Below are 134,127 nucleotides of genomic sequence, written 5' to 3'. Positions count from 1 at the left end.
AGACAGGCTCAAGAAAGTTAAGTAATATCATCCACACAGCTAATTAATCACTGTGGAAATTAAAGTACTAAACATTCAGCCATTGCCTGGGATGGAATCGCAGGTACTGCAGGAGAAAAGGCTCATGCAGGCTGACTTGGGTATCACAATACACAGCCAATAAAGCCCAAATCTTGCAAGTGTCTGAACAGGCACTCCATTTGTGCCTTGCTATTTCACCACTTTCAAGAAAAAAGATTCCTATTGAAGCTAGATTTTGTGTATTCATCCTTGGTTTGAAGCCTTGTGTGTTGATACGCACGCAGAGATATACACAGTTGATTTTCTTGGCCAAGAAAAGCTGGGGGGGAGGGAGGCCTTTTCACCCACATGACCATGCCAAATTTTTGTTCATTGCTAGCCTGGCATCTTGCACAGAAAAAGCTTATGTAGCCATTCTGTGTCTATGGATCCCCATTTTAACTACGGTACTTTTTAAGCAATTGACTGATTTCAACCAAATTCAACAGAAGAGCAGGACTAACAGGTAATTATGTAATTACACTTCTGTAAAAACAAGCAAGCCAGGAAAGGCAAAACTGCAATTTGAAATTTTACAGGCCTGCCCCAATAACTTTAAAAACTTGTCATGCAATTTCAGTAATTGAGGATAGTCACCCAAGTGTCACATCATAAATGCAGCCTGCAGAAAGAGGGGACTAAATGGAAAAAAATGTTAAGAGTTATATGAAGATAATGGATAAAAATAAAATTGTTATGTGTCAGCTGAAAAGTCAATCAACCTCAATATATAAGTTCACAAAAAGCCTCATTAATGCTGCTATTCAGAAAACTACTTGTTTGTTTAAGCAGACAAAGCATCACTGTTTTAGTCTTTAAAAGCAGATGGAGTGGTAAAGGAAGGATATCTGAAGCTGCAAAAAGGAAAATGTACAAGGGGGAGAAGGCAAGAAAGCTAAAGAAACATACACACCCACATACACACACCAAAAGCAAACCTGCAGAGCCCCACCTCAGACAACTAAGCTTTTTTTTTTTTTAAAAAAAAAAAAAAATCTACCTATGCTTTCCCATGGAACTCCCTATAACATGTAACTAAGGTAATAAATCTGCACACTACAGATTTTTGGAGGAAAATGCATTAGGACAGGAGTCAACCACTATGCTGCCCTTCCAGCAAGATTTACTAGTTGAAAACCAGCAACAAGCTAAACATTCATACTATCTCCAGCTGGACTGAGCTAATTCATGTCTGCTCCAAGCAAAGTCACATTATCCTCAAAAATATTTAGTAATCATACCCTGCCACTGTTCAGAAAGAGATCAGATATTTAAATGGAAAACAACAATATCCACACTCAAATTAGATTACAAATTGTACAAAAACCACTTTGGGACGTAAATCAAATGCTAACTGCCTGACAGCAGGAAGAATTTCTCCCCATGGATACAATATCTATTACAGTAGTTCTGTACTTCCTCTGCAGCACTGAAATTGGAGACCACTGGACACACAGCACTGGATCGCAACTCTACTTCTAATCTCCGAATCTCCACTAAGGATATACATTCAGTAACATCACCAAGAACTAGCAAAACACAAAACAACACTACATGCTTTGAGAGAAAGACCTATACCACTCATGATAAATGTGAAGAAGCCAGCAGAAAGCTGAGCACATCCACCATTCCAGAAAGTAGAGCTGGAATGGGTCTGAAGGGCTTCATCTGAAACAGGCTGTGGGGGCAAGGAAGCTGACTATTTTTAACCCATTCCTGATGGATATTTTGCTAGGAGCTTCCTAGGAACCTGCCAGTGGCAATGCCCCAATCCCCACACTGTTGATGGGGATTGATGGCTGAGGTGTCTCAGCCACCTCTTCCTGAGCAGACCACAGTCACAACCATCATCGTGAGATCTCAGCTGTATGCAGAGCAAAACTAAGCTACAGCACCTCCAGGAGGCCACCAAGAGTTATTCAAGAGACAACTGATTCACATCTACGCTTATTTTCTTGGGAGCCTGAAGCACTCAGAAGCATTACGCACCATACTTCCACTCTGCGCTCCCTGTGGAAAAAAAAAAGTGGAGAAAGACTAGACTGTGCAGACATCCTCAGAGCACACCCTCCTCCATAGGCCACTCCTGACTAATTCCCATTGGCTTTAACGGCATAAAATTAGGACTACATTGCATTTTCCTTTGCCTTGCACTCAAGGGGAACACATCAGCCCATGCACCTTGCACACATATATTCTCACCTTGCTTGCACCACTCAGAAGCACAATTCGATGCGTAACACGCTGAGCAGCTCAATTCCCTTCATCCAAACTTTCACATTCAGTACAGGCATCACCTATTAAATTAAACCCAACTAGGTTGGGTTTTTAAATATGCTGATTTGGCTTAAGACGATGCCTAATCGTGGAGCATCATCTGCAACAGTCAACCTTGCAAAAGGAGATGAGTGAATAATTAAAGCATTTTATTAGAGCTGTGTGGCCAACCATCAGGCTCCTACGAGGAAGCATTTAAAGGGCAAAGACAGATACAGAACCCACCACTTTAAAAGCCAGTATATCCTGCATCAACCCCACAAGATCGTAGCAGAGCCCAGTACAAGGCACGTGAGAGCGCTTCTGCAGCACAAACACACACAAATAGGCAGGGAGGAACACAGACCGACTAGCTCACAGGTTATCTGCTTAAATGAGGCACACGGAAAGGGGGTCAGGGCGAAACGCGGGGACCATCTGCTGTGCGTCGGTAGAGCTGCCACAACGCACACAGCACCCAGAACAGCACAAATATATATATACATACATATTTTATATATGTATGTATGCAGATGCTCCCCTGGGCTCTGCTACGATATATATATATAATAGATAAACACACAAAGATTTCCTTTTGTTTAGGCGCTGCTGCAGCAGCTGTAAGCAGTCCGATAAAGCATTTCGCAGGCTGCACATCAGCCCCACGTACACGCGCGCCGGGGCAGTGGCGGACTCCGCGGCAAGGAGCCCGCAGCAACACTCCCGCGCTGTTCCTAGGATACCTACAGGAAAACACACAGCTCCGATCCCTCAGCTCGGCTACGGATAACACGCACGCTTTGGAAAGCCTCGTCGAAATTGTATGAGCCTTAACAAATTAAAAAAAAAAAAAAAAATCTGCAAACTGAATAGCTGAAGGCCCGCACGCTCCCCCCGCACGGCTGGGAGCCCACTGTCGTTCCTCCCCACGCTCCCGGCCCAACAGGTACACCCACGACACGCACACAGGCGGAAAAAAAGGGGGAAAAAGGGGGAGGGGAAATAAGTAATTAAAGGTCCAAACTCCGCGCAGACCCCACGGCCGCCGCACGCCCCCGCCAGCGCCTCAGCGCGCTGCCCACAGCGGTACCGCCGGGTCCCGGGTCCGGCCCGGCCGCGGGGAGCTGCCGGGCGCCGCTTCCCGCTCCTTCCCCGCCGCGCCCAGGCCGCGGCGGCGCCCGGCCCCGCCGGCGCTACCTGCGGGCGCGCAGCGGGCCGGGCCGGGCCGGGCCGGGCGGCGAGGTGCCGCTGCGGAGCCGGCGCCGCCGCTGCCCTCACCTCCCGCGGGCTGCAGCGGGGAGCGGCCGCCGCCGCCGCCCCGAGCCGCCGCCGCCGCCGCCGCCGCGCGGGGTGGGCGCGTCACCTGCGGCGGCGCCCGGCGCTGCCCGGGCGGCGGAGGCGGCTCCCGGCGGGGGTCGGGGCCGGCGCCAGCCCTGCGGCGGAGGGGCGGAGGCGCCGCTCCTCCATCTTGGGGAGGGGGCGCGGCCGCCGGGCAGCGCAGGCCCCGCCAGGCCCCGGACCCCTCCCCCGCCGCCGCCGCCGCCGCCCCTCGCCGCACTGCCCCGGCGGCCCCGACACGGCCCCGGGGCGGACGGAACCGGGCAGCGCCGCGCCTCGGCCGCCGGCGGCGGCGGCGGCGCCAGGGCGGGCGGGGGGCGCTGCGCACGGCGCGCTCCCCTCTTCTTGCTCATAAACGTGCTGCGCTTCTCTTTCTGTTATTCTTCCGTATCATTATTATTATTTTTTTTCGAATTTGCCCTCAGGCCCGCCTGCCTCGCGGTTTACCCGAACCCCTCTTTTTTTCCAGCTCCAAAGAGGCCGAGCAACCCCGCTTCGAGGCGCCTTGGGGCGACTGCGACCTCCTCCAGTGCCAGCAGGGCACAAGCAGCAGCCGGAGGGGTGTGGATTCTCCTCAAAAAGGGCCTTTTTAATCTTTCCAGGGGCTCCCCTGGGCCTCGGCTCTGCTACCCTGGGCAAGGCAGCAAGTAACGCACGCAGCCGAAGCCTTCGGACGCTAAACTGCCGAGTTTTAGTGCTTCCGCTTTATTCCTGGGTGGTCGGCGGGTGCCTGTCGTTCCTAAGTGGGCTGTTGACGGAGGAAAGGTCGTGAAGCTCCCTGTGCCACAGAGGGATGAAGCCACCAGACTTCTCGGGGTGCGAGAAGAACTGCCTCGGCATCCCCGATGGCCAGTCGCAGAGGTGGGATCCTGCTGGAGCCTTACCCGGAGGCATCAGCGCCACCGTGGCCTGGGACCGCTCAGAGCTCGAGCGTGGCGTGTTGAGGATTTTGTTAGGGATTTACCGCTTCCCATGGTGACCAGGTGCACCGGGGCGGCTGCAGCTGGAGAAGGATTGGAGCACGGCACCTCTCCACGACTGTTGCTTGAGCGCCCCAAACTGCACGTCCTCTTTCTGCTTGCCTTCTAGTTCCTCCTTTCCAATTTTTCTTTAAGGGTTGGAGACCTGCGACTGCTCGGCTGGCAAAGCCCTGCCTCCTGATGACAAACACCTCCACCTAAAGCCCCTGTATAAGTTCCCATACCTTATTTAGCACCACTTTTCAATAAGATATAAAGCATTTCTTCCTCTGATTTTGCTCCACCCTAATTCTTCTTCATTCACATTTTCTGCTGAATGACTACGACATGTTTATAGTCAGAACATGCAGAAATGGTTTCTTTCTTTGCTTTTTGCGATCGCACTCCAAAATAATTGGTCTATTTCCATTTGGTAAAAGACCCTTTTCTACTCGAGACCAGGGTCCACGTTCCACAGAAAAGAGCTGGTTTAAGTTTGTCCATCTTAGCAACATTTCAAGCAAGCACTTTCATTTTCAAGTGAAATAAAATACGAAGAGCTTTGAATTTCAAACTTCACTTATAAAGGTTTCGTGCTAATTTGCATCAGCCTGTCAAGGTCCCACATTCTCTGTTCCGCCCGCTACTGATACTCTGTGTGTTGCTGAATTCCGCTTAGTCTTTAATGAATTGTCAGCAATGCTTGACTCAGGAAAAGGGAATTTTGCAAGTCTATAGGGTGATTTAAAAAGTGTTCTGAACATGCAATAATGTTATCTCTTCAGCATGCAACCATTTTTCCCTCCTCTTTTTAGTTTCCTTCTGATTGCTGCCTTCCCAATTTTTTTAACAATAGGCTGTATTACATTTTCTGTGAAGCTATTCAAGTCTTCCTTGGTGTGGGGAGCCTGTGGCTCATGTGCTTGCTTTGTGAAGCAAGGAACTAAATTGCTGAACTGCATGAATGGATTGCTTGTGGCTATAGATGAGGGAGCCTAAAGGAACTGTCTGTTTGCATTTTTTGATAATTTTTCATGCTATCTTATGCCAATTTCGAGTTTTCGGTTTCTGTGCTTCCATGTATTGATTGTTTGGGTCAGCTTTTCTCTAGGCTTTGGAGGCTGAAGATCCCTTATCTGAAGGAAAAAAAGATGTAAAGTGAGTTCCTAACAATTATTCTAATAACAGGACAAAAGGATCAATGAGAAGCCTGCTACATTTATTTGTGATGTTGACCAAGTTTACTTGACTTTGAAGGGGAAATGTGTGTGGAGACAGGAAACCTGGCTATCTTTCTTTTGCAAGGTGGCAGCACTTCTCATGCCCTGTAGCCTTCGTGACTGTACAGAGGGCTCATTTACTGACCCAGTAGGTGAAGGTGATTGGCTTTCAATGCTTTGCATGCTTGTGAGATCCTGATTTTACTAGCACTTTGCACGGTTATGAGATTCTAATTTAACTAACTGTAAAAGCACCAGATGTGTCCACATAAAATTTATTATATCTTCTGCAAGAGAGAATATTCACTTGTATACTCAGAGCTGGCAGCTTTTGAATAATGTGTGCAAGTATACAAAAACACTGTTTAGTTTAACACAGGCTTAGGGAGATAAGCCCTCCGCTCATCCTGCAAGAAGGTGCGTCTCACCATCTCAGTGACAGCATTAGGGAAAGAGTCGGAGCAGGAACTGTCCCTCTCTTTCCTCTCCCCACCTTGGAACAGTGATCCAGTGCCCCCGACTCTCACAAGCAGCCTTCCTTCCCTGTTGAATGCACAAGATGCAGCAAGTCCTGCTGACAAGCAAAAGCGTCAGAGCAAATGGCTCCCATGCTGTAAAACCTAGCCGCAGCATCTATTGCCCACTCACAGTCTGTAAACTGCAGAAATGCTTTGCAATGGAACAAAGCATGAAAGCAGGGTTGCTGCAGATGGTTGAGACTAAGATGATGTTTTCTTGCTGAGCTGGTTCTTACCTTTCATAGCACTGATGAACTAATAGGCTTAAGGCTGATGAAATAACAGGCTTAGCATGCGGTAACACTATCTGAAGACCTCTAAAGCTTCAAACTATAGCCTCCCGCATAAATGCTGATCTGGTTACCTCCATCTGCTTTGCCACAATAAGTACAGTCATTTGGCCAGACAAAAAGCCCTGGGCGGCTGTCATCACCCCAGGGGGACAACCTGGGGCACTTTGGCGCCTGCCTCTCACATGCGCCCCACGTGGCCCCAGGGACCGGGGATGACTGGGCACCTGGGGAGCTGCCAGGAGATGCGACACTCGAATTACCAGTACTTAATCAGGTTTTGTTGCACCTTTTTTTTTTTTTTTTTTTTAATATCCTCCCTCTTGCATCTTAAAAATGTAAAATAAAAATCGATTTTGATTATAGTTCTGCCAACGCTGCAAAAGAGGGTAGTGTTCACTTTAAAAGTATTTGAAAGAGATGTTTTTTTTTCTGATTCTGCCATGGTTTTCAGTTTTTGAAAGTCACTACAAGGTGAGTTCCCTTTCTTGGCTATGCTTTTCTTGGTCATTTGCTTACCCACCTTTGTCAGTCGTACTCGCAGGTTATTTCCACTATGAGGTTCAGGTAAAGCTTCTGCCTAGTTTCCGAGCAGGTTGTCACTAGCGTCTCTCTCCTACCAGTGACAGCATCAGGAAAGATAGTAATAGTACAAAAGGTAAGAATAGCACAGTATAAGCCTTCCTTTCTTTCATTAAAGTATGTTTTCCTTCATCAAGGCAGGTGGATATTCCTTCCTTATTCAAGACACTAGTCTTATACTGTCTCTTCATGTCAGTAGCTCAATTTCTTTTCATTTGTGCATCACTGCATTAACAAGGCACACTGGTGATTTTACTGAGAGTTGTCACAGACAACAGTATTACTTCCATTTGAAATGTTGTAATTTAGCAACATTTCTGCCTACCACATCTTCCATGTGGGTGCTCTGTTTTCTTAGCCTTTACTGAAATGACAGTGTTAGGCTGATGGTTTCCTTATGGCCGTGGCTGTGTTTGCTCTCAGAGCTGGTGTTTTGCGGTGTGCCTTATATCCAGGAAATAAAAATATGTGTTAATTAGTCTTTGTTATAGCTTTAGTGAAGACCACACCTGAGAATTTTCACCTTCACGACATGCAACAAAGTCACTCGCTCTGTAACCCCTGCTTGAGCTAATTTGCCTGGATTAGGTATTTCAAGACAGCATCTGCACGCACTGTGTCTTCAGGAGGAATTTGTACTGGGATACCTGACACCGGGTAAAAACACGCTAAAACATGCCAAAGTGACAACATGACCTCGGTGGAGCTTTTCGGTGGAGTTGAGCTGGTACAACGGAGGAGCACGCCGTTCGCTCACCCAACCACCGCCCGTGTGTGTCCGTGCTGTTTTTCGCGTCCTCTTGCTCTCCCTGCTAACTATTTCCCACTCTCTGCGTTGCTTTGGTTTCTCCTCCAAGCACTGGAGGGCAGGGACTTTGCAGAGCAGCCGTGCGGTACAGGTATCCCGGGTTTGTGCTTTGGTCCAGTCATTTTGGATGTCCTGTCTGTTCCTGCATCGAATGAACTCGCTGACCCTGATATAATGTGTGATATTTATAGGTTTAATCTTCCTTATGCTTCTTTGTAAAATCAATCTTTTGTTAGCTATGGTTTCAGATTACTCCTCTCATTTAAGAGGGTAGACATTCCTTAGGTATATGCTTATAGCTGTGACAACACTGTTTTCTGCAGTTACATGAGTATTTGCCTTCTATTTATTTTTTTCATTTGATTTTTAAAAATTCATCTATTTATTATTCACTTCCCTAGATGTTTAACATCTCTTTATTTTGTTCTATGCATAGCTCTTCTCTTCTAGTAATTTCAGATTATTTTATGTGGAAAAGTTAAAGACTTCTTAGCTGTATCCTCAAAGGAAACTGCTCCCTTTGAGGTCTGAATCAGAGTACTAATAAAATGATGCTTCCTGTAGTACATGATTTCCTCAAGCTCCATTGTTATTATTACCAGTAAGAGAGAGAGATTTTATTTTCTCACATCCACATGTTTGTATAAGTCCTTTGGGATATACAGGTGCCATAATACTATATCACTGAATCAGCAAAAGAAATCAAATTATAATTTGTAGCCCAATAAATCTTTCCATTAGTTTTACTTTACTATTCTATCCCTTTAAATATTTATAGTTAAATTTTCTCACAAGTGTTAGTTACCATATCCAGCAGATATTTTTACCTTTTACATCACTGATTAAATGAAGAGGCGTATTAATTTAAGTGCTCTGACTACTCTTGATTGTCAGCAATTTGGATATTTATTAAGTGTTTTAAAGTGTATTTAATTAAAGATGTAGTGTTGCTTCACATTCAAAAGTCAGTAAAACATTTAGCATTTAGGTCCTCTTAATTATTTTGAGTATGATTACTTTTACTACAGTTCAAGGAGTTTTAAAAGCTGTATGCGTAATTTCCTCATGCTGAAAGAATGACTAACCACTAATTATATTGAATATAATCTTTCTCTTGTTTATCTTTATAATTAGAAAAAATGAATTGGCCCTTACAAAGCGTTACATCTTTGCTTGTTCTTACTAAAAATAGTATGTCCTCACTCTAACTATTTCAAAGGGTAAGAAAGACTGCTGATGAATGGAGGGCTCAGTTAGGCAATGCTAGAGATGGATCTCGAGTTTAGACACCCGTAGGTACAGCTCTTGAGCTAAATCATGTACAGGTCCAACTCACTTTTTCTCTTCTGTCTTCCTCAATTTAAAAACCTATCCAAGAACATCAGCCATTAACCTTTTTTTTTTTTTTTTTTTACCTTCCAAAATAGTCCAGAAGGTGTAGTCCTATGAGCAAAAGCTGCCAAAATAGAGGAAGACACGCCAGCTGGTGCGTCTGCTGGCAAAGCACAAGCAGTTCATTGTACTTTCCCCTCCTCTTGAGATTTTTAGAGAGGTTAAAGCATTATCCTCTGTCTTCATCTTCCCCGCAAAACTTTTGGCTGCAACTACCAGAGAAGGAACTCTAAATCATGAAAAAAAAAAAAAAAAAGTGACATTTCTTTAGTTTTAGTGAGGGGGAAGAAGGCATGAGAGAGCTCAGAGGATATGGCTGGGCCAGCCCCATTTGAAACCAGCATGGAAAACCCTGGCAATTGTGGGCTTTTCCCTTTGCTTTTTTATGGCACTATTGCTTTCATTATAAAAAGAGCAGGTTCTGGGCCCAGCAGAATAAAAACAGCCTCAGTGACATCTCCTTCCTTATTTTTGAAGCTCAATTATTGGAAAACAATTGCATGTGCTGAGAGTGATCAGAACATTAGGATTTGGACGTACTTCCCCAAAGATACCAGCCTCTTTCACCTTTAGTAGAAGAAATTTGGAGTTTGATGTTTAAAGAAGTGAACGCAGAACTGGACATTCCTGCAACTGCTTTCTTTTGAGGTGATCTAACACTTCGAGGTTTGTTCTGTTTTTTAACCAAGGGCAACTACCTCTCCTGTTGAATCAATGGAAAAATGCATTTACCTCAGGCCTCTCAGTTCTTGGGATGAGAGGAAGCTGGTTAAGGATCCTGCTGTTTTAGGGTAAGCTTCAACACAATAGATGCAGATCACTTGCTTGTGAAGGACGTTAATCAAAAACTGAGATCATCAAACAGCTTGATGCGGAGCTGTTACTTGTCACCTACACGCTGGTAGAGTTCAGTAAGGACTCAGATGTCTGCTTCAGGATACACAGACCACCTCTGTTTGGCTTGGGCCTAAATGGCTAGAGATCCACAGATTTGCCTTCCATTACCGTGTATTGCTCCAAGGCCCAGTTTGCTGTTTTCAGGGTACAAGCAGCTGTGCAAGGCAGACATGGAAAGGGCAGTGTCACACACTCTTCTTTCCTCAGTGCTTGGCTGGTCTAAGCATGTGTGCAGATGTGAAAGGCTAAGCCATAACACCACAGGGATTAATTCTCACTCGGTTGATTGTTCAGTTACTCAGTGTTGCTGGTTTGATGTGGATCTAACATGGCCATTTGAGTGCACACTACAGCTGTCCAACCATGCTACCCCCAATACTCATTTATGCTGGCTTTACACTATATTGTCGCTTGTAAACCGGTTGCAGAAAGACAGACAAGACTTGGTCCAAGAAGGTTAGTGACAGAGAGATGATTTCTGTGGCAGTCTAAAGCCAACTGGTGCAGAAGTAACTCCTGACCAGGAAGATGAACTGATGGCATCATTTAAATCAGTCTCGGCTCCTTACCGAAGGGTTACGGTTAGATGTGAGTATCCAGCATAAGGAGTGGAGACCACATTCCCCACCTACTAAGCAAACACACTAACCTCTAGGACCAGGCAGTTTCACGCTCACTTTTCTCTAGTGCAAGGAACAAGCCAGACAAAACGGGGCAGCTTCCAAGAGAAACAGAGACCTCTCCCGTAGCCAGCAATACTCTTTAAGATGGTGGTTTGAGCTGTCACCTGGAAGCACAAATTCAAATCTCTTCTCAAAGAGGAAGGGAGCAGACTCCAAGTTTCCTCTGTCCTTGGAGCTTCCCTCATTGCCAGGGCAGAGAGCAGGGTGGTGCCACTGTTGTTTTCCTCCAACTACACAAGCAGTGACTCAAGTAGCAGCAGGGCCACAGCGATGAACACTAGCTCACAGCTGGCTGGGGCCACGCAAAGGGGTCAGACTGCCATCATCATCCCTTCCCAGCATTTCCTCCTGCCTATCCCCAGCATCTTCCATTCAGCTTGTTTTCTGTAGGGTAGGGCTCCTGTTCTTAAATACACAACTCTCCTGTGCTGTGCGTCAGCAGTCAGGTACCAAGAAGAGGGGGTAGGAGGGGGGAAGGAACTAGTGACAATCATCATTTTGACACTTCAAATCTTAGTCCTGCAGTGATTTTACTAACACCAGCACACTACGGTTTATTTTTTTACTTAATGTCCATTAAATAAAATGTCCAAAGCCATTTGTAAGCCTTGGGCTTGAGACCAAAGACAAAAAAAAAAAAAAAAAAAAAAAAAAAAGATTAAGTTTAGACTCTCATAATCCTCAGTTGGTGCCCAGCTTCCTATCTGCACCACTATAATCTTTAAAAAGAGCAAGCTTGCAAATTTGTACTTTAATACAGACACTGGGTGTACTTTACACCACTGATAACAGCTTTTTCATGCTTCCTCTCCATACCCACTGCTCTAGATGTTACCTTTGAAATGTAGGGGTCAGACTTTCCATTTTACATTATCGTGATAGGGCTTAGTACTTTGTACATATGTAGAATAACATCTTCTGAGATTGATTACACAGTTCCTTGATTAAGAAACTCTGATCTTTTGCAAAGTCAGTTAGACCCTGAACTGCTTAAGCTTTGCACAACAATTTAAAATAGCCTTTTATTTCCAAAAGCTCACAGGAAATACAGCTCTTTTAATCTGCAGCTCTTATATCTAGGTTAACAAACATAAAGCAAGTTAGAGACCAGCTTAAGGGTGCAACTGCCATACAGCCAACTATATCCATTTCTTGTCAAACAGACAGCAAGTCATTCTTAAGCCTGCTTCATATTGGTTTAATTCTTGCTTAAGAAACCCTTACTGTTTAAGAACTTAGTCGTTCTTCCCAAAGCTTCTCTATTATTTCGCCTGAGTGGCTACATGCATATAACTCAAATTCCAGAAGCTAATATAACATGCCTTGCAAGAGACATGGCTATAAACAACAATAGGAAGAGTTAAACAAAAAATAAAAAACAAAAAACAAAGAAGACAGAAGTTAAAAGAACAGATTTTTTTTTAAAAAAATCAGTATTTATTATGGGATTATAATGCATAACAAAACAAGACAGTAATTTAAGCCACCTAATATGTTTATGGATTGTATTTACAGTTCTTTTCCCTCCCATTTTAATAGCAGAATTTGTTTTTGTATTTGTGTACACTGTTGAAAATAATCATTTTAAAAATGATTCAAGAAATCATGCAGTTATGAAGATAATGGAGTGTTAGCTTGAAATGAAGACATTCCAGCAGAAGTCACGGATAGAGAAATTGCTAGGACTAAAAATTTATATAAGCCTTTAAACTGAGAATGTAAAACTTCATAAAAACAAGAAGAAAACACTTAAAATTAGAAATACAAGCTTTTTTTTTTATAATATTACATCAAAGTAACACAGAACACCCCAGTGATCACTAGGAAATTTGCCACAGTCTAGTTTTTCCAATCCAATTAAGTCCATACTTCGTGGAATGATGTGTCCCCCTTCTGCTGCAGACCGAAAGTAGACGCGATCGAATCTTAACTTGCACTTGTACGCTGCATCCAGGTTGGTATTGGAGTTTGTGTCCCAAGTATAACGGCAGTGTTTAGGTTTACCTAAAAACTCCCAGATATCCACAATGTTGCTAGGTAAGCCACCTAGTTTACTAACCTGAAAGTAAAAACCGAAACGGAACAAAACAAACAAAAAAACAACACTGAATTAAAAAATACTTTTAAAGGTGAAACACAAAACTACTATTTGCCAAAAACAGAACTCAGTTTCCACAGTATCTTCCCCCCATCCTGCAGCAGAAGATTAGTTATAGGAAATAAAGATATTAGAGGCCTTCCAAAAACGTGGTATTTTGCAGGGGACTTGAAAGCATGACCAGTTCCTGCAGTATTTCCTAAATCCAAAATATGCTACAAAAAAAAAAAAAAATGCAACTTTGCACTTTCAAGTTATTGGGATCAACACTGTTCTCTGAAACAATGCTATTTCAGTTCATCTCAATGAAAATTCACCAAAGAAAAAGAAGAAACACTGGCCTTTTAGTAAATGCAATTTCACTTTGAACATCACCAGCCAGAGTGACTTTAAGGTTTCCATGGTAGGGGATTACATTTAAACTTTTAAGATCTATTTCTCTAGAGCACATACTACTTTCATTGACTTGACTAGCTTCTGTCTTAGAAGCAGTCCCCAAGCTGAGCAAATAAAATCAGGTTCTCAAAATACTCCAAAAATTGAAACTTCATTAACTCTCTCTGCATCTTCTCAGAAATAAATATTGCTGACAAAGCATTTTGTGGTATAGTTGGAAAAACACTCTTCCTAAATCTCACCTCTGCTATAACAATTCTTCAGTATAGCAATGCAACAGCTTCTATTTAGCCACATTTCCACTTTTGAGAGCAAGAAGCTCCCTATCTCTGCTGTACCTAAGCAGTTCACAAGAAACTACCATGACATTCCTCAGGAAAAAACAAAAATGAATGAATAAAACAGCCTGAGAATGTTTTGTCTCAATATAATTAAGCTGCTGATTTCTGTTTACCTCACTGTCTCTGAGGTTTGTATCCCCTCCAAATATAACAGTAGTGGACTCTGATTCCTTCTGCATTTTGTTCAACACTATTTGCAGTTGCTTCACACGCTCTTTAGAATGATCTTTAGTGCTCTCTAGATGAGAGGTCATAAGGCAAAGCTCATTACCAGATACATTCACCTGTGCATGAAACAAAGCAGCAATATTACATTCCACTCCATGATAAGAAGTTCAAAGACAAAGAGAAATCACAAAGTAAATTATTGAATAGCATAGCTCTGATTAATACTAGTTTTAAATTGGAGCAGAATAGCTTACTGGCTTACAGGTGGATAGCAGGCCTCTAACTGTTGTTAGACAGAATAAGGTATTTCCAGTAACTTACTTAAAAGAGTCAAGGTCATTAACATCAAATGCAACTAACTGAGTTCATATGTTTGGAGTAGAAATGTTTCTGCTCTGTTTGAGACTGGCACTGAATAAGGTCAGTCCAGATATTTTGGGGGATTTTTTTGAAGGCAGACAAGCAGCTGTTCAGCATGTACTGACTCACATGCACAACCAAAAGGTTCCTCATCATGGACGTTGTTGGAAAAGGTATGATCTCTTGTTTTACTAACTTCACTCTTGAGTTCTTTAGCATTATGGCAGTGAAATAACCATCTACATTACCTAAAGAAGAATAAGAAAAAAAAAGGTCTAGGAAAGGTCATTGCTCACATCATAAAGTATTTATGGTTCTGAAAAAGATCTCTTCACTATGATCAGGGAGAATCATGCTAATTCGGAAGATACGCAAACTCATTAGTTTCGTAATAAGGGTGAGAAGTCTTCAGATTTTTTTTAATCCAAAAGTTCAAGAAACTACTCATCTACGACATTTTTGGCCACTCCTGCAATCAGTCTTTCAAACTGCATAAAATATAAAGGAAATCAACCGTCACACACACATTTTGCATCAAACTATATCCTGGTATCAAAACAGAGAAAGTAACTTACTTGCTTCTTTCTTCACATTACCCTTTTCAGTTCCTATGAGCTTTTGACAAGGAAGACAGAATAAAACTGAAGTTACTTCTTCCAGTATCTGCCTCATGAAGTTAGGGCTTATTTCTTACCTGGAATAATTGTGTAATTGCCTGCTCTCTTCTGTAGATAACACAGGTACGGTGGGATGACCTCCTGTAAAAACACCACATCCGGACTGTATCTGAAATCAGCAAGACAAGTTTTTAAATTAAATATGGAAAAGTGATGTCGTCACACTCTGATGCCAAATAGGATAGGGTCATGAATTTCAGGTGCACTTTTTTCCTTGTCTTCCTATATAGCGTAAGAATCTGTTTCAGAAAAAGAAAGAAAGAAAAAGCTCCACTATATTTATTACCATGTAAAGATACCACCATTGCTGAAAGGAGAAAACAGTGATTATTACTGACATAGGAATGTATGACTTCACAGGTTTCATTTTTTTACATGTGTGAGGAATTCAACTTAAATAGCTGAAAAGTAAGCTCTGGAACATGTTTTGCAAGATCTCCAGCAGAGTCCAAACCCTACCTCATTCCCTTACATGAGGTACTCCCACAGTAACCTACTATTTGTTTTCTCCATTTTCATCTACGCTATGCTCTTACTTCTTAGTGCTGTGCAATCAATCCATAAAGGTTCATGAGAGGCAACAGCCTCAAGAGTGCTCATTTAGATGTGCCATTTACAGCTGTCCCTATGTATGCTACACTGCTGAATAAACCTGCTCTAACCAAGTGAAGGACAAACCTAAGGCCTTATCTAGAGAAGAAAAATTAAATCACCCCAGTTTAATAAAATCAAATTTAAATTGATTTACTTAAGGTCTTTCTATTGGCTTAAGAGGGGCTTATATTAACACTTTAAAAAAATCAGTTTAATTCACACTGATAAATTACTGTATTAAGTTAAACTAATTTATATAATTGTTAAATAGCTTAAATATATATTCATGGAAGGCTTTCAATGGTGTAACCATAAAAGGTAATCAATGCTGCAGTTTTATTCTTCTCACAGATTCTGTTGCTTTTGTCTTAACTTGCATATTTTCATTTTTGATAGCCAAATAACAGTAATGTCAAGAGAACCACTTTTCACATATGCCATATAGTTTGTTCGAGAGTGAAGTTATATTCATTCTGCTGGAACCAGACAAATAAGTTTCTTGGACTTTAAGATGCACAGATGGAAGTATGCTCTTGCTATATGATTGTAACGTGGTGTTAACTTGGTATTGTTCATTACAAAGAACCTTTTAAAAGAAGCCATTGCAAGATCTTTAACCTCTGATATGTTGCATAGGTTAGACCTCGCCCTGACAGTTCATCAACTTTTATTCATCTATTTCAGGGTTTATAAATTTAGGATTGTTGAATCTAGTGTTAAGATAATTTCTGCATAAACACTTTGTGAGCAAAGTTAAACAAGCAGATTGCTTTCTCCTTTAAAGCTGGGTGCATGACAACTCAAAGATGAAACTATACTTACAATGCCAGATAAGAACAGACTCCTCTAGCTCGGTCTTGCTGATTTCCTAAATCCAGACCATCAACGTTCCAGGTGATTAGTGAGAAGCTGCTGTCATCTTCTTGTTGCCTTGAGTCTGCACCATTGACATCAGCATTACTAGTAGTTGCATCAGTTGTCAGGTCAACACTAAAAAGATAGTTTACTTTTTTGTCAACATCGTAATACTATTCCCCCTTCGATTACTTCCCTTACTCTCTAAAGAAAAAAGTTTTAGACTCTCCACAATTTTCAGCCAACTAAACCCTTTCGAACAAGTGACAAATAAGTTAACATAAGTTGATCCCTTATTCAAAGGAGTGCACTAACTGCATGCACACCTCAATCACTCAGAGCCTTAACGCTTGGGAGAAGTAAGCAGTTTTAACTCCTCACAGACACAAGACAACACGTACTATTCCAATTCAAGTTAATCCGATGGAAACCAATGTAACTCAATGGACTTGTATAATTCAACTTTTCACCCATATTAGTTTCTGTAGATGGCCTGTATATATTAATTTCTCAAAGACTTTCCAACATACTAGAAGCAAACAGCTGCAGCCAGGATGTGCCCACCTTTGTAGAGCAGCTAAGTTTCTTCTGAAAGCTGAGCCACCTGTGGACCTATGCGTGCTAGCTCACTGTGTGACGGAGCTGCTTTCTTCAGAAACATTCACCCCAAATCCCATCTCAAAGACAAAGGCCCTGTCTACCCTGTTGACTTGATAAAAACTAGCCAGCACTGTGAAAGTATGAGTGCCCATCTAGTCCCTGTTCTGGGACTGTGTTGCTAAAGAGGACCAGACTATCTGTTAAAGCATGGTCCAATGTGAACTCCCTCAGTAAAGGGACAGTCTATAATAAAACATGTTAACTAGTACAGATAAGACTAGACAAACTGTTCTGGCAAAGTTGGGATAATAGAGTTTGGTTTTAAGCACAGGATTTATACATACATATGCAAATAAGGCCTTGAACCAAAACATATTTGTTCCCTAGAATTAAAGGAAATTTAGTTTTTGTACTTGGTGCCGCACAAAAAGCGTAAGATTCCACTACACATAATATAAAGTGAACTGGAAAAGATGGGCTAACAAAGGAGGAGAGACCAACAGATTCTGAAATAAGTAAGAGTTTTATATGATATATGCCTCTGAAATTCTCCTACCATGGGAACAGTTTATACTGCAACACGAAGGACTATGAGATGAAATATGAATATATATGGACCCCAAGAGGTGAAAAAATAGCAGCTGAAACATTTTTCCCCCTGAAAATGATGGGGAATACTTGCTGCATTAACTGGGGGGCAAAACAACTACTCGAACTGCCTGCTAAAAAATTTTAAACCAGAAATCCTAGAGAAATAGAATTGCCTCATATTGACACTGACAACTACATTACATGAGTGAAAACATAATTGTAACTGGTGTTTCTTCCTACACTACCACTGTTGCCACTGCTTACTAGTAACAGTCCAGAATTGGTGCTAGATAGAGAAAAATTTACATTTCTCTGGCAGTTTAAGAAGTTACCAGCCCTTCATTACTATAGGCTTCACCTCCACATGGCCACTTGACTAGAACAGCCCGGAAGGCTTTTTTAAGCCAGCTTGTCAACACCAATGTCAGGATGTGCTCCAAGCCGAACAAGACCTTGCTTAAAGCACACGAGGAAGCCAAACACCGAGTAGCAAAACACAAACGCCTCTTTCCCCTAAGCGGGGCGCCTCCAGAGAGTCCTCTCCCCACCACCACCCCGCGCATCCTGCACGCCCCAGCTCCAGGCAGAAGCCTCAGTGCAAGAGCAGAGACGAGGACGGAGGGAGAAAGGGCAGAGGAGCTGGCAGCTCGGCACAGACGTATCCCGGCTCAGCCCGGGATGCCCACAGCACGTTCACTGCCGCGAAGGCCACACGGGCTCCTCCGCACCGCGTGCGACGGCACCCCCGGCCCCGCACCGCCGACTCCCCGCAGCCCCCCGCGGCGCGGCGCGGCGCGGCGCGACGGCGGCCACTCACCAGCCCCCGGGCGCGGCGCGGCGCGGCGCCTCGGCCTCCTGCCGCGGCGGCTCGAAGTAGGCGTTCAGCGCCCTCTGAAACACACAGGCCGCGGAGCGCTGGGGAGGGCGCCGCCGGCGGGGGGCGCCCCCGGCCCCGGCCCCGGCCCCGGACGCACCTGCAGGTGCCAGCCGTGCTCGGCCAGGTAGCGCCGCGCCAGCTCCGCGTCGCTGCCGGCGACGGCGGCGAACTCGGAGCACAGCCCCCTGCGCCACTTGGCGCGGCCCGCCGCCGCCGCCGCCTCGTCCCCATCCGCGTCCCGGTCCCCGCGCCGCGCCCCCTCCCCACCGTCCTCCTCCTCCTCCTCCTGCTCCCGGCGAGGCGCCTGCTCCGGCGTCGCCGCCACCTCCATGGCGAAGCGGCGTCACGGCGGAAGCTGCCGGGAAGCCCCGCCCCGTCCGCCGCCTCCGCCGCCGCGGCGGGTAGGTGACGCCGCGCCGCCATGCGCTTCACGGTGGAGACTCTCCGCGAGGCCGTGGGCTACATGGTGGAGTCGCAGGGCTTCGACCGGGTGCTCCGCAAGGTACGGGCCGGACCGGACGGCACCGGACCGGACCGGACCGGACCGGAGTGGCGCGGGGGAGGGGGCTCGGCAGGCCCCGGGGCGCCGCAGCCGGCGGCCGCGCCGGGCTTTCCTGCCCGCCACCCGCACCCCGCACCCCCCCCCCCCACCCGGGCGCACCCCCCCGGGGCAGCCGCCGCGGTGTGGGGCCGCGCTGCGCGGTGGCTGGCGACCGCCTTGTGCGGGGGCTTGGGTCGTGTGCCCCCCCCCCCCACCCCCCATGGTGACAAAACGCGTTAGAAAATAAAGTTATTATTGAGGAACGCTTGCTTCCCACAGTGGAGCTGCCGCGGCGAGGAGGAGGGTTTCGGTGAGGAGCTCACCGTTAGATACTACCTCACTGGCGGCCTTCCCTTTATAATTAGTTAGGGGCACGCTCATTTCTTTCTTTTTTTTTTAATGGTATCCTGTCATCACCGTTAAAAAAAAAAAAAAAAAAAAAAAAGTGGCTCAGAGTTCACCTTGAAAACACAAGTGCTTCAGTGCTGCCTGCGTTCGTAAGGCGGCCTTGAGCCAGCTCCAGCGCAGCGTGACGTCGCGAGCAGGAAGGTTCAGCAAAGTTACCGCGTCTCGTAGTTCTTCCTCGGGAAGCAGTTTGCAGTGCTGCGCTTAAATTTTGCAGTGCCTGAATTCCGCGTTTAACGTCTTAGTTTCCACTTACTGGCGTAGCTGTGACGTGGGGGTATGCAGTAAGTATAGCTAAGGAAACCACCCTGGTAAAAATGCCTACGCCTCTCGCACGATACAGGCACAAACCTAGTACCTCAAGGATTTGGATATATACACTTCTCTATATGTCAAGCACGAAGCTTTATGGTTGGGAAGCTGTGTTAGTTACAGAGATTCTGATCTCTGAAATGCAGTATTTTAGCTCAGAAAGGTAACTAGCTGGAAGTAAGCTTTGGGAGACAGGCTTCTCAGCTTGCTGTAGGATATTTTTTGACCTTTCTTGCAATCCACTTCTAGAAATATGATGCTATGAACACAATAATAATGACAATAATAAAGCTATGGTTTTGTTTGAATTTAAAGTGTCTGTTGTTGTTCTGGGAGCTACTTCAAGCCATTCTTACCATAACTAAATGTGACTTGAGATTTCTCCTTTTCTGGAGAAGACAAATTTTAGTCTGAAACTTCTGAGCTCCAGCATGAGACTTAGTTTCTGCTTTAATTCCAATGTGGTATCTGTATAGGGCTTAACTACCACTGGGCTTAAAGCCTGTTCCCCAAAGAAGTGGTGCATCGCAGTAGCAGTTGGAAGCTGAAGCAAAACACTGCTCACTGAGACATGGGAGGACTGGGAGAGAAGGGCTGTGAGAAGAGAAGTCCCCACCGGCAGTTAGAGCGGTGTCAGTTGTGGGAGCGCTCAGCTGTTCAGCTGTTGTCACCAAGAGCGGCAAGCAGACAGTACCAGATTATGGGGCTGGCAACCACCACCAAACGCTTTCCCGGCCTTGCTGATGGACCGAAGCACTCTTGAAGGTAGTGGAAGCCATCTGCTCCCAATGTCAAGCATCAGTCAAAACATCACAAATGGTGTCAAAACCGTAGGCCTCCAGCCAGTGCAGTGCAACATGGTCTCTTAGGGCTTGAGATGTTCATTGATCATGGTGCTGTATTATGTTAGGACACCGCCTCAGTGATTCACTTCTGCATATTTTCACGTTTTTTTTCCATTTGTATTTGGTCTCTGTAGTCCATCAATATTTATTTTAGTACAACCTCTCTGCAAAATTAGGATAAATTTGGGCCTACCAGAAAGGGATGTTGGCTAGAACTGAGCTCCTATACCACCTTATAAATAAGTAATAGTGAAACTGGAGAAATTTCAGTCATAATTTGTTTTAAGATTAAAGAGAATAAATCAGTCTCTCTGATACAGTATGGAAACATTTAAACTAGGGAAAAAAACCCTTATGGGTAAAAAAAAATAAAATGTAGTAGAAACTGTAATAAATATTATGCCCACATTTCCCTTGTGACAGTTTAAGTGTACTTCAAAGTATTAGTTGTAGGGCTGAACATATAGACTGTATTTATCCCAGTTTTGCATCTGTAGTGCTCCTGACTGAAAAGACTTGAGCAGATGATTTTAAATACTGAAATGCAATGATTTCTTGGTCTCAAAATTCTAGCTTCTTGGGATGGTTACACAGGAAGCATGGTAGCACAAATGTGCTGTAGTTTTCTGTTACAGACGTATGGGTTGTGATAAAGGTGTACCCACAAGTTATAGTGTTGTAATACAGTGTAGTATAACATTGGATACTTCTACTGAGAAACATGTATTTCAATACAGAGAGGCCAGTCTGATTATCATTCCCACTGTTCATTTCAAAATAATGATTTTTACTGAGGTTGCTCTAGAAGTAAGATTAATAAATTAGTATCAGTCTTTGTTTTCGTTTTGTGAGTTAACAAACCTTCATAACTATAGTATGTACAGATAGTCCAAGCAGTGTTGTATTCCCTCTAATTAAGGTTTTCAGTCATAGATTAAAGCAAAAGGCAAAATAATGAAGAATGCTGTCTCCTAAGCAACTCCTGAGAGCTTAGCAAGTATTAAAGTTTTGTTAATCTGTCAGTATAAATCTGTACCAGAAATACAAATTTTGCTAAAGCAAGAAGCTTCAGCTCAAATTTTATGGAAATATCTAATGTGGCAGTTGAACTTTAATATTTCACATCTTTAAATTTTTTTCTTATGAGTCCAAAATTAAAACAAGGTTCACTTTCAGCTTGATTCAGGGCAGTCTTTGGAGTTGGTACTCTTGTCAGTAAACTTTTTATTTCTCTTTTGGTTATACAGATGAAACTTCTTTCTGCAACTCCTGGGAAAGTTGTTTGTGAATTGAAAGTAGAGGAGGAGCATACAAACAGAGGTGGCACATTACACGGAGGTTTGACAGCCACACTTGTGGATGTGGTGTCAACAGCAGCATTGCTGTACACAGAAAGAGCAGTGCCTGGAGTCAGCGTGGACATGAACATCACGTAGGTATCCACCATGCTTGATAGAACACCCTACCTTTTCTTTCCCTAACAAGGTGTTGACGTTGTAATTCTTTTCTACGCTGTAGTACCGTCTTTAAAAATCTTTTTTTCCCTTTGGTTTCAGAAATCTTGTTTTGATAAATTAACGGGAGGCTATATTTGAGGATATTGCCAGTTGGTGGAAAAACTGGAGTCAGGCTTGCTTTTATTTTGTTACTGCTTTGTATTTAGTGCCTTTACAAGGCAGTACCCATTCATTCGCAGAATAGTGAAGGGGTGTCGAAATGTGGTAAACTTTAGGCTTATAAAATTGTCTCAACTTCTCTCTTCACTTGTGAAGATACTTTAGAGAGCAACCTCAAGCAACAAGATCTAGGTTAAGAAGCTTTCTGCAAGTTCTTTTAGGATTAGTTCATACAATACTAAAACAGTAAACATTTTACCTCTATTACATGCTGAGATGGGGGGTAAATCATAGATTGATTCAGAATTGCTCACTGGGATAAGATTTCTTTAGTGTGATTTAAAGATGGTTCTTATACTGAGAATATTGAGAACAGTTCTTTCTGTAAAGTAATTTTAAAGGACCTTTTTTTTAAAAGTTGTTCTGAAGCCTTCTTTGATCATAAAGTTTGTCAGCTTTGCTTGATAACTCTTAATGACAATACTATGACTGCTTGGAACAAAAGTAATCCTACCTGCAAAAAACTAACACTGAAATTAAAATCTGGGAAAAGTAACCCCAATCAAAATTGACTAAAAAACACTTTGAAAACATGTGAGTGAATGCATGTAAGAGAGAGAAAGAGATCTGTGTATCTATACCAAGTTACTTTTCACTCCTCTGCACCTTCCAGTTTCTCTGCTGGCAGGGTATGCCCAGAGCATCTATTCAAGCTTTCTTCTACCACTATGATGACAAGGAAATTATTTAAAATGAAATGAAAACCTGAAATTTTGGTATGATTGTATTTCGTTCCCCTCCCAATTATATAAGGGCTGAAACCTCAAGAAAACGCTCCCTCTGGAGGTGATCCAAAATGATACGGAGTAGCATAACCTTTAGGAAATGTCATCTGAAGCAATGCTTAAAGCTTTGTGCAACCCAACCACTCTGCTTTCCAAGAACAAGTGATACTGGATATTGAATACTGCTATAGTACAGCTTTTTCCTTTTTGGGAAGAAAGCTTTTTTAAAAGTTGTCACGAGGAAGCTATTTCAGTAATGGAAGAAAAAAATAGAAGCAGAGATTTTTTTTTCACCTCCCCCCTCTTTTTTTTGTTTTGATCACAAGAAGATCAGCAGCAGGCTCTGAGAATGAAACAGGACTGAAACTGAAATCCTGCCCTGTCAGCTAATCAGGGTTGTGCTACATCAGCATTAGACTTGACTGACATACTTTTGAAATGGTGTCATGTGAACAATGGACTGGTTGATGAAATGTATCTCAAGAAGAGATAATTATATGCTCTCCTGCATAACTCCAGCCTTTGAATATTGTTCCTTTACCTCAGATCATGGTTGGATCACACACTCATCCTGATTCTCTCCAGGGTTTTTAGAGGAATTTCTTCTCTATTCCCTGGAGAGTGTTCAAAAAGCAAACCCACCCACTCATGTAAATAAAACAGAAAGTTATCTAATGAGTGGAAACTAAGTTAAATCAGGAAATCCTGAAGGCCTCCCAAATTTCCATGAATTCTAAGAGTATAAGGGAAATATGAAAAGCAGTTTATCTATGATTGGCTTCTGTACAGAAATGACTTTCTGGAGCTTTTGTTCCAGAGACATTTTGCAACTAATCTAGCCAGACTGGTTTAGAAGGGCTGTAGAGTCAGAAGCAGCAAGAATGAGACTTGGAACAGGACCTGTAAGTGAGGTCTTTGATACCTAATTGTTTCTGCTCCAAAATGGAACTTTGACAGAAAAAAGCTATGGGTTCTTTCTCTACTACTACACTCCAATTTTCTCTGCTAACTACTGCAGCATTTAGTAGGAATTCAAGGACTTTAAAAGCAGGGATTTGAAAACAGGCAATTAGAGAGATTTGTTTTTAATTATGCAGTTTTGCTAGTTCCTTTCATATTTATCTAAAATGCAGGGATAGTCTTGGATTTGTGCTCTGTGTAGAATCTTACTTTTTTATTTTGTTTTTCATTTAAGATACACAGCTGCTGCTAAGATTGGAGAAGAGGTATTGATTACAGCCCAGATTTTGAAGCAAGGAAAAAATATTGCATTTGCCAGCGTGGATTTAACAAACAAGGCAACAGGAAAGTTAATAGCACAAGGCAGACATACAAAGTATCTTGGAAATTAGTATAAGGAGGTAATTTAAAAAATAATAATGTTGGGCTTAAGAATCCCAACATGGAATGATTTTCTCATTTATGCACTAAGATGGATCATTTGCACAAAATGTTGATAACGTAATGAACAAATGTCTGTATTACCATCAAAATTGCTATAAGCCTAAAACTAGTGTCTACTTTGGAAGGAATAACAGAACGAGAGCATGAAGATGCATTTATTTTTTGTTCAAGATGACAGAAAGGTCCAGCAAACAGCTTACCAGCATACCAGTGTTAGCTTGGTTTTCTTTTACCTGTGGTATACATGGTGTGACTAAGCATCTCTCTCTCCAGGTTTGTCACAATCACAAACATTGTATTTGCATATAAAGTACTTGCTCTTTAAGATGGTAGTAAAGAGTTTTTACAGACATTGTTTGAAACAGTATTTTGAGAGTGCAAAGTAAGCTAAATACAAAGGGTAATTTACTGATGCTGTAACAGATTCATAACTATTCAATAAAATTTTCTGAAACTCTTTTTAAAGACTAGTTAATAGTTCTGTAATTGAGTAAAAGCAGGTCAGCATGGAGTCCTTGAAAAAGGGTGTGGTAGAACCCTCATATGCAAGTTTTCATGATTAACTTCATCCTCATTACCCTATATAGGAAAATACAGTTACACTGGGGTTTTTCAGCTCTACCTAAAATTCTGGTTATATTTCTTTAAAAATCATCAAGTGAAACTCAGAGCTGAGTAAGTATATCCAGTGACCCATCGATCAAACTTTAGCTGTAAATTGCTTGTTTTCTGCTGAATTTGGTGGAGCCAGGCTGCTCTTCATCAGTTGAAGACTTGTCTCCTCATGTACTGTTGTGGGCAGGTTTAAAGTGATGACTAGATCATCTTTGGCAAGGCCAAAACCCCACCAATGATATGTACGTACTATCAGGTTCTATAAACCATGACCTTTATTTTTCTTCTCTAGAAAGAGCTCTGAAGGTTAAAATACACTAGAGTGCATGAAGAATTCTTTTTGTCATGTAAGTTGACTCACTCTCTTTAAAAGATTTGAGTTTTGTGATCAGATATATAGGCTTTTTTTTTTCCCAATGTGCAAAACCAAAGAAATAATTTGCTATGAAGTTTGTTGTATAACAGTGACCTGTCCTGCAAACTGATTATCAACATAAAGTTGAACACAATTCACAGAATCATAAAATCAGTAAGATTGGAAGGGACCTCTGGAGATCAGCTAGTCCAACTCCCCTGCTCAAGCAGGATCACTCAGAACATGTTAGACAGGGCTGCATCCAGGCAGGTTTTGAAGATCTCCAGAGAATGAGACTCCACAACCTCTCTGGGCAACCTGGTCCAGTGCTCTGTCACTCTCACAGGGAAGAAATTCCCCCTCACGGTCAGGTGGAACTTCCTGTGCTTCAATTTCTGCCCATTGCCTCTTGTCCTGTCACATGGGACAGCTGAAAAGAGTTTGGCCCCATCCCTTTGACACCCTCCCTTCCGATACAGATATTGATAAGATCCCCCCTCAGTCTTCTCTTCCCCAGGCTGAAGAGGCCCAGCTCTCGTAGCCGTTCCTCAGAGGGCAGATGCTCCAGCCCTCTGATCATCCTCGCAGCCCTACGCTGGACTCTCTCCAGTAGCTCCATGTCTCTCTTGTACTGGGGAGCCCAGAACTGGAGACAGTACTCGAGGTGAGGCCTCACCAGGGCTGAGGAGAGGGGCAGGATCACCTCTCTCCACCTGCTGGCAACACTCTTCCTAATGCACCCCAGGAGACCATTGGCCTTCCTGGCCACAAGGGCACATTGCTGGCTCATGGTCAACTTGTCATCCACCAGCACTCCCTGGTCCTTCTCTGCACAGCTGCTCTCCAGAAGGTCAGTCCCCAGCTTGTACTGGTGCCGAGGGTTATTTCTGCCTAGGTGCAGGACTCTGCACTTGCCCTTGTTGAACCTCAGGAGGTTCCTCTCTACCCAGCTCTCCAGCCTGCCCAGCTCTCTCTGAATGGCAGCACAGCCTTCAGGTGTATCAGCCACTCCTCGTAGCTTGGTATCATCAGCAAACTTGCTGAGGAGGCACTTCATCCCCTCATCCAGGTCACTGATGAAGAAGTTGAACAGGATGGGACCCAGTACTGAGCCCTGGGGGATGCCACTAGCCACAGGCCTCCAACTGGACTCCACGTCACTGATGATGACCCTCTGAGCTCTGCCTTTCAGTCAGTTCTCAATCCACCTCACTGTCCGCTCCTCTAACCCACTCTTCCTGAGATTCTCTAGGAGGATGTTATGGGAGACAGTGTCAAAAGCCTTGCTGAAGTCAAGGTACACAACGTCCACTGCTCTTCCCTCATCTATCCAGCCAGTCATTCCATCCTAGAAGGCTATCAGATTGGTTAAGCAGGATTTCCCCTTCCTGAATCCATGCTGGCTACTCCTGATCACCTTCTTTTCCTCCACATACCTGGAGATGACATCCAGAATGAGCTGTTCCATCACCTTACCAGGGATGGAGGTGAGGCTGACCAGCCTCTAGTTGCCTGGGTCTTCCTTCTTGCCGTTCTTGAAGACTGGAGTGACTTTGGCTTTCCTCCAGTCCTCAGGCACCTCTCCAGTTCTCCGGGACCTTTCAGAGATGATGGAGAGCAGCTTGGCAACAACATCCGCCAGCTCCCTCAGTACCCGTAGGTGCATCCTATCAGGGCCCATAGATTTGTGGATGTCTAGCCTGCCCAGAAGGTCTCTAATCCTATCCTCTTCAACCAAAGGAAAGTCTTCCCTTCTCTGGACTTTCTCCCTTACCTCCAGGCTCCGGGATTCATGGGGGCTGCCAGGATTCAGTATTTCAGAATTGCCAGAATTCAGTAATACTGCCTTCTCTGTATCCCTTGTCACCAGGGCCCCTGCCCCTTTCAGAAGCAGGCCCACATTTTCCCTAGTCTTCCTCTTGCTGCTGATGCATTTGAAGAAGCCCTTCCTGTTGTCCTTGACATGCCTTGCCAGACTCAGTTCCAGCTGGGCCTTAGCCTTCCTCGCTGCGTCTCTACATACTCTGACTGCATTCCTGTAATTCTCCCACGTAGCCTGTCCCCTCTTCCACATTCTGTGTACTTTCTTCTTCTGTCTGAATTTGGCCAAGAGCTCCTTGTTCACCCATGCAGGTCTCCTGCCCCTTTTGGTGCACTTCTTACTCATAGGGATGCACCGCTCTTGAGCTTGGAGGAAGTGATGTTTGAATACTAGCCAGCTCTCCTGGACCCGCCTTCCTTCTAGGGCCTTAACCCATGAGATTCCACCAATTAGGTCTCTGAAGAGCCCAAAGTCCGCTCTCCCGAAGACTGGGGTTGCAATCCTGCTTGTTGCCTTACTTCTTTCCTGCAACATCCTGAACTCCACCATTTTGTGGTCACTGCAGCCAAGGCTGCCCCCAACCTTCGTATCTCCAACCAGTCCCTCTCTGTTGGTTAGGGCAAGATCCAGCAGGACACCCTTCCTTGTAGGCTCCTCGACCACTTGTGACAAGAAATTATCAGTGCATTGCAGGAGCCTCCTGGACAGCTTGTGCCTTGCTGTGTAGTCCCTCCAGCAGATGTCAGGGTGGTTGAAGTCTCCCATGAGAAATGGGAGATTTAAAATTTAATAATGTATCAGAAATCTTTCCAAGATTACTTTAAAACAAACAGTACTGGCTGCTGTAACAAACTTATCCCTGAATGGTAGTTTTTCAATTAAACTACAGATGGCTCAGGCTATTAGCATTTATTTTTGCTACAAGTCTAGTTCACATTGCCTCCAACCCTGATAGAAGCTTCTTCTATGAAGCTTAGAAGTGTACATGGTTTACGCCCCTGTGGCGTTGTAAGGGTGGCATCCTCTGTTCAGCAGTATATTCGTAATGACTTTCTTCCTCAGTATTTTCACTCATGCTCAGTCGTCTCTAAATCTCATTTATAAAAACTTCATGTTTTGCTACAGCATACACAAGATGACACTTACCTCGGTCCAGATTTATCTTTTTACCTTTTCTCACCAGAACTATATGCTTCACTGGATCATGTTATTTCTCCCCTTACAGCTTCTTCTGCCCAGGATCAATTACAGGCCTTGAGCATCTCCACCTCCTCTGAAATTACTAGCAAAAGGAGCAGATTGAGAGGATTTATCAATGTGCAGACATGTCCTTTGGTTTAGGAACTGCAGTTCTGGTTGTCTTCTCATTTACATATTCTGGTATGGCCAATTGTCCCTCACTCTTCTGCTCCTGATTCTCACCTCTTTTCCCTCCCTTTTCCTCATTCTTAAATTTTCCTGTTTTCTTCTATAGGTTATCCACATAGTAGCATGCAAGAGGTGAAAGAAATGGAAGAGAGGAATAGCATGCCTCCTCCTCCCCACTAGTATAATCACACCCACCACTGGAACACAAGACTGATTTTGACTACTATCTGAAATAAGAAGTAGACAGTGCTGAAAGATTCAGACACCTCTCGGTTAGCGCTGTGTGCTGGGACAACTCCACTGTTGTGTAACTGTCCCAGTGCAACTTAACATGACTTCCTCAATCAAAGCTGGCTGCCTCAGGACACTACCATAGTAAGTGGTCTCATTCTATCACTTAGCATTCGTCACACCTACGTAATTACAATTGAAAAGTGTCCCCGCAAATTAAGAATGGCAAATCTCAACCCGTAAACAATATCCTCCTGTTCTCGTTCAAGTTTGGAAAGGACTGCCGCAGGCTGAGAGGTAAAGAGGAAAACCTTCCTGAAATAACTCTTCTGCCTCATAAAGACAGGCTGTTTGACACAGTATTTTAGTGCTGCCTAATTAATAGAAGTGGGACACCATTAATATGCAGGACAGGTATTTTAGAAGCAGTTCATTATACCGATTATTTTAAGACATCCTTGTTCGTTATCTCTCCATTAGCAGCAGCACTCTGACCTCATCATTTATTTCACAGCTCACCTTTGGCTTCGGGACAATTCCTCCTTCTCAGAAGAAACTGTCACCACTGAGCTTGTATATCTTTGGGTGTGAACTGTCAGGTGTCAGACAATATTTAGAAGTGTTCTTTGCTGATTCCAGCCTAATCTACCGATTGAAAAAAACAGTATCTTACCGTAGCTGTGTTTAAAGTGGAACAATGGAGAAATTCTTTCCATAATAAGGACAAATGGCACATGGTTCCACCAGGCATCAGAACAAGCACTTCCTGCAAGGTTGACCCGGTTGCATCAGTGCAGATTTAGGCGTAAATGCTTTACAAGCAAATAAAATGACTTGATGAGATCATCCTGTGATGCTTACTGGTATAAAAAAAATATATTCAATAACTGGCAGACATCTGTAAGCTCCATACCTTACAGCTGCAAATGATGGGACAGCCCCTCCCATGCCTTTTTTTTTTCCCCAGAAACATACCAAATATCTACACTATACTCTTTGATGTCTAGAGCTGTCTTTACATAGGGCTAATCTTTTCTATGTCTATAACACATTGTGAAATAACCCACCTCCAGCAGTGAAAACCACCACAGCTTACCCCTGCATACAATATATTGGTAAGCTAAGTATTTCATGCTGGTATCACATTATTACTGACTGCATTCAGACGGAAGCTCAAGTATTTTTGCCACGGTGGTGCTGTGCAGTCCTATAGTTCAAGGCTTTTACATATCCTTTGAAAAAATGAGGAACCAAAATAGAATCATTGCTGGTGTTTAAAACTCAAGAGCAAGGATAGTAATCCGGGCAGGAACCGATCACAAACTGAGTTGCTGTGAGGAGGGGTTTTGTTACTAAGGTTTCCAGCTCTCAGGAATAAGCAGCTTGTCAGTGATGCACCAGACTGGAGTGCGGTGAAGGAAGGCACTGCTGAAACAAGTGTTTTTACTACCAAGGCTCTCTGTTAGTCTTTCAGGTTAAGTTACCTGTCACAGAACAAGAAAAAGGTGGTAAATTCAACAAGCCCTGGGAGGGAAGTTTTTTTTTTTTTTTTTTTTTTTTTTTTTTTTTTTAAGTGCAGAGACTACTACAAAATACGAGTCAAGGGTCTCACAGCTTAGCTGGTTCCCCTCAGTTACTCTGCCAAGTTTGTTACAAGCTAGCTGAGTTCCAATTCTCAAACTGACAAGCACTACCTCTTAAAGAGGACTGGGGGAAAGAATTAGATGGAATGTTGAATAATTCTTCTGAACCCTGGTTCAGTGCTGTTCTGTTCCATTGACGGGTTCTGAGCCACTACCAGTGACACGGAAGAACTCCTAATCGCATTTTATTGCTTTTCTATTTCACAATTTTTCTACCACCTGCAGAAATTGTCTATTCAGGAGAAACAAAAAGAAACGTCAAAGCTTCTTTCTCATCTCATTTTCTGTCAGTATGGAGAAAAGCACGTTGATTCCTATTTTACTGCTTAATTCTGGGACAACCTTTGTGATTCTACAACACATTCACTCAGTGACTTCCTGTTACTCCATACCCTGGTCCCAAGCAGCCATGGCTGTGTAAAGCTACAGCATAAGCCATGATACAGTTCTTGCCTCAGTTGAAGCAAATTACCTCCACACTCCTCTCCAACATGGCACATTGGCTATCCACCAGAAAATCCCTATGATTGTTCACCAAAATAACTACCCTTGGGCTGTACAACAGTAGAAGAACTCTGGAGTTTTGATAACTTCTGCTTAAAAGGCATAGCAGCTGCTTAGAGACAGTTTTTCAAGAGAACCCGGAAAAGCAGCTTGCAGAGCAGGTGCTTTAGGCTCAGCATAGGTCTAGCAAACTGTAATTGTGCTCAAATTATGGGACCTTCCCATAGGTAAATCCTTTTCAAGCAGATGAACTAGGTCAAAGATACCTTCAGTCTTGACAAGCATTTTAATCAGCCACGCAAAAGAAAAATGTGGGCATATCACTTAGCTTGGTTCAGTTAACCTGTAGAGCTGATGTATCCTTCCACAGCATCAGTGCTGTAAAGTCTGAACTCCCAGCTGAGATGCAGAAATCACACCGCAGTACTCACTGCTACAGATGGAACCGTGGTTTTGTTCTTAATATTTCATACAGCAGAGTCCATCTGTATTTCAAGTGTACCATGCTACAAGGAGGAAAAGTTAAACACCAAGCAAACACAAAACACCCAACTCCTATGTAGTATAGCAGAGAAAAAGCTAAGAGAATCTTGGTTTATAGTGGACAGCCTCCTACATCTTGAGCCTTTTCACTCACGATCATGTTAAAATCCTACAGCAACATGGAAGTACCGAATAGGCGTGGAAGACGCATATAAGCTGCGACCTTGCTCTCAAAAAACAGTATAGCATCAGGTAGCATAGGTGCAAACGAAGACCAGACCTATACAAAGACAAGTCCATTTCTCATGCTAATAATACTATAGAACAAGTGCTGGCTTTACGATTTGGCAAAGTGTGGTTTGTATATAAAGATCACTAAAATGAAAAAGCAGATTTGCAGCACAAAAAGTACCTCTAAAATAAGTGCTTTAATAATAGACCAATAATAAATAACACAGTAGTCTCAAGCCATTGAGAAAAACCAAGCATGCTAGTTAATTCTTCCCCTTCTTGTAACATACCATTAAAGCCCTTTTCTCATTCCATGCATTCCAGAAAATTTTCCTGGAATCTGTAGGCTTATACAGGTTCTGATCTTCACACTTCCACAGTCACAAAGCTGAAAATGAGAGAAGCATTTCCAGGTCAACTGAAAAAAAGGCATTAGCAATTAACTTAAACTCATACCACACGTCTACCTGCTTAGTATACATAGTCTGTTCTTCACTTGGGCAACTTTGGTGCTAGTATCAGGAGTCTGTATATAACCTTAAATGAATCCTGTACAGTGCACTGGAATAATCTCACAGTTCAAGCGCAAAAAAAATAACGTGACCATGTTTAGTGTTCAACTCCAGAGATCTAGACTTAACAGGACAAAGTCCATTAACTGGAAGTAGCCTAGTGACTCAGCATGTGACAAGTCTAAGAGAGGATAGTGCACTCTTGGCAGCAAAACAGAAATAGGCAGGGAAGGAAGTAGGTCTGAAAAGCACACTAAAGAGCATGTAAAAAGAACAGGAAGTTATGGCACTTGTATCAGGTCTTAGTTTTAAGTAACTTTAAAACGAACGCATTATGCCTTACTAAAACAGGCTAGCAAGGACATTATATTCTTTGAAAGACGCAACATTTTGAATGACTGTCTGAGCAAAGTGCTGTACACCTGAATGTCATGAAGTGCAGTAATTAGTGTAAATCATAATACACAGAAACTCAACATAACTTAGTATCCAAGTCAGTGCATCACCACCAGGTACAATGAATAGTCCAAAGGGATACAAATCTGCACAAGAAGATTCTAGTTTGTGCAGTAGGGTTGGGGAGGAATAAAACAGGTTTGACAATACTTCTGCTTACACCATTTGCTGCAATATGTCAACAGTACAAAATAATCTGGTCTTTCACAAGGATACTCAGAGTACTACCTACCTGTAGTGATGACTAAGCCCCTGCTTGTTTATATTTTCTGCTCAAAAGTACAAATCAAACAGGTCTTTTTGAAGATTTTTTTTTTCCCAAGGAAAAAAGTGTAGAAAATTTAAACTGAGAAAACTACAAGCTTTGTTTTCCATAGGCTTAATATTTTGCTATGCAGAAATCAACCTGTAGCAGAGATAAGTAGCTTGAGCTAGACTGTTCAATGTTCAAACTTTGGTTCTGGTTTCATTAACAGATTTTTGAAAAGAAATGATAAGTAACCCAAATATGTTTCTAGTGCCTGACATATACAATAACTGCGGCATTAAGTGATAACAAGCTAACTTTGGAGAATAAATTTATGGTTTCTTTTTAAGAGATGTGACAATTAAAATGCATCAACTGCAAACTAGCTATAGACCTACTGCAACTCTTTTCCATTGGGCAAATTTTAGACCATCAGTTCTGTTGATCTTCCTATAGAGTACTTGTAGCAAGTAGTACTTGTGCAGCTGAAGCAGCCTGAAAAGCAAAGGAAAGCTTATATAACCATGTATAGACTAGACACTGACATTTAAGACACTTCTTTTCATCTAGTAAGCACCTAACATGTCTTCCTTCAGACAGCTCATTTAGAGGCAAAAAGTTTCACAGGGCCAGCACTGTCTGCTTCATTCTGCTGCCTCCACATAACAAATCTTCAAGCAATAACCTGGAAGAACTCCTACATTCAGGTGAAGTATTGATCGTATTCCAATGCTTCAGCTAGAAGCTCAATTGAGAGATAGCAGGACAATTTCAAATTCTACGTTTTTCCCCTAAGGTCTTCCTGTTTGAGAAAGAGAAATGCCTCTCAAAGACGCCAAATAATTAAAGAACAAACTCCTACATGCTCCAGAATTCTCATGCTCCAGAATTCTCATGCTCCAAAGCCTGCTTCCTTTTTATCTTTTTGACAACTTGTACAGTACAGATACCTATCAACTCAATCTGATAGAACAGCAAAAGCATAACATTTGCCAGCTGTGTAGAACAGACCACACTTAAAATTTGTATTATGTAACTATGATCTTATCCCAAGAAAGTACCTTATTTAACTCTGGCAACACTGTCACATAGAACAGACTTGCAACTTGTATGTTTTATACCTCCCATATAAAACCAAAAAAGCAATGAAATTCAACACGCTGTTCCTTGTAATACAGAAAATTCTAAGTTAAGGATCTGGCCATGGCTGGCAGTTAAAAAGGACTGTACACATTCAGTGGGCCAGCATCTTGAGGTTTCTTTCAAAAGAAATATCATAAAGAAGAAAACCAATAGTTCCTGCATTAGGGAATCGTCTGTTTTGTTAACCAAGGTAACTACTGCCATACTCTCAACTTCTATGAGATAATGACCAAAAAAAAAAATTTTCTGAAGAAACACAGGAGTTGCACTTAGGAAGTAAAATTCAAACTAATGAAACGTGACTGTTCAAGACCCTACGAAACCTGCTGCAAACCACATGCTGACATTTGTTACTGTTTCATACAGGCCATTAAGAGGAAAATTTATTTTAAGCTGAGAAATTGATCTTTTAAGCCCTATCAGCAGGAATGATAATTTCCAAATCTTCTGTACAGTGGCATTTTCAAAATGTTGCCCTAAAATGTCATGTAACAGGAGTAGCAACACTTTCTTTGTAAGTTAAGGCATGTATTAATGTAATGTTGCAGCTTTCAGGTCATGTTTTTCTAGTATGCTCCAGCTGAACCTGTAGGACTTTATGATCAAAGAATTGGAAATATCTATGTATCTACTAATATAGTAGTATGTCATTAATTCAACAGCTAATTTTCAAAACATGCATTTTTCCCAAAATAACAGGAGACTACCCTTGTCCCTAATCTTTGTCAATCTTAGTATTGTTCCTCAAGCTGTACATATTCAGTGCTTGAAATGGGTAACACTGTCAAAAGATAGGTTATCAGTAAAATTCAATTCATAGGATTTCCATAAATAAGCCCAGTCATCTTTCACCTAATTTATTTAAGTTCCAATTTTTTCCAAATCCAAACAAAAGCTAAATACAAGCTTTAAACAGGTAAGCACTAGTTTTATCCAAAGGGAGCAGGCTTATACAGTTTTACTCCAGTAAAGTACTCAACCCTTAAGCAAAGCCTTCTTTGTCATCAAAACTATACAGTAGTCTTCCTTTTAGCATTGCACAATCTTAAAATGTTCTCTCAGAACCAACTTTTGACACTCCAAACACTATTTTACATTGTTTTATAATGTCTATTCCAAAAGAAAAAACCTCAATGGGTTTTTCTTAAGAAATGTTTTAGAAACCAGTATTTCCTGCACAGTTCACCAGCAAGTTTACAAGTCTCAACTCTCGAGAAAAAATAATCCTCTACCAATATTGTTTCTGCAGCTAATATTTTACTTTATTTTTAGCTGCTTTAGCGACTTCAGACTCCAGGTCTGCCTCATCTGTATAAGCGTATCCAACTCAAAAGAATACTATCATACAGTTATACAGCAACTTGGGGAAAGAGATCAAAAACTGAAAGTGCCAGTAAACTTAAACATGGCCCAGCAAAATAAAAAAAGGCAAAATATGCCTACACATTAAATGAGATGCATTTTTTTTTAAGATTTCTTTCCCACATTTACTTCCTATTGTAATAGCCACTTTTCTGTTCATTAAAATGAATCCGAGAGTGCTCTTTGATACAATCATTAACAGCAAAGCTAAGGCTTTTATACCCGTTACATTCACTCCTCACCCTCCAAATACTGATGTTTTAACATTACTGATGGTAGGGGGCATGACCAGCACAAATGGGAACACCACCACAAATGATCACCTTGTGCTTTCAGATACATTTGTTTCAGTGTACAGTCCCTTCATTTCACATTTTAGTCAGATGCTGATGCTGTGCAGAAGTGTGCAGAGCATCCTCTCTTTCACAAGGTCCATGCAGAAAACATCTAAAAAAATTTAAAAGTTCTGAGATACAAATGATAAAAAAAATAATCCAGGATGATCAAGTTTCACAATGTATAGTGTTCTGAACATGAGTCCATTTTCTTCTAAATCCTGAAAGAATAAAGTGGTGAGGAAAGTGAAAATTCACTGCTGCATTCTGTGATCTTCCCCATTTTGCTGGCCAGTACCTTACTCTGGCAAGTAAGGACGGAGGTGATCCTCTATGGTACCAACCGTCCAGTGAGTGAGCTGCTCCTGTGGCAGGTACAGGCAGATGCTGCATAACTTGAAGATTGTAGCTTTGTTTTTTGGAGTCTAAAGGCAGAAAAGAAAAAAGCTATTAAACATGAAAGTTCACATGAGCTTAATATGCACAACAGTACCCCCAGAAGACCCAGCCTAATTACCAGCTTGCTACTGCTGCAGTGGAGGCAGGAGATGGAAGGACACACTTTTGAAAGCCTTTTTTCACATGCACAAATAACCTGAAGATAACCTGCATCTTGAACCTCAAGATAAGCCTGCAATATTTAATGACTAAATTATTTTAATCATTTTGCTGTTAACTCTTCCCTTGCATAATTTCTGTAGTATCACATACATTAAGCCAAACAACTTTGTTTTTCCAAAACATTTAAATTGTTTTAACACAAACACATGAAACTGATTCTATGGGGCAACACATCTGTGGCCCATAGCTTTTTTATTGCATGTCTGAATCCTATTTATAGCATGTTTCCTCTGAAACTACTAAAATGCAAGCATGAATGCATTATCATTTTTTCTACTTAAATATTTTGCAATAAATCACTAATATTCCTGAGAAAAGTCATTTTATGATTAAAACACACTTCTTTAAAATAACTCACATTGTGGGCAGTAAGAGAAAAAGTAATACAGAATAAGCTTACCTGCAAGTGCTGTCGGTCAATGAAGAGAAACACTGACTGGTTAGGGTTGTTGACAACAATTCCAGTCTTGTCCTTTCGGCTCAGAACATGCAGAAACTGTTTTTCATAGTCACCATGATGAAATTCAAACTTGGCCTGCATTGTGTAGGGGAAGGAAACTCAGTTTTTATTAGTCTAAAACTCACATTTAAACAACTATTCTCCTTTAATCTGGAATTTTATAACTTTTGTTTCTTTTCTCATCCTTGAAAAACTGGGGACAGCAGTTACAACTATGTATTTAAGTGTTAGCACAAACAACTTAAAGGATTCCCCTAAACTGGCATTAACCACAGCAATGTCCTATTAACAAATCAAAGGTGCAACCCTAACTGACTATACAAAAACAGATTTAGCTTGTTCTGGCAGAACATCTTCGTTCAAGTATATTTTTTCCAATAATTTGCTATTATTGCAGTATCAGCACAGAAAACAATGCATGTAATTTGCTCAAGAATCTGAATGTACACAGCTAAAGCCAGCTGCTGAAAAATATGTCTGAAATTTATTTCAAGACAAAAATTATAATGTAAAAATTCCATCCAACCCTGCTCCTTTTCCCTAAAAAAGGAACAAAACAAAAAAACAAAAAAACAATTCGAGATATTCACAGAACCTTCAGGACATTACCACATTTAGACAAAGACCTGATTGTGCTGAGAACGGCTGTGTCTAATCAACTTCTACAATTACTAACATTGTATATATTTGTATGTATGCATATAAAAAAAGTATATATTGACAAATAAAAATATGTAATTTCAAAAGGTCTTTCATACACTTAGGTTTTGACAGTGCTAGTACCACAGTGCATACTGATAGGAAGCAGAATTATAAATAAAATTTTGCCTTATAAATAAAACCAGCCAGCTTATTTTCTAATATTCACAAAACCCACATACCTCAACAACAACCACTTACTGGTTATGAAGAGTACTTCCTTTCCCCACCCCCCAGACATGTTACTTATTGAAGACCAAAAAAACCCCCATATTATATACATATATACATATATATATTAAATATACACACACACTCCTACCTGAACAGGCCTAAAGGGTTCATCAGATCCCTTCCACCGTGAAAACAGGAGACAGACTATCTTCTCAATATCATTACGAGGCCAAAGAATGAAGTCCATCTCCTGGGTACAGCCGATAACATCCTGTAAGCAGTAGAGTTAACTTCTGTACTTACACTCCCTCCAGACACAGATAAGGAGATTATGTATACAGGCACATAATTCAAAAGCGGTATTTATTATAACTTATTACGTTTATGTAATTTTCCATTTGTATTACTCCTAGCTCAACTAAAATCTTTTGTAGCCAATTAATAGAAATCCCAACTTTAAGGAAAAAGTATCATTCCTAGCAAAACGTATTTACCTTCTAATATTCACACAAAACCACACAATTATATAGCAAGAGTCATGGCAAGAATTAACATGTGCCTATTTGAAAGAGAGTGCGAGCGTGTGCAAGAGTGCGCACACAAGAGAGCGAGAGAGAGCGCGCACAAGAGAGCACACACATGAGTGAGTGCAGGCCAGCAAGATCATTCCTAAAACATAATTGAATGAGACAGATTTAAAGTAAATGAAAATTTCCAAACAGATGTGCTGTATGACTCTTCAAACTATACTTCAAACACATGCCTTCGGACTTCTAGTGCAACAGAAGAATTGGAAAGAACAGATTAGCTAAATTGAAAGAACAGATTAGCTAAGTTTCATAAGAAAAAGCATGTGTTCAGAACTCGGACCAAAATTCAGCAAGTATAAATAATAATTTTACCCTGCGCATAGACTGGTAGCGGGGTGCATGAAGCTGTACTACATCCTTCTGCAGAAGCTCTAAGGAACTTTCCAAAGAATAGCTGGAATCCCGCACGCCTTTCAGGATATTTTCTTCATAATTATTGGTCATGACTGGTATCACCTCAGACACTTCAAAAAGCGCTGACTTTTTCTTCTAAACAAACAACAAGAAAAAGTTACATTAAAATTACAATCCTTTCTAGGTATAAACTTGAAGTTTATTCCAGCATTTCTAGTTTTCTGTTACCATTCACGCATAACACACACATTACATAAATTAAGACTCCGACAAATCACAGGAAGTTACACACAAAACAGCTAAAGTTGAACTAAGTGAGGCCAGACATATTCTGTTTTTAAAAAACTGAAATTCATAATTTGTTGAAATCTTCATTTGTTATATAACTTTTACACCTCTATGAATATTTCAGCAGCTCTCAAGAATGGGCAAAATATTGTTATAGGGAAAATGTAAGAATTTTTTGTAAATGTGAAATGCCATAGTTTGCCTGCTACTAACAGCTTTCTTACAGTTTAAGAAGCCTTTATCTATTAAGAACTACGTGACATAAGGTGTATTTTATTGAAAAAAAATCTAGAAACCCACTAAGCCATAATATGCATAACAAACGTTTACTGATCAAGCTTGGCTGAGCTTAACTCCTGCTTTAAGCAAACAGGCACTGGATGGACATCCTCACAGTTCACTTAGATACAAGCAAATTTCAGCATGTTTAAAATAGACATTGGCAATGAATTTATACAAAGCAACCAGAAATTCTTATCACTGCTTAAGCCTTCATATTTCTTTGAAAATGGTAGCATTTGCTTTGTTATCCATGAAGTCAATAGAAGAAAAGAATAAACTATACTATAAACACAAGAAAATTAATCCAATAGTCTATCATTTTATGAGAGAATAACTAGAGATTATGATATCCCACTAGATTCAGCTCTGTTAGCATTAGAACTGACGAATCAGATCAAACCAAATTTAAAAATGCAAGGAAACACTTAAACTAAAAGTGTTAAAAGAACAGTCTTCATTAAAAAACATGCAACTATCACACTGAAAATGCAAAAGCTACATGTTCAAGTGAATTAAGCAAGTTCAAAGCTCATTTACATGCATTTCAATATATATTCTGTTGCCATTTGCTTTTATCTTCACTTGCTCATCTATTCAGTACATCTTGTTTACACCAACTTCTCCTCACTTTCTGTAGACAGAAACAAGCTTAGCATTTTAAGTTAGACTCAGAAATATAAACAGGTTCTCCACTTCAGCCCAGATACAGTATCCAGTGGTACTACTCAATGCAGACAAGTAAATTAAGACTTCCTCTTATCTTCCCCCTCCCTTCTCAAATGGAGTGGCAGGTTGATATATGCTTACATGCTTGGGTCATTTCAATATTACATTTTGTGACTCCTCCCTTCAACTGCCTGCATGCCCCTTCTGCTTTAACGAGATAAATGCAGTAACTTTAGCAATCATTACAGTCAGTTCTCCTTTCTCAGTTCAACTGTTTCAGAAAATACAGTTACATGACTCAAGTCCCGACTGAGCTTAATGAAATACAATATTAATTTAGATAAATATTTATCCAACACAGAAGTTACCAAATAATCTTTTAATTGAGGTATCTGCATCCTCTGTTACAAAACTACAAATATTCAAAAAAAAGAAAGCCAAAATGATGATGAACATGTAAACTAGGCGAATGTTACAGTAATAAGAAAATAATAAAAATTAAACTTACTAAGCATCAATCACATGCTGAACTTTGTCCAGCACAATTAACATGCAACTAGCATTGCAACATACAACACAGTAAGAGAAAAATACTAAAGGCAAGTTACCTTGTCCTTGAATACAAAGGCAATGTACATCTTGAAGTCAAACTGGTCAGCTAAAGATTCTTTTTTCTTTCTAAGCTGAGCACGAAGTCTGTTCAGAGCTTGTTTCTTCCGGGAGTTTGGGTCCCCCATTTTGTAATACAGGTGATACTAAAGCCTTTGGAAACTGTCACTAAACTATGGGCACTTTTTCGTAAGACTCAAGTACAACAGAAACAAGTCATTTTATTCCTGCTAATACGATTGAATAGATAAAACGCGAGTGTAACCCAAAAACGCACCTCAGGCAATATTTCATGAGAATGTCGTATTAGAGGGGTCAAGAAACAAAATAAGTAATTGTCCAGCCATGGCTGGACAAGAATAGGTTTTACAATAAACCAAGAAATGAAAAACAACTAAGAATTTTGAAGAAAACACATTTGTGCGAACAGTTTAGCTGCAGGAATAAGTGGGTGAGAATAAAAAAACCCCAAATATTATCACAATTTATGTGTACAATAAAAAGCAACTGGCACGAGCCCAATCCATGGGGGGGGGGGTTATTTTTGCTCTGCTTACCAAAAAAAAAAAAAGAAAAAGAAAAAAGAAAAAAAAAGCTGAAATTACAAATTGCGTTTTACCCCAGCCAGATTCATGACTCTACTGATTATTATTCTCAAATTTCCACTATTGCTATGTTGCCCGTCTTTTTTTTTTCCCCTTTAGAATTATTACACTTGGTGGACAACAGAGAAAAGAGTGCAAAGGAGGAGTGCACATCCTGGGAGGTATAAGATTTCTCTGCCAACAACAAAATCAACTACAGACAACACAGTGCTGGTTTGCAGGGGAGCAAAGAGGAAGAACAGCAGAGTCATTTCTAACTTCATCCTGCTCATCATCAGGCACATCACTGCCCTAAGGCTATTGCTGCCTAAGACAAGAGGGAACATGATGGCCATAGATGAGGGTGGGCAGGGGTTAAAGGGACAGTATTATCTCACTTAGAGATTAAAAATCCGAATCAATCCCCCCAAACCCGGACTCCTTACCAGTGTGAGAGCCCTACATTCCCCAACAGCTCACACGCTCCCTGGGCTGCTGATCCCCCGGGGATCCTTCTCTCTCTGCTGCTGCTGCTGTTGCGCTCCACAGCGAGCACGGTTAGCGGGTTAGCCGAGGCTGTGCATGGCCAATCCTTTTTCGCTTCTCCTTAGGCCTCTTTCTACGCAGGACGGCAGAGGCGGCAGCGGGCAGCCTGTGCCCAGGGCAGCAGGACACCCACAGTAGCACGGCGATCCCTCTCTCACTTCATGGTCACGACTTGGGAAACATGGAGAGTTTTGCTTCTATTTTTCTTGCAAAACACGTTTTTGGTGTCAAAATTTTTGCAAGTTTTTTTTTTTAACTGCAAATCTAAGTTGCAATTTTAAACCTGCAAACACCCTCCCCCCAAAAAGCACATCCCCAATTATCAGGTTATTTTCTTCCTCTCTCCAGACATTTTCCCTCCCCCAGGTTTTGACTACTTGGGGTTAAAAGTTGTTAGGTTAGCAAATTTGTCGGACCAGATTAAGAAGAGAGGAAAAAATATTTCCCCTCTCCTCTCTTTATAAAAAGAAAGGAAAACAAAAACAAAAAAGGAACCCCTCCCCAAATTCCCCCCTACTTAAGCAAGAGACTGAGAGACTCAGACAAGAGACCGAGACCGTGGCTTGCTCGCTACCCGCAGCCGGCGGGCGCAGGAGGAGCAGTGGAGGCGACGGCGCTGCTAGCAGCACGGAGAGGAGCCATGTCAAGATAAAGCCACGAAGCCGCGGAGCCCCCCCATCCCTGCTGTAGTGGACACGGTGACCGGGCCGCCCGCTCTGCCGCTGCTCAGCCCCAGCCTGGTCCCCATAGTCTAGCTCAGCGCCCCGGTGCCGGGGAGTGGGGAAATGGTGGCGAAGAGAGGAAGAGGAGAAGCAAGAAGAGGCGACGGCGGCAGCAGCGGAGGGAGGAGGAGACGGCGGCGGGTCCCTGCGCTAGTGGCTCCTACGGAGGACGGCGGGCATAAAGATCCCGGAGCGGCAGAGGACGGGCACTGCCGGGAGGAGGGTGAAGGCGGCTGGGGGGAGCCTCTCTCCGCCCAGGAGGTCCTGAGAGCTCCTCGAAGGCGACGGCAGGAACGGGCGGAGGCGCCTCGGTCTGTGCCTGTATCTCGGCTCGGGGCACAGGAGCGAGCGCAGAAAGGGCGGCGCGGCCAGAACCAACAACCCAAAATGGCAGCGCCTGAGTCACACAGGCGCCGCCCGGCCCTCACTGCGCAGGCGCGCTCTACCGGCGCGTACCAAGCCCCTAGAGTTCCTGGGGGGCACAATGTTGCCCTCCAGGCAGAAAGACTCAGCGATAGCTTCAGTAGTAGCGATATTTTCTTTGTGATGGAGGCAAATTATAACTGAAACAGTTGTGGGGTGTCTCTGCGCTATCGATGCACCAATAATCCAAGTCACGCTTGCTAGCGTCTTCTCTCCACCCCCCCCGTTCCTCATGTCATGGCCCACGTGACCCTGATTCGGCCACCGCCCCCCAGGGAAAGAACCCGGATGGAGTTGCTCAACGGGGCACTAATAATGCGGGGGAGGGGAAGGGAGAGGAAAGGAAAGCAAAGCGGAAAGAAGGGAACACTACTCCCCTCCCCCCCCTTCTCTTAACTTGGTATCGGCCTGGCGCAGCCCGTCTCCCCCGGCGCTTCCCGCGCGCGAGGTCTGCCCGGAGACAGGGGGCGCGTGGCGCCTGCCCCGCCCTAACCGCCCTGCCCCCAAGGCCAACCGCCGCCCCCGGTTCGAAAGCCTTGGTGAGGGGCTGTGGTGATCCAAGAGGCGGCTTGAGCGGTCTCTGTGTTGTAACCGCCAAAGCCAAAGCGTTTATAGAGGGGAAGGAAAATTTGAGAGTGCTTTGAGCTCTGCTGCAGGAAAACATTTCCTGCAATGGAAGGACTTCAGTTAAACCATGATAGATTCCAGGCATGTTAATTTAGTTATCTCTCAGCACTAAGTTACGCAGGCTTGAATCTTGAAGGTGCTTGTGCAGGTCCTTTTTTTTCTTTTTTTTTTTTTTTCCTGTTTCTTCTGAACAACCTTTTAATCTTGCCATGACACATTTGTTCCTGAGGATTGTGGGGCTTTTGCCCTTCATGATTGAACTAGTCATAGCAGGAGATGGACATAGTGTCCTTAGAGCGTAAGATACTGGCTTTCAACTTCTGAAGGAGTGGTATACATTTAGTTCTGTTAGAGGTGCTGTGATGGGTGCTAACAAGACACAGAGGAAAAACATCATTGTTCTGAGAAGCTCAAAATCAAAAAAGAACAGAGACAATAGATGTGGAAAATACAAGTAATGTCATGTCTTATTTTAACATCTGGTACAATACATTCATTTATCTCAGTTCACTCTCCTTTTTATTTTCTTGCATCAATTACAAACTGTAGTTTTTCCAAAATTCCTTCCTTCTTATATAAGAGTCCTGTCATAGAGAAAGGGAAAACTCCAGAAATACAAATGTAATCGTTGGAGAAAAGTATGTATTTTTATTTCTGTACTAAAACGAAAGCTTTGTACCTTACACCATATGCCTTCTCTTCAATGAAAAAGAAGCAAGGAGACAGTTTACTTTCTAGGTGGGTTCTTTAAATCAGAAGACCGCAGAAGAGAAGGAGAAAAAGTCATTTTTAATGCTTGATGCAGCTATTTGATTGTCCACTTCTCTTTGGACCCCTTAGGCATGCAACAGGAAGCCTCACCATCAAAAATTATGCAAAATGAAGGTGCTTTTAAAATGTTAGGAAGCACAGGTTTGCACTGTGCTGAATCGGAGTTAAGGGGATGATGACTCATTCTTTTGCAGTCATATATCACAGCTAAAGTAAAAAGTAGGTCGCTGAGGTGAATTAATCTCTTCCACCTTCCATCTGATGGTTTCTATGACTCACAGGAACAGAAATAATATTAAACAAATTACAAGCAGAAGGCAAGTGCTGGCACACTAACTCATATGATTGTGTTTCAAAGGCCACAGAGCATGGTGATGGGCACACTAATAAATTTCATGAGCTTTCAGAGTCTTTTTTCTGTCTTTGCTCTTAGTTGGCTCTGCTGGCTCCCTTTGTTCTCTCCTGTCCTGTTAGTTGTTTTCCTTTAGTTCACCTTTCCTTTACACACTTTCCCTTGAAATCTTGTTGAGGTTCCTCCTGCCTGTTCCTTTCCTAGGGAGCCGACATGTCACTGTCCTTAAATCCCACCATCTTCACCTGCTGTCAGGCAAGCCTTCTGATTCAAGTAGTCCTTCAAGTACTCTTTCCTGCTCTGTTACAGGCATTACTCAGAACATTTCCCTGTTGTTTGCACAGGAGCAGTGCAAAACCAGACCGTTTTTACCTACTCATAGACTGTTCATTTTCTTCGAATGGCAATGCCTTTTGAAAATAACCCTGTATTTGGAATCAAAAAGCAAGCTGTCTAAATGGGAGTATTATATTGGCTCTAAACTGTTAGTGCTATTGCAGAATGTCAGAAAGTTTAAACTATAATGTGAGACTGACCCTTAACAGGATCTATATTTAGATATCCGCCTTTTTCAGTCAAAGCAGTTTTGTTCACTGTGCTACCCTTTACCGCATTTTGTGCTGCAGCTTGAAATTCCTTGTTGCGTCCACTGCTATTCTAAGCTCTGACTCACAGCTGCCCTGTGACCCTCTTTGTGCCTGCGTAACCAATGCAAAGGAGGCCCAGCACAGCAATGCTGCTTTGAGCGGGAATTACCCCTGCACAGAGGGCCCTCTGAGGCAACTGGCACCTCGCCGGCCTGCAGAGGAGTGAGGAAGAGTGTTCTTCCATCCCAGTAACTCCATCTGCCCTCTCCAGGCAGCCCTAACTGCAGGGATACAGCCACAGCTACTGTCAGCTGTTACACAGGACTGGACAGCCGCCGAGCCCTAGGTAGAGAACAAGTACAAAAAAAAAAAAAAAAAATGTCAAATGTAATGCTGGTACAAGGAGAGTTTTTCTTCTGGAGAGCTTCCTAGAACAGCTGTGAGAAGAGAAACTTAGTGGAAGTAGATCCAATAGACAATGTTCAGTGATAAGAAGCCACCAGCTATCTTTTGTAATCTCATGCTGCCTAAGTCCTTTCACAAAATTTTGGAAGGCAAAGAGCAACTGAAATCATTCCTTTTGTATGGATGGCTGCTCCTCCTTATATAGGCAACTGCCTCCCTTACAAACTCAGTGAAGATTTTTTCTTTTCTTTCATTGGCTAGTAAAGATACCCTGATAATGTTTACACATACCAGTAGACCAACCAAAGTAAGTGTGAGTATATGTACATAAGTATCTGTGCTATTAAAGCCATGAGTAATAGCTGACTCTATAGTCCTACTTCTGTAGAGCTGTGCTGTTTTTTATCTGCAGTGCACAATGATGAAGCTCATGTAGTAGAAAAAGATGCATGTCAACATCTTAGTTAAAATAACATACATGAGTTCATTTCTTTCTACCTCTGTTACTAAATGGAGAGAATTAAAACATAGCAGAAAAAACTTCATGTGCTATCCATCCCTAATTCTACTGACCATATAATTGTACTTTGTTGTGCTGCTTCTGGTTGTGCAATATTGTATCATTTATGAGGGAGGCTTGTGTGCCTGAAAGCTTGTATGCTTTTTATGACTATACCAATTTAAAGAGATATTGCCTCTCCAAATCTTGTTTAAATCAGTATAAATTCTTCAAATCTTGTTTAAATCATTACAGACTTTATCACTAAAACGAAGAACAGAGAAATGCTATACAAAACACTCCCCAGAGGTATGTTGTGACCATATATGCAAAAAACATAATGGTTCTTAGGCTGCAATCCCATAAGCACAGCAAAAATATTATTTCTCGTGCATGTTAAATTGAGGCTGAGCAAAACAGTCAGTAGATTAGGTCAGCCTCTGCTTGCTTAACATAGCATAGACAGATTAGTTGGTGTCTTCTAGTCACTCTTCTTCTTCCACTCAAAGTGAGGACTTTGTATGTTACTATGTAGCCGGAGTTCTGTAGTCAGGGGAATCAAATGCGTGCGCATCCCTAGGGATTTTTATCTCTGCAGGAGGGGAATGACACTGTTCAGCTAGTCGTCCTAGAGAAAAATAGAACCAGGCAGGATGGGCAATAACCAAAGGGATGGTAGGGACATGTTTCAGTAATACAGTTTTGAGAAACACTGCAAGTGTGGAATGTTTGGTTGCTTCTGTATTTTTTCCTTTCTGCTCTGAAAATCCTGCATTTTCTATTCTCCATTTAATTGTTCTCTTACTATTTTCCAGCTTAGGCACTGTGGTTTTTTCTCATTTAGGTTGCATAATTTCAGCGTGGATTCACCAAGGGGAAATCCTGCTTAACCAATCTGATAGCCTTCTGTGATGGAATGACTGGCTGGGTAGATGAGGGAAGAGCAGTGGACGTTGTGTACCTTGACTTCAGCAAGGCTTTTGACACTGTCTCCCATAACATCCTCCTAGAGAATCTCAGGAAGAGTGGGTTAGAGGAGCGGACAGTGAGGTGGATTGAGAACTGGCTGAAAGGCAGAGCTCAGAGGGTCGTCATCAGTGACGTGGAGTCCAGTTGGAGGTGTGTGGCTAGTGGCATCCCCCAGGGCTCAGTCCTGGATCCCATCCTGTTCAACTTCTTCATCAGTGACCTGGATGAGGGGACAGAGTGCCTCCTCAGCAAGTTTGCTGATGATACCAAGCTATGAGGAGTGGCTGATACACCAGAGGGCTGTGCTGCCATTCAGAGAGACCTGGACAGGCTGGAAAGCTGGGTAGAGAGGAACCTCCTGAGGTTCAACAAGGGCAAGTGCAGAGTCCTGCACCTAGGCAGAAATAACCCTCGGCACCAGTACAAGCTGGGGACTGACCTTCTGGAGAGCAGCTGTGCAGAGAAGGACCAGGGAGTGCTGGTGGATGACAAGTTGACCATGAGCCAGCAATGTGCCCTTGTGGCCAGGAAGGCCAATGATCTCCTGGGGTGCATTAGGAAGAGTGTTGCCAGCAGGTGGAGGGAGGTGATCCTGCCCCTCTACTCAGCCTTGGTGAGGCCTCACCTCGAGTACTGTCTCCAGTTCTGGGCCCCCCAGTGCAAGAGAGACATGGAGTTACTGGAGAGAGTCCAGTGTAGGGCTGCGAGGATGATCAGAGGGCTGGAGCACCTGCCCTATGATGAACGGCTGCCAGAGCTGGGCCTCTTCAGCCTGGGGAAGAGAAGACCGAGGGGGGATCTTATCAATGTGTACAAGTACCTGAAGGGAGAGTGTCAAGGGGACAGGGCCAAACTCTTTTCAGTGGTGCCAAGCAACAGGACAAGAGGCAATGGGCAGAAATTGAAGCACAGGAAGTTCTGCCTGACCGTGAGGGGGAATTTCTTCCCTGTGAGAGTGACAGAGCACTGGACCAGGTTGCCCAGAGAGGTTGTGGAGTCTCCTTCTCTGGAGATCTTCAAGGCCCGTCTGGATGCAAGCCTGTCTACCATGCTCTAGGTTACCCTGCTTGAGCAGGGTGGTTGGACTAGATGATCTCCAAAGGTCCCTTCCAACCTTACCAATTCTATGATAATTAGTTGTGATTTTGTTTGCAAATTAAAAAGAACTGATAACTTTATAAAAACTCCTTCAATATTTATTTCAAAACGGACATGATTTCAGATTCTAACATCTGCTTTCAGAATTGAACGTTTATCCTGAAGCATGTATGCAAGGTTGGGGTCTACTGCCTAAGTTCTTAATTTTTAACTTAATAATTAGTTTTATTTTTCAAAAGATTGTAACAAAGTGATGTATAAGTTAGAGCAATGATTAGGAATAGATGAGGAGGACTCTGCTATCTTCCTGTTACACTTTTCATTCATGCCATATTACATGTACATGTTAGAGGTAGTATCAGCCCTGAAGCTACTTGCTTCAAAATCAGAACAATAATTGATTCAGTGCCAAATGTTTATTCATCAGACATAAATAAATTAGAATCCTTTCTAAATTAAAGCAAGACAAATTAAATGGCAATTAAAACCCTTTCATATATTTCAAAATAAACTGATTCACTATTTTCTGCCTTTAGAGCAAACATTAGTTTCCAAAGAGTAAGAAGAATGATTTATGAACAGAAATGGCAATGTTTCATGTAGAAAACATTCCTTACATCGTACTGTGGACAAGTATATGTCCACTGCTCTGCTATTGATTCATCACTTCCATATGTCCTGTTTTCTAGCAGCAAGGCTGTCATCAAAAAGTTCTTTGGCATGTGAGTTATTGACCCTAAATTGGCTGAAGTATACCTACTATCTTTCTGAGTTTGTTTCAGTTTAATATTACGTGTGTTTTCATTTTTTGCTTGTCGAACTTATGCTTTCCTATTCCTATTTAGGACTGCTAAGTATGTGCAGTTATGATATCAAAAATAAGCAAAGGTTCCCAGCATCTAGGCTGAGAAGATAGCTTCCCAAAACACTGACACACAGTCAGCTGCCTCTTTGAATCCAGTGGTCATGATTTCTTAAAAAGCTTGGCCACCATATTCATTTTTTTTGTAAGAAATGCAAAGAAGTGCATACTTCTTGTTTCTAAAACTTTGCATTTATTCTGAAAATGTCTGAAACACACATTAAAATAAGTCACCCTGCATGCAAATTCAGCTTTAGATTTGTAAATAAATTTGCCATTCAAATTCCATTGGACAAAGTAATTTGATGTCTGAAAAATCACTGACTCCTTGTCACTGTGCTGTGCCATCTTCAGCTTACATTCTTAGTGCAGCGCAAATGCATTTGTCTTCATTAAGTTTGCCAATTTGTCAAGAACAAATAGTTACATTTCAATGTATTTGTGTTTGCTCAGCAGGTGCTTACAAGAACAAAAACAAAATTTGAAACAACTTGTTTTAATTACTAAGTCTGTAGATAATATTCCAAATATTTACAGTCAGCAGATTTGGGACTAGCTTTAGCTTGGTAATTCCTACTCCTTATAGAAATGTGTATAGCAAATGTAATGTCAAAGCACTGCAGAAAAGATGTGTTTTCAAAGAGAAACCATAGCTGAGCTAATAGTGGTTTAAGGGATATCTTAATGACTCTCATAATTCTTCACTAAGGAAATTTAGAGGGAGAGATGTAGATTTTTCCTTTTATTTTGCGCTCTGAAACACTAAGGATCACTGTACTCACAGGAAAATCTTTTCTTCTAATGTGCAGAAAAGAATTGCAGACTTCGGGAGATCTGAGAAATCACAGTGACCATTGTAGACCTGCTTGCATTATGAATTATATTTGGGTTTTGCTGTGTATGTAATCATTTCTCAGGACCGTTTTATTAGAATGCAGCCTTCTCTGATGATTAACCTGGGGGAAAAAAAAGACAAATGATGAGATTCTTGTCGATAACACATAATACAGCAGAAAAATACTCATATGATATAACATGGTAATACCCTAGAAACAACACGCTGAGGCAAGGGAAGCGTTCGGCAAAGTAAAGCCACGCTGCCACCTAGCGTCACCCTGAAGAGTGCGGTGGGCTGTCTTCCATGGGCGCTCCAAGCTACGCGTGTGGTTTTGGGGACGGTGTTGTGTTCAACAGCTGTGCACACTTGACCCAGTGTGTATACTCACAGTTTCCATCCGAACTTCCTAGGGACTTCTAGGAAGCCCCAAAAGTTGTCACACTCCAAGCCAAATTTGTCAGAAAACAGCTGCTGAGTGAGATGTAGGCTAAGACAAGCCATTTATTGTGGGCCAGGCTTTCTCAATTTTTCTCTTTATCCCTTAATAAATGGCCATTTGTTGGACAGAAGAGCCAACAGAACAGCAAGACAAGAGCTAAGAGCTGCAGATCAAAAACCTCTCCACAGGAGAGGTAACCATCTCTGCACCTGAGATGGTTACAGCAGTTGCTTACATTAAGTACTAACAAATAGGAAAGCATATAGGATATATACATACACATAGCAGGTGGAAATAAAAAGAGTACTGACGTACCACACAGCTAGGTAATTCTCTGTGGATTACAAGAAAGGCCCATGACAAAAGCCACGTGACTAGCAAATAGAAATGGCTTTTTGCTGCTCCGTGTCCATGCTCAATTTGATTCAGATAGCTAAATCCCAGCTCTCTAGTGAGCTCCACTGTATAAAGCTTAGGAAATTTCCACACACAAGAGTCTAAGCAGGACTGGACACTAAGAGTTACTAGAAACTAGGCAGTGCCTTTGCACCTATTCCTGGGTTCCCAGACTCATGAAGTCCTCCAAGAAGCTTTTTCCAGTTGTCACTTGTTAGAAAAACAGATAATGTTTACCAGTGATGACAGAGTATAAAAACTTCAAAAGGTGCACGTTCTCTGCTGCCATGAACAACCTAACAAATTGGCTGAGCTCTGTGGGAAATGTTGGCATGTTTGCTCAGGCTGACTTGAAATGCAAATAGTCATAAGTATTCATGACACAGTTTTATTTTTTATGAAACAAGCAAGCTGAAACGCTGTATGTCGTAGTGCATCTGAAGAAATACATTTTCTACTCGTACTGAGATTGACAGATTTTTGCATTTAAAGGCACCATAACTTCAATTTGAATTTAGCCCTCAACCACAAAAATGGGGGTTATTACAGCCATGAAACCTGGAGCATTTCTGTGAGATTTTTAAAATATGTAATTTAAATATGTAATTATATATACTGGTTTCCCACAGTTGGACCAGGGAATAAGCTTCTAATAATAATAAGCTCTCCGTATTCCTTATGACATGGTGCAGAGACTCTTTACAAATCCTTCAAGCTGAGGACACGTAACAGAAGGAAAACTCTGAGACCCAGTGGTTCACTACAGGACATGTTCTTTGGCTGGATAAATTGAAGGAGTGGCACCTTTGTAATAAACCTCCAAATTGTATGCCTCCAACAAAGAACAGATTAAAAAGAAAAACAAACAGCTCTGTCACATCAGACCCATCTCCTATTCCCTCAGCCTGTTGGGATGATCAGCCCTTTCAAAAGTAGTTACTCTACTTCTCAATTGCTAATTCACCTGAAAACTTTTGATGAATTAAAACTGATTTTAAAAGGTAATCTTTGAGTTAGCTTCTCTTTAAAACAACAATATTACAAATGTATCAATGCCATGAAATAAATACTCATATTGCTTGCATGCACATATATTTTAATATATCTTACATATTTTATGTTTTCTATATAAACCCAACATTTTTTATGTATGCCTTACCTGTATAGTGGATAAAGACAAATTCCCTGCTCAGGATCTTTCTGAAGAGAATCCAAATTCTGCAAAGATTTATGTGTATGCTTAATCAGGGTTTAGCGTATCTGCTAGTGCTTTGGAATATGGAAACCTCAAACTTCCTTCTGCAATCAATGAGAACTTAAAAAGCATAAACACTTTTTAAACTAGTACAATAGAACCATAGTAATTAAGATATTTCTGCACTTATATTATTTTTATTTTCTTGATAGAGGACAAGGCTTATCGAGGTGACAGTTTGCTGATGAAAGTAAACTAATGTAATAGGTACAAGGGCTGACCGAAAAGCTTTGGAAGAGCATTATGAAGTTGAGTAACTGGACAATACAACAGTCAGTGAAATTCAGTGTAGATAAATGCAAAAGGACAAACATGGGAAAAAAACAATCTTAGTTTGATGTATCAAATGACAAGCTTGACCATCATTCAGGAGTGAGATCTTGGAGTTATGGCAAACAGTTCCCCCCAAAATGTCAGACCAGTGTTGAGCTGCCGCTGAAAAGGTAAATGAAGCTGGAAATAGTCTGTAAAAGAGCAGAATGATGGAACAGCTTCCATGTGAGGAGTGACCAAGCAGACCTGGAGGAGATGGCTGGAAGGGGATATGATAAAGATGGATGAAATCAAGTGGCATGGAGAAAACGGACAAGGACCGCTTGTTGCCTCTGCCTGTGCAAGGACTAGGGATACCCAGGGTAGCTCGAGGAGCCAGGTTCAAGAAGAAAAAAGAGGAGGTGTTTTTTCAGACAAAGGCTATTTGAGCTCTGCAGCTCCTTGCCCAAGGATGTTGTGGATACTAAGTTTATATGGGTCAGTGGGAGACTGCGCATGTTTGTGCAAGAGAGATCTGCTTATTTGCTTACATTTGTTTAAAGATTTCTTAATTCAGTATTTTTAATATTCTGCCTTTTGTTCTCATGTTGCTCCTCTAAAACATTCCTGTAAGTGCTACACAATTTACTTCAAAATACAATGTGCTACACAATTTGCTTCAAAGTCTGACAGAGTGGCATGCTAAATTAATACTTCTTTCTATAATTATCGTAATTTCTAACAGGAACATAGCATTTCCTGAAAAAAAGTTGATAGCTACTCTAGGCTAGCAGTCTTTCCTGCTATGAGACCTTGATTGGAAGGAGTGCATCCTTAACTTTGCAAAAATTTACTCACAAGTCAGCAGACAGTACTCTCAGTATAAGATAAAGCGTAGTATTTCCAAGATCATACTTGTAACATGGCCTCTGACACATTTAACTGTGTAGCTGACACACATTTAATGGAGCTTTATAACTGATACCGTATGTAAATTTGTAAAAAAATCAGTTGTTTCTCTTGTTTGAATGTAGCTTAAGCCTATCAGTTTTCTCCTCCGGTTTTGCAAACGCCACTCGGATAGGACTGAGGACGATAAAATGGACGATGATGCAGCTCCGCTTTGGTGGAACGTCACGGTGAAACCCAGCACACGGCGGAAGTGCGGAAGCAGTCACGGAGGCGCAGACCTCCCTGAGGGCTGCCGGCAGGCGCTGAATGCGGAGCGCGGCCGTGTGTCAGCAGCGAAGGTGACCGCGCCCCGCGCGCGCCGCTGCCCCGCGCCCCCGCCCCGGCGCGCAGCGGCTTCCCGCCACAGGCGCACGCGGCGCCGTTCCACCGGAGGGGCGGGGCGGAGGGGCGGTGGCGGCCTGCGATTGGCTCGCGGAGCGGGAAGGCCCGGGGCGGGTCACGTGCCCGGCCGCCCCTCCCCGCGGGTGGCTGCTGCGCTTATAGCCGCGCGCCGGGCGCGGGAGGACGGCTGGTGGTGGCGCGCGCGCGCGTTCGAATGCAGCGAGGCAGCGGGCGGCGGTGAGCGCGCGCGCGCGGCGGTTGCTGCCGTTGGGCTCCGTGCGGGCCAGGCCGAGGCTGCGCCTAGGGGGGGAAGGGGCCGTTGAGGAAGGGGCGTGGCGGCGGCATGGCAGCTCCGGGCTCTCGTGGCCGGTTTTTGGCGGGCTCCTGCCTCACTTCCCTGCTGGCCGCGCTGGGGGCGGTGGGACAGTGCCCCGCCGCCGTGTGCGGCCCACTGTGCCCGGTCGGTGTCGGCTCCTTTGCGCGGCGGAGATCCGCGTGCCATCGGCCTGACCGGGGTGGCAGGGCCAGCGCGGCGAGAGGAGGGGGAAGGGGCTTTACCGGGGAGTCCCATAGGGAGCTCGAGGTCTTTCGCTGTGCTGGCGGGCTGCCGCTGCGCTCCCGGCGCTTAGCGTAGGCGCTGCCGCCCGCCCCGCCTGCGCACGGAGCTGGGCGTGGAGCGGGGGTCTGGGGCCGGTGCTGGAGTGCGCCCCGCGGCTCAGGCGCCGGGGGCAGCTCCGCCGGGTGTGCTCAGTGTGGTAAAGCCGCTCTCGCCGCCTCCTCGGAGTGTGCTTAGGCCCTGCTCTGTATTGGCTCCAGCGCTATGCTTTGCTCGCATTTGCAGAGCGAGTCTGTTGAGGATCTGGCACGAGTTCACCTCTTGCAGAAGGACTGAGGGCCAGCATAGCCAATGCCACATTGTGCTTTTGCCTGTAATCTCAAGCAAATAGTTACTATTCATGTGCTTCCTCCCAGTCAAAATCATTGTGAAAGGATTTAACAGTACTCTAATTCATGGTGGTCTCTGCTACATTTGTGATGAGGTTTTTGAACTGATACGGCTGGCTGCACCTTTGTGGTTGCAGAGCAGCATTGGCACCAACAACATGAGATGCTATCTCAGAGTCTACATCTCTAGTTCAACTGTGTGCTTGTAACTTGCATCTAAAAACCCTTAAAAATGATTTGAAGGACTCTGCAGAGCATGTGTTACTAGCAGAAAGGAGACATTTGAATTCTTAATGCTGTCATAGAATTTGATAAACTTTAACATTGTAAAAGTGCTTAAGAACTTTAGTTGAGGTCTGGTGTTACTAATTGTGTTTAATGATTGCTTTTTATTTTGCAGTGATCCTATGAATTCCAAAATGAAAAAGAAAGTGAATGTGGAAAAGTCATCAGGATCTTTACAGGTATAAGCTTTAAATTCTTGCAGCTAGACTACAGGAACAAATAAAGAACACAAAACAGATGAAGTATATGAAAAGGCCTTGCAACACAGCATTTGCTCTTTTGAAGTCTGCACCTTAATCCTTGGGACATAGTTGCTCTGTCTGACACAAACTGTATCCACTGAAGGGAATACAAAGGGATCAATTGCAATGTGTTCCTATCTGGCCTACATTCTGTTGGCTTGAGCAAACATATGGCATGTAGTATGGCTTGGGAACACTGTCTCTTGCTTCTAGAGCATATGTTCTTATGACTACTCTTTTTCTGTTCCTCAGCAAGGAATCTTTTTCTCCTTAGCCTGGCACTGAGATAGCTTACTGTCTTTCCACATGGTTTAGGTGTTGGTCTTCCTTTAGTCTGATTACTGGATGAGTTTGGCTGCTCAGGGCCTGCAAAATGGGTACTAGCCTATATTTTTGTCTTCTGTTGGGATGAAATCTAAATACTGAATCTGTCTTGACTTGAGCCTGCTTTAACTGAAGGTTGTGCTGGTAGTTCTTTCTAAAGCCATCCTCATGAAACCCAGTTGCACTGGAACTAGTGGAACTGCTTAAAGTATTTTAGTTCAAGAGATGACTGGGTTAGAAGCTACTAAAAGGTATATGTGTGTGTATATATATAACTTATTCTTTCTTCCTACAAGACCTTTCTGGTCAAATCTGATGTAGGCCCTAATGGGGAGTGTACAAGTGCCCTGTAAAGAGGCTGTTATCCCTACTGTGAGGGATTAAGAGTCAATCTGTAGTAGTATCTAGTATTAATGAAAATCATAGATTTGTAAGTCTGACATACACGTAGTTGTTTTGTCCTGTATTGACTATCAGTTATAAATTCCTTAGAGTGACTTTTTGTACTTAAGTGCAATGGGTTAACTCTAGTATTAGTCAATAACTCCTTGGAAGAATATACTGAACTCTAATCTTCAATAGCAGCAAGCAGTGTTTGACATGGTGGGTTTTTTGTTCTCACAGTAGCTGGTGTTTGTCCTTAGTTCAATAACAGGATAATTAGTGGTAGAGACTTTACCGTGGGAAAGGTGAACTCTTGTCATATGAAGTACAGTGTGAATCAGTAACTTTCTCACGCTGGTACGGCTTTGAATTCTGGCTATTCTTGCTTGGTTGTCTGCCATTGTTTGCTATCCCATGGTGGCAGTGTAACCAACCCAATCAGAAAGCTTTAATGCAGGAAATAAGTATTTATGCATGACAAGAAAGGTGATAAACATGCTGTTTATACAAAACAATAGCCTGTCTGGATCCAAGAAGGGAAGCTTTAGATCTGTTTTGATGGACAACTGAAACCACACACCTAATTAAATACATGCTGCTTTTGAACTTCTGATTATAAGTAATGAAAACTGGGTACTAAAGCGTGATTTGCATGACTTTACTGAGTTTAGATACAATTGCAAGCACTTCTGTCACTTCCCCTGCCTTCATCTAATACTACTTCTGTCAAACATAACTTAATTGAAGTTTACATGTCCTTGCATTGTAGCTGGTCTTGAAATCAAGTCAAATACTTCCACTGTAGGACCTCTTCAAGCTTCCTTAAGAAGGCTAAAGGTTTTTAAGATGTGTAGGGATTGAGCTCTTATATGAATAAAATCAATCTGTGCTACAAATAACCAGATCCCTTTTTTTCTGCCTGGTCTAGTCAAGCCTTAAAATAGACTAAATTTTTCAACTTGAAAAGATAAACCATCTGTTAATTAAACTGAAACTTATGGAGTATGTGTTTTCATTAATGCAGAGAAGAATGGCAACTATTTGATACCATATTCTTCCTTTTAGAAGTACTTTTTAGATACCACATGCAGTACTGCCCCGAGGAGGACTCTCAGAATGATTCAGCCTTCAGCCACAGGCTGCCTGGTTGGCAGACATAATGAGGTATGTATTAGAAAACCTCTGAATGTGTGGTGATCTCTGCTCACAGCAAACTGCTTTTGAACTCTTAACTGAAAACTGAGAAATCATGTGTAATCCACTAACTCATGTAACATAACTTGAGCTTATTTTATTTGTGGTATGCCTAATAACAACCAACATTAACTTTAGCTTCAGAATAATTCAGAGAAATACTTGTAAGCTTCCTGATATCTAATATGAGTATTGAGGAAGTTGTCATGAACTGGAACTTGTAATGCGAAGAAATGGGGCTGAATAAAAATTTAACTTTTAGTCTTGGGTGAGCAGACTTGCAAATGTGAATTGTGAAAAATACTAGCTGAATGTTGCTCTGAAGTCCAATCTACCTGTATTTTATGCAGGGGAAATCTTCAATCAAAAGGAAACTCTGGAATAGCAAGTTAACTTCAAAGGCAACTACAACTGAGGCTACTCTGGACAAAGAACAAGAAAACGAAAATACAGATGAGGTCATTCAAGCAGTAGATCTCATGGTAAAAAGTATGTGATGGCTTTAGAAATATTATCTTGCACTTAAAATGCTATGCTTTTGTTGGAAGCATAACTTGAGGCATAGTTTATTTGACAGTTAGATAAGATGTAGTGTTTTATGTAATGCCTAGCAAGAATTAACTACACATACTCTACAGTATAGTAAATACAGTATACTTATCTAATGTTTAGGAATGGTTCTCAACTACTGGCTGCCATAAGGTCATTCCATGCAGCAGTATGAGGTCTTGTAGCTTGTTACTTAGTTTGGCTTAGAAGCTTTGAAGTGACTAAGGACCATATTAAAATAGAAATCTGCTTTGGCTTACTGCGCTGCTACTAGAGTTCTTTAATTTCTCAGAACTAGTTTTAAAATAGTAGCTCATGTTTTTGTGGGATACTTCTTGAGCCCAATGTGGACAGTAGTAAGACCTGTTTCCAACAGAGTAGATGCTAAGTCTGACACTTGCGAATGTGATCATCCACCTTGCAATGCCTGCTGCCATACTTGATGCAGCTTCTTGGAGATTCAGCCTGTATCACCACTAATAGTGCGAGATCAATTTCCTGTAAAGTCACGTCTCCAGTTGCTTTCCAAGAGACAACTGAAAACTTGCACTATACTGAATGCTTATTTTCACAGTATAAAATGCTTTTGTCTGAGTTAGATATCTTAAGTCAATCTCAAGAATTCAGTCTTAGCACAGACTTACTCTAGCTTCTGTCTTCAGAAAGTCCTTCATCTCAATATTGGAAAGAAGTGGCAGAAGAGAGGAGGAAGGCTCTGTATGAAGTGCTTCAAGAAAATGAAAAGGTAGCTAGTGAAAGATGAGTGATTTCATTACCATTCACTATTGGCATTATTTTAACCTTTTGTTTTTTGAACTCAGCTGCACAAAGAAATTGAAAAGAAAGATGGTGAAATTGCCTGTCTAAAAGAAGAAAATGAAGAACTACTGTCACTAGCTGAACATGTGCGTTATATGACCAGCGTGATTGAGGTACTTGAAGAAATCTACAGTTAACATTGTAGAATAAATGAGAAGGAAGGTTTTTAATCATAACTTCTGTTTTGTGTGCTGACACTTCATTGTGAGTTACTATAGATGTGCAATTTTCTGCGGGGTTGGACGAATGAAGAGACTTAAAGGCTCTTTTAGGGAATGAGTCTCTTCTGGATTAGAACCTAAAAGAGTAATAAAGTACTTTAAGAAGGTTGCTTGCTGAAGGGGAAGTGTCAACATATTGTCTAAACAGAACAGGTCTAAGTCATCGCAAGTTGCAAAGTCTCTCTGGCTGAAACTTTGTATATTAAAGATAGTAATATGGGAGAGAAGGATTCATTTTCCCTTTGCCATGATCAGTTAACATCTATTGCTTAATAGGCTGTGTAAGGCTGCTGGCCAAAAGTGTTTGTATCTGCCATGCCCTTTGAGGAGGTAAGCTTGAAGCAGGGGCAGTTAAAACAGTGGAGCTGTAAGAAGGGGCAACTAACACTTTGATATCCAGGTTTCATGGAGGGTAGTAGTTGGATTGTGGGGTTCTGTGGCCCAAGAGAGGACTTAGGCATGCAGTTGGTAGGGTTCATAAACTTGTAATTTTTGAAATGGCTTGTCATAGTTAGCTTAGATGCTAATATTATCTTCAAATTTTCCTCTGAATTTTAAAGGCAGCCAAATCAATGGGCTAGTGGAAGTCATTAGTAAAGCATTTGGAGCCAAAGCTTAGTGGTGAAGACTTGCAATTTCAAGGAATACTTCTCTACGGTTCTAGATACTTTTACAGACTTAGGTTCAGGAGTTGAAGCAAGTTGAATGAACTAGACTACTAATAACTCATAGGGTATTGGACATGTGGGAAGAAGACTAATTAGTAACTAGAAAAATCTGAAGGCTTTAATTATGAAAGATCTAGTGTTAGATATGTGGCAGAAATCTACAATTTTAATTCATCTAGGCTAGTACTAGTAAAATCTTAAACCTAGTCTAAAAATGTTTGTTTAATGAAATTCTGTTTCATCCAAGTGCAGCTTCACGCAAATGAATAAAAATGTGTAAAGTACCCATTTTTTTCTTACAAAGTTCTTTACATAGTTTTATGTAAACATAAGTTACCACTGGCCAGGAGAGTACATATTTGCACACCTTAAGCAAAGGCATTAAAGGCCCTGCTTCCTTAGGTAAAAGCCAAGGTTGATCCCATTAGCTGTTAGATGTTTTAGGAAACAATACCTGTTTGTTTTGTAGTTTAAACTGCAGATTTCAGATAAACTAACTTCTTAAATAGCAAATCACTCTACTCAGCCTTGTTCTCCCTCTGAGATAATTCCTTGGGAACAAGTAGTCTTGTCACTGATTCTGTGAAAGCAGGAGTAAGTTGTCTGCAGAAGCTGGTGAAGCTTTAATGAATGAATAGCTAGCCACTGAACCTGCAAATGAAGATCTATGGTGTTTTGGGAAAGCTTGAGCTCTCAGTGCAAAGCTGAGTACCTGACTGGTTATTTGGACTCTACTTAGAGCAGCTGGAAACAAAGTGGAAGTATTACCACAAGCAACATGGTTAAGTAAGGAATCTGATCGAGTAAGTTTAATTAGTTTGATTGTTTTGGCTCAATCTTGAAAAATTTCACTAACTTGCTATGTTTGATCTGGTTTTATTAGTGTTCGGAGGGCTTTGTCAGTTCTGTTATAATAAAGTAGCTGTAATAAAGTGCTAGAAACTTCCATGTCAGTATCTTTTAGCTTAGCATTTCCACTAAACTTGACTTGGTTTCATTATCTCTAAAATAGTGAACTGAATCTGTTGGCTTTTTTTTTCTGGAGAAACTTGTGCTGTAGTATACACTAATACAGCAATATTTAACTTGTGAAACAGTTCCTGTATTTTAGTCTAAGACAAATCTGTTTCTCTGAACAACTTTCAAATTTAAGGAAGACTGGTCAACAAGCCAGGTGCAGTCTGCAAATGAGAGGTGGAAATTGGAGATGAAAATGCAAGTGTCTAAATGATTGCTTGGAGTCAACTTTTTTCTAGAATTGGCCATTTCTAAATGACGCAACAAATCACTTGGCTTAATCTAAGATGCAGTCTTATTTCACTGAGTATTACTTAAAAGAGTAAGTTTACACCATCTTCTGTATTTTTCCAGAGGCTAACTGGGCAAGCACCTGACAACCTCGAGGCACTGAAGAGTCTGACTCTAGAACAGTCTGAGCAAGAAAATGAAGAACTTAACTTTGGGGATGTTGTAGACCTCCCTTCTGAAGAAGGGCCCTCACAAGTGTAGTATGATTTGAAGATGATTATTTCAGATTTTGCTTTAAGTGAAGTGTGAAGCTGGATTGACAACCTTAAACAAGCTTGTGCATGTGGCTTTTCTTTTAATTGCAGTCTTCCTCTTGAAAGGATATACTAAAGTTTCTCAGGTATAGAAACTCTTGTGGAAGCATAACATGTTTTTTAACTGGAATTATGTAGCAGTGGGAGTAACTGAATACTGCTTAGGAAACTCATTACAGGCTGCACTTAGTTGCTTGTATAAAATGCAAATACTATGTATTTCAAACTGTTATGTAAATAGTATCTTATCAGTTGGTCTGACATGATACATGAAAATTGATAAATAAATCTTTGCCTTACCCAAACACTCAGCCTCTTATTTGAGTGAGAAACTGCTATTTTAAGACTTCAGTATATAGTAGTCACACAATTTATGATTCTGATCTAGTGAGTGCCTCTCTTTGTAGAGTTCTGGAGAACAGAATTCTTCAGGGCTGTTTTACCACCTATGACTGCATCAGGAGTTCTGTCTTGTCTATATCCTGCTGATCTGAGGGGAGCTGAAGAGTGCCGGGTATGTGGGGTGAGGAAGAAGGATGCTGCTTGGCCAAGGGCCTATGTTGTTTTTTTTTTTGTTCTAAGAGCAGCCCTTTGATTATGCCACTCCACAGTATTCTAGTGAATCAACTCAGCTGATGCTTAACTGAAACACTGAAGACTTCAAATGAAAATGTGCAAGATCCCAGCTTGATGAAATGTTGGCCTTACTAATAAATTTCAATGGCAGTTAGCATACTACCCCTCAGTCCTCAAGTTCCCTGAAAGACAAATACAGCAACTTCTAAAAAGTGAGTCATTCTATTGTCAGTGTAAGGAGTCATTCTAATGCATGTGTTACAAAAGCTAAATGAACCAGTAAGTCTGTCTTACTAGATGTGAGGGGAGATCACGTATTGTTATATAAGTGTAGTAGGTCACACTAGTAATGTTTAGCTTGATGCTACAAAATTTTGGTAGAGGATGGATTCTTAACTAAAACAGCCTTGGTTGTGAAGGGAAATAAAAACCTTGTATTTCTTCAGAAGGAAAGATAGCATTATCTTATTGCAAATGCAGCAAAATTAAACCAGTGAGCAAGCAGTGATGAAAACAATCCAGCTTTTTTCCTGTGTACAGTAGAAGCAGTAAGTTTCTCTCATGTTCAGGGCTTTTCAAAGTACAGTTAAAATACAGTATTTGCGATAGAAATATAATTAAAGGTATGACAGAAAAGGACAAGAGCAGACCAGTCATGTCTGGAAAACAGGCCTAGGCAACTTTGGGGATAGGAAAGAGTATTTTGCCTGTCCTGTCTTCTATCCTGAACCACAAACTTGTCTCTGAGAATTCAAGAAGATGCAAGGATGGGTAGTGAGACTCAGGGTGTTCTGAGGATTAATTAGTTTTATGCTCTTCAGCTTTTTCAGATGACTGCCTTTGTCCCTCTTTGAAGGGAGTGTTTTTCAAGATCTGCAACTAAAGTAGAGCTTACATAAGCAAAAAGTATTAGACTGTCCTTTCTGGAAACATTTTGTTGCCTTATAAAGGAAAGATGAGTTATCATTCCTGTTGTTCTTAAAAGCAGCTGCACTGAAAGTTAGGTGGGAATAAAACAGCATACGTTTGAGAGCTATTCTAAAAGGGGATTCAATGCTTGTTTTCAAAGCAATGTGTTGATATTTACCAAGATAGGATACAACTGATGATTACCAAAATAACAATATTTGTTTCCTTTTGTAAAGTGTTTATAGGGATGAGAAATATTTTATTTTTTTTTTAAGCACCATATCTGGTATCTATATCGCAAAAAGTTCTTCATTTTGCAAGCATTTAAATAGCAGAGTAAATTAATTGCAGGGTTTCCTTTGTCCTAAGTCAGTTTTCAGCAGTTATTCTGTAAGTAACTGTCTTCCTAGACAGCTTTAAAAGAAGGTGGTGGCTATTGCAACATCTTGTGAAAAGTCAAATGTATTCAATGACTTTCAGGAGGCTGAGATGATCAGAAATATTCTGGTTTATGGATCTATAAGCTAAATGCAGAAGGTCTTGCTAAAATGAACACTTCAGGGCAAGCACGGACAACTGAGAAGCTGTCAGATTGGCACTGTGGGCTACAGATGCCTGGAAGATTAGATGCAAACTGATCAGGGGTTTTGAGGAATGCAGTTCTGAACTTTATTATCTATGTTCAGCTGTAAGCAGCTATGCTCTGTTTCTACAGTTATTTATCGTTATCTTCATTTATGCATGTGATATATTCTATGTGTTTTGTGTAAACTGGGTTTTCTCTGTAGCTTTCTCAAGCCTTCATTTTTTCCCTAAATTTCACCAAACTGTGAACAGAAAGTTGAGACTCAGTGTCTGACAGATTCCTTAGCAGATTTCAGTGTAAGCTAGGGTCGGGAGGTGATGCCTGGTTTCTAAGCACCTTTTATGTGTTATTTTCTCCATGTGGATTGCAGGAATTCAGTAGATGTTTCACCCCTGATTCCAATGGGAGTAATGTCAGAAGTGTTATGGGAAATAATACTCCCTCTGGCTTCCACTGCGTGTTGGATCTGGTGCTCACAGTGTGATGCACCATCTCTTCCTGGGAATGTAGTATGCGAGCAATTGCACCTTCCAATCTGCGCTCTAGGGAATGTTTGGGCATAATCAGTTCCATCACAGCTCAGAAATGGTGGGCAAATGTTTCCTTTAATCTGCACTACTAAGTACTGAGATAACTGCCCTGTAGGATAACTTTGAATTTTTTTTTTCTCATTCAAGAGAAATGGATAATACTGTCAGATGACTTTACTACTTAATTTTAAGATAGGAAAGAGGGCTTTTTCATGCCAGAATAGTTATTTGGGGATGGTAAATAAGGAAACAAATGAAATTTAACTTGTTTTAATATTCTTTTATGCTTTATATTCGTTTAAAATATTCGCGGATTATAACTGTTCTTTTGAGGTGGCTTTTTTAAACATTTGAAATATTTTGAAGTCTTTGAAACCCTAAAAGGGAAAAAAGCACTGCTGCATAATTATCTTGCCAGCCAAACCAATCCATATGAGACAGCAATTTCAGCTTCCTTTCCAGCTTTTCACCTCCTATTTTGTGAACTTCTATGATACAGGGGATGTTGGTAGAACAAAGAACTGTCAGCAGATAGCAGATCCAAAATTGGATTGTAATGGATGCATTATCTGAAGTTAGCTCTTGCTCTTCACCCAGATGGTCAAGAAGAATGTTTATTAGATTTAAATCTTTTGCCTTTCTTTGATTGTTGGGATTTATATAACAAATACAAGACAGTCCTTGGAGTGCTTGGATCCTCACTTTTGTTGAAATGGATTGTGTGCAAAATATATCACACAAGTCCTGCATATATTCTGATGCACATATTGCAGCATTTGTCCCACCTGTAATAGACAACATTATTGTTACGTATGGAGCACTTTGGTTAGTAATACGACACGCGTGCATGGGAAAGCTCTGAACTGAGGCTACTATGAAACACTTTGCCCCATTCCGTTGTCATAAAGAATTCAGTCTGCTGTATAAACTCTTGAAAAAGTATGCTGCAGGATGAGGCCAGCTTTGAGGACTGAATGATAGCATGGGAATTGGACCCATGTATGTGCTCTTTCTGTCATAGATGTATTGGACCTTCATCAAATAATGTAAGCTCCCTGTGCCTCAGTTATTGTATCAGAAAAATATTAGTATATGAAAATAATGAGTTTTGTGACATTGCATTAATCACATGTTCTAGAAGGATGAAGTTTCATTTACTGTTCTCAAAATTCCTTTTTTAAATACCTGCAGTATGTTACCCCGTATAGTAAGTATAGGAACTTTATGCATATGTGAAGGACTTGTCAGATGTGTAGTAATTATACGGTTATGTTATTAGTTCTTTCACAAACTTCTGACATTCATTATTTTTGTTTATATATATATAGGGAAATTCTGATCTACCACTGAACTGAAACCACGTAACAGCTGAAAATCAACGTTCCGAGGGACAAAGAAAGAGATGACAGAGAACGTTCTGGCTAGCAGGATCAGATCATCAGTTCTGGAACCTGGCTGCAGGATGGGAATTTCAAAAAGTTGTAAATGCTTTTGTGCACCAACTTAGCCAGCAGCCTAACTCCTTTTCTTTGCACAGGTTAAAACCACAACTTCTTGATTCACAGAAGTATCCTAAGGCTTCCTAGAAGTGGGATCCACCTTCCAGGACAAGGTCCTAGCACTTCTCCCATAAAATGTGCATATCCGAACTGAAAATGGGTTTTCAGACCCATCAGTCTTAACTGAAGTCAGACTTAGGTGTTTACTATGTTGGGAGTAAGAACATATTCAGGTGCCAGATGTTTCAAAAAGGAACAAACCTTAAAAACCCAAGTTTTGTGTGAAGAACTTTGTAATCGGAAAATAGGTTTAGCAAAAATATCAGTTTTAGTGTAAACACCTGTTGTATTTAAGACATAATGTGTGGAGGGTGTGAATTAGACTATAATAACTACTTAGCTGGACAGCTGAAATCACTTGGTGTTTGGCATTGTATTGTTTACAGGGGGGGCCCTACACCATTCTCATATGTTACAGCTTATTTTGCAGGCTTTGCACAAATAGCTAAGTTGCTCAGTAGCTTTTGCAAGAAAGTGCACTGCATATTCATTTACTTTTATTTAAGGGCCATCTGAAGTTGTTTCTTTTTTCAGAACTAGATTTGAAATCTTGAGCAGAAGGTTGAAAATCTATCAAGCCTGTGTGCTACTTGTGCTCTGTTGTTCTTGAAATGGAATTGCGCTGTTATCAACGTTTTTTATGTGGAAAATATTTATTGCATATTGTTAATTTCTTTTCCCATTCATGTAATAACACAAAATAGTTCTGCAAATGATAATGGTGTTCTGAGAAACTTTAATTTGTTGCTGCTTTATAGATCTACTTGCAGCGAGAATGTCAACCACATTCAAGGTCAAACCCTTGAGTATAATGGTATGTCTGTAGTACCCTTTGCTGGCACCTAAGACATTTGAAGAGGGCCACAGTGGATCTTATCATTAGATAATTCCATTGCACATCAGCAAAATTTATCCAGCTCTAAGAGGTTTTGCTGCAAAAACAATAAGGTAGATTAAGAATCTTGTTCCTGAATCTTAATAGTGTTCTCATCAGTTTAAGGTAATATTAATGATAACAAGCTGGACTTTTATTTTGAGCCCTAGAAACTGTGAATAAGGTGTAATTAAAGGTCATAGTTTTAAACAGAACTAGTAAAGCCTGAAAAGGAAAAACTTGAGGAACTGTAACAAAAGTGAGGTTTTCAGGAAGGCTTTAGGATCTGTGATTCCAAGTGATTTAGTATTTAAAGCCTTTCTTACTTATTTACAGTAGTATGAGCTGTAATATTTACTACATTTATTGTGCATATTGTGTACACAGAAACTGGACAACTGTTACTTTGCCAGTTCTCAAAGCATCTTAGTATTTGATTTCCTTATTAAAGCTCAAATTGTGGAATTCAGGACAAGATTATTTTTAGAGCAAATTTCTTACCTTAATGGCATAAAGTCCATAGTTTTTAAACTTAACTAAATAAATCCATAAAAATAACAAAGTCTTACTGTAATTTAAATCTGTGGGCTTGAGCTTTTTTTAGGGCTAACAAACATCCTATATATATGGGATTTCTAGCACATCAAATACAGCATCCCATACAGCATCAAACGTGAGATACAGGCTTTTCCTTTAACTCCTTAGACCTTATATACAGAATTTGAGGCTAAAATATAAGGAATTACAGTTACCTTCCCCTAAACATTTTCTTATGGCTTCCTCCAGTTGTTTAAATGTGTCACGTGGGTAGCAGTGAGAAAGCAATGACAACTGGAGAAGACCCCACTCTTTAGGGCAGAAGACCAGTTTTTTGCTAAACCTAGGGGAGATCCATGTGTAAGACATACTGATAGGTAGTCCTATTGACTCCTGATTTTTGAATGCTTAGAGTTAGCACTAATGAGTATACAACACAGGCTAGAGCTTAGTGTAAAGCTGCATTAGATAGCTTTCCTTGGAGCAGGTGGAGTACAGGAAACTCTGGGCAGGCTAATTTATCCTACTGCTGTAGCTAAAGTAGCATAGAGGCAATATGGGCTTATATCTACAAGGCAGAAACGACACAGACAGTAACAGTATGAAAGCCACCATAGTGCCAGAAAACTGTGAGGGATTCCTGAGATAGCCTTGATCTTTAAATTTGCAAGAGTCAACCAGCTGCAGCTCTGAGTAAGAGATTTTATAATTAGCACCTGCTGGGTGTTTCTTTGCTAGTTGATGTCTGTTTTGTTAAATTAATCTCTACATATTTGTTTTTTCCTACTCCAAGAAGAAGAGTTCTCGTGTTAACAAAGTTGGAAAACGCAGTGTTGCCGGCCCTGAGAGCAAAAGAACATGTAAGTTATGAGATAAATATAATGGTCTGTTTCTTTTTATTTGCCTTCTGGTTTTAGAAGCTTTAGGGTTCACTTTTTAGAGTTTTCTTTGTAACCTTGAGGGACTTTTGTTTGGTTTTGTTCTTAAGAGTGTGTTTTTTTTTCTTTTCTTTCCTACGTTGTCATGAATCATGTCAGGACATAATTCTTTCCATTTTGTTTGCCCTTTTTAAAACAGTATTAATGCTTGAAGTGGAAATTCAGCCTTTGTACATCTATATACCAGGTCTGAGCTTGTCAGTCTTGGATAGCACAATAGGAACTTGACTATGAGTCTAACCATTCCAACAGATGTTTCTGTGAATTTTTTCACTGATTTTATTAAGAGCAGGATTTGTTCCTATCTGTTTTGTAGCTGTTAACAATTACAATAAAGAAGTAAATTGACTTGGCTTTAATACACTTTTCAAAGGGTGGATTCAAACTACATCAACCCCATTTGGCAGTACCTGTATATGCTAGCAGTCCTATGCTCACTGCAGCTTTGGCTCTTTGCTCCATTGATAGTTCTGTGTTTCTCAGGTCTATGCTGTAATCTTGAATTTTTTTATGATGAAAAGCACTGTCAGCTGTCTGGTAAGGCTCTTTCGTCGCAGAAGGGAAAAAATAATCGGTAAAAGTTTGGTAATAGTTTTGGATCCTCTTCAGCATATTTTCTGTTACTCCTTATGGAGCCTTTAAAGTGACTTGAATGATACACAGAGTTCTTTTGCTCTGAACTTAAACCAGAAGTATCTAAAAATTTAAGGTACTAGCGCTTGTTGAAAAATAAACTCATCTAATCTGTAACTAAGCAATAGTTCAGAATGCATTACATAGAATCTGGTGACTTCATAGTTCATAAGTCATGTTCCACACTAATACACAAACTATAAGCAAATTTTGATAGGTATGTTATGTATTACATATCATGTATTATGTTATGTTATGGGAATACAGGACATGTTACGTAAGAGCTTTTAGTAGACTGTAAGAATATTCTGATTTTCTTTTTTAAAAATACACACTTCTTGCTGAGGTTTTAGGATGGGAACAAGAGCCTGTAGACTCACTGTGGAACAAACGGAGAAGGAACACTAAACCGAGACAGTCCCCCCACCCCTTGCTTCTAAAATAATAGTTTAAAACTTGTTTTTGTAAAATGTATTTTGGTTCACTTCATGTAATTTTCACTATGTTTTCATCCCTTCTCCACTTTTCCTACCTGTCTGGTTTATGTTTTTATTTTAGCTGCTAAAGTAGTTTGCTGCCGATCTTCCCAGCGAAAGATAGGTGTCACCAAACCGATCTCCTATGAAGCTGCAATGGTTGTGCATATTAAAACATAAGCTAGCATTGCACCATTTCTCCTAGCGCACAACAAGTTGGAGTTCTCTGCCCTCAATTTTCTCTGCTATGTGTACTGTTCAGTTGCTGTAATTTATAAATTTTGGTAAGGTTTAGATCAGAGTTACTTTAATATCTTCGTGAATTGACATGCTACAAAACAGGAATCATGTATTTCTACTCTGTAAGACACTTAGCAGATGACTTCATGTAATTTAGGTAAACTTTCTGAGGTCGTGATAAAATGGTGAGCTGGTGACCAGACTTGAAAAGACAAATATTGCCCACAAACTTTTTGCCTTAATATGATTAAATAACAGTTGGCCCCAAATCCAACAAGTAGGTAGCTCTAAGTAAGCTACCTGGGAGCTGATTTCCGTTGTGTTTGGAGGTTGCATGAGCCTCACCTTAGAGAAGCTGCCGCTATGATGAGTGACTATACATAAGGACTGATGTGCTTAGTAATTAAAAAATAATCTTTATTATAACTTAAATGTGATAGGAAATATGGTGAGTACAAATACCACAAAACTAAAGGCAAAAAAATAAAAAATAACAGAAGTCAGTACAAAAGAACACCTTGGAGAATTCAGATCATGGGATAGATGTGTTATAAAAACCATGATGTGGTTATTTCATCTTCTGTAAAAAGAGTCTATGCCCCTCAGTAGACAAGTAACCATTTGAACTGTACAAAATGTACTTTTTTAATTAAAGGAAGAATATATATTTTTATAAATATACAGATATGTACACTGTAACATTCACAGTAAAAAATGAAACAAAACAAAAATCCTGCCTGCCAAATGTTTGGCGCACAAGGCTTCTTTTTGATTCGAGTTGTTTGCAATCTTTTTTATATAATCTATGCAAATCTGGATACTTTAATAGACATCTAAATAGCATTTCATGCATAATGAACACAGTACAGGAACACTCTTCTGTTAAATTCTATTCATCTCTTTCTGTGTTAACTTAAGGCTCATAATCAACAGCTTGAAGTACTGTCTTTCATTTTTGCTGTGAAGGGAGAGAATGCATTCATTTCATACTCTGTTTATTGCTACCTCAAAGGTCCATTTTATTTTCTTCTATTCTTTATATTGAAATCACTCTATAGAAGCTATCATCTGCTAATTAGAGTGTACGAAATCCAATCCTGCTTGCAACCTGCAGAACAAAACAGCTTTGGGGATTTGTGCAATTAGTTCACACTTTTTCTTCCTGAAAGAAAAAAAAAAAACCCAAAGCACTTTACCTTTTCATTTATTTTTTCCAAACCTATGTGATTGTTTGATAACCTTAGCAAATTCCTGGATTAATGATGGTTCATTGTTGGAGGGCAAGAGAAAGGAAATAAAAGAGCAGCAGAGGCATTTGGAATGAGTCACTAAAGTGACACCTCCCAGGATTTACACCATGCTGTTCCTTGAGGCAGAACTTGAAGAAACTTGTTCTATATTTTGTTATTGAGACAAAACTGAGAAAGCCAAGTGGTGTGCTGTGCTGCTGGAGTGTTGCTGGGGACAGCAGACACTTAGCTCGTAGTAGAAGAGAAAGCTTTGTAGTTCTGCTCAGGTGGCCTCCTACTTGTCCTTCTTAGATACAGCATTACATATTTCAAGCTTTCACAACACCTTAAAAGAAGCAAATATAATATTCTGCGAGATATATGAAGGTGCCAGATTTTAAAAACTAAGAAGTTTGCTGAGGCTGAAATAACTGCAAATACATTATTTATTATGAATCAGTCAAGAAAGTATTGTTCCTCAGTATCCAACTGCTCCATCATAAGCTGCATAGAGGAGCCAATAGGAACTCTATCGTTTGATGTCACGTTTCGCTTTTCCTTAAAAGGTCTGTAAATTGCTACATTTCAGGATGTTCTCATAGAATTCTTCCAAGTCTGTCATCTTCCCATATTCAATTACGACTCCACCCTAGTTTAATCGCTGTCAAATTTTAGACAGGTGCTTTTCCATCTAAAAAGCTGTGGCAGCTTCTATTCCACGGCGACTTCCAACTTTAATAAATTCCCGAGGGAATTTGTCCAGCTGTTCATATGCCAGTCTCCCATCTTCACCTGAACACAAAATATTAAAACATAATAAAATATGTCAGTGCCATACAAAATTTAAAATCCTGGATTCTTTGCTGTTAAAAAGCACTGATCTGCTGGTAACTTCTTTCCATTCTTAGAATCTGTTATATCGTTAAAGGCAACTTAAGAAATTACTTTGAAAAACTAAGTGTGCTCTGAATGTTCATATTATTTCTTGTTTTTTTTCTCATTGTAGTTTGTTGCTAGTTTTATTTAGAGCAAAACAGAAGCAGATGTGGTTTGTATGATTATATGACAATATTTGTATGCTTGTCTTACTGAATAATCTATGTGTCTCAAGGTCTCAGCTGCAGCTGTAATATAGTTGTGGCAGATGATGTTTATCCATTTCTAACTTGGACAATATGAAGTTTACTTATGTCTCACTTCTTGGCTTGGCATTTTTAAGAAGTAAGTCTAACCATGTCTTTATTTACATGTTTGCCACCAAAAAAAAGAGGAAGTATTATGTTTGCTGAATTTAACTATTTTTATCAGTCAAGCCTTTGTTTTTTAGGTACTGTCATCTGTATGCACCTAAGTATAACATTAAGCCTAGTGTGTAGAATTGACCATTAGGAATCAAAAAGGTGTCTGCATGTCATACAGAGGAATGGCAATACAAACTCCTGGAGTTCATAAATGTGACTTTGCGTTAATTGTGTTATAACCCAAGCAACAATACAGCAGAGTGAATTCCTGCTGAATTGCTGAGTGAAAGAGAGGATGTTTGAGGAGTCTGCACGATTAATGTTAGAGGGGGACACATCCATGGTGCAGAAATTCATGCATAGCCTGCAGAGTCGAGGGAGGGCCAGCAAAAATACAACTTTTAAAATTTGTACTGTAGAAATGCCACTGAAGTATTTGGGCCCTGAAACTGTGCAGTCAGTCACTTCCATGCTTCCAGTCACTGGCTGATATGCAGCTAGATTACAGGTTGATGGACAGGTTATCTGTTGTCCCAAGGACAAATGAAGGTCTATACAGGATGTCTGAGGTGCTGCGTGAAGGAGGACTTGCAGATTAGGATCTCTCCTAATAGGCATATAAACATAACTTAGCACAAAATGGAACACGTGGCAGTGCTAATGGCATTTGAGTGTGTTTTTTGTTTGAATAAAATGTTTTTTATATATGTTTGTCAAATTATGAAATACTTATTTGTCTGTTTCTCTTTTGCTATTTTTCCTTCTTTTACTTCCCTCTCCAAACTCATACAATTTAATTACTCTCTTTTTTTTGCTCCATTTTCATGATTTTCAAAACCAATGATTTCTAAGAGGTATATATATTTAATCTATTTAGGCCTCCAGCTAAAATTTTATTTCAATTTAGAGCCTTGCATTTGTATATCTTAGCATGTCTTAGGTGTCTTAAATAGCTACTCTATTAAAAAAAAAATATATATATATATAGCTATAAAACATACAACTCACCAAGTGAGAGCAGGGTTTCAGATGCCACTTTTCTGATTTCTTCATTGTCAGACTGGCAGAGTGTGACTAGCATTTTAATACTCTCAGTAGCCTGGAAAGTGCAAAACCAACTGTGTTAATTCTACATATAACAACGTGGGTTTTATTCCACAGCCTTGTGTGATACATTGAGCATTGTTTACACTTCCTTTCCGACTGTCTCTGTATGCGCAAATACTGCGTTGTATCTTTGGGTCTGTCCTGAAAGGGTTCACGAGGATGCTGGTACAGCCAGAACTGCATGACAACATCCACTCCTCCTCTGACCGCTCTTCCTTCATACAGGAAAAGAAGGTCTCTTGCCTCATTAGCCTCAGCTAGAGCAGTGACTAGAGGAAGCTGTGGGAGCGCAACGATGGGAGCGCTCATGTTTCTGCCAGCACCAGTGCAGGAAGCCCTGTGTTTAAAACCTCACACCTAGGGGAGGTCTTGGGTAAGGCCTCGGTGAGGATGTGGGCAATGTGACTTTTAGAGGTTTCTTTGTGGATAGGTGCCCTTGGAGAAGGGTATTTTCTCCTCCAGTGTGGACTCCACATTCTGTAATTTATGCGCTATATGCATAAATATGGCTGATCAGCTACATCTGCCACTTCTGACTGTGGGCTGTGAAGGGGCTGTGGGACAAGGCCATAAATACGCCAATATGCGGGTACAGCAGGAACAAGAATGGGAGATGGGTGACAGGGCAGTGAGTTTCATCCTCAGCATGTCAAATTTGATAGGTCAGAAAAGGCTGTTCTTTCAGGCGTAAGTGTATCTGTATCAGCATTTTTGCTAGCCAACCAAGTCACTTGAAGTTATTACTGCAGGCGCCTCACTGATATCTGTGCTGACCAACACTTTACAATTTTCCTTGCCTCTGCTATTTTGGAAAGAAAACAAGGAATAATTCTGCTTTGCTGCAAAATGTTAGGTCTACAGAGATAGAGCAGCTGTCATGGTGTCTGTAAGTACGTCAGGCAATACCACGGTAATAGTGAGCAAAAGGAAGGGCAGATATAACCCCGGCCGTGACGCAAGGAAGAAGCTCTGAGCTACAGAGCCAATATTTGTATAAGTCTTGCCGATGCTGGGAGGATAGGTGCATTCTGCAGTGCTTCTAGTCAGGACTCATCTTCCACAGCCGTTAAATCTCATCCCTCTGTCTTGAACCTAGTCGCTTGTGCTTGACCATGAGCAAGTCTGTGTGAGGAGTGACTACAGCTCATATATTGAAATGAACAATGGAGCCACAGCAGCACAGAGCTTGCTGTGGTCTGCAAAACCTGGGAGAGGCAGAGCAGGACCTTGAGTGGCTGATCTCTATCAACTCCATGCTGTGGGTGAGACTGCTTCTGGGTTAGCTCATCCGCAGGGTTGGCTCTATCACCTTTCAGCTGCAGCATTCACATCCCTGAAATAATACCTTTCAGAAAGGCATCAGCTTTTTATTTAAAGAGCTCAAAAGATGTAGTTCCTTTCCCTCGTTAGTATTTCTTTTTCCTGGCAGTTCACGAGCTGTTGAAGATGCACTGCACAGGCTCTATCATTTTGGCCCCAGTTGCCACCACTGATTCTTATTCTGCTTTTCTCAGAGAGACCAAAACCACACTACTGCACCTTGTAGTACAGCAGAAGTGTAATGCCCCTTTATCACTGCCTATAAGAAGTCCCTGCTAGCGTCTTGTTCCAGGGAAAAGTCTTTCATATCCAAGTGATATTGGACTAGGTGCTGAAGAATGTCAGTTACATTCTAGAGCTGTCTTCTCCAGGGGGAAGTTTTGAGGGAGCAATAATCAGTCTGCAGTGTGTCTGTTCCATCGAATACATTTTTTGGCCTAGTGTCCAGTACCAGATAGGCTTAGACAGCTGCTGCCTCCCATGGTTCTACATAGCCAGTGCAAGAGCAACTTTTTTTCCTTTCTGTCACAAGAAGTGCAGAAATGGCACCAAAAGTTAGATGAAGACCCAGTATTCAGGTGTACCAGTTATTGCCAGGATGGTTTGTTCCTTCGTGCTTACACTCTTTGTACAGTATCATCAAATGAGCTGTGACTTCTCTCTCCCTTTCTCTTCTGTACAGCTGCAAGCCATGTGCATTATAACTATTTTTATTTTGGGAGAGAGTGGTATTTTTCCTCTCAGTCAGAACTCAGATTTTTTTTCTCTGTTACACAGAAGCCCATCTCCTAAAATCGGTATGATAGGGAGCAAAAGATGAAATGCAAAAAATGAACTTTATCATTGTCATGTGCCTTTTCTTTAAAGTAAGGCCAAGTGCCACAACTGAATTCCTTGTCTCTTACCTTGAGGTATCTTAGAGCCAGGCAAGCTGCTTTCTGCAGCTGCAGGTTGGGCTGGGTAAGTGCTTCACAGTAATAAATTAAGGCCTGAAAACAGATAAAGAAGAGTATAACGGTAAAAGGTTTGCACATATGTAGAGCAGAAAGGTGGAGTGCAGAGCTGCTGACAGGCACAGCCCTTCCTTAGTAGCGGTTTGTGTGGAAGCGCAAGTGTAGAGAAGAGGTAAGTCCTCCATGCACATCCAGCCCAAGCCACTAATTATAACTCTGTGAGGGTGTGTGGTCTGAGGCCAATTTTTGGTGAGCAAACGTTCACATTAAAGTAAGCAGCACAATCTGGCATTCCTGAGGGCATTTCTGCATAAATTGCCAGGGAGCAAATAGGCCTTGGAGTCTAAATAGCTCAAGAGCTGACTCTTGAGATGGTCTCTCTAATATGAATGAGCAGGCTGCAATGGGCTCCAGGGGGACTGAGAATGACTGTTACAAGATTAGCCTGAGGTGCTAGAACAGTTTACTGCTTGATTCAAGAAATCAGCAGCTATTGCTAATCAAACAAAACCAGCATGAGTGGCAAATCTTAGTGACAGATGGCTGCATAATGAACTCCATAATGCCTTAAGGCACCTTGTGGTTTTTCCTTCAGGTAGGAAACCAGATATTGGTTGAGCTCATGTTCCAGGAGAAGGTTGCATTTTCCCTGAAATGCTGCCTCCATGAAGCTGAGAGGGTGAGAGGATGGTGTGAGATACCAAGAGGCTGCAAAATGGAAAATGAAGTGGATGAATAAAGAAAGAGGGGGCTTAATTAGCAGAGAAATGCAGCAAAGAATGATCTCCCTCCTTTTCTTCCCATTTTGCCACTCTTGCTCCTCCAGCTTCCTGTTCTTTCATTCTATCCTGATTGGAAACAAGGATGCAAGAACAAGAGGACAGTAGGGAAAGCTCTGCTGTGAAAGAGATCAACCCATTGTTTCTTTCTTTTCTATTCTTTAATTTCTATGTTTAATCTGGCCCTGCTTATCATCTTCTGCATCTGTGATAGATTCAGATCTTGGACTGTAATTCTTTGGCCTTGCAAAAGCTGTCAGAGCTAATCATTGTCCCCTTAAGGCAGTTCTTCCCCTCCTGAAATGGTGGGAGATCCCCTAGATGCCAGCTTTCTTTGGAATAAAATCTCAGACTTATGTCTTTGCACAGTGAAGATGTTAGGAAATGTTGCGTTGAAGCCAAGAGACAGCCCACTGGAAATGCTAAAATGTGCAAGATGGAGAGTGCAAGACTTGCTAACCATTTGCACAGTTTAGGTTAGTACCTGTTGAATAACGGCAGGTAGAAACAGATCTACATATTTGTAGAAAAATTAGATAGAAAACCCCTCTCGATCAGTTTAAATCGAATCTGGAGAAATTATTTTATACATGTAGACATTTGAAACCTATAGGCAGAAATTAATGATGTCATGAACATACAGGTCCCTTAGGCGAAAGGTGAGTTTTTGCCACTTACCTTCTCCCTGAAGTGCCTGTTTTCTGCTGTAGCTGTCAAAAGTGATGCCACAGTCTCGCTGACTTCATTTTTATTTTCAGTTAGAAGTAAAGCCAGAGCTCTCAATACTTCCTGTTGTGGTGGAAGGTTATTAGAGTTTATTTTGGCCATGTTCTGCTGCAGTTTTCCATCTTTCACCGACTGCAGCATCTGAACCACAGAGGCTAGAAATGCAAAGAGAAGAAAGGTCCTTGTTACTTGTTTTATCCTCTTAGCACTTCAGATTGCTCCTGTCCCCACTAGCAATCCTCTATTACCCCTAGAAAGGGCAGATGAAAAGTCCTTAACTCGGCAATTGTCAGCATTGCGATGTGCGTGCATGGGGCTGTGCTTTTATGTTGGGCTGGGCTTCTCAGACACCATTCCTAAGGAGGAGACAAGTAGATGAGCTAGACGGGACACTAAGGCTCGCTCAGAGATATGCTATGTGCCTATTCATCAAATCTTCAGTTCTGCTGGAAAATGTAAATCCTCCCCCACGACAAGTGAAACCCAATATTCTAGTCAGTGTAATGACTTCCAGAGCATCTTTGTGACAGTTTTTTCTAGGCAGGTTGATGTCCCCCACCAAGAGCTCATGTATTTCATAAGTGAATTGAAAAGCCTTCCAGGCTTTTGAGCAAAAGTTCTCCAGTGGGCCCAAATAAAAGTGGAAACTAGGCAAGGTTCCTCAAACTTTCTCAAATGGAAAGGAAGAAAAATTTGCTTTTCAGGAATTGAAGTTTAGCGTGCCTCATGGAGTGCCTGCTTCCCTCTTTAGATCTTGGTGCCAGAGCCTGCCAAACACTTTGGTGCTGTGATTCCTTGGCTCCTGAGAAGAGCCCAACACTTCAGAAGATCTGTCCGTAAAGGATGACGAAATACTGGAACTCCATCAAAGCCATGAGCACAGAAAACTTCCCAGACCTGGGGCCTAGCCCAGTAGCATCAGCCATTTCCTAAAAAGTAATTCTTTCAGCGTAGTTGTTTCCCATTCTAATATGGAAATAGAAATTACTGAGGGTGTGATTGCATTAGCTCTTTTTCTTGGATATGTACAGCTGTTTAGGTGCAGCCACGCTTAGCATGCAAGGCAATTGCTTGCCTTCTTTCCCACTTCTTTTAAAAAGTCAAGCTAAGGGCTGAACTGTTCTGTGCTGATCTCAGAAGGACATCAATATATTTTCCCTTTATCTTCCAAAATTTATGTATCTTACCTTCTTTTGCAAGCTGCAGCAAATAGCTTCCAAGATCATTAACACTGTGGCTGGCAAAATAGTTGTAATACTGAAAGACTGTTATGATTTCTGAGGACATACTGGAGTAGAGAACGGGCTCTGTTCGGTCCAGGATCTGAGACACCAGAATTCTGAAGACTGCAAGCAGCAGAAAAAAGGACGTATTAGTGAGAACAAAAGCTGGTGGCAAATTCCCACAGTCCACTTGAAAGTCTAAAAGAAAACACTGTGTTTTCAAAGCTAGGTACCTTCCAACATTTCTAATCTCAACTACGGGCACAGCTACTTTCCCTCTGTCTAGCCCTCATCCCTAGAGGATATCATCGTGAGCTAAGGACTAACTTCTGCCAAGTTCAAACTATTCCCCCTTCTGGGTTGCACTAAGAATTAAAACCAGATCTTGCAAGGCCAGTGCAGCTTATTCAATACAGCATCCTTCCTAACCAAGCGGTATAGTGAATTGCTAAACAAATATCCACATGCACTGCCCAATTACACCTCAGTAATGCCACTGAAGTAGGGAAGACTTACTCAGAAGCAGAATTTGGTTTTGCTTATTTTTATTTTTGTATGTGTGTGTGGCATGCAGAAAGCTAGCTTGAGATACACAGTTCATGACTTTTGTAGCATGGAACATGAAGGAAAACACGGTCCTGGGTAGATACCTGCAGTATAGGCACTCACATCTGAGCAAATCACTCTACCATTATAGCCCATGGAAAGCCAGTCAATATTACTGTAGTTTGACATATTGTACGTCCCACTCCAAATATGAAATTATATTCAGATAGACTTTACTGTGTATGGATTTGATCCAAATGAACTGTAATGGGGATATAATAGCATGTGCTTAGCAATAGTTGCTAAATTTACTGAAGCATAAGGCCACACGTGGCTGAACTTTTCATTAAATTGTTTGATCCAGCTCGAACAAGGAGTGAACGAGGAGACAAGAAAGTAACAAAACAGCTTCAACAATGATCAGTGAGTACCATAACTCTGCCTCGAGACAACAGGGAAACCAGCTAAGAGCAAAGAAGCTATCATTGGTGCAACAAATCAGAGAATGGCCAAATAACTTAACTCGTAGGGGTATAAATACTCAGGGAATTTTCCGTTCAGAGTCCCTCTGAGGAGGCACCCAGCTCGAGCTCTAGTATTAATAAAATCGTCTTTTAAGGACGCTGGATTGAACAGTTTCCCTAACACAGACACTATACAGTTACCTAAAATTAGGTGAGAGGATTCCTGCTTCACTGAATTGCCTGACCTGTATTTGGGAATAAATCTACTTTCTGATTACTTCATAGACCTTAAAACAATGTTTTCTCTGCTGCTGCCCTCACCTTTTTTTCCTATTCCAATCTAATTACAGAATCACAGAATGGCTGAGGTTGGAAGGGACCTCTGGAGATCATTTAGTCCAACCTCCCTGCTCAGCAGGGTCACCTAGAGCATAGTAGACAGGGTTGCATCCAGGCGGGCCTTGAATATCTCCAGAGAAGGAGATTCCACAACCTCTCTGGGCAACTTTTTCCAGTGCTCTGTCACTTTACTGTGACTAATTACTTGGGGCCAAAATTGTTTGAAGAGCTGTGGCATTAATTTTCAGAAGAAATCTTGGAGCCATATCCAAACACACTTCCATGGGGCAGGAAAAAAGCAACCAGAGTTGAGTAAAGCCCAGCAGAAAACAAATAGACCCAATTTGTCTCCAATCTGATGACAGTGGATTCTTTTTTTGCAGCAGTTGGTACCTGTTTCTGCAAGCCCTGGACATTCTTCATTCACAGTGGTGGCAAAATTAATATCCAGCTGCTTCATCATCTTGTCTGCAGATGTATGATACACTCCTGAAGGACCAGTACATTTTGTCCAGAAAGCCAGTAATGACAGCTTCTTGTGAAACTCTGGAATTGCTGGAAGAGAAGACAATATGAATGGTGAAATCAAGCCATGCTGAAAACATTGTATTCCTAAAAATAAAATATCCTAAGTGTGGAGGAATACTGACCTCACTAAGTGACAGTTTTGCTTGGTAATTTGCCATGTGTCATTAATTTTACAGTACGTAGTTGTGTGTTCACTCCAAGTTTGTAATGTGTTGCTTCCATTTGCCACAGCAGAATGTGAGAACATTTGTTCCTGATTGAGTTCAGGGCACTGATGGCTCATTCCTTTAAATATTGTGAAGTACTAGGGGAATATAGCACATGATCTGAACACAGGACTGGGGCTCAGGAGCTGGTCCTTGTCCTAGCACTGTTTGTAGCCTTGGGTAAGTCACTAAACTTTACCTCTGTTTTCTGATTTAAAAAAATTATATATATATATATATATATATATATATATATAAATAAAAAACAAGGTGTATTTACCTATCCTGCAAGAGTGCTCACAGAGCTGAGTAACTGAGTGTATGTCAAACTTATCCAAAGTATGAAAATAAGTGCAACAAAAGCCACACAAAATGTTCTTTATTGAGATGACTGAAAGCAGTCTTCTAGATAAACCATTCAAAGAGTTGTATTATATCTCTGATACTGTAAGACAGATCCCATCTTTCCTCAGGAAAGAGAGATGGAAAGAGAACTGGGCTCTTTTGGAATGGCAGCATCCCCACTGCAGTAATTCCTTTTGTCCATCTTCTGCCCATCAGGCAGAATAAGGATACCTATATTGCTTCTACCCTTTCTATTTCTGGATACCAGTGCTTAGGCTAGAATAAGGCTTCTGTCCAGCTTTATTGACTGAGGCAGCATCTGTTCATAACTGTGAGTCAACCCTTGCTACGGTGGAATTTCCTGCAGTAATGGTGTGCTCTGTATAGTGTTTATTTAAGCAGATAAACATATGCAAGCAGCTCCATGTCAGAAGGAACTCCTCTAACTTGTCTCTTACCATCAGTCAGGGAGGTGAGGTTTCCCAAGTTTTCAGTGCTGATCTCCGCAATATTCTCCATCACTAGGATCTGCCTGGAAAGCTTATCCAGGAGGTCTCTTGCTACAAATGGTGTTTTACTGGAGAACACAATTTGCTGATGAAAACACGTGAGAAGGGAGGAAAAGGAATCACTGAATTGGAAAAATTCAGGAAAAAAAAGTCCCTCCCAGACCCCCAGCATCTGATGAAGTGCAATGGCAGATCCATCATCTGGAATCTCCTTAACTGCAGATGTTTTTTTATCTCTGTGATATTTTATGGTTGATAAGCATTATTGCTTATATTTTTAGTATCTACAGCCAGATCCCGCCACTTAAGTTTCAAAGTAGCCATTTGCATAAGTTATTTTTGATTTATGTGCTCTGCTAAGCTAAAGGAGCCCATCTTCATGAATTTTAAGTCCAGAAAATATTGCTGGTTTGGTTTTTGCATAATACAGGCCATGGAATTTCAGAACATATCTGCCAGCGAGCAGGCTGTAAGTTACTCTTTTTCTGCTGTGTTTCAGCTCTGATCAACTACCCAGGTGCCTTTATTAATTTGGTGCTTTTCCCATGCTAACATTTCCTGCTCTTGAGGTTTGCATTTTCTTCAGCTGTCCACTTTATTCATATCAAATCAGCTCAGTGTGTGGACAGAGAGTTCCATCTTGTCCCCCCTAACTGCATGTTTGTTGTGTGCTCTTTTATTTAAGCCAAAGCCCTCTTGTACTTGTGAGACAGCAATGTCTAACTCAGCACTAAGGGTACTAAAATCAGGATTGCTCTGCATTGTTTCAGTGGGGCCTTTGGAAATAAATACTAATTATATCATAATATATATAATTATATATATATATATATCTACATATCTACATATATATATATATATATATATATATATATACACATACATACATACACACACACACTGTGTATTATAACACTGGAAAGTCAAACTGTAATAAGGAAGTTGCAGTATGTTTTGATTCAGCAGGAAAACCATGATGCCCTTGCTTGCTACAGCGGCTTGCTGGAGATTTAAAATCAAATTTGTTGAGCTTAGGCTCTGAAAAACCCTGCTGAAAGGTTATGCTATTCAGTCATAAGCATGGACAGACAATTTTGATGTCCCAGAGAGACTGTTGTGCCTCCATTGTGTTTGTCTTAGACTCCACCTACGGACAATTTTTAGTGGATATTCTTCTCCACATGCAGAAATACTTTTTTGCTTTTAAACATCACTGTCTGAGTCTCTGTTAGAGTAAATAGTGGAGCCTATTTTGCCTCTGAAGACATGAGTTGACTTAACAGAGGACTGCTCTCACTGAGGATCTCCTGGTGAAACCAGTGGAAATTTCTAAGCCCCAGCAATAGCAGTTTCTTATGGGAATCGGGTCTGGGGGACTTGCCCATCGTTCTTACTAGGGCATGTATTAAAAATGCCTGGTAGTCTGTATGCCCGATCTCTTCTGAGATGGCCAGGACTGAAATGATAAAGGCTTTTCCAGTTTGGGTGCCACTGGAGCAACTTTTGGAGAGGTTTTCGCAGTGGTGACTACAGCTGTCCCAGCCCCAAGCTCTCCCTGCCTCCCACATGCAACGGTACCCGTGGCCGCCAGCACGTACCCTACGTCATTGGCACACAAGTGCCTGCAGGAATGATTAAAAATATACGCCCAGGAGGAGCTGGGCCTGGTACCTGAATGAGTTGTGTACAGTATTGCAAGTGCTTAACTATGGTTATATCAAGGCTGTCATTTCCCGTGGTCAGCGGAAGAGGGCTGCCAGCAACGCTGGTACCAACACCTGTGTCTTCAGTGAGAGCTTCGCTGAGGTGGCCTCTGGCTTCAGGGTGCTCGGGCCTGTAACTGTTAAGGGAGGGAGGTCAGTGAAGGGCCGAGCACCTCCTCAGCAGACAGAAACACACGTTCAAAGTGACTAGCAACAAGCACAGGAAGAATTGCTGAAAGCAGCGATCTGGAACCAAACAGCCCTCGATAAGCCAGAAACCATTTAATGAATACATCATCTCACAAACCAGCAGAGTTGTCCTGAACTGGGTGCAGAATGGTCGTATGCACCGAGAGGGCAAATTTCTTCCATGGTGCCCTGACTTGTTTGCCTTGAACGGTGCAATTCTGTCACCATCAAGTTTTTCCAACCTGTACTTATTCTTGCTTGGTGGTGAAAGCATTTTCTTTCATCCGTAGATAAATGATTTCCCAAATCGTCCTGGATTAAGCAGTATTACAGTTTGCACCATCTCAAGCATTAAGCTGTTAAGGACAAATCTATTGGTATTTTCCTGGTACCAAATTTAATGCTCAGGAAAGGAAGACCACTGCTGGAATAAGAGACATGATGTTTTCATACGCTGTTTTAGGCACAATGTGAACAGCTTGTTTTGCCAATAGTTTCTGTAAGAGCATAAAGCTATTCTCACTGTGTTTTAAATCATTATTTCCAACTTAATCTTGTACAAATGCTCCTCTCTATGCCTAAATGCAAAGCCCAGGCTCGGTCCCTGGAAAGCAGGTGTACATGGCTGCAAGTTGAAGTTTCAACACGTGCAGTCTTTTCACCGAGTCACACACACATCAAAAAAAATGGAAGCAGGAATCTGTGCTGTCTAGGGATGAGCCAGAGAGGGGGAAAATGACATTTTTGCTTCTAGTTTAACTTAAAAATTTTAGTTAACTCAAAGTTAGTTTGGAACTAACTAGAATTTTTGCTGATTAACCTAAATGTAGGCTAAAGTGCCTGCTTAAAGCCAGATCCTTAAATCAATGCAGTTTTTGATCTGTGTTCAGAGTGCCAGTTTCACAAGCCACATAATTTTCCAAGTTTTCCTTCCCGCCAGGTCTTAATCTGGGAAGAGAATATACAGCGAGATGATGGGAACTGAATGGCACTCGCTTGCTTGTGCTTGAACTCGTTTTAAACTGGCCAGGATAAGCTGCGAGAAGCACAGCTCCCTTCTGAAAAAACGCGGGGCCTTCGGGAACCGCGTCCTTCTGCTCTGTTTTCCCGCTCCGTCGCCACGCGGCTGCCTGCCGGGCATCATATCAGTTCAGCGGGTGCAGACATGCTTTTAGGAGCTAATGATTGAAACACAGCTTTTTTAGGCCACACAACAAGGACAGAGCACAGCACAAACAAAACAGGCTTTTTGGTGGGTTTTGTTACTGTTTTCCTTTTTTTCTCTTTCCTCATAAAGACCAAAAATGATGGGGAAAAAAGGGCACGTAATACGCAGGGCCATGGGCAGAGTACCAGTCATCACTCTTGCACTCCAAAGGAAACCTACACCATGCTGCTTAAATCTGGCCCTGTGTTACTGTTACTGACAAGCTTAATCCACTGCAAAGACTCATTCGGCTAGAGAGAAAAGACAAGGGGAGGGGGGGGAAAAACCACAGAGGAATTAGTAATTACATCCAAACCAAGGAAAGCCAGGTCCAAACCTATGTCAAGGAAGAGGCTCTGCCAGTACTGATGTCTGGTTAATTTAATTTAGCCTTCCCTTTTGGGGGATAGATCGTACATATTTGAACAGGAAAAAATTATCCTGGAAGCTAAAGATTTTGTATGCAGCAGCCACAGGAAACCCTCTGACCCTATAATCTCCTCAAGGATTTAGTTTAGTCTTCCTTGAATAATGTGTGCACCAGGATCCCCTGTTAGTGGCAAAAAGCTAGTATATCAGTTTTGCTAAAGCGCAGCTGGCAGTTGCTACAAACTTACCTATTCTTCTCAATCTCAGTATCTGAAAATACTGCGTCTGCACCTCCTCCACCATTACAAACCTCCTCACCACCACCATCCTCATCATCAAAGTCAGAGGTGTTCAGGAAATCAAAGCTTTCTAAAGCACTTTCAACTGTTAGACTTAAACTGGAGGACCTGCTTCGGTTTACTGCTGGCTTGCACTGCAAAGGCAGAACGAACCAATGAAAACCCCAAATATTATCTACTACTGAAAAAAAAAAAAAGATAAAGCTTAAAACTTTCAAACTCTTCATTTTATTTTCAAAACTTCATTTTATTGAGTGTTTTGTTTCAAACCTTCATATTCATAGTATATACAATCAATATCTGAGAAATGGAAAACTTTTCCCTTCTTCCTCCCCATCCCATCCCCTCCCCCTGCAAAACCCTCAAAGGTAAAATTCAGGATGTTTTATAGAAATGAGAACTACATCTTGAATCCAAGTGACAGAGCTTTCAACATCCTTCAAAAGGAGAAATGGCAATTAAAGCACTGGAAGTTGAAAAGGGAAGGCACATTCCATAATTGCTATTATAGGTACAGAAGCTTGGTTACACAGATCCGATTATACCACCAGATTTATTCCTGCTGTAACTCCAGTGGAGCTTAGCCAGGAATGAACCTGGTCCCATATCTGCAGGTCAATGCGTGTGAGAGAATTTCTGTGGGCTCTGAAACCACGTGATACCAAGGCTAATTAAGGAAAAGCCAATCATGCATCAGCAGAGAGACTCCAAAGCGACAGAAAAAAGCAACACTGTAACCTGGAAATTAACAGTGCTAGAGAGGGGGGGGAACCACCCTATTGCACTGCTGGGAAGACCCACGGCTGAAGCCTTGCTGTTGTTGTAAGATGTATCAAAGGCCTTGGTCCCATGTGGCGATTCCTACAGACATGCCCACAGAGTCGCCTTCAGGGTCACCTTGCAGGATCAGATGCCAAATCAGCTGCCCGAGGGATCACCTCCATGGGTTTGTGCAATGACTTCTGCACCTCTGGCACTACGTGATAGTCTGCTCAAAGCAGCCGGGAGCCGCAGGTGCAGCTCCGGAGCAAACCTTCAAGTCCTGAGTAGGACTTGAACTCAGCTTGTGGAAAGAAATGAGTTGGCATCCAAGTTCAGACTCCAGGCCAGATGTGAACTCTTCTAGATCTTGAGGAGGCGTGGAGTTTTGTTTCTAATTCATTCACACATCTAGAATTTTCATATGTTAGCATTATAACGTTTTACATCTTCAAATGACTGCACAATCATTAACGGATCAAATATTTCACAACATCGCTGTGATGTAAGTAGCGCTTGTACCCTGCTCGCCCTGCAGTACAATTTCAGCCCCTGTTCCTTTCATCAGGGCTGGTAGCACAGCTTCTTCAGGCAAAAGCAAGCAGCAATATACGGGCTTCTCATTTTCTTGTCCCATTTGATAACAGCCCAGGGAGCTTTCTTCAGCCGCAGCTGGATCCAGCTCAGCCTTTCTGCACGCAGAGCCCGGCACTGCCTGGGCACTCGGCGTGGGGGATGCTGAGTGTCAGTCTGCGAGCTACCCGATCGGCCACAGGGAGACAGAAAACACATCTGGAAGAGGTGGCTGTCTCCAAGGTGCAGGGATCTCATCTGCACTGGTCCGTCCTCTCTTTCCCCCCCACTCCCTCCCACGTCTGCCTCTCTGCACCTTCTGGAAAAAGGGATGTCAACACACGCTCTCTGCTGCCCTTCTGCTGTTGTGATAGCCGATCTCCTTATACAAGCTGCAGAGCAGCCAAGAAATTTAAAACTATTATTACTGGCAGCCTTGCCTGCCTGAAACAACTTGGGATATAGTGCAAGGAACAGGGCATGTGGGCTGTTAAAAAGTACTTAATTTGGGAAAATACCTTGCAGCTGCGAACACCAATGGGAACAAAGATAGTAACCAAGTTTTTTGTTTTTTGTTTTGTTTTAGAAGATAATGCAGAAGGATAAATGCCTCCTCCTTTCCTTCTCAGCTGTGTTTTTAAATAGTGAGCCTTAAATGACTAGCAGACCAACCTGCATATGAATATGAAGCATTTGAAATGAGTATTTCCCATATAATGCTCCACACAATAATGTGTCACGAGTTTTGGTTTATGGGGCAGCTAAAAGTCACAATGATTGCCAGTAAACATGTTAACAACACACATGCAAAATCCCTTTCATCTTTCTAATTGAAAAACATGTTCTGTCCATCCTGGTGTAATGACAGGATGTCTATCATTTTAAATTTTATGGGGAATAAAGGAAAAGGCCTGGAAAAAAAGTCAGGAGAAGTGGGAATGGCAACCTTCAGTGAGCCTTGTGCTCCTAAATTACTTTGGCAATTTAGAAAATTCAGCTTCTATGGCTACCAGACCTGATTCTCCGTGTTGTAGCCTTGCACAACTCCACTGGATTCAGTGGTGATATGGCAAAGTACATCCACTGGTGATGTGGCCATAGATTTTAAAGGCAGAAGTTGGCTATTGTCTGATCTCCTGCATGGCACAAGCAATGGATGCCCATTGACTCTGCAGAGAAGGATATAACTTAATTACTCTCTTTTATGAGACCTTTTTCTGTTTCCCTCAGGTGCTCAGTAGTTTAACAGATCCATTGCTTGAGGATATAAGGTTATGATAAACATATTGCAAACAAAAGTTTAAAAAGCAACGTTATGAAAGAATGCTCCAGGCAGGATCAAATCTATTGCTACTGAGGAATTTTACTGGTTTCCAAAAACTCTGCTTTGATGTTTACGATGAAAAGGAAGAGATCCTATCCCCTCAGATTTTCTTTAGGGTAGTATTTTCCAAAATCGTACTCACTTTTAGGATGTCATCCAGGTGCATCACTTCTTGGTCCAGGTCCTGAAACTCTTTATACTGCTCTTTATGTGGCTCAAGAGCTAAGAGAAGCCCTTGAAAGGCTTCTTCTATACTTCCATCGAGATAAGACTTATATCCTTCTGATTCCCCACTTATCGATCCCTCACATGGCGGTCTCTCGGGGGTCACAGGTGCCTCTACTGACGTAAGCCTTTTCACCAGCTGCTTTGTGATGTTCCCCTCATAGGTATCCAGTTCCACCGGTTTTAGCTCTGAACCTTCATCCGGGTCCTGCAGGAGAGACACCGGGACGCTCGGCTCTATAAAGACATGATCACTCTCAGCATTGGAGGGTTTTTGGCAATCTTCTGAAGCTGCCCTTGGAGTTGCCTTGTACTCAATCATTGCTCCCTCTCCCTGAGACTTCAGTTCCTTTGGCTCAGGGACTGAGTCTCTGCAGGAGTCAGTGCTGCAGTCCAGGCTTGAGCTTTTGGAGGACTTGAGCGCTGGGTGTTGGGCAGCAGTAGCCGTGATATTGGGGCTGGAACTGACATGAGCAGAAGAGGACTCTGCTGAGTTGGCAGTGGACGCGCGGTCTTCGTAAGGCAGGTCGCCAAAAGTGAAAGAAAGAGGCCGCTTCTCAGTGGTTGCCATTCCATTTTCAAAGACATCATCTGGCAAATTTGACTGAAAAGATAACAGAAGCTTGTTAAAAGAAAGAGCATGTTTGCCATGTAGCAAACTGGAAAGAGAAAAGAATAGTTTGTGGCTGGGAAAGAAAAATGCAAGGAAAGAAATTAAAGAAACACTCAAGACTTCATAAATGGGAAAAGTATTTCAAACCCAACTTTTGCTTTCACTGGCACAACTCATGGTTTCAGTGGGAGTTTTATCTGCCCAGCAGGACTGGAAATCTTGGTTTCAGCACCTCTTTGAGGGCAGGGTAAGCTGAGAGCTGTAATAAGTATATCCCCAAAACAAAGATTCAAAACCTGCATGTTTTATCAGATTGACCCAGTCAGCAATTCCATTCCACGCTTTTGTTTCTTGAGGGATGTATCTTTTAATGGGATTGTATTTAATGTGTGTATTTTTGTACCCATTACAAATTTCCATTATATTTATTTTCTAACTCCTAAAGTAGCAATCCATAAAATATAAAACGGGTTGCTTCCCTAGTTCATTTATTATTTTAAAAATTTAATGGTCAGATTACTATGCTATTTCTTTTCTGTTTAAAGTATTTTCTGCATGTGGCAGGGCTCTAATAACTACTGACTATGAGTTACAGAGAACTCACATTTAGCACGAGTTTCCTTCTGAAAAGAAACACAAGAATGTGTGTGGTAGTGTGTTGACCAGGACACTGACCATCTAAAAAATAAAAAGAGCTTACAGAGACCCAAACTGATGAAGCATATCTTGGTTATATATGTTCTTATCTCCGAACGATGTACGGGGAAATCTCACTGCAGGAATCGCAACCCACCGTGATGATCTGACCAATAGATTTTGCTTTAATGGACTATTTCTTTGTGTACAATTCTCTTAGTGCTCATTGGGCAGTATGAGAATCTCGCTGCTGACTTCTTCCCTGTTATCAAGTTTGAACCATCCCAGAGCTGTGGTACAAATACTTATAGTACAAGTATTACTTTGGGCAATTTTTAAAATTGAGAAAAAAAAGGCAATAAAGATGGGAAATATCAGACTCTATCTGGAGCCAGAAGCTAGTACATCAAAGCCTGCAATTTCACACTGCTGTGTTCTGAAGTAGCTTTTAGCCTTTGCTATGTGGCACACTCATGCAAACACACAGCACAGATGAAAGGCAACTACTATTTTGCTGACAATTTGTTGGAAAGAACAGTAGGCATTCATACCTTGGCAAGGTTCATAAGGTTAAAGTGTCCAAAACATGCATCTTTTTTCACAGCACTATTAGCAGCTTTTTTTCCCTGCTCATAACTATGTTCAAAGGTTCATTCCTTTTTTCTCTGGAATGAGTATGCTTTTAGCCTTTCTTTTACCACTGAAAGTCTCATTACTGGGCAAATGTAGAACATCAGTCAGCGCAGCAGGCCAATTTTTACAAATACTGTGTTGGCTTATATTCCTGTCCTGCTCTTTACTCACAGATAGTTGGCTTCTGATCAAAATCCCTGTAGAAGGGAAGAGGAACCTTGCTTTAGTGTGAGCAGTATGGGCTCACAGTCATCTTCTCTCCTTTAATCTATCAGCAAAATAAGTGAGTTGCAATAGAGGACAACACATGAAGTATGCATGGAAAAGCATATGCATAGGAACTGATAGACTCCTTCACCAAACGAAGACCAGGACTCACATATAGCTCTAGCCCTGCTTTTGGGCTTAGCCTGAGCGATGGCAGGTCACTGAAAGAGCGACTGCGCCGAAGCTTGTCAAAGAAAGTGTCTTGCAGAGCATCTAAGATTGACAGCTTTGGCCTTTCTTGCAGAGGATGCAGCCATTTCTTCAGGAATGACAGCAGATGGGGTGTGAGGAAGGGCAAGTTAATTGGATGCTTTATATTAAAGTTCTTAAATGACTGGCATGAGATGCAGCACTTGTAGGTAAAATTCTTATCTGTGCAGAAGACCTATTCAGCTCAATACACAGTCCTGATTAAGCCTTCAGAATCTGATTCATGCAAAATGTAAGAGCACCTTCTGAGTATCTTCACTGCAAGGGCAAATGTTACCATGGGATAGATTAAAAAACCATTATAGCACCATTATTTTTACTGCTGTTATAAAATGAACACATATTTTATAAAGATTATGCAAGCATTACGGCAATCAAGCAAGAACTGTAAGTATGCAATAATTGGTGATACAGCTCGTTGTCACCTTCTTTCAGGATTAACAGCTAGTGATACACTTATTTTATAAGTATTTTCAAGGGTATCCTGCTGAAACCAGGGAGAAAAGCTTATACACGTAAAGCAGTGAAGTGTTTGCTGTGTTTGAGTGGCACTAGGGTTTCTCACTACAAAAACACAAAGCTGAACAGAGCTTACAAAGAATGAGTGGTCCTTGAAGGTTGGCGTTTCTGGAGTGCCTTGGCTGTACATGGACATTCGTCTTTGGAGAGCAGATGCCTTGCTCACGTTTCCTGTGGAGGGGGTCAAGTCTTCAACGTCAAATGGGCTACAGACACATAAGCAGGAAAAGAGTTGTTAGGCTGAATTAAAAGGAATTTCAGGTCCATAAAAAAGATTTTTGAAAAGGCATTTTATTAGCACATCAAAAATAGGAGGTAGCGGTTCTTTTACTGAAGCGTTTAAAAGAAAGCGTCGTGAATTAGACAATATGCTCAGAAGTGTGTTTTTGGTTTTGATAAAAGTGTTCTCTAGGAAATCATTTATGTAACATAGTCTGATGCAACTCTTAACACATGAAAAAATATTCTTGTATTTGATCTGACACCTGTCGTACAGAATAATGAGAAAGGTGCTCTACAATTACTAAAGATGTTGTATTATAAAGCAAACCAGTAGCTGTTACTGCTGGATTCACTTTTATTGCACGATAAGAAATGACAAACAACTGTAGAAGTTACAAGGTCCAACACTTCTTTAAGGAATGACACTTACTTCATTAAAGAACTGTGGGAACTGGGCAAGAATCCTAACACTATCAGCCTGAGCTTATTGCCGCAAACACGCAATGCTAAGAGATTTCCCATCATCCTGAAGCCGCTTATCAAGCCCATAAAAGCTAACTTTTAAATCCAGATGAGCTATTCCAGTGTAAATCTAAAGCATCTCTACTGAATTTTACACCAATATTAAAAACTTTAATGAAAACACGAGGGCTCAATCTTATTCCTTTTTTGAGTTTAAGGAGGAAGCATATATTTTAGGCAATTACATGACCTCTCATCACTATCTATTTCATACACCTTATAACATAATTGTTCACTATCCTGATTGTAGCAGCTGAAGAAACTAGACACAAACAAATCTGCCACAGATAGTACAGGGAGCTTACAGCAAAGCATGAACCATCCCCAGTCCCACAAAGTCAGGCTACAATTCCTTCCCCATCTGCCTGACCAGGGGGAAAAAAACAGAAAGTAAAGAAGAGTCCCTAGGGACTTTTTTTCTGTTCATTAAAGCTTTTTCTACAAGCCCTTGATTCAATGACCAACCAGCCCCTTTTACTTACTACCAGGTGATTTCAAGGTTCAGCTTTATTGTGCCAAGGTCGTTAATGTCTACTGCAACCACCTGAGGCCGAGCTGCAAACAGGTCTTTTGTTTCACAAGTAACGCTTCCCACAAGGATGTGAGTAGCAAGTCCTTTAACTTCTGTGACCTGGAAGAGAAAAGAATGGACTATCTAGAACACCACACAAGGTACTGTAGCTCTTAGTTATGAGTATATGGTTTTGATTTTCTTGCCTGGACCCTCAGCTGAAAGGCTTCAAAATACGATTGTGTCTGTTGCATCTCAGCTAAGAGAAAGTACAGCTTTTTTAAAAATAAATGCATAATTGCATATAATTGTGCTTATAAAATGTAGGCATAATTTCTACATTTTCCTTGTGTTCTTATGAGTGTCAGAAGAGAACAACTGTACTGCCTCAGACCAAGGGTCTATCAAGCCTTGTATTTGGTCTTCTGCAGTGACCATAAGCAGACCTCAAGAGAAGAGTAAGAACAGAGAGAGCGTATTTGATGTTTCTTCCTCTAATACTCTCAGCCACTGATGATTTTCATCTTGGGGTATTGATGTAGTTTGTCACTTAGTACCTCTCAAGGGAGCTCTCTTCTATGGGCTTTTCACACGTAATTCTGAACTCATCCAACTGTATCTGCAATGGCCTTTGAGTTCTGCAGATCTACTGATGAAAAACCACCTGCGTATGTGTTTTTATAATAGAAGTAGAACAAATGACTATCCAAACAGATGCATATATTCATCTGAAAATCCAGAGGGACAATTAGGTATGCAGCTCCTATATACAAACACACTTGACTATTTGCTTGAAAGTCAATGCTTGGATCTTTTAAGTGGAAGTGTTTGTAGAGGGTCTATAGAGGGTGAGCATATACACAATAACCTTAATATATTTGTAACTCTCACTAAAAGAAAGGGGTCTTTTCTGACCTTCTACCTTATCAGCCATCTTACTAAGTTCAGGAGAGCAACTCGCCCTGTGTCACAACTTGACTTTCTATGAAAACTTACTGTTTTATATACTCCAAGTTATTTTGTTAGTGGTTTTGATATCACTTGCTCTTTGTGTGTGAATATATATACGTGTGTGTGTGTATGTATATATATATATATATAAAATATATGTGTGTGTGTGTGTGTGTCTGTCTGTGTGTGAGGACTTTGCAGTGTTTAAGTGGGATGTTTCCCTTGAGACACTCCCTTGTTTAAACTGCCTAAACAGGGATGTGTGGCATATAATCAGTGGTAATTTTCAGATGGGAGTCAGGGAACAGGTATCTTTGGATTGGAAGAACATTAGCAGGAAAACACATGGCTTTCAACCAGGAGCAAGCTGTGTGAAGAGGCCTGAGGAAATGGAGCGGTGCTGGCAAGGAGAAGTTGCTGCTGACTACTCAGAGTTGCATGAGTGGTTCTTTAACTTTGGGACAGGGCAGGAATCAGAGGGTGGAAGAGGCCAGATGTGTTAAGAAATTTTGAGAATTGCTGTGCTCTAAAAAGATGCAAAAGACTCGCAGCAACTTTTTTGCAGGCTCCTGTCTCACGAGTGAAAAGTTAGCAGCATTGGTGGAGCTCTGCTGGATCTCTGGACTATTCCAGTTTATGCCTAGCTGGCTCTCAGATGCATTCAAATGATAGACCTCTGTATTTCTTCAGCTTAACAGATACTATTCTCTTATCTGAGCAGTAACAACAGACTCATTCCTAATGAGTATTTTGTTTTTTGTGTTGTTTTTTGCTTTTGCCTTAGTATTGTTAGCAAACAGGTTTCTAGCTCTCTCTTACTTTGGTGCAAAACACACCAGTCACGAAGAGTGATGTTGGCTGAAGGTTGTGTTAGGCTAAGGCCCTCTCTGGGGAAAGATAGGCCAGGCCCTCCCACAGGGCTCCCAAGCTGCTTACAGCCTTGTAGCATTGAAGACTGGGTAATATTTTAGCACTCGGTCCTAGTAGGTGTGTTGGAAACGAGCCCTCATAAGCATTTCCAAAGAGTGTGATGACCTGCTTCTCTGGGGGTGCTGAGGATGAATGGTGCACCAAAAGGCAGCCTCTTGATGCCTGCCTTGCTTGCAAGCAAAGGAGTTAGCGTGCGTACCTTGATGGAGATCAGTCCAACGATGAGTGGGAGGAATACCATTTCTTCTCCATCCCAGCTTTGCTTACCATTCACCTCTATTTTGCCTTTTAGTTTCCATCGCTGGCGACCATAACGCATAAAAATCTGAGAAAGAAAAGCCCTTTTTTGGTCTTGACAAACCTGCATTCTCAATACGCGAATACCAGAAACGGCATTGGGGAACGGGTTGGAAGAACTAGTGGCAGATGCCGCCCTTCTACCTCCTAGAGAGCCAGCAGAGAAATCTGTCCTGCAGGATCTCTGCCCTCGAGCTCTCCTAATCGCACGCCTTGCCCCAGCTTTCATCTACAGCTAACTAGATGACTCATAAGAAAGAAGCTGCAGGAGTTTTAATTCTCTTTACAGGGAAAGTGGCAGTGAGGGGGAGAAGAGGAGGGGCAGCAGGAACTAATGTTCTCTTTTCCTCCCCCGTAACACGCGCTGCTTCCTGGCTGCGCTGCCTCCCGGGCAGGGGAGGAGAGGCGAGCTGGCAGCCATCCTCCTCCAGCGGCCTCGCCAGCGGTGGGGGAACCTGACACGGGGTGAGAGTTTGGCCAGGTGGTGGCAAAAATTAATGAAATGCTTACAGTCACCGCGCAAAAGGAGTAAGGATGGGAGCATGTGAATCCGCGAGCCAGATCGCTGGGAAGCACGGGTGGCGGGGGATCCGTAACTGAGCCACGTTAAACCCCTTGCAGGTTTGCCTTTGTTCTGGAGAGATCTGGTTTATTGATTTTTTTTTTTTTTTTTTTTAATTTTAATCTCTAATTAATCTGCTCTTGATGTTTTCCACTGTAACAGTGCCGTGATGTTAGGTAATGACACAGTTGCACAGCGTGCAACACCTGCATCTCCAGAAATGGTTATTCTGTGTCTTTCTGCTACTCCATTTGATGAGGAAATAAAACCTGCATGTCCAGTAAAAGATGCTGGCAAGGAGGGGGGAGATGCTTTTCTCAGCGGAAGTGGAAATGCCTGTCAAGAATAAGACAGACACGTGCCCTCCTTCTGGAACATAGCTAAAAATAAGTGTTTTTAAAGCTTGTAATTCTCTGAATAACCATTATCCATTGCTCCAGGTCTCCAGGCATATGACCTGATGTAGGCAGTATAGAGAGAATGAGAAAGCTCTTTGCAGAACATACAGGGAAAATAATAGCTATTTTTTGGAGTGTTGATGCTAATGAGCTTTAATCATAGCTGGACAAAAAAAAGTGATGCAAATATGCCCTCCTTTTTGCTCTTTTCCTATTAAATAAAACCACAAACCGATCAGAGACATACCTCATATTGATCTCCTGGACACAGACGGGCAAAGCCGGCCAGACCTGAGAACGAAAGACGTAGGGACGATATTGAGAAGGGCTCCGGGCCCGGCTGGCAGCAGGGGGCAGCAGTGCCTCGCAGCAGGACATCTGACAGCGTTGGGTTTTTTACCCTTTTCTTTACTTCTTACCCTCCCCTTCATATTCTAGTGCAGAAAACACAGGTACAGCCATCCCCATGCCTTCAAAAAGCAAGACCCCCTGCTCCTGCAGATCGTGACTAGCTTAGAAACTTCTTCTGTCCACAAATTCTTTGCCTCCTTGAGATGCAAATTCTTGCATCTCAAGAATTTACATTTTCCAGTTGTTCCCTACCAGCAAAACAGCTAGAAGTCTCTATATAACCATTAAAGAAAAATAAAGTTTCATGACATTATTTGGCTTTGGAGACAGCTTAACAACCTTCCCATCGTGCAGCGTGGGGCAGCCGCTGATTAATGCTTGCTGTTCAACACTAGTCAGATTTATGAATTATAATACAAAACTCCTCTTCAGGACCTCTTAACAGAGAAGCAGCAAGTGAGAGAGCCTCCTTCATTTCAGCATTTCCATATCATGCTTGTATTTGAGTATCTTTCTATTGAAAGTGCATTAAGAAACCTGGCTGACATCAGTGGTTTGAGATATATCCTTTCAGTCCCCCTCTGAAGGGGAAAAGTAGTGCAGCAAAGCACTGGTTAGGGTATGTGTTTGCTTGACATTTTTGTAAGAGGGGAGGTGATGCTGCTATCTCTATATTGGCGGTACGCCTACGAAATGGGAAGTTGCATGTGACTGTCCAGAGCTCCCAGGGAGGTTCCCAGCCCTCTCCCTGTGAAGTCTGTTTTTGTCCCTCTCCTGGCCTTGCAAGCCACTTTCCTGCAGGGTGCAGCTGATGGGTTTGCAGTAACCAAGTCCTCGTTCTCTGCAGGAGAGTCTTGCCTTTTTCACAAACTTGCAGATCTCTTCATTAGGTAACTATTGCGTTTGTTTTGGTTTAAAAAATCACTTTGTTCTTTCTAGTGGGTCTTGCTGTTTTTATTATAAAATGTCTTGGCCAAACGTGTAGGTTGTGTTTAACATAAACATGTGTTAAAATCAACACAGGTGAGCTAAACCCTAGTGTTGGCTTTATTTATTGGACTAAATTAATCTCATTAGGTGAACTGTTGGATCAGCTGGATTCCTGCATCCAGTCATGGCCTGTCCCTGTGATCTGCCAATCCATTTCTTTGATCAGGAAATAGTTCACTCATCTTGCAGCTTTGCAGAGCAAAGAGGCTTTTACTCAGAGCTCATATTACCAATTCCTTTCTAATTTATTTACTGTTTATAAATAATTTAAACTTACTAGCACTCCACTGCTGCTTCTCTCTCCCTAGGCATTCTTTTATAAGTGAATTTGATCTCCTCTGGGACACCTCCCTGAAAGTATCTGAGGAAAATAAAAGGCCTTTTTTCTTTGCCCTGTGGATGAGAGGGGAAATGTGGTTCAAAACCACATGCGTAGTGTCCTGGATCAAGATCTGTGAGAAGTGTCTGGCCTGACCCAGCGCAGGTTTGGGCAAAGGGACTCAGAAGAAGCAGTAGGGGAAGTAAATCTGGAAAGCAGCTCTTGCAACGGTCAGCTCTGGCTTAATCTCTTCAGCCTGAGGAAGAGGAGGCTAAGCAGTGACTTGATTACAGGGGCTGTGTACTTCTATAGGAAACAACTTTTGGATAACTGAATGGCTCTTCAACTTTGCAGACTGAACGTGCGGCAAGAGCCAGTGTCATACAGCATACCCTATATACAACATCATACTGCTTCAAACATCCCAGCTTTGTAGAAGTGTAATGCAGAGGGGATGGGCGGTTGCTCCCGGGAGGTCATAAGAGGACAGCGCTGGTAGGTGGCCATGCTAAGGCAGCATAGATAAGGGGTAAAGCAGACCCCTCCATCGGCAGGACTGTCTGGAGGGGTCAGGGCCCTTGGGTCATGTGTGTAGTACCTACAACTCTGTTCCTCTGCAGGAAGCTGGGTGTTTTGGGGCTTTTGTGCTCGTTGTAGGTTTGGCACCACAGAGTCTGATATCTTGGTGGTGCCTGTTGGCATCACGTGCATGGTAGGTCTGGCTTGCCTGGGAATGGCAGCTGTTTTCAGGTCCCTCTTTCCAGCCAGGGGCCTGTGTTCTTCTCCTCAAGGCTATCGTTTTGCTCTACCCATTTGAAACAGGTCAGCATTTTGCCATCCTTGTTCCTGTGCTTCAAATGGGTATGGAGTGCTCCACTATATGTCATAACAGGATAGACACATTCCATACAGGGACTTCCAAATTTCCATGCTGAATTTCCTCTGTTTAATTTCAATAGCTAACTAATACTGAACAATAATCTAAACCTGCTGGCATGGTTATTATCCTTATTTTGGAAAAAGATTAAGATTTTTTTTAACAATATCAATCATAAAAACACAGTGTGGGCCTGTTACTTCCTGACAGCACTGTGTAGGTTGGCTTGCTTTTAGTGAAAATGACAGGATGTAAAATAAAAAATAACTAGCACTGGAATGACTAGGAAAAGATCAGCTTTGGGAGAGGAGTACTTTGATTTCACTGTTAGATCCTAAAGTTAGCTGGGCATGCTGCAGCACAACGTAAGAGAGAAGCTTGCTGCATGACCTGTGGGGCTGTTCCACGAGCTTTAGCAGTAACAGTGGCTGGATGGAAGAGTCCTAAGAAAGTATCTAGATGGCAATCTTAAGTGCCAATCTTGAATTCAAGAATACTTAATGATATGGCATTTCTCTTTAACTGCTATTTTCTAATTGGGGCTCCTTCATGCTGCAAGAATTGTATTTCAGCGTAGCCGTCCTCTGCTTATTCTCAGCTTTTGTGTGTGGAGGGCAGCATCTGGCTTCCCAATGGCCCTTGAGCCCTGTTGAGGATTTGGGCATGCCAAAGGGACAGGACTTTTTGTCCTTGTCATGTGTGATACTGTGACATCCACTGCAACTTGTGCTGTCGCAAACTGAGCGTTGCACTGCGTTTACAAGAAGCAAGGAAACGCTCCTAGGACGTGACCTGCTGCAATTTCCTTTCTGCACGGTGTGGCCTCATGCTTGCTTTAGCGTGTCCACGCGGCAGTTTTGCCGTTAGGTCTCTGCATAGAAATAGGTGGCCCTTTCTCTGGAAGGCCACCTGGTAACTCTGATTTACGCCTACGCATCTTTGCCTTTCCAGCAGCTAAGAGCAAAGGCTTTAAAAACACGAGGTGTTGTGCAGCGGCATGGAGTTAGGAAAGCGAGCTAATCTACTACAGCTGCTGTGCTTGGCTTCTTTGTTGGGGATCAGAAAGTAGTCATTTCAATTTGATCTTAGCTAGATTATGTCTCATGTATTGCACATTGGACACAACCCATTCACACCTCTGTTGGGGCAGGTGGATACAAAACCCTGTATAAGGGTTGTGAGCTCAAACAGTCCAATATCAATTTTTTTTAAGAGAACTCTTCTCAAGATTTCAAGTGAAGAATCGTGAATATAGAGTGCATGCATGTTTAGATCATGATTTTGTTCTACAACATGATTTTTATGCTAGTGATTGAAGAGGATAATGGAATCCAAAGAAAACCAACCCCACAGTCTTTTCTTTGAGACATTCAATCTTAAAGGGATAACAGTATTTACAATACCTAGGATTCACTAAGATGGCCTAAAAGTATATTCAGGTAAAACTGTTTCCATTGTATTCAAACCTACCAAATCCTCTGTTGTAAACACAAGGAATAAAACTGAAAAATGAATTCCATCCTTGAGCTATCTAGGTGTTCAAATGGTAAATTGTTCCCAGTTTTTTTTTTTTTTTTTTTTTTTAATTTACTTAAGAATGGTAATAGTCAGAATCAGCAAAAGTAAAGGACTTAAAAACAGCAGATGTCAAACTAAGAAAGGATTTGGCTCCACAGGCACTGACATAATTTGCTAGTTATCATCTTAAAGGGTTATGGAAACAGAGGCAGAAGATACAGCTGCCTTTGAAACTGAAATGCTTGGGCTATAAGGAGGAGTGTTTGAGGGAGTCTAATTGGCTCACCTCCCTTCAAAATGAGAAGAATCATCTCGGAAAATCTCTCTGTACAGCTTCAATGTTCCTAGCTACGTGACCTGTTCTGCTGGGTATGGGTGTAAGGAGGGAAAACCCAAATTTATATCATAAGTACACCTAAAATAATTGTCTAGATGCTCCTGGTAACATGCTTGGAGATTTATCCTTCATGCAGGAAGAAGGGAAAAGTGAAAAGCAATTACCTTTCATCTTGATGCAGAACTCCCCCAATAGATTTTCCAGCTCTGCTTCGATGGTGCACATGTTCTGAGTTGGAAGAGAGAACACTGAGGTCAGAAAAACCCTCTGCTTTTTGTTTTTTAAGGTCTATTTGGAAAGAAAAGATTTTATTATGCAGAAAAAAGATATTTTGGAGTAAAATCAATATGCCAGAGTCATTCTTACTGTTTAGCTAGATCTGGCCCTAAAGATGCAGCTAAGCTGTGCCTGCTCGCACCAAAGCTGAATGTAATCCAGTGATCTTTGTCTGTTGCTCTCTAATCCTTGTGCTGGCAGAAGGAAGCTGTGGCCCTTGGGGAGTAACCTGCTCACTGTCCCAGTCCTCTCCAGCCAGGACATGTGCCAGCAGGAGCTCCCTGCCAAATTGGTTCTCAGCATGTTTTTTGTCTGTCAAGAAATGTGGACTACATTAAGAAAAAAGGCTGTGGGAGATGGGTACTGGACTGCCTCCAGTTCCTTCTTCAGGTCTAAGAAGGTTGACACAGCTTGTGCACTGTGTTGTTTGCAACAGTATTAGACTCTTAAGCTACCTCCTGTTTAATAAAATGAATGTTGATCAGAGCAAGTAAAGCTGGCTAGGACGCAGCAGATGTCTCTGCACACATGGATCCCAGGCAAGCTGCCATTCTGAGATCTGCGGGGTGGGGAGGACTTGGTTGGAATATACGTAGGTTCGGGGCATGTCTGAACTTCTGCGCTTGTGCAGCAGTTCCAGTGTACAACCGTAGTCTTGTAGAACACAAACATTATTATTTCAAGGAACTCTTTGGGCTCACATCATCCATTTTCATGAATGGTTAAGTACTTGTCTGAAGGGGAAAAATAAATAGTAATAACTCTTCACTGACTTTCATTCCTAATCCTCTTATCTGGATGGAATCGGTGGCAAAGTTTCAGTACACTTCAATCGGTGAAAGAGCAAACGGAGGAAGACGTACCTCTGTGTACTCCTTGTAACTCCTATTGATTTCTGTTAAACTCTCTCGAGCCGCTTTGCTGGCAGGAGACATCGCAAAGGCTTGCTTCATTTTGCTGGCACCATCACAGAGACGTCTTTGGATACAATAGGCTTCATAAAGCTCATCCACCTAGTGGGAACAATGAGGGCATATTGGGAAAAAAAAAAAAAAAAAAAAAAAAAACCTCCAGCAATACAAAACCAACAAATAATGAAATCATTTGCTTTAAATGGAAACCAAGCCAAACGATTGGTAAACTCTTAGGTCTGTCAGAGGGGTGGGCAAAATGCAGCTGTGATACTGTTACAGTCTATGAAACAGAAAAGCAATATAAAAATAACCTCTGTAAAAACCCTCATTACAGCAGCAATAGAGGCTGTTGGCTATTCACCCATTCACCCTTCCTACCTTTAACCACTGCTGCTCTCTACCCTTTCCCCCTTTCATCTCTCCCCTCCCCGTGCTTCAAATTTGGGCTATGTAGAATTGTAACAGTATAGGAGGAATGCAGCAAGCTTCTAAAACACCCTGGTGTTTCAAAGGCAACTGTGATGGCCGCGCAGCCAAATGGGACCGTGGCCTGCTTAACAGTGCCAGCAAAGTCTTCTGTAGCTCTAATGCCAAGCACTGGATCAAGACTGTTGCAGTATCTGACGAGCAGGTGATACTGGAAGCAGGGAGCAGGCTTGAATTCCCACTGCCCATCCTCCAGGAACTGGCATTCCCTCTGTGTGACTTGAGGGCACAAAATTCAGCGAGCACTTTGGAAAACTTGGAAAACCCTCACCTTGGTCTAGCTTCAGAGTGCACTGGATTTAAAATTGTCTCTTGTTCTGGTCTCTTTTCCTTCTAAGCTTTGCGCTGGATGTATATATTTACTCCGTCTGAGTTGTTTGGTGGGGCTCCACAGCAATACAAATGAAGCTGTATCTGCTACTTGCATGAGATGTAGGAAAGGAATAGAAGGAGGTATCTCCTTATTTCTGCTTCTAACACACCCTTGCTAAGATAGAACAATACTTTCTTTTTTAAAATCTAAAATACATTTCTCCTTTCTTATGATCATTCTGTGCACCACTGTGCTGGTGGTTCAACAGTGGATTTTCACAGTAGTATTCCTAGTGCAGCAAAACAAAGTCAAGAAAGGCATGACTCAAGAAGCCAAGGTGATGAAAGCATTAGAAATAAGGCTGATGTGACGCTCCAGGTGTGTTCTCAATCCTGTCTTCCAAAGCTGCTTAATCCCTAACAGAGAGCGCCGTTGCTTATCTGTTTGCGAGGGGACTGCTCTTGCTGGTAGCTTCAAAGCTATCTTTTTAAACAAGGCTAACTTGGATTCCTAATGGTTGAAGTCACTGGTTTAAGGGATCTCTAATCAAAACAGGAACTGCCTCGTAAGTGAAATAGTTCAAACAGAAAGTAATGGAAGAACAGGTAGCGTTTCACCATTTTGAAGTTGCAAAAGAAGCTTCTCAGAGTCGTATTTCTCTTGCAAGTCCATAAAGTTAGAGACAGCTACTATAAATAGGTTTCTCTTGGTATTTACTTTTGCGCTCAGGGTGGAGCGTTCCCCGGTGCTCGCGTCCGGCCCCCGCACATGTGAGTGCGGTTCGGACACGCTGCTCTGCCCCAGTAAATAAGCGCTGCCGGTTACTGCGCATCCTGTTTTCCCCGCTTTGTTTCCTGTACCGAATGGCAGCAGGTACGCGGCAGAAGGCATCGCTACGGCTCTGATTCAGCACGGCGATTTCTTTTTTTTTTCCTGATGAAAGAGTCTTCTCTCTCTGTCGTTTGAAACAAAAATGTTTCTTTACAAGCCCTTAGGGCTTTAGCGCAGTACAGCTCTATTCTTTTTGTATCTGTTGCTGTGGGTTACGAAAAAATGAACTAATGTTCTTGGGAAGCTTGAGTAATACTGACCAGCATTACCTCTTACGTTTGGCGCTTTTCATTCCCATTATAAACACAGAAATCATTAGCTCTGAGCAGGCTGGAGTGGGAAGGACTTGAATAGAAATGTTCTTTTAAGCAATAATTTTGCCATTCAGGCTGCCAGCAAGAAAGAAGGTGGTTTGAGGGAGAAAATTTCAACCTTTTGCTTAACGTTTTTTTTTGTTTTTTTTTTTTTTTTGTTGTTTTTTTTTCCTAGCTCCCCAAGTAGAAGAAGACTGAAATTAAAGGGTTTGGATGGGTTGTCATAATTGGAGCACTACAAGCTGTATGAATGCTTTTCAAACGGCTCTCAGAAGACATCTCATCCATCAGAGATAATTCATTCTTTTGTCAGGCTCAGAAAAGTAACTAATCACTGGCAGATACGTTTATAACTAGGAGAATACATACCATGGCTTTTGTCCAGCTCTGAAATGGATTAATATAAATCACAGTCACCTCTACTGAATCTGGCAGACTGATTCTCACCAACGTAATCAAGTGGATGCGGACCCCAAATCATACAGCAAAACTGTTAGCAGTGAAATCCAGGAATACTTCCAATCTAACTGTGCTGTACAGTGGAGATGACTGCAGAATTAAATTGCTTTCAGATGTAACTCTCTTTCTACCTATAGCTCAAAAATAAACATGCTATGAAGTAGATTCCCCTCCCCCCCCCCCAGAGAAACATGTGGGAGCGTCTCTGGGCATGGAGAACGGCTGGACCTCAGAGGTTGCAGCCCGCTTTGAAAGCCCATCTTTGTCTTCTCTGCCCAGCAGGCCGTTAGCGTAAAAACACTGACTCTGGGAGAGGCTTAGTGGAGGAGATCTCCCTGGAGTGGAGGGGTAGTGGTAGGCCAAGGGTTTGTTTCCCTAATAACGTAAGAGCAGATGGAGAAGAAAGATGATAGGACTGTTCATTACCTTGCTAATGTGGAACTCCAGCCTTCTCATGTATCTTTCGACTGCTTTGATTTGCTGAAGGAAACAGAGAGGTGGGGGGTGAGGCACGTTTAAATAAATCAGTAAGACATCTCCACATGAGCTGCTCTCACATCTTCAGGTCCCCCGTGAGTCTTGATTCATTGTCCATGAATCTAGAATCAGCTGTTTCACCTTCCTACAATTAATCTGCTGGTGGAAATGGAGCTCACTACTGATGTCTTCACCCAATATATATTTTAAACAAACAGAACAAATGCTTTCTAACACAGTTGGCATAGCCTTCTTTGATATAAATCCCCCCTCCTTTCTTTTCTTTTTTCTTTTTCTTTTTTTCAATTCAGGAAAAAAATAGAAATCTGAGGATTTTTAGGTCAAAATACAGTATCTTCAGTACTATGGAAACCTGTATTGAAATTCATCATGTTTTGCATTTCAACATCCATTTTTTCCTTAGTAAACTGCTTTGAAAACAAAAATAAGTTTGGCATGTTGATGAAAAAAGCTAAGCTTGTTCAAAAAACATTTGTCTGAAAGCTTTTCTTTTGTTTTATCCAAGATTTCCTGCAGGGGAAAAATATTTTCAATTTTCCAGCTTGTTCTTCCCCAAGACTGGCAGGAGCAGGGATGAGCAAGGACAGCATAGCTTAGACCTCAGAGCTGCTCGCAAGTCCACTTCCAGCTGAATTCACTCCATTCCTTAGTTTGTCCCTCTTCCCTCTGTGAATGTCTGGATTATAAAGCCCTGACAGCCCCAGATAACAGCAAGGCAGTTCCTCCCTGAACTCCTCAGAAATTCTGCCGTAAGCCTAATTTGGAGGTGTGCAACCCAACAGAAGAAGCTGCTTCTTTAGCCCTCTGCGAGCTCTTGACTCAGCCCTCAAGGCTCGCTTCTGCTTCTACAGCCATCCACCTCTTTGGAGCTTGCCAGGCCAGGTTGCACAGACCCATTTAAGAGCTTGCAGCTGGCCGAAATAGGAGGTCTCGCTGCTCCTCTGCCTCCCCTGCTCCGTCAGCACGGATCTGCTTCCTGCTTTGTGCCCTTGGTGGTGCCAGTTTAACTCAATAAACCCTGAGGAACAAAAAACTATCTGGGGCATGGGATGGCTTAGATTAGCTTTCTGTTGGGTCAGCGAGCAGGACTGGCTTGCAGAGGAGTCTGGTGGGTATCAGAGCTGGTGTGAGGTGAATAGTGGGGAATAACCCCTAGGAAAGAGAAGGCACCATTTAGCTTGGTGCAATCGTCAGGTCAACTTCTCCCTAAGAGGTGTCAGACAATTAATAGGCCAGGTTCAGAGAGATTTCCTGTGCCAGCTACATACACCCTGCAGATATTAATTTAACATTTCCTTGCAAAAACAGTGCCAAAGAGGGTAACATACCTTATCTAAATCATACAGGACTCCCTGCAACAGAGAAGATGAAACTGTGGTTAATTTTCCAACATAATGGCAGCAGAGCATTGTGAGAATGTAATTTTTAAGTGAATGGAAATCTAAAACAGTATCATGGCTGGAGACTATGCAGCTAAGCGGAAAGAGCTGCATCTATGCAAACCCCCTGTACCCCTTTCCCACTGGCGGCTGCTCCAGTACCTGTGGAGAGTTGTGGTACAAGTAAGAGCATAACACGTACCAGGCGTGAGTTTCTTTTCATGTCTTTCAGCTGAGTAGTCAACTTATCCAGCTCTGTCTGGTGAACTTCCAGATACTCGCTGTAAACACAAACCAGAAGGGGACTTGGGAACTCTGCGGTACATAACCGAGCCGGTAGCTGGCCATTGGGAAAGAAAATCTGTGCAACAAATGGCTTTCCTCCCTGGATGTGCTTTCCAACAAAAACTCATTTACACTGATCTGTCCTCAAAACAGCTCCCTGCTGCCTTTTAGGCAATAAATAGGAGCCACTTCTTTAGCTGCATATAACAGCTCAGTGTTTTCTTTACACTGAACAACCAGTTTCGAGTAAGCTAATCTGCTCCTTAGTTTATGGGCTGATGACTTCCAATTGCTGTTATCTTCTGGGACGTTATCTTATATGTGATATGTATGAGCCTCTGATATGACTCAAAGAAATTCAGAGAAAAATCTAATGGTGAAATCCCAGCCTTTGGGAGCTTTGCTATCCATTTGAGCAGAATTAGAATTCCCCCACACCCCCCAAATATTTCTGTTTTCTGTACAAATATTTCAGATTGTAAATTTTACAATCCAGGCTCTCTTTTCCTCTATTTTCCTTTCCTGAAATTAAGGATCCCTACCCTGGTGATAGGTTGCTTTAGGCTCTAAAATGTCAAAGAAAGCTTGAATCAACCAGCATGATAAAGGCTCTTACTCCAGGCCATTCTTTAAGGCTCTGTAGACTTCTTCCATCCTTTTAGGCTGGGGATCTTTAGATGTGGTGCTGTTCTTATGGCCCAAATTATGCATTTTCTTCACCTTTGCTTGGGGCTTCTTGAGTGCAGAGGAATTTTCAATAAAAGAGTTGCACCTGCAAAAGGAACATTAAAGAGGAGGAAACTCCTATAAATCAGAGCAATCTCAAAGGAGCACAGTTTAAGGAAATCTTCCTGATGTTATCCCTGCTGGCAGAAAAGGATCTGCTTATGTGCCTGCCTGTTAAAGGCCTGCATTTGTTTACAGGTTAAGCGGTCTAAGCAGTCTGAGATGGACACCATCAGCTTTTGATGTGCCAGTTGCCCTGCTGAGATGCAAATGCTGGTCTGGAAACTTAAGTCTGAGGCTCATCAGACATTTCTGTTATATCATGCCTGTCCTGTCTCACATTGCTCGGCCACAGCAGTAGAAGGGCTGAGCTACAGCCAGGCCCTAAAAGCAAAGGGGATCCAAAGTGTAAAGACTGGGGACGCTTCTAAGAAAGACGGTGGCTCGGCTAAGTGTTTGCATGGACGACAGCACTGTGCTTCACTGGTCTCAGGCACGGGCCTTGGGTAACTCTGTACAGCAAACATGAGCAGTCATGCTGTATGTAGGTGACTCTGTGGTTGCTCTGCTGTGAGCAGATCTGCTGCGAACAGCTGTCATCCAAAACCAGTAAGCGGAGTGGCTTTGTATTCACAGCAAGGTAGCAAGGAGCAAGCTCCCTTTCAGGTAGCGCTGGCCATAAATTGGGGATGGTGGGAAGCGTGTTCCGTTTCTGCACGTTTCTCATGTTGAGAAGATTGCCACACAAGTTAGTAAATTAAAATAACTCTCTTAAATTTCTCTCACAAGTCTGAGGCATGGGAGGAAGTCCTGCATTAAGGGGTGGGGGTGGAGGGAGAAGACAAATAGGCTCTTGGGCAGCAGCTTGCTTATACAGAGATATTTTAGCCTACAACACTGTTTTTCTGCAAGTCAAAAAAAAAGATACTTCTCCCTTCCCTCTTTTCCGCCTCCACCCTCTAAACTCTATGGCTCCTTTAGCGCCATATTCAGAAATTCCCCTTAAAGCGCATAGTACTTGCCTGGAGCGTCTTTCTTGAAGGCCGCTGAAGCCAGCAAAGGATTGGCTCCTAATAATCCCATTAGGACCTCCTGGAGAGAATGAATGTGATCCTATTGACATGATTTCCGGGAGCCTGGAAGATATTCCTGGAAAACAATAGGAAGGAGGTCAGCGACCAGGGCGAGCAAGAGGCAGGCTTTAAGGCAGGCCCTGCCCGCTATTCATCAGAGGTGCGGGTGGAGGAGCTGCCGCCCACAAGGTGCAGGGGGCCATCAGACGTTTAGGAATAGGACTCTATACTTAGCCTGGTTTGCTTAGCTGGATTGCAGAACAAGTAACAAGAGCATCTGCAAAGGGGTTTCCTTCTCATGGAAAAGAGCAGAGATGGCTGGAGCTTTGGCAGGTAATTTGTTTACGTTACTAGGTTGTCCTGCCTCAAAGATAAAACGCTCCAATTCTCAATTCTGATTTAGTCCCAGTCAAAAACACTCAGACGGAGACGCAAACAGGGGACAGGGGACTAAACCAGATGCTTTGGTATGCAAATCCCAACACCATCCTCGACTTGTGCTTTGCACGTACACGTCTCTGCTGGCCCCCTGGCCCCCGGCGGCCCCATCTGCTACATCAGTGACCAGGGTGTCCTGCCAATGCCCAGCTTGCAGGCAGGCATCCCCAAGAGGAACTAGGAAACAAGCACCACAGATTGCAACTGATGGAGGGCTTGCTGTTGCTGGAAGGGGAGAAGGGGACATCACCCTCTCCCTGCTCATTCTGTTGCTTTCCTGAGCCCAACCCTGCTCTTCACTGAGCTCAGCAGTCAACTAAGCAGATGTTCTTGGCTGTGTTGGATTTGTGCTGCACCAGTGAGCTGAATCGCCTCACCGAGCCACCTACAAGCGGCAAGGGCAGCTCAAGAGAGGCGATAGGGAAATGGATGGGAAGGGAAGGGAGTAGGAGAGGAGAGGGCGCCGTTTCTCTGGTGTTGGCCAGAGACATGTTCTTCTGGTTCCAGCCTGTTCCCTGGGACCGCAGCAGTGCTGTCCAAGTTTGCTGACCTCAGCATGATGCCAAGTTTGCTGCAGGGGCAGGAGGGAGTAGCGGGGACTGGAGTTGCCTGCAGGCCATTACACTGGTGTTGGTGACACCTCTGCCCAAGACACCATGCTGGTGGAAGAGAGCTAAAGCTCTCCTCATCCCTGCGGATAAGGAACGACCATGGGCACCCACAGAAAAGCACCGTAGCTTTGCTTTTCACAAGCCTTGGAAACACAATGTGTTTATTAAAAATAAGCACTGGAGCTACGTGGTGCCTCCATTGCAGACGCTCACTGGGCAAAGCAAATATATAGGGAAATGCCGTGCACAGTCCAGTGATGTTTGATGGGTAAAGCTCAGTGGGGCAAATACTTTTTGAGGCAGCATTAGGCATGATAGCAAGCTAATGCTTCTCTTTGGAGAGGATTTTCTTGCTCAAGGGGAGATGCTTTGTCAGAGGTATTTTTTTTATAAGAGCTCTGCCAAAAATATTTCTTCTAGTTCCAGAATTGTCAACACTATTAGTAATGTGAAGTTTTCTCTATGACACAATCAAAAGAGTATGGATCTTCGCATTTCAAAAGTGAGACCTGGCTAAGTCCCGACGCAGCTAGGCAGCCCTCACGGGTATGATCTTGGCTTTGTGACATCTGGCTTTGTAATTGCTGCAAATTTTCTCCTCTGCCATAACTACTAGGTAGCTGTGATCTATTCGGTGTCTTGAAAAGCTCTGTATGAGTGAACCTTATGGCCCTTTCCTGAGAACACGGGGAGCCACCTAACTTTCTCTTAAAATAGACTAAACTGCTTCTCGTAATGCATAATGTGTGCCATGAATGCCCTAGTTACAGAGCTCATTACAGCTCATCAATCAGACCATAGCTGTGTGCCAGGCCTACATGTGAGCAGGCACGTTACGGATGTTTTAGCATAGGACTCCTACATTTGCAGTGCTCTATGTCAGGTCCTTGAGGCTTCCCTCAGGCTCAAGGGCTGTGTTTGTACCAGTAAATTAAACGTTACCAGGGAACATTCCCAGGCACTGGAATTGGACTGTAAGTTATTAATGTGCTCCCTGTCATTGCACTGACTGTGCCAACTAAAACTTTGAGTAATTCCCAGGCATGTTTTGGGGATTAGCATGGGCCAAAGGCTATTCCAATAAGCAGTTTAGATGTGGTCAGACCCTCTTCAGAGGGCAAGAGAGTTTCATAGTCGAAGGCCGTTCCAGTCTGGTTGGCCTCAGGCCCAGAGAACAGACCCAGGCATGAAGACCCAGGCATGATTAATTTGCTGGTACAGAAGTAGCCCAAGGGTCTGGCTCCATAGCTGTTTCTGCAGATATGAACCCAGCTGCCATGGTCCCACTCTTGGCCAGTGCTTTCCACCCCCTCCTCAGCACTGGCAATGGTGCTATCACCTGCTGAGCTATTACAAGAAGCTCATCCGCAGTAGCTGTAAACAAACCCTGGGATTAAAAAAAATATATTTTCCGCCAGATTGACTCCCTTTGCTGGCTCTCCACACTGCTGCATTAACTGGACCAAGCATGGGGCAGAAACCCATGCTGGGGAGAGAAAAAGGAGGGGGTGGGAGCAGCTGGGATGCTGTAGTGGAGGGGCTGGTACCCAACAGAGCAACCCCCTGCTTGGCTCCTGCTCCTCTGGCCCACGGAGATCTCTGGGTAGGTGCAGAAGAAGCTGTGGCGAGCACGCGCTTTTGGTTAATTTACACTGGGATAAACATACTCCAGCCGCAGCTGGAGATATTTGAGTCTTATGTCAATGAAGACCCACATTTGGGCTTACGTTCACCTCCGGTTTCCGAAGGCTCTCAGCGCTCCCGCTGCAGGGCTGAGCTGCTCTGCTCAAGCTCACTGATGCCTGGCCAGTGGCAGAAGCCACTTTGCAGCTTCCAGGGTCAAACTCGCAGCTTTGTGCACAACACAATGTCTAGAAGCACTACTTACAGACCACAGCTCAAATGCCACCGAGAAACAGCTCCCCGGAGCCCAAGTGGAAACTATCTGATTCCCGTATCCCTGGGTTCTGCAAACCCAGTTCTCTTTGTTTTTTATGAGTAACTTTAAAACAGTTAAGCTGCGTGCTGCATGCTCCAATTTGCATGCAAAGATTTGCATTAAAAGTTGGGTCTCAAAAACCAAGAAGCAGAAAATTATCTGCGAGTGCTTAGCACTTGCCTCGTATGACGGGATGATTAGCACAGCCCCAGCCAGCAGCTAGAGATGTGCAAAGGTGGAAGCTAAACAGCCCTGCCAGTCATGGGAGGTTTAACTCCACAAACACTAGCCATTTCTCAGAAAATAAGTGGAATAAAAAACTTGAAGCTGGGTGCTAGCAATCATGATGACTCTGGCTATAATAACATAGTTACTTCAGATGAAAACTTGTCAAAATGCTAACATCATCCACGAGATGAATATCTTCTGTATCACTGTGAACGAAACATGAAAGTGAATAATAGTCCGAACTTCATAACTGTTCATGAGTGTTTGCATACACACTAGAAGTGCTTAGGCTTTTTTTCCTTTGGGAAAACTTAAAAACTTAGTAATTTTGAAAAGGGTATTTACTGGTTTAAATCCATTTGTGTTTTTTTTTTCTTTTCTTTTCCCTTTTTCTTTTCCTCTCAAATGCTCAGGTGGTTTTACATTGCTTTAGTGGTTAACACTTTCCTCACAATACCAAAAGGAACTGTGGAAGAAGTGTAATTGAAATACAGACTGAAGACTTGCCTAGGGCTATTTTTGCTTTGTTTTTCTATAAAATGCTCAGTAGTCAGAAATCCAGATAGACTTGGGCTTTATATAATTTTTGTGATTATTATATGTGTTTAATTTCTGTACTGAACAAAACAGTGATAGAAGGAAGTAGTTGAATGTCAGGAATGACGAGACCACACAGTTCTGTTCAACTGCTTTACAGTTTCTTGTGTTAGAGGTTGACTCTATTGCACAAATGCAATCTGTACTTAAGACTTAAACTTGTATTGCTGATGTCTCAAACATTTCCAAAGAACCTCACAAAACTGCCCAGAATATTTCCAGCAGCAGCCACGTGGACCAGATGCAAAGAGGCACCATGTCAATGGATTATTTATGGCACCTACATCTAGCAAATGTGCTTTGGGTGAAGAGTATTTGCCACTTTGTTGTAAAATACTTTGTAAAGGGAGGTTTATTTTCCCTGCCTATTAAACAATTCATATGCCTCTCATGCATGGCTATGTGCTTTTTAGGAGAGACAGGCCAGGGAGGCAAGGTGGTGGAGTTGCTCTTATGTGAGAGAGCAACTAGAATGCATCGAGCTCTGCCTAGGGGTGGAAGAGGAGGAGGCAATTGAGAGCTTATGGGTAAAGATCAAAGGGCAGGCCAACATGGGGGACACTGTTGTGGGTGTCTACTACAGGCCACCTGACCAGGAAGAGAAAGTTGATGAGGCCTTCTATAGACAGCTGGAAGTAGCCTCATGATCACAGGCCCTGGTTCTCATGGGGGACTTTGACCACCCTGACATCTGCTGGAGGGACTACACAGCAAGGCACAAACAGTCCAGGAGGCTCCTGCAATGCACTGATGATAACTTCTTGTCACAGGTGGTGGAGGAGCCTACGAGGAAGGGTGTCCTGCTGGACTTTGTCCTTACCAACACAGAGGGACTGGTTAGAGATGTGAAGGTTGGGGGCAACCTTGGCTGCAGGGACCACAAAATGGTGGAGTTCAGGATTCTGCAGGAAAGAAGTAAGGCAACAAGCAGGATTGCAACCCTGGACTTCAGGAGAGCAGACTTTGGGCTCTTCAGAGACCTAATTGGTGGAATCTCATGGGTTAAGGCCCTAGAAGGAAGGGAGGTCCAGGAGAGCTGGCTAGTATTCAAACATCACTTCCTCCAAGCTCAAGAGCGGTGCATCCCTATGAGTAAGAAGTGCACCAAAAGGGGCAGGAGACCTGCATGGGTGAGCAAGGAGCTCTTGGCCAAGATCAGACAGAAGAAGAAAGTACACAGAATGTGGAAGAGGGGACAGGCTATGTGGGAGAATTACAGGAATGCAGTCAGACTATGTAGAGATGCAGCAAGGAAGGCTAAGGCCCTGTTGGAATTCAGTCTGGCAAGGGATTTCAAGGACAACAGGAAGGGCTTCTTCAAATGCATCAGCAGCAAGAGGAGGACTAGGGAAAATGTGGGCCTGCTCCTGAATGGGGTGGGGGCCCTGGTGACAAGGGATGCAGAGAAGGCAGAATTACTGAATGCTTCTTTGCTTCAGTCTTCACTGCTAAGGGCAGCCCTCAAGAAACCTGCAGCCTGGATGTGAGGGAGAAAGTCCAGAGAAGGGAAGGCTTTCCTTTGGTTGAAGAGGATAGGATTAGACCTTCTGGGCAGGCTAGACATCCACAAATCCATTGGCCCGGATGGGATGCACCCACGGGTACTGAGGGAGCTGGTAGATGTTGTTGCCAGGCTGTTCTCCATCATCTTTGAAAGGTCCTGGAGAACTGGAGAGGTGCCAGAGGACTGGAAGAAAGCCAATGTCACTCCAGTCTTCAAAAAGGGCAAGAAGGAGGACCCAGGCAACTATAGGCTGGTCAGCCTCACCTCCATCCCTGGAAAGGTGATGGAACAGCTCATTCTGGATGTCATCTCCAGGCATGTGGAGGAAAAAGAAGGTAATCGGGAGTAGTCAGCACGGATTCACCAAGGGGAAATCCTGCTTAACCAATCTGACAGCCTTCTATGATGGAATGACTGGCTGGGTAGATGAGGGGAGAGCAGTGGACGTTGTGTACCTTGATTTCAGCAAGGCTTTTGACACTGTCTCCCATAGCTCAGGAAGTGTGGGTTAGACGAGTGGACAGTAAGGTGGACTGAGAACTGGCTGAAAGGCAGAGCTCAGAGGGTTGTCATCAGTGGTGTGGAGTCTAGTTGGAGGCCTGTGGCTAGTGGCATCCCCCAGGGCTCAGTGCTGGGTCCCATCCTGTTCAACTTTTTCATCAGTGACCTGGATGAGGGGATGAAGTGCCTCCTCAGCAAGTTTGCTGATGATACCAAGCTGGGAGGAGGAGTGGCTGATACACCAGAGGACTGTGCAGCCATTCAGAGAGACCTGGACAGGCTGGAGAGTTGGGCAGAGAGGAACCTCATAAGGTTTAACAAGGGCGAGTGCAGAGTCCTGCACGTAGGGAGGAATAACCCTAGGCACCAGTACAAGCTGGGGGCCGACTTCTGGAGAGAAGGACCTGGGAGTGCTGGTGGATGACAGGTTGACCATGAGCCAGCAATGTGCCCTTGTGGCCAAGAAGGCCAATGGTCTCCTGGGGTGCATTAGGAAGAGTGTTGCCAGCAGGTGGAGGGAAGTGATCCTGCCCCTCTATTCAGTGCTGGTGAGGCCTCATCTCGAGTACTGTGTCCAGTTCTGGGCTCCCCAGTACAAGAGAGATGTGGAGCTACTGGAGAGAGTCCAGCGTAGGGCTACAAAGATGATCAGAGGCCTGGAGCACCTGCCCTATGAGGAACAGCTGCAAGAGCTGGGCCTCTTCAGCTGGGGAAGAGAAGACTGAGGGGGGATCTGATCAATTGTACAAGCACCTGAAGGGAGGGTGTCAAGGGGATGGGGCCAAACTCTTTTCAGTGGTGCCAAGCAACAGGACAAGAGGCAACGGGCAGAAATTGAAGCACAGGAAGTTCTGCCTGACCGTGAGGGGGAACTTCTTCCCTATGAGAGTGACAGAGCCCTGGCATAGGTTGCCCAGAGAGGTTGTGGAGTCTCATTCTCTGGAGATCTTCAAAACCTGCCTGGATGCAGCCCTGTCTAACATGTTCTAGGTGACCCTGCTTGAGCAGGGGAGTTGGACTAGCTGATCTCCAGAGGTCCCTTCCAACCTTACCAATTCTATGATTCTGGACTAAATAAATCTAGCTCTGAATTCAATAGTACAGTTGTATGCTAAATTTATGCATATAATATATATAGTCACTAGTATAATTTCTGCAGGCTCAGCCCACAAGCATTTACTCAGATCTCTTATTGGCTTGACTGGTATCTGTATAGATGAGCACTGACTGGAAGACAATAGTAGGGGGACAGCATATTGTGCATCTGAAAATGGTATTAAATTGTTTTGATATTCCAGAGTTCTACCTCAGCAGTGGATCCAGCTAATACGCTTACATTTTTAAACCTATATAGCTGAGGCGCTTCTGATGTTTGGTTAAAAACCCACCAGTCTGCTAATTGCTACTATAAATATGCACAGTGTATGAGCATAATTAACTAGTATTGCTTATGCTAATTGTGTGGCAGCTGAATGATTAGCCCATGAGCATGGTCTAGGGATAAGGGGAAATTGTATCAGTATTCTTTTTCTGCCCTGTTCGCTGACGGCTTATAGTAGGAAATGGCAGAAAATTGACAATGCCTCTGTCCCTGGGGAAATAAAAGCCCCATCTCTTCCCATCTCTCCTTTCATTCTGGAAACTGAGTGAAGCAGCTGAGTGTAAGCTAATTAGAGGGGAACGGATTCAACAATACATCACTTCCACGGGACTGCTCTCTTTTAGTCACCCTTCGAATGGACATCCATCTCCCACAGTGTCAAAATATTTGCTAAACAGTAAAGACTTCAATCCAAGCTAGCAGAAGGGAAAATTGATCAGAAACAGGTTTGCTAAATCCAGTTTGATTTTTGGTTGGTCCCTTTTTTGTTTGCTTTTTGCATGTGAGCAAAGGAAACCACACATTGCCTGTAAGCCCAGATTTTTTGCTCACTTGCATGGTTGGGGCAGGGGGGGGTAGTTGTTTTTGTTACAGACATACTAGCAAGTGTATAAACCTGCAAATAAACTTACAGGTGGTGGGAATGTCCTTAATTTCTCCTGCTCTCTACAAAAAAGGAATTACAGTGATGGCTTTGGGTGCTGGGCTTGTTGTATTTTGTCAGGGTGCCATCTGCCACAGAGGGTGCATGGAAGAGAGGCTTCGAGGACCCTTTCTGTGCAGTGTCTAATACTCGATTAAATAGAAATGTGGGAATAGGACTCGACTACAGTGATTATTGATAATCCTATGCTCCTATCTATTGTTTGTGTGTAATGTAGCCCAGCCTGGATCTAAGAAGTTGCAATCTTTGCAGTGAGATGATTTATATGTTGTTCCCAGTGCCAATCTGTGGTTTGCATGCACCAGGTCCATTGAGACCTGGTGATACTTGTTCAAGTTATGATAAGCAAAAGGGGTCCGCTAAACTGCTATAGAATGCAACTGGTTCTATTCTGCATACTAGTGACTTTTCTTAACTAAAAACTGACAGTAGGATGTGTCTAACAGATGAATTTATATCTTATTGAATAATGAAAGTCAAGAACATGCTCATCTCTCATTTATGTCAAGGTTTATATTTTGCTTATCAGATGAGCTGGGTAAGGTAAAAACTTTCTATTGCAATAAAATCCTTCATAGGAACATGCATCTCCAAAGGAAGATATCTGATAAGAGAAAGAAACAGATTATTTCCTGGAAGTCACATCTTTCTCCCAGGTAGCCAGGTACCATTCTTTGTGCATTGCACTAGTGCATCCAAAGATCACAGTTCAATTCTAAGCTTATTCAGCATGCATCCAGCTGATATTTACTCCATTTGTAGTCTAAACTCTAGTAATTTTTAATATTAATTTTCCAACTTCTTCCTTCTGGCTTAACTGAATCACACTGGCAATATGAGGCTAGTAGGGCCACCAGCCCAGTCACCTGGGATTTTCAGTTTCCCTGTTCAGTAGACTCCCAGAAGGCACAGATGTTTGTATCTTGAATGATAGTTTAGACATTATTGCAGATTTATTTTCAATATTAATTTGGCAATAATATATGGGTAAGAGTAGCCAGAAGCATTATAAATCTTTCTCAGGAATTTAACATTTTAGGACAAAAGCTCTTATGCATTAGTGCATAGGCTTCTAATTCCTGGGTTTGGCAGGAAGAGTTTGCAGGACAGGCTCTCCTGGAAGTGTCAGTAGAAGGGTATATTCTTTTGATCGTTGGATTACATGAATTACAACTTCCATGGCACATTTTATGCTCCCGGTGATTAGGTTGCTACTTCCTTGTGCAAGGTAACATTTGCCAGAGCTACACAGACATGTGAGCTCCATCTGAAGAACTATTCTTGGTTGCCAGAACAAAATCATTTGCATTTGTTCCACCAAAGTCCAAGGCTATGAGATATTCCTAAATAGCAGCATATGGCTGTACTGACAAGCACGCTTCCCAAGCCAATATCAGCCAGCGAAAGGCCAGCAGATCTGTGAGCTTCAGACGTTAATTTTAGCATACAGAAAAACAGCTATGTAAGTTTATCAGCAGTATTGTATGGAGAAGGACCTACAGCCGAGAGGGCTTCTTCCCCTTCAAAAGGAGAAGCAGGGAGCAGCGGGATCGTGGTTGAGTGGGTATCAAAGCAGCTGGTGGCTACTTATTCCTGCCCCAGTACAAGGAGGGAAACTTCACCACCATCTCTTGCACCATCAGGAATCTCAGTTTAAACTACTGCAGCTCACGCTGTCCTTGCTTGATAGCCTGAACCTCTGCAGGGATGGATGGATGGATGAATGACTGTTTGCCCCCCGGGGAACTCCAAGCCTTGCTTCTTACTTGGTGGACATTAGTAGCAGTGAGCGTGATCTGCCGGAAGGCTGGTGTGCCATTTTCAGATGTGTCTGTGTTAATGATGTTTGCAGCAGTATTTTCTCTTATTTGTTGTATTTTAATACATTTCATTTGGGTGAATTCAATTTTTACAACACACAAAAAAAGGGTTTTTGCAACTCATGTTACATCTCTCCTAGTCCTACTCAAGTCCATAGCTGAGGGTTTCACTTTTCCTGCAGAAAACTGTGAGTGATCGCAAGGCACCAGCACATATTTTTAACAAATGAGAATGTTAGTTTTCGGTGCTTCAGAACCTAATTTTATCTTTTGTTTCAAATCAAAATTTTCCTGAGATTTGATACCAATTGGAAGACTCATACTTATTGTTTCATTTCCATAAGTACATTTTTTTATGTTGTATGTAAGGACATTTCAACCCAAATGCTGCAGTATTTGCTAGCTCATCACTCGATCCTCTGAGCAGAAACACGAGTTGTCTGCCATCTGGAAGAGCTCATGCTGTTTGTTCTGCTCCTCCTACCCAAACTGGATGAAGCACATAAACCGAAAAGCGGTAATGGTAATAAGAAGAAAGCTAACAATCCAGGTCAACAGCAAAATGGTGAAAGAGTCTGCGGATGTAAATACATAGGACCCGGTACTTGATCCCACTGCAACATAACTCCATAACTTCGATAAGCATCAATCTCTTCTTTTACATCAGCATAGATGTCAAATTCAATGTTGGGACTTAATAATTTTCTTTTTTATTTTCTCTGTAAAGCACACCTTGGGTTGTAGCTCCCATTGCCTCACTAACACACAAGCATGACTGATGGCCGCAAAGGCAAAAGGAGCGCTCTTGCTGTGCTGCCCCGTTATCAGCTTCCTTCCTGCCCTTGTGGTAGCTACTCTATTCCTGCCCCAGCACAAGGAGGGAAACTTCTCCACCATCTCTTGCACCGTCAGGATCTCAGTTTAAACTGTATTGAGCAGCGGGCTCAATACAAGCCCCACTTCTAGGGCTTGCAGTCATGAACTTCCCTCTCCTTCGCTTACCTTCCCCTCAGGGAAATACCTACAGCAGCGCTCCTTAACCTTGTTTCAGCACACATTGAAAACATACGGAGGGAGAAATGCAAATGAGTAATTTTGCTGTAATAAATCCAAGGAAAACAAATTTGATGCTAAACGGCTCCCACACGTGACAGATGGGTTCATAGTAGCTGACCTCATTTTTTAGTTTTAACCTCTGTTTCACACGGGCAGCTGGAGTGATTGTGAGCATGAAATTCATTCAGTGGTGTTAAAGCCATTCTCTTACAGCAGTATAAATACAGAGTAATCGGATTCAATTGGTATTAGTGTAGACGAGCAAAATTTGATCTGTAACGGTATGCATGAGTGTAACTGAGAGAGCAGAATCTGGCCATCTAATTAGATGTGATGTTCATTCATTCAAAACAATCCCTGGTATGCAGAATTATCTTTGATTAGAAGTCAACTCCAATTCTATTCAGCATTGATTATTCTTTATGTTGGTTAAAGAATTAATGATAAACAAAACCACGCTGCCATTCAAGTGCCAGCAAATAATACAATGAAAAAAAGCATTTTCTGAAAATCAGGTGAAAATGATTGTCTTGTGCTTTAAATCTACCTTTCTTTGACTCTGTAACAGTGGTTCAGTCCCTATGACCTGTGCATGTAATGAATCGTGATGCCATTTCAGCAGGGTTGGGCTGGAATAAATATAGATCTTGTGCTAACGTGTTATCTAGGAGATAAACTAAAAGGAGCAATCTTGTGAGAAATAATAAAACTAGCAGGACAAGTGGACCATGGGAGTTAGTAACAGCCTGGCTACTTCTCTAGCTCTTCAAAATATGCAGATAAACACTCTACAGTTGACCAAATAGGTTAGATGGGATTTCACAGCATTAGATCATTAAGAAAAAACCCAAAACTATATTCCTCAAAATATTCTTGTTTTGTACTTTGGCAAGATAGCAGTGGGTGCTCTAGAAAAGGGCGGGTGGTGCTGCTGCTATCCCTTACTGGTCACAACTGGGCTAAGGCAGCCCTAACGTAAATAGATGCAACTCCCATGGGAGTCAATATGCAAAATTCATGGTGGCACCGTGCAGGGCTTAAAGCTATATGGCGAGTGTAAGCAGTAGCGTAGCTACTCAGACTGCATGACGATAACTTTCTCAGACTGTGTGTGATCAATGAACGTGAAACCTTCCCTCTGGCAGGAGGGAAGAGCAATGGCCCAGCACAGTGTTTAACGTGAGATCCTCCTTAAGAGTGCTGCTTTCTCTTAGGGCTTTGCACCAGTATTTCTTGTGTTTATAAACCTCGTTTAGGGTGGATGGCAGCAGCCCTGACAAGGACAGCAAACTGGGGCTGCCTCTTTGCATGTGCGAGAAAGTAAACCTGTCAAGCTCTGCAGGATGGCCAAGGTACCCAGTGTGCCGCTCTAGAGATTGTGCTTTGCACAGGACAGAAAAGCTGTGGCTCTACTTGGTATCCACTCCAGGTATGCTCTAATGTAAGCATGAGCGAGATAAATTAAACAAATGAAACGGGCTTCTCACCCCTGAAAGGCACATAAAATATCAGTGTTGTCAAAGCCTTTCAGTTGCTCACGAGATGCAAATGCTTTGCTGCTCCTCTTTAAATATGGGGGATTAGGGTGATTTAAAACACCTTGGATGTTTATACCATAATTCCTTTTATGAGGTGTCATAATAGCTCATTATTTGTTAATATGTTGTTGAAGATACATTCCTGTGTGTTTTAGGACAGACCATTGTATTTAAAGCTGGATGTTCCTGTCCCAGAATTGGATATTGCAGCAATGTACTTATTTACTTTAATCTTTTTCAACACTTTGCAAGCGTGCCCCTTTCAAGAACACCACCATAAAAGTCCTGTGTTCATTTATATTTGACTATAGAATATGTCTGAAGCTTTCTCTGTAGCACATCACCAAGCAGTTTAACGCTGCCCATGCACAGTTGAGAGCGGCCGAGTGCTCTGATGCAACTGTTTCATTTCTTGGCTTTAATTCATTTAAATTCAGAGTTTGAATTGTATGTTGGGGAAGATCCTGCAAATATAACATTTTATGTTTTTATTTAAAATTTTGGCAGAGGTTATTATTCCTGTGACCAGAATCTTTTCAACTTTGAAAACTCCCCAAAGTGTAGGAGGCAACAGTGCTTATCTAATACCACCCAGTAGCCTAAGCATCTCCAAACCACTGCCGTCTGCTCTAGCCAGTTCTGACAGGACAGTACCTTCAAAGGAGCTGCGAAAAGCAGCTGAAAAGGGGATTTCACATGGGATATAGGGTTAAGGGGAGTCTGCATTAGATAGAGAGTTCATGCTGGAAATGCTTGTGTGGAAGATGCTGCAACCTGAGAAGAGAACTGACAATGGACAAGTCATTTCACCAATGACCGCAGAGTTACTGCTGTATGCAGCCCGAAGGAAGACGGAGGTGTCTGAGGTCCCTATTCCCACCCAGCTGGTCTACGTTAGCAGTCGCAGCCCACCAGAACGAAAGGCAGCGTAGCTTTATAGCCAGGCAAGTGCCTGCAGAGACTACTTTGGTAAAACAAACAAACAAAAAAAAACCTAGAATTTCATGGAGAATTGATCTTTTTGCTGCAAGTTTTTGAAATCACCTTTAATTTCAGTAGCTATCCAGTTTCCCAGAAGAGTCTGAAATGTCCATAGAAAAGCTATTTCCAGTCAAATCTGCAGGAGCTTTCTGCTCCTTGTAGCAGAACAGGTAACGCTCTTTGAATAACCACTGGCACAGCTTTGGTTTGGGTCAATCAGCGCCTTCCCAGACAACGAGTGGTCACGGTTTGGGGAGTCGCATGGGCCAAGGACCATTCCCAAAGCACATTCTTCATGTGCTGCTCTGTTTTGGAGGACAAGGGGGTTTAATAATACCATGGATACAGGCTGCACTTAGGTGCCTGCTGTCCTTAGTGCCAGAGAACAGTCCTGAATCTGGATGCAGCCAATGCAAACACAATAAAATCCTTAAACATATTTTAAATAGATTTAGTCAGTTTAAAGTGGTACATTTAATCTCAGATGAACATTTAAAAAGAGAAATCTTGAGCTTAAAATGTCACACACTTCATCCATGCTATAAGATTAATTACCATTTAAGTTTTTTAGATACAGAGACATTAAGGATAAACCAAGTATGGATTAACCAGATCTGACAGCACTTATTATTGCTGAACTGTGAAGTAATTATCTTGCATAACTTTTCATTGCATAAATTAAGGCTGCATGCGTCTCTGAACAGGTCTCTTTTTTCGCATTCTGTCATTTAAAGAAGAACCCACTAGGGCCATCACAGGCTGCTGAAAATTTTACAGGAATGATGCAGTAGTTTATCCTCTACTGCTCTTCTACCCTTTCCTCATTTCCTTCTTCACTGCGGTTTCTGCATCTTCCAATTTGCATAGTAGTAATGGACTGTCGTTCTGGGTTTACGAAAACGAGGATATAACAGTTTGCTGCCCTGTCTGGTTTTCTCTAAGGGAAAACTAATTTATCCTTCTGCCAACAGAAGCAATTGTGTCTTTCCTACCCGGCAGTATCATGACGTGCCCACAGAGCACGTGACTGGCACTAGTTGTACTCGAGGGAAGCTGGTCTTTTAATCCCAATGGCTTTTGCATTCGCGAAGCGCGCAGCGCTGGTAGACCAGCGTGTTGGCGGACAGCCTTCGCCACAGCTCCCACCCGCGCCGAGGCCCTGAAGGCCGTGTGCATACGCAGCGCCGCTGGGAGAAGCGACGGTGCGAAAGTGCGTGCGAGAACATTCAAAGTCAGAAGTCCTGCGGCTGCTATAATTTCCTTCTTCCCTCACAGAAACGTAGCGCCTTGAGTAAATGCGTATATAATGTTCGGTTCCTGCTTGCATAGAAGTTGTTATGGTGGATTCACTGGTGCCTTGCTGCGTACCGGGAAGAAGAATTATTTTCTTTTTACGGAGAGAGTGAGGAAAGAATAGCGCAGAAGACAACCCTTATGGGATAAGTGCAGATGAAAAGCTGTCTAACCTCCAGGGAGCTTCTGCTTTCGGTGTGCGGCACGGGTGTCAAATATATCGAGAGCACTTCCAGCCCGGCACCTGCATGTAGGGAAACGCGGCTACATCTGAAACAGAGGCTTTGTGGGCCCACGGACATCTGGCGAGATGAAGACACATCTCCCCGTGATTTCCCAGAAGGCAGAACATTGGTATACGTGAGCAGAGTTTTAAGCTGATTATTCACCAGCCTCAGCATCAGCTGAAGTCTTAGCGTGTTTAATATGGCCTCTGTTTGGTTTTGTGTAGCACAGATGACTTAGCATTTCCAGCTCTTGGTTTTATTAATCTGAACATCTAATAACCTAAACAAATTGATCTCTGTTTACTTTAGCTGGTGTCCGTTCTCGTTAATAAGAGTTTGTGCATATCTAAATAGATGTGGTCAGCGAGCACTAAACTGAAGTCAGGAAAATGTTTCATGGTACAAAGAGCACCTCTCAGCCAGTTGCTCCTATCCCACGATCGATTCTGTGCAAATACCCAAGTCTTTCTGTGAACTAACAAAATGGCATTTTGTGGTTGTACTAAGACGAGGAAAGGTCATTCATTCATTCTTTCGCTCATGCAGGACTTGACACATCATGCACTTAACTGAGCAGTGGCTTTTCATCGTTCGACAGACATGCCTGTATGTTTGGGGAAGTGCATGGGGATAGCTGTTGCTGCCGTAGTTCAGTCATGCTTGCAGCGATGAGCCTGGAAAAATGCGTCTCTGTGCCCAGGCAGAGGTTCCCTGGGTAAAGGCTACTTGCTTGGATGTTACTGCCCAAAGGTGTGGCCCTACTTCCGTACCACTATTAAAGCCTTAAAACCAAATATTTTAAACTTTATCACAAACAGAGGTTGTCAAGCTACTTAATTACGGAAAAGAGTCTTTTCCCTCATGTCATACAACTACAAAACACCCATCAGACACTGAATACAGAGCCACATCTACCATCTCAGCTGTTGACCTGAGAAAGTACCAAGGACTAGCACAACCATGTCAGCCCCAGGTTTAAGCCTGTGTCCCCAAGAGCTCTGAGGCTTCTTCATGGGATGTGTCCACTATAAATGTCCACAATAAACCATATTTTTCCTCTGTTGTGCTTCAGCCTTCTAGCAGATTAAGTGGAAAGACACCTAATTCTGAGACAAATTACACTTTTTTGGCTGCTCAGACAGTGAAATGGTATTTCAGGGAAAGAAGGAGGAAAAGGCAGTGCTTACACTTGCCCATCTGCTGAAATAAGAACCTCCTGTGGCTATTTGCAGGTGCTTATTTGCCTATTTGTTTCCAACAGATTTCACTGTAAATGACTTCCTCCCTTTGATCAGCCTGTGAATAGAAAGATTTAAATAGTAAAAAATAGGGCCAGTCTAGACTGATCTTTCCTAGATCTTAAGGCACAGGCTAAAACCATCAATGATGACTAGATTTTCTCTACTGCAGCTCCACGAGCTTGTTGAGATAGACAGACTGCCAGTTTTCCAGTCAGTGACGGTTTTAGGACAAAACCGATTGACTGATTTATGGGTGCTGCAGCTAAATGTTTTTTTTTATCATTATTATTATTAAAAAAAAAAAACTTGCACAAATGATTATTCAAAATAGATAGATATGGTGTCACTTAAGGGTGGCCTGACCTAGGAAGCTTGGGCTGTTGCAGTTAGTCTGGTGGTTTGAGTGGTGGGAGAGAGTGCACACTGGGAGCAGTGGTACAGCAGTAATTAGGTGGCTGGCTCTGGCAGTTAAGGTCAGCTTGCTATAGGCAGCAGGGACCGTAGTGTTTCAGATGCTTTAAAAGGGCTGGAAGATAAAATGTATTATTGCAACTCCCTCATGTATTGCACTGGTTCCAGGGAACTGTCAGGTTCAATTTGTTCCCCGTGCTGAAAAGAAGAAAGATGCTCACGTACTTTTGTGCTAATCTGTCATCTCTTTTGTGTTAGTGGGGAGGAAGAACTAGAGGATACCCGTGTAACACAGAAACACAAGGAAAAAAAGAAACCAACTTTGGAAAAAGCAGTTAGATCTTGCTTCACATTTAAAAGACTCACTTCTCAAGAAGTTCATGGGCTGCTGAGCTTATATAAAAAAGACCAAGGCAAGGTCTACGCTTGTGGCTGCCCAAAGGCAATCCTAGAGCACCGAGGCTACCTGCTTTCCCCTGCTTTCCCCTGGGCGGCAGCGAGGGAGCTGGCATCTGCTTTCTGATCACTGCTGCAATGCACACGGCTCTTGGCGGCCTCACTGCCACCTCCTAAGTAACCTGGCACTGGAGAGGGGGTGGCCTCCTCCTTGTCCCCAAGAGCACCAGATGCCACAGCAGAGATGATTAAAAGTTGCAGCCGTACAACCAGATTCAGAGAAGTGAGGAATAAAATTGCTGCCAACTTAAAATAAGAGCTGGCCCTTCTGCACAAGGTGGTACATGGAGCAAAGGAGCAGGCCCTTTGCTCCTTTCTGTGCTAGCTGCCCAGCCTTAGCGACAGTAAGAGATATAACGTGATCTGGTTTATTGAATCCAAGGTTGGCTCTCACCACTGCTCCCCTCAAGCTGTCCCTGAGAAGAGGGACCTTGAACCTGGGAAGGTGCTCAGAGGGCAGTGGCAAAGCCATCCTCCTGCCACCCAGCACTTAGCACACCCTGTCATCCCTCCTTGTTCCGGCAAAACTAAACTCTTTGAAGGACAATGAGGGAAATCCTGAGTTGGCAACTCAGGGACGTGAAGGAGAATAAATCCTAGTGACGGTTTGTTGCAAATCTGAAGCAGATCTACCACGGTTCATGAAGTCCCCAGGGCAAAATTGTTTCTGCTGTCAAAAACCTTTAAATTTATTTTTAAATTCACTATGGACCTAGTTCTTTCCTTCTCTCTCTTCTAATAGAGCAGCACATCTTGGGGTCAGTGACGCAATCTGTGCAAAGCTGGCAGGGAGAACAGTAGTGTGCATCCCCTCTCATTCATCATTTTGAAAGTATTTTACTGGGAAAATTTTTAACAACTTGCCTGCAACTGCTCTTTCAGCAGCGGGAACTGGAAGTTAAGTGAAAAAAGCAGTGATGTCTGAGCTCCTGCTAAGCAGGAAAATAACCACATTTCCTAGCGTTTTCTTAATAAGAGTCATCTGGGGACCATACAGCTTGAAAGCGATGTGACAGGACCCCGTCTGATACAAGTACGTGCGCTGGTGCTCTCTGGGAAGCAGCTTGCAGGAGCGCAGCACAGCGCACCGCTTCCCTCCTTCCCTTCACCGGCCGCTCTCAGCCGATGCTCTCTGCTGCCCGAACAGCTACGGACACAAGCCGCCCCATCTCCTGCCGCTTGCCTCTTAGTCAGCCCGATGAAAGTTACCCCAGTAAATGGGCCGTCCAGGAGCAGCCCGCATTGCTTGTCCCTGAAGCATGTACAGTACAGGAAGAAGTCAGGCCAGCCATCCCTTTTTTGGAAAAAGCAAAGGCAGCCTTTACTTTTAACCCCCCTGCCTCTCGGCTGGTAAGCAAGCTGACCTTCCTCTGGATCCGAACCTTTCTCGGCAGTGGGCTTTTCCTGAAAGTTACCTTTCTCCCTGCTCAAGAGCAAAAGGTGACAGTGAGGGGTTGGTGAGCATGCTGCCCTGAGTTTTGAGGCTGTTTGGGCCTCTGTTACTCTGAGCATTTGCCATACAGTTGAATAAAATGGTCACGCACCCCGAGATCACAAAAAAAGTGAAGCAACCTTCTCACTTAGGGATGCTGGGCAGCTCTCCTTTACAAAGCACGCGGGTCTCTCCCATTGCACATTCCCAGATGTTTAGGCAATGTTAATTTAGCTTCAGGAAACCTCTAAGATGTCACTCAACTGGCACTTCAGAGGGGAGCAGAGAGAGACATGGAGAAGTTAATTGCTCTGTTCCTTTGGAGGAACCTGGAAATAAATTCATCCTGTTGCTTCCAAAAATGGACAGACAGGAAATGCTCAAAACCAGTCAAGAAAGTGTTGTTTGGATGTGAAAAAAAAACAAACCAGCATCAAGTTATGGATACTGGGATTTTAAAAGTCCACATAGCACTAACAAGCTACATAGACACTTGACTGACTGTCCTAGTGACTTTGTAACTTGCTGTGAAAATGATGAATTTATTGAAGAAAATGACACATTTGCTGCCTCTAGACTCACACTGTCCAATACATAACAACCCATTACATGAGAGACTGGCCTGCAACAACCCATCATGTTTGCCCATTACCATTACAGCTCAGGGCTTCTTGCTGCTCCCCGTGGATACCTTGCTTGAATCTGGACAGAGTAAACCAGATCACATTCCATCTCTTCCCATGGTGTGAAAAACTGACATAAGGAATATCTTAGCTAAGGCTGGGCAGCAAGTCTTCCAGAAAAACACTTCTTCCTCAAGCCCCCTCTCTGAGTCTGCTCCCCATATTTTTTATTTTATTTTTATTTTTTTCAGAGAGAGAGTGATGTTTGTGAAGCCTAATTAGCCATTGGAGAATACAGAAGATAATATTCCTGTTGGGGAGCATTGCCTGCTCGGGGCTCCAGCTGTGTGACAGCCGCTAAAACATGGTAATTAAGAGCAGTGTGGCCGAATGCAGAGCCAGGATTAATGCATGCAGGAGTTATGCTGAAAATATATTCAGCTTTGAAAGAGAAATGGATGGATGAAAGGGTACAAAGACAGAATGGCCACACACACGCACGCAGAGTTTCCAGAAAGCTTTTTACAACTTTGAATGAGAGACAGCAAAATGATCGGTTACGTAGCAATAGAAAGATCAGTCACAGGATTAGGATGACCTTTTGTGACCAGTGCGATCAGAAGTAAACTGAAGTGCAATGCCAGTGAGTAATATGTTTGCACCAGTTCTTGGGCATGATCCAAAGACTAAAGGGAGAAGAACTTAAGAGGGTCTAATCTTTCCTCAAACCGGTAACGCCATGAAAGCTCACTGAAAATAGAAGGACGAAACCTAAGGAAATGCTGAGGGTTTAAATTTTTTGGGTGGTGGTGGTGGTGGAAACAAGCCTAAGCACTTCCATACACCATGAGAAAAAACTGAAACAGCTCTCCCACACATCCTCTCCGACCCTTAAAGAACACTCACACACACACACAAAAAGAGGATTTTCTTTACATGTCCAGGCTAACACTGCACACAAGAAACTCCGCAAAAGCCTCCTTTCCCTCCCGAAATCTCACGCCGGTGCTGCATAGCCTTTAAAGCGACGGGGCTGCGAGCAGAAGCGTTTTGGGGGCACCGGCGCCCCGAGGGAGCAGCTCGCTCGCTCCCCGGCTCGGTAGCGGGCAGCCCCGCTATTTTTCCAGCCCTCATTTGTTTCTCCCCCGCCCGCCCCCTTTCCCCGGTCGGTACCTGTTGCCGGCGGCGGGGCTCCCCCTCGCCAGGGGCTCAGAGCCCGCCCCGGGACGCCGCTCGCCCGCCGTGGCCGCCCCGGGCTCCCCGGCCACCGCGGCGCCCCATTCCCGGCCGCGGCAGCGGAAGGAATAGTGACACCAGTAATTAAAATAATAATAATAATAATAATAATAACAATAACAAAAACACTAATAAAAAAACCAATAGTGATAATAAAGCTAAAAGGCGGAGCCGGGGGAGCAGCCTGTCTCCAGCCGCGCTGCCTCGCTCCTCTGCCAGCCGGAGCAGCCGCTGCTGGCTTTTCCTTGCGGAGTTGCGGGAGGGAGGGAGGAGGAGGAGAAGAAGGAGGAGGAGGAGGAGGAGGAGGAGGAGGCGGGGGCGCGGGCGCTGCGCGGCCGCGGCCCGCCCCTGCGCTGCGCTGCGCTGCGCGGGCGGTGCGCGCCGGCCCCGGCCTGCGGCGGCCGAGTGAGCCGCTGCCTTAAATGTGCATCTTTTCTTTTCGGCGGGGACAGCGCGAGTGTGGCAGTTATTTCCTTTCCTTTCCTCTCCTTTTCTTTTCCTTTCTTTATTTTATTTTATTTTTTCCTTCTTTTTCTCCTGTATTCTGGATGTGTCATCCAATAATACCTCTTAGTTGACCAAAAAAATGAGGCTCAGTTCCTTCCTCCTGGGACAGATGCAGGAAAGGGGCCACGGCGTTCATCACCGTGACTGGCCTCTCGTGGACAATGTTCGCTCTACCAAAATTGTCCTTAGCGGTGTATGCAAAACCAGGCCCTAAATAGAGTATATAGGATATACTGAGGAACATAGAATATATAGGCTATAGAATCCTATCCCTCCTATCTATTAAATAGAGTATATCTGTTCTATAGGATATATCTATCCTAATATATAGGATATACTGAAGGCTAAAAGCAGCAGTTAAAGGTGAATAGGAATGAAAGAACATTGCAACGAATGAACCGCACATTTTTTCCCTTGCTCCCTCTTTCCAGTATTACCCTGAGAAAGACAAATAGACAAGAGCACTGTATTTTTCCAAAGATTGCAGGCTATTTACTTCAAATTCTGTCTTCCATCTAAACTATATAGACCTATTATAACTATATCTCTCTATAAATGTTAAAATTCTGAATATATTTATTTTTGGCCTTAGGACTTTTTCCTTTCTGTGTTGCAGCTTTCTTTCATACAGAATTTTACCTCAGGTATCACCTAACAGAAGGACAAAACACCCATGTCATGTTTTCTATGTGATTTGCTGTCCCCTTTCCAACACTTTTAGCTTCTGTGGACTCCTTCAACGAGCTCTCCCTTATGCCTCTTAGACAACTGCAAGTATTTTTCTAGGTGGCAGAGATATAACCACTAGCAATTCTGTGAGTTTGGTAAACAGACTCAATTTGGAAGGTGGCTTGAGAAGGCAATAGTGACGCTCTCCTTATATACCTTCATCTTTCCCCATTTGGTCAGTATTGATGGATCTACCCCTTCAAATGCAGATGTTTCCTGTAGAGCATACAGACCTGTCACACACAGGATGATATTGAATGGGTAAGTTTATGAAGTGGCAACAGGGAATAAGATTTAGGGGTTCACAGAGCCCTGAATAAAAAATCCAAGCTGCCAATTCCAATTGACCTATAATCTTAAGCAATTTTCAGCAGTATTCATGAACATGTGTTATCTACACTGTAGGCTGAAGATAAACAGCATCCTGTAGCCTCAAGAAGCAGAAATGAATGAAAATGATTCAGATTCACTAAAAGCATAAACAGATACTTTTTACACTGGTCTGCTGACCTCTGGGGCCTCTGGGCAATTTCCAAGGTGACTAAGTTGAGAGATGTTCTGTGTCAACCAAGTAGGTGAAATTGCTGAAGGCCCCCCTGGTTCCACTTGGTTGGAAAAAGTGCAGGGGCCCCTGCAGAGACAGCGGTACTGGTACTGCTTCGAGGCAAAATTTATTGGTTGATCTTTAGACATCTTTGACTGTATCGACTATGCTCCTGCCTGTTTCATGTGTTTCACAGAGGACTTGAACTCTGAGTCCAAGGCAGAGAAGTTGCTTTCTGGAAAAAGCAGCTGGGAGCTTTGGGCTGTGGAATGTCAGGGGAAGAGGAGAGGGAATATTTGTGGCGATGCTGAAAGCTATAAATGTCTCATCATGCATGCTTAATATGCTTTTGAGGCCATTTCAGCCTTTTAGGGGGTGGAAGTTCTCAATGTGGAAGCCTGGTTCATTTGCTTAACATTTTCAGTGCTAAATACTAATTGCAGCATGTTACTTCAGCCTTGAGTCTCCTGCAGTAGTTCTTGGCAATTACTTTGTGTGCCCTGTGTTGCAAATTTCATTTGTCTCTTTTGGTCTTATCTTTCAGAAGAATTTTTTTGAACTTAAGCTTGCAGACGTAAATGCCTCATCTGTTTGCAGCCTCCTCTTCCAAGGAAATAGTCTCTGTCCTTTGCAAATACATGTGCTGGGGGATATGTGAGCTGTTTCTCCTGGTCTCTCAGTATAGTTTTGCAGCAGCAGACATGGAAATCTAATTCCCTCCTCTCTGTCACCCCCCTACACCCTCCCACTTCCCTGCTCCCAATGCTGCAGCTTGCCTAAACCGCTAGGAGACTGAGCAGGTTTAAGGATGCTCTAGATAAAATCTTTGCCCCATTAAGTCGTTCTGAACGTGAATTCAGACTGATATGCATGCTTTTGAAAGGATGGTTGGTCATTGCACGTGGTGTATCTTATTTTGCTAATTCAGTAGAAAATGCCAGAAAATGCTGCCTCCCTCCCTATTCAGGCAGGAACTGAAGCTGTCATTGTATTGCTGCTGTGATCATGCTACTACTCCTGTAAATTATTCACTGTATTGCAGTGTATTCTGCTGTTGTGTTAGAAATAGGTCAGCATGAATGTCCTAAGTGAAATTTCAAAGGGACAACAGCAAAAGCAATTCTAGTTTAATCTCCAGAAAATGGAATGACCTCTCCAAAGCAGCAGTTGCCAGTTACGTTGCACTCACATTTCCCTGTTAGCTTCAGTGTACCTTTACAAGCATTAATTCTCAGTAATGGTAACCCCACGTCATATTTGAGAGAACTAAGCCAGAGTTCTTCAATTACCTGCTGGGCTTTACAGGAGCACTTTGCTCTCTGTTGGCCTTTGCCCCGAGGCCAAAGAGTAAATCAGGATTATCAGAGATTAGAATTTGAGAGTGCCTAATTGCTGTGCTCCTCCCAGAAACCTGGAAGTCTTCTCACAAGGCAGTGATATACATCAGCTACCAGTCTAGGTGGTGAACGTAATGAAAAGTATTTTAGTTTTCCTGGCTCCAGCCCACCCAATCTCCAAACAAGTGGAGCAGGAGAACCTCAGGCCTTCAGGTCCACTGCAGCTCTTCATCTAGAAAAACCTTGAAAGAGGAAATGGGACACTATCATCTGGACAGATGCCTGAGGGCAAGCCTGCTTCTCCTCATAAGATACTATGGAGGAAAACTGGTAGTGCCCTGTGAAAACGTGGACTATCTTTGTGATTTCCCTTGTTTAATATAGGGTCTTAAGACTGGTTGACCAAAGGCAAATTTGCCATTACTCTTTCCAGCTAAACCTATTACAACATTGTCACAACTCTCCTAGTCGCTATAGTTCACCCTGCCAATGCTGCTCTTTGGATTGACTTCATTCCCATATTTATACCTTCTCTCTGATGTGTACCTGCTCAACTCATTCAGCTTGCATTCATCATCATCCTGTAACACTTCTTGCTGTTCTCCTAAATGCTTTTCATACACACTTGTTTTTCACTGTCTACATCCTCTAACCACTGTGCAACCATTTCCCCCCTTTTACTTCCCATCACTGTACTGCTACTCCACCCTCAAGTTCCTCATTTTACTTTCCTCTTTCTATTGCTTTTGCAAATATTTCCACCTGTAGATCTTGGAGCAGCAGATGGGAAAAAGTGACCTGAGCCAACGTTCTGCAGTGATTCAAGATTAGATTCAATCTACAGACACTTGTGGCCAAATGCTCAGCACAGCTCTTTGGGAATGACTGAAGCATTCAGTGGGTATGCTGTGTGGCAGGGTGGTCAGGACATGCTCAGTATACCAAAGAAAAGCAAACTGTGGGTGTGGTGGGAGAGGGTTAGGGACAGAAAGGGGACTTTCCTTTAGTTCGTAGTGTGCAGCAAGGGACAAGCATTCCCAAAGGTCACCCTTCTCTTGTCTTTCTTCATTACATTGCACAGCTCCAGTGGCAGCCTGAGATCACCTGCTGTTAGAGCAGGAACTCTTCCCACTGGCTGTCCGGAGAGTGCTGTGCGCACCTGTGAGCGCTGGAAGATAGCAAGTTAACCTCAGGAGACATTTGCACAAGCAAACGTGCTACCTGCCCTCACGTATCACTGGGGGAGCAGGAGGGAGGAGCAACCAACTGCATTTTTTTTCCCCAGAACTCTCCCCCTTCAAAATCCGACACTATGTGCTCCAGCCCCTCTGCTGGGCAGGTTTTTCCTGGCAATGCGAGGAGTTCACAGGAGGGTCCAGCCACGCAGTGCATTCCAGTTTCTCAGACTGCCTAGCAACCAGGGCCGGCTGAGCTGCTCTTAAGTACATGCCAAGTGTGTGGATGGCATGTCTATTAGCGCAGCTCTGGCATTATTTTTCCCCCTGTTGTTTTTGAAAAGCATTCCTTGTTTTCTAATTAAGGTTCATGAAGAACCACTGGTAACTTATTTTACTTTCCTGGACAGCTGGAGATCAGCTATGTGATGAGATGATCAAAGCTACTGTAACGATCGGAGATCTCAAGTGCCAGGTCTGGTGCTGTCAGTCTGTTTTGGGAGAGTGTGGCTGTCAGACTGCCTCTTCCATGTTGTCAGGGATGGGCTGCTTTGACCTGCTGCTGGACAGCCTTGAAACCTTCTCCCCACATTATCCGAAGGAGTAGGGTGAGCAGGACTCAGCCCTTCACACAGGTCTGCAGGGGCTGAGATACCTGCCAAGGGCTGCCACCCAGGTAAAGTGCATAGTACAACCAACACGTACGCAAGCTCAAGAGGGCTCTGTTAGGCTACCTCCAGGACAGGATTCAGCTTTGTAGCCAAAAAGACAGTCTGATGCCAACTTCCATGGTGTTTCTTCTGAATCTTTAACTAATCTCTTGGCTGCTTCCCGTTCCTCAGCTTGTGGGTGCCTAGACCCAGCTCCCTCTGACAAGCCTCCCATTCCCCACGGCCGTCCCGGGAGCTCCCCCCATGCGCTTGCTGGAGGAGTCTCTCAGAGCGTGATGCGATCTCTGCCCACGGTGCCAGGAGGGAGCAGCTGCTGCCTAGACTTCCTGGCTCCCCCAGGGCTGCACTTCAGACCTGGACCAAGGCCCGTGTCTGTTCCCTCACAGCCTCACCTGCACTTGAGCAGCAAATCTGGGGCAAGCTCCAAAGCACAGAGGAGAAAGCCTCTGCTTTCTTAACGCAGGTCCAAGCACACACTGTTTGCAGTGTGAATCGCAGACACAGTCATGGCTCAGCCAACTCCCTCCTTGTCCATCCCTTGTTAAAAAGCCAACCAAAGGGCCTGGAAGGACCAAGGATCATGAAGAATAGATGCTGTATCAAGTGAGACAGTAGAGTATGTTAGCAACCACTGAAAGCATCTTAGGTCCATCAGTATGGATTTAAAGAGCAGGTCAGGGGACACCAGTCTCTTCAGTCTCCCGTGATCTGCACTCCGCCACAGCCTCTATGCTCCTTCTACTCAGGGTGTCCCACAAGTCACAGCAAGAAAGTGAAGAAACCACAAGGATGGATAGCATGCTCTGGAGAAAATGCTGGCCAGGTAGAAGAAGGATGCAAAGGTTGGTATGGAGGGAAAGAAGCCAAGTAATGGCATGCAAGTTTTGAATCACGTACAATGCATGAATACTGCAGTGCTGGATGCTTGTATTGCTGCATGTTCCTAACATGATGATTTCATAACAGAAACTTAGAAAGAGTCATTGGGGCAAATGTGCCAAGTGATTTCTGCCCTCAATAATGCTAGTGTAAAAGCAGAGCTGCCCTGAAAACAGTTCCAGACAGACATAAGTATTAGTGGGACCCAAGCTGGGTCCTCAACGTTCACAGCGATCTGACCTGACACCACTCCTTCTTCTCTATGTTAGCCTACAACTCTGCACGGAGGATCACCACCTAGAGAAATTATTTTCGTTACCTTACTGCCTCCAAGACACTGCTATAGCCCTTTTTTCCTCATCAGCACATAGTTCTGTGACTTAAATATAGCAAATACGAAGCAAGTGCAGCACAGATGAAATGCCATTCGGCGGAGCACGACAAAAAACCTGCCTGTGTAACGTAACGATCCCAAAGTGCATCTGCCATGTATTTAGAGTGAGATTCCTGAGCAGAGGGGGGTCCCCAGCAGGAAGACGCTTGTGACCAAACCCCAGTGCAAATGCTCCTACACATCCTGTGGGAGAGATACAGGTTGCTTGTTGATCCAGCCAGCGTTTCACGTGGGAGTGTTTTACCACTTGTAGTGGTCGTTTCCTCTAGGAATGGTGAAGAGCAGTTTTTTGTGCCACATCAGTGCGGCTGTGAATGGATTCGAACTAAAAAAATTGCAAACATTGTTTAACGTAAAGCAAGAAATCATGTTGATTAGGGGCATGATGTGGCTTTGTATCTGAGGTTAAATGACACTGGTTAAATGAGAGCAGTGTTTGAACATCTGACCCTTGGCGCTATTTTCAGTGCAGTGATTTTTGAAGTGATTAATGACAGCAGCTTGGCACTAATCAGTGGCTGGTGTTGCTGATTAAGCTAACTCCTCCTTGGCTCACAACAGGCATCAGGAATAGAAAGGGCAGAAAGTGCCACAGAGACCTAGAAGAGGCAGAGTGGCTCAGGACCTTCCAAACTGCCTGCCTTTCCATGGAAATGAAAAAAGCTACAACCACACAACTCCAGACCTGAACTCAGCAGTATTGGAGGTCTGCTTCTCCTATGGCTTCGTTTAATTTCAAGAACATTTTTAATATGGACCCTTTTCAATGCTTCCCCCTCTCCGTTAATGAGAAAGACCATCACTTGTTAAACATACGGTAGTATTGCTAGTGCAGTATTCCTTGTATATGTTTTTAGCAGGATCTCAGAGAAGCTGTCTAGCCTCAAATCTATCTCCATCTCAAAAAGCTCTTCTTGCTGCAAGATGCTCATGAGAGAGAAAACTGATAGCTCAGTGCAAATGGTGCACGTTACGACCTGATCCTTCAGTCCTGATGTAACCACAACTCCTAAACTGCATCAGTTTATAACTAAGACAGGATCTCCACATGCCGCTGGAGAGACCTGCTCGAGGAAGCAGGCTGTGCTCTCTCTGCTCTTTACATCAGCACCATCCCCAGCTGCAGCAAGCTCTGAGGTTGGCTGGTGATGTGCAAGGCAGAACAACATCTCATTTGCTCTGCACTACCTCTGTTAGCTCCATGACATTAACTGAGTCCTGCCCTATCCCGCTTTTTTTTTCTTTTTTTTTTTCTTCTGAAGTGAAAAAATTCAGCATGCAAGACTGACTTACAGGGAGCTCTCGGTTAGGAAAATTGTATTTCTACACAGTCACAATAACTGTGCTAAGACAAACACAGTGCCTGCTAGGTCATGTCGATGTTTGCAGCAGAGCTATGCACTCGACTGTCACGAAACAAGAAAGATGAGAATAAAACTGCATTTATTCCACTGAATCTGTATACTAAATGACCTCATTAGCCACAGGCTTTTTATTCACAAACTTTGAATAGCTTTAGAGAAAGGACATACATTTTTATAAGATCGTCTCTAACAGGCTTGTATAGGAGTCCTCTGCAAATTTAGTGAATATGGTAACTGTAAGGTTTTCACAGAATATTTTAGCCGGCCTGTCTAATGCCTTTGAGAGGTTGTTACTTGCTTTTCTGTAACGGGAGGCTCTGGCAGATCCCTCCAGGGAAGCTCCCGGATTTTAACTTGGTTGTAGCAGTTCTTGAATCATACGTGTGCTCCTCAGTGGAAGGGTGGGATTTTTCACTTCCACCTTGCGCGGTGTGAGGAAAGGGGTGCATGAGATTTCAGGAAGGGAGAGTCCCTTTCACAAGC

General features: G+C 42.7%; 7 protein-coding genes and 1 long non-coding RNA gene across 11 annotated transcripts; 3 read left to right on the top strand and 5 right to left on the bottom strand.

Moving 5' to 3' along the window:
- Window positions 1–12,441: 12,441 nt before the first annotated feature.
- Window positions 12,442–18,891, bottom strand: TDP2 (tyrosyl-DNA phosphodiesterase 2). Its single transcript, XM_062568513.1, has 8 exons — window positions 18,886–18,891; window positions 18,658–18,819; window positions 18,501–18,574; window positions 16,460–16,627; window positions 15,061–15,152; window positions 14,496–14,614; window positions 13,952–14,122; window positions 12,442–13,062 (listed from the first exon to the last, which is right to left on the bottom strand). The coding sequence occupies exons 1-8, from the start codon at window positions 18,889–18,891 to the stop codon at window positions 12,781–12,783; spliced, it is 1,074 nt and encodes a 357-aa protein (XP_062424497.1). The 3' UTR covers window positions 12,442–12,780.
- A 47-nt stretch (window positions 18,892–18,938) lies between these two features.
- Window positions 18,939–24,933, top strand: ACOT13 (acyl-CoA thioesterase 13). Its single transcript, XM_062569902.1, has 3 exons — window positions 18,939–19,062; window positions 21,911–22,095; window positions 24,260–24,933. Exons 1-3 carry the CDS (start codon window positions 18,982–18,984, stop codon window positions 24,414–24,416), a joined length of 423 nt encoding a protein of 140 aa, XP_062425886.1. The 5' UTR covers window positions 18,939–18,981; the 3' UTR covers window positions 24,417–24,933.
- LOC134137198 (uncharacterized) lies at window positions 24,607–30,390 on the bottom strand. 4 transcript variants are annotated; one of them, XM_062569899.1, is made up of 3 exons: window positions 29,927–30,390; window positions 29,533–29,719; window positions 24,607–28,728 (listed from the first exon to the last, which is right to left on the bottom strand). In XM_062569899.1, the coding sequence occupies exon 3, from the start codon at window positions 28,023–28,025 to the stop codon at window positions 26,943–26,945; it is 1,083 nt and encodes a 360-aa protein (XP_062425883.1). In that variant the 5' UTR covers window positions 28,026–28,728; window positions 29,533–29,719; window positions 29,927–30,390; the 3' UTR covers window positions 24,607–26,942. The 4 variants fall into 4 exon arrangements, with proteins under 4 accessions (XP_062425883.1, XP_062425884.1, XP_062425881.1 ...); XM_062569900.1 differs by lacking the exon at window positions 29,533–29,719 and having other exon boundaries at window positions 24,607–28,542; XM_062569897.1 differs by having other exon boundaries at window positions 29,533–29,960.
- Window positions 28,197–29,705, top strand: LOC134137202 (uncharacterized). Its single transcript, XR_009957639.1, has 2 exons — window positions 28,197–28,640; window positions 28,735–29,705. It is a non-coding gene; the product is annotated as an uncharacterized LOC134137202 (long non-coding RNA).
- A 4,529-nt stretch (window positions 30,391–34,919) lies between the features above and the next one.
- Window positions 34,920–42,770, bottom strand: C2H6orf62 (chromosome 2 C6orf62 homolog). Its single transcript, XM_062569901.1, has 5 exons — window positions 40,518–42,770; window positions 38,632–38,808; window positions 37,878–38,000; window positions 36,797–36,931; window positions 34,920–36,200 (listed from the first exon to the last, which is right to left on the bottom strand). Exons 1-5 carry the CDS (start codon window positions 40,644–40,646, stop codon window positions 36,075–36,077), a joined length of 690 nt encoding a protein of 229 aa, XP_062425885.1. The 5' UTR covers window positions 40,647–42,770; the 3' UTR covers window positions 34,920–36,074.
- Window positions 42,771–53,580: 10,810 nt separating this feature from the next.
- Window positions 53,581–60,934, top strand: GMNN (geminin DNA replication inhibitor). The gene is made up of 7 exons (XM_062568028.1): window positions 53,581–53,673; window positions 54,782–54,845; window positions 56,682–56,780; window positions 57,161–57,299; window positions 58,022–58,104; window positions 58,181–58,291; window positions 60,439–60,934. The coding sequence occupies exons 1-7, from the start codon at window positions 53,651–53,653 to the stop codon at window positions 60,574–60,576; spliced, it is 657 nt and encodes a 218-aa protein (XP_062424012.1). The 5' UTR covers window positions 53,581–53,650; the 3' UTR covers window positions 60,577–60,934.
- A 1,785-nt stretch (window positions 60,935–62,719) lies between these two features.
- ARMH2 (armadillo like helical domain containing 2) lies at window positions 62,720–64,031 on the bottom strand. The gene is made up of 2 exons (XM_062568512.1): window positions 63,607–64,031; window positions 62,720–62,729 (listed from the first exon to the last, which is right to left on the bottom strand). Exons 1-2 carry the CDS (start codon window positions 64,029–64,031, stop codon window positions 62,720–62,722), a joined length of 435 nt encoding a protein of 144 aa, XP_062424496.1.
- A 4,914-nt stretch (window positions 64,032–68,945) lies between these two features.
- On the bottom strand, window positions 68,946–126,271 carry RIPOR2 (RHO family interacting cell polarization regulator 2). The gene is made up of 22 exons (XM_062568027.1): window positions 125,982–126,271; window positions 105,817–105,943; window positions 104,685–104,840; window positions 103,986–104,064; window positions 103,733–103,756; window positions 102,333–102,386; window positions 99,453–99,602; window positions 98,478–98,541; window positions 94,169–94,212; window positions 92,864–92,989; window positions 90,755–90,903; window positions 89,605–89,734; window positions 86,568–87,254; window positions 83,719–83,903; window positions 81,674–81,842; window positions 79,952–80,087; window positions 78,808–78,969; window positions 77,030–77,188; window positions 75,795–75,997; window positions 74,290–74,373; window positions 71,966–72,056; window positions 68,946–70,508 (listed from the first exon to the last, which is right to left on the bottom strand). Exons 2-22 carry the CDS (start codon window positions 105,915–105,917, stop codon window positions 70,408–70,410), a joined length of 3,054 nt encoding a protein of 1,017 aa, XP_062424011.1. The 5' UTR covers window positions 105,918–105,943; window positions 125,982–126,271; the 3' UTR covers window positions 68,946–70,407.
- Between the last annotated feature and the right edge of the window lie 7,856 nt (window positions 126,272–134,127).

This window comes from Rhea pennata, chromosome 2 (assembly GCF_028389875.1).
Source record: "Rhea pennata isolate bPtePen1 chromosome 2, bPtePen1.pri, whole genome shotgun sequence".
Classification (NCBI taxonomy): domain Eukaryota; kingdom Metazoa; phylum Chordata; class Aves; order Rheiformes; family Rheidae; genus Rhea; species Rhea pennata.
Note: the sequence above shows the minus strand (reverse complement) of the source record. Positions and strands in the feature narration are given on the sequence as shown.

Excerpts from the sequence above, each read along its gene's own strand:
- LOC134137198 (XM_062569899.1), bottom strand. The coding sequence starts at position 28,025 with ATGGGAGACTTCAACCACCCTGACATCTGCTGGAGGGACTACACAGCA.
- ARMH2 (XM_062568512.1), bottom strand. The coding sequence starts at position 64,031 with ATGTTGTCTATTACAGGTGGGACAAATGCTGCAATATGTGCATCAGAA.
- GMNN (XM_062568028.1), top strand. The coding sequence starts at position 53,651 with ATGCAGCGAGGCAGCGGGCGGCG. Across the intron at positions 53,674-54,781 it reads CAGCGAGGCAGCGGGCGGCG|TGATCCTATGAATTCCAAAA; the intron begins GTGAGCGCGCGC and ends TTTATTTTGCAG. Across the intron at positions 58,292-60,438 it reads ATATGACCAGCGTGATTGAG|AGGCTAACTGGGCAAGCACC; the intron begins GTACTTGAAGAA and ends GTATTTTTCCAG.
- TDP2 (XM_062568513.1), bottom strand. Across the intron at positions 18,575-18,657 it reads AGCACGGCTGGCACCTGCAG|AGGGCGCTGAACGCCTACTT; the intron begins GTGCGTCCGGGG and ends TGTGTGTTTCAG. Across the intron at positions 13,063-13,951 it reads CAAACCTCAGAGACAGTGAG|GTTAGTAAACTAGGTGGCTT; the intron begins GTAAACAGAAAT and ends TTTTACTTTCAG.
- RIPOR2 (XM_062568027.1), bottom strand. The coding sequence starts at position 105,917 with ATGTCAATAGGATCACATTCATTCTCTCCAGGAGGTCCTAATGGGATT. Across the intron at positions 90,904-92,863 it reads TTGGACTGATCTCCATCAAG|GTCACAGAAGTTAAAGGACT; the intron begins GTACGCACGCTA and ends TTTCTCTTCCAG. Across the intron at positions 70,509-71,965 it reads TGAAACCCTGCTCTCACTTG|GTGAAGATGGGAGACTGGCA; the intron begins GTGAGTTGTATG and ends TTTTGTGTTCAG.
- ACOT13 (XM_062569902.1), top strand. The coding sequence starts at position 18,982 with ATGCGCTTCACGGTGGAGACTCTCCGCGAGGCCGTGGGCTACATGGTG. Across the intron at positions 19,063-21,910 it reads TCGACCGGGTGCTCCGCAAG|ATGAAACTTCTTTCTGCAAC; the intron begins GTACGGGCCGGA and ends TTGGTTATACAG. Across the intron at positions 22,096-24,259 it reads AGCGTGGACATGAACATCAC|ATACACAGCTGCTGCTAAGA; the intron begins GTAGGTATCCAC and ends TTTTCATTTAAG.
- C2H6orf62 (XM_062569901.1), bottom strand. The coding sequence starts at position 40,646 with ATGGGGGACCCAAACTCCCGGAAGAAACAAGCTCTGAACAGACTTCGT. Across the intron at positions 38,001-38,631 it reads GCTACCAGTCTATGCGCAGG|GATGTTATCGGCTGTACCCA; the intron begins GTAAAATTATTA and ends TACTGCTTACAG. Across the intron at positions 36,932-37,877 it reads AACCCTTTAGGCCTGTTCAG|GCCAAGTTTGAATTTCATCA; the intron begins GTAGGAGTGTGT and ends TACACAATGCAG.